Raw genomic sequence first — 139975 nt, 5'->3', positions numbered from 1 at the left:
AAGAGATTCTTGGCAGACTTCAAGTTGATTTGACGGTTCACTGCCGATGGATGGGTAACACCTTTCTGGTGTTCCAAGATATACATTTTTTATAGCATCTCGTTTCGTTCCTGCTTCTCTATTCCAACTCAGTTTTTTTTTGCCTGTGTCACGATATATTAATAAATGTATTTAGTAAAGTGTTTCTGTTTGGTAACAAATATAAGTTTGATAAGTGATACAGCCTAGTTCAAATTTCGAATATTTTACCAAAAAAAACAACAGACTTCAAGCAAGTTAACGGTTGTCAATGGATCGAGCCCATAGAGCCCATGTACAAATGCAATGTACGAGAGTCTGGTTAGGACCAGGCTAGTCTGGCATTGCTCCGTTGGGGAAAAACTATGCCCGAACAAGAGCTGTTCACACCAATCAAATTGTCAGGGTGGGCTTTATACGATGATGGACATATGATCAACAGTAACGTAATCAACCACTCACCAAAGAGCGCTTGGGTTGAATTTGTTTTCAACAAACATGACTGCCGCTGGAGAGCTGAGATGTGTAGATTCGATCATTAAGTCTGTTTTAGAAGACATCGACAGCGCATACATTTTGAAAGAGGAACAGAGAAACGCGATCAAGGCATTAGTCAATCTAAAATATGTTTTTTGCCGTCCTTCCTATGGGATTCGGTAAAAGTTAACATACTACATTGCTCTGATTGGTTGTAAGTCTATCCAATTGAGCGAGGAGGCATTTTTTTCCGGGTTCGGTCGAAACACGCCCCATAATCACAGCCCAATGGAGCAGTATCAGACTCATATTCTGACTAGAATTATGAGTATGACAACGTCAGGCTAGGAAAACCGGACGTCTGGTCACCCTACCTGAAAGCCATGCATGTGCGCGAAAATGAATATACCGGAATGAGTTTGACAAATCCAATGCCAGGTTGATTAGAATTGTGAAATATGTATAGTAGGCCAACGGAATCAAGTATTCAGCCATGTAATCATTGTTTATAGCTAGAGCAAATATTTAAGAGTTTTCTTGCGATCCCATTAACGTAGTGATGTTGAATGCGTAGGCCACTGAGAAGTCGCTCTTCCGTGGCAATTAAACACAGCAAAATTTGGAAAATTCAACTCATGCCACACACCGGAGTTAACCAATCCAAATCCGTCCTAGTGCGGTAGATTAGCCACTGCAGTGCAGATAACATTGTCATGACATTTTAATAGCGCTGTCAGTTAAACGCGTTATTAACGGCGTCAACGCAAACCCAAATTAACGGCGTTAATTTTTTTATCGCGCAATTAACGCTCTTTTTGACCTAGCAAACTTTGTAGTTTTTTTTACATTCTGTTGCAACAACCACTGATGTTAGAAAAACTACAATACCGCACCAGATCTAGCTACACCGGAAACAAAACAACAGACACGCCACACACACTTGTTTGGGCTTGCGAGCCGGCTTAAGAGTAGTAGCAGAGCCCGTTTACGGATATTAGACATTCTCTGGTAGTAGGCTAACGTTACGTTTTGAGTTGATTGCCAGCGCCAGACGCCGAAATGGATGCCAATAACATTCTGAATGGAAAGTTTACTTTTAAAAGGTTGCCAAATGGTTCCATTGACAAGACGAAAGTGATCAGTGTGTTCTGTCGTTGTGAACTGAGCTATCATCGCAGCACGTCGTGGAGTCTAAAATACAATTTTGATGGCCAAGCACACAGCTGATGCGAATTCTCAGCCCGCTCATCAAAGCCAGGCGATTGCAATGTTGTTTTCAATAAAAAAAAAACTTTTTCACAAAGCAATCTGAACCACTTTTCCATGTTGATAAGAGCATTAAAATGTGAAAAAATAATGGATGAAAAAGAAATCAAGGGACATTTAGAATAGATAAAAATGTGTGATTAATTGCGATTAATCGCGAGTTAACTATGACATTAATGCGATTAATCGCGATTAAATATTTTAATCGTTTGACAGCGCTACATTATAAGAATAACTAATATATCGTGATATTTCGATACCGTCAGTGCTTACGAATTATACCGTGAACATTTTAGGCCATACCGCCCAGCCCTACCATCCACACATACTCCTAAATGCGAAATATTTTGAGGTTTCTTTATTGAGGCTTCATGAAACATGCAGTTCAACTTCAGTCAACTAATGCATGGCAAATGTAGCCTGGCTCTGCCCTCCTACATACTTCTGCTCAATTTTCATTTTGCTTCTGTACTACGTCTAGGAATTCGGCATATAAATTGGTTTTCTCAAATCAACTTATTGCAGGTCCAATCAACGAACAGAGGGAGTGGCTGAGAACGATGACGTTGATGTTGTGCGGTAGCTTGAAGGCTGAAATATGCTTCCGCGTCTCCGTTTACGGATGGCCGGGCGCACGGATACGCACGGATACGCACGGATACGCACGGATACGCACGGATACGGACGGATAGACTGCGTTTATGGTTCTCCGTAGGCTGTAACTACGACGGAAGGCCGATATATGCTTCTGCGTTTTTCGAAAAACGGACACATGGAAACGCCCTTGTCTCCGTGGAACGCCCTCTACTAGCTCTCCGTCAGCCCTCAGAGAGCCTCGGAGAGCTTGACGTGCACATCCTAAATTTTCTAACTATCCGTCGTAGCTACGGAGAGCTACGGAGAGCTACGGAGAGCTACGGGGACCCCCTTGGCTGTGATTGGTCAGTATTAAGTACCGCTTGCGTCAGGGGCGGGGTTACCGTGATAGCAGGACGAACATAATCCTTTGACCGCCATTGCTTGTAAAGTTTTTACAATTCATATTTCAGCTAAACGGTACATGTAAATCAGCATCTGAATTAAAACGTGACGAGAAATGGGAAGTGTAGTTGCTGAAAATGTGCGTGTTTTATTGATGAAACGGCTAATTTGTAAATTTGCTCCGACTTCTCGGTAACCTAGGTAAATAAACACTCAACGACGTTTAAACAAAAAACTGTTGCGCCACCTACACTTCTGGCGATGAATTGTTTTCAGCACCCACAGCCTACGGAGAACCATAAACGCAGTCTATCCGTTCGTATCCTTGCGTATACGTGTGTAGGGCTGTTTTGGCAGCCCCTTTGTCACTGGTCACCCAGACACTTGTCTGGGACAGTTGTTGATTTGCATGAATGCTAAAATGACAATCACACCTTAATGACCACCTCTGGAGAGGTGATCTCAACAGTTGAAGAGGAAGGTGGACAGAGGAAGACTCTGAAATTATCATTAAAAGTAGTGTTCTTAAAAATAAGGTTCTAAACAGCTTTTAAAGTCATGTTTGATATGCTTTTGTTTCTTATTTTATGTATTACATGCTAGTAATACTTTTAATCCGTAACATGTACATGTACAGGGTTTACAGAGTTTGTGCCTGCAGCAGACCAACATGTGTTTAACATATTCCCTTGTCTTGCAAGGGCACCACTTGGTCTACTGCAGCCTTGATTAATGATCCAATTTGAATTTGTATCCGTTAGACAACTTTTCAGTCATGTGACCGGTGTCCCCATTTTAGTCAGGTTTGGGTGTATATAGGAAGACGTTTTACCAATCACTTCGAGTTCTGTTTACGATACAGCTCCGGTGCGTTAGGCGCCTAGTCTTCATTGTGAATACCTTTGTTAACCATTGCTCTGAAGGTATGCTGTGTATTTGATGATATTTCATTACCATTGTATTGATTATCTTACTATTTAGATAATAAACTATTATTGTGCATGTTGACGTACTTGTTCTCTTTGAAACGTATCTATCAAGCTACGGCGGTGAAAACTTAGATCTAGTCTGGTTGATGCGGCTAACTGATTATAAACATAGACTTTTGGAGTAGGTTTTAACTTAAGGCCTCTGAGTCACTTACAGAGCTCATCTCCACGCTCCGAAGGAATTTACCGGAGCCTCTGAGTGATCGATTACATATCCTACTTGGTCTACTATGGTTAAATCCATATTATAGTAGAGATAAACGACTGTTTAGTGAACACGCATACTTTAGGGTCGATGCTCTGATCAAGCAGACGATGTTGATCTACGTCAGAGTTTCATGTCATTAACTGTTTAGCGCTCGAGGTTACAGGTAACGCACTTGTGCACATGTCTTAAAATTGGAGTCAGATATTAACGAGTCAATTATCTTTCTGAGAATCTAACCTAAAGTGAATTGTGGTTCCCAAGCCAGGGACAAACACCAAGCGTCTCTGGCCTCACAATTCACCGCCTACAATTGCGTATCCGTGCGCCCGCCCATCTGTAAACGGAGACGCAAAAGCATATTTCGGCCTGGATAGTTAGAACATTCAGGAGGTGCACGTCAAGCTCTCCGAGGTTCTCCGAGGGCTGACGGAGAGCTCGTAGAGGTCGTTCCACGGAGAGCTTTCCCATGTGTCCGTTCTTCGAAAAACGCAGAAGCATAGGCCTATATCGGCCTTGAGTTGTAGTTCAGTAGTGGCGGCGGAAAAAGATGCGAGCGAAGCTATTCGGTCCGTTGTGACAACACTGCCAAATATCCAGAAGTTAGAGCCGGAGCAAGAACAATCCTTGCTGAGTTTTGTTGGTGGCCATGATGTTATTGCCCTCCTCCCCACTAGGTTCGGGAAAAGTTTGATTGTGCAGCTACGCTAGCTCCGTTACAGTATTGGTGAAGGACTTGGCTAAGGCGAACGCTAGCAATTGGTTATGGCAAATCAGAGTGGCTCTGGGCAGATCCAATGATTTTAAACTTAACAGAGTACCTGCCTTCAAGGACGTTAACGCTTGTCAATGGAGCGATCCCAGACCCTCTGTACAAATGAAATGTAGGCCTACGAGGGTCTGGTTAGGACTAGGCTATGGCTAAAGCGTAGCTATAGAAAAATAAGGTCGTCACTCTGTCTGGTATGGAAGCAAATCGTGACCAAAATTCAAATGAAAATGCATTTCCAGAAATGCATTTTCATTTTAAGAATGTGGCTGCATTATTTGACTCATAAATCAAATTAGTATTCAATCATCCTATTTGCATTTTCATTTTCTTCTTTAAGACTGCTCATTCTTTCCCTTAATTAAAATGAAAACGAAAAAGACATTTGAAATTTAATTTTCAAAATATGCCCCAGCAAATAGATACCAAAATTCAATTTGAAATGTAAAATTTGAAAATGAAAATGCATTTCCAGAAATGCATTTTCATTTTAAGAACGTGGCTGCAAAATCGTGACCACAATTCAAATTCAAATGCATTTCCAGAATTGCATTTTCATTTTCAAGAACGTGGCTGCAAAATCGTGACCACAATTCAAATTCAAATGCATTTCCAGAAATGCATTTTCATTTTAAGAACGTGGCTGCAAAATCGTGACCACAATTCAAATTCAAATGTATTTCCAGAAATGCATTTTCATTTTAAGAATGTGGCTGCATTATTTGACTCATAAATCAAATTAGTACTGATTAGTACTGAGCGGACATTGCATTTTCATTTTCATGTTCTGCCCGCAAAGAACTGCCCATAATTCGAAAACGAAAATGCATTCTGAGCGGCGCAGTAGAGTGACGTCAGTAGCCGCTCTTCTTCAGCTCCCTGCTGACCGAGCTACCCATCTTGTTCGGTAGGGGGCGGTGTGCACATACGCATTGCATTACATGACAAATGTGCCGGGAAATTGATTGAATTGCCGGGTCTTTAGAGGACGCATCACAGATCATGGCGCTCCCTCAAATTGTGCAGACACTGATAGAATTAGCTGAGCTGGTAGAAACTAATAATATATCTGAGTCTGATGCCCGTGACCGAGTAGAACAAGTCACAGAGAGCTTGGCGGCATACTCTGCCGTCACAGACGTACACATTAATGAGGTTGCCATAGTAAACCTCTCTTCAGTCCTGGAACGGCTGGATGCTGTGGAGCCTCAAATGGGACGGGGACGACCAACCATCCACATCCCGTTCGAGTCCATCGAAAACTATTTATTAAATGGTTTAAAAATAAAGGACATAGCGGAGCTGTTGTCGGCCACCAGACCATCCGTCGGAGGATGCAAAGCAACGGATTTACGGAGCTAGAAAGCTGACAAAAGTATCTGAATTTGAATATGAAAGATCTGAAATATTTGTGTCTCGAATTTCATAAAACTGAAATATATTGCTGTTGAATATATAATATCTGAATTATTTGTATGCCAAATTTAATACAACTGAATTATTTTGATCCAAAAATAAAACATTATAAAATTCAGATTGCAGGAATTCAGATTCTTGAAATTCAGATTGCGGAAATTCAAATTCAGATTGCGGAAATTCAGATTTTGTCTGAACCAGGCCAAAGGTGAAACAGCTTGCTTTCACAGGAAAAAGTAGACCATTTAATAAATAGTTTTCGATGGACTCGAACGGGATGTGGATGGTTGGTCGTCCCCGTCCCATTTGAGGCTCCACAGCATCCAGCCGTTCCAGGACTGAAGAGAGGTTTACTATGGCAACCTCATTAATGTGTACGTCTGTGACGGCAGAGTATGCCGCCAAGCTCTCTGTGACTTGTTCTACTCGGTCACGGGCATCAGACTCAGATATATTATTAGTTTCTACCAGCTCAGCTAATTCTATCAGTGTCTGCACAATTTGAGGGAGCGCCATGATCTGTGATGCGTCCTCTAAAGACCCGGCAATTCAATCAATTTCCCGGCACATTTGTCATGTAATGCAATGCGTATGTGCACACCGCCCCCTACCGAACAAGATGGGTAGCTCAGTCAGCAGGGAGCTGAAGAAGAGCGGCTACTGACGTCACTCTACTGCGCCGCTCAGAATGCATTTTCGTTTTCGAATTATGGGCAGTTCTTTGCGGGCAGAACATGAAAATGAAAATGCAATGTCCGCTCAGTACTAATCAGTACTAATTTGATTTATGAGTCAAATAATGCAGCCACATTCTTAAAATGAAAATGCATTTCTGGAAATACATTTGAATTTGAATTGTGGTCACGATTTTGCAGCCACGTTCTTAAAATGAAAATGCATTTCTGGAAATGCATTTGAATTTGAATTGTGGTCACGATTTTGCAGCCACGTTCTTGAAAATGAAAATGCAATTCTGGAAATGCATTTGAATTTGAATTGTGGTCACGATTTTGCAGCCACGTTCTTAAAATGAAAATGCATTTCTGGAAATGCATTTTCATTTTCAAATTTTACATTTCAAATTGAATTTTGGTATCTATTTGCTGGGGCATATTTTGAAAATTAAATTTCAAATGTCTTTTTCGTTTTCATTTTAATTAAGGGAAAGAATGAGCAGTCTTAAAGAAGAAAATGAAAATGCAAATAGGATGATTGAATACTAATTTGATTTATGAGTCAAATAATGCAGCCACATTCTTAAAATGAAAATGCATTTCTGGAAATGCATTTTCATTTGAATTTTGGTCACGATTTGCTTCCATAGTCTGGACTCAGGTCAGGCTCAGTTTGTTCCTATCGAGTGTTGGGCCATTCAGGGATCACGCTGTGTATCCTGATGTGGCCGGCGACAAAAGCTCTGACAAGCGTGAGGTCAAAGCATATTGATTTCCAGACCCACAGACTCAAGTGAATGCAGAGTTTTGCACTCAAAGCCTTTCTGTGTGCGTGCGCATGGTGGAGGTGGTGGCGGAGGCGGACGGAGAAAGGTGAGAAACGTCGGTTGGATTATTCCTATCATGTGCTGCTGGCTCGCTGGGACTGAGCGATATATTTGCCCTCCAGTGTGATGAGGGTTCCGCCTGGATGCCTAGCTACATATATCCCCCCCGTGCCAGATCAGTAATCAAAGGAGTAAGGATAAAAGGGAAAATTGAAAAACGCATGTAGCCTACTTTAGGTAATTCCAAACACACGCTGTCCTCTACACCACCTAGGTCAAAGGGACTGTGGGACAAGGGAGTTGTCATGTGTAGCTATGAGGTGGGCTTGTGTGTCGGCGAAGGGGTTGAGGTAGGCTGTTTTTCAAATCCGTTGTTCAGTCATCTTTTGCAATTTTGCTACTATAGCGCAAACATAGCCCCCTCGGGCTAACCAATTACCTTGCTCTTACCTGCTGGTTGCCTTTTCTGATGGGTAGCAAAAAAAATTGGGACACCGGCCCTGTCTTTCTTTCTCTCTCTTTGTCTTAATCGTGCAAGCAAGGGAGTGACTGAGAGCCGGCACAAAAGCTAATTCCGCCGCTGTCACATCCGATCGTCAGTTACCCCGCAAATGAGCTGCGGTAATGACACTCGCCTGATGGCCCGCGTTCAGACACATTTGCGGAGGGTAATGTCTGATAGAAATCAATCCGCAGTAATATGCAGGAGAGCAACGGCAAGGTAATTTTCAAGGGGGTGGCTTTCATCCATTGTCCCTGGCTTTATGATACGACTGTCAAAATGTCAAACTCAAACTGCACAAACCTTTTAATGATGTGTGCAAATAAATGCAAATGTTTTACAGTAACATGCTTGCGGTAGCCTATCCATTGCTATAGGCCCAATTGTCCTATTGAAATCGTATTCTAAGAGGTCAGAACGTAGGGAATCTGGATGGTGGAATTGGACCCAGACAGATAGCTTGAAGAAATATACATTTTTAAGAACATGGGTTACGAGCCTACAGTGGATGCAGTGTGAATACAAAGGTGTTGTGGCGGAGCCATGTCTGAACCTGGAGCTGCACGTGACATGTCATCCCCCACCGGCCCATAACACGAGATTAATCATTCAGACACCTACAGCAATACTAACGCCCATTATCGTTTAATTACGTGCAGTAGGCCTAATATAAAAAAAGTATTGGCAAAACAGCATTAACACGAGTACACGGACAACCATGTCCATTATTGCTCTCATAACCTAATACAATTATGTAGGCCTAGGCTGTGATTAGAGTTCTCCCTTTGAAGGCGGCCATTCGGCATGGCGCTTGTGTGGACATGACCGCTGCCACGACAACATTATGAATTATACATTTCTCCCGAGACAGAACACATTATGGGATGTAAGAGGCAATATAAGCGAATCTCCCATTTTATTCATGCCAGTCCTGGTTTAATGAATCACTATGAGATTGCTTTCACTGTTGCCATTAATCAGAGCTTTTCTGCTGGTGATTGAAGAGGGTAATATGAACAGGAATACCAATGAGACGGGAGAGATGTACAAAAATCGAGAGATGGGGGGGGGGGGAAAAACTGACGCCTGCCGATATCGACATCACATAACTACTAAACCTGTGCTGCACAATGTTGAATGTCATTTTTTAATTTGCAGATCAAGAGGTTCTGGTAATATTTAGATTTTTGTCATTGTGTCATGAGTGTGTGTGGTGGTGGTGTGCGTGTGTGTGTGTGTGTGTGTGGGGGGGGGGTCATTCAAACAGCCTCTGTTGCTATAATAATTGCTCGTCAGAAACAGTTGAGCACATTTACATTTAGCGCATAATTAATGCACTGCTAAGCCCCAAACACGATGCAGTTTCCTTAATTACACTGGAATCTAAATAGCATTAGGCTATTCATGTGCTTCGGGGAGGGTTTGTCCACAGAACCAGTATGGAGTTCATCATACTGGACTAAGGCTGGGGGGTATATTTCAATGTCTCTACTCTCCCACATCTGGGTGGGTCATATGCTCAGCCTGGAGCCCACACAGGTGACTGGAATAACAGGAACTTGCAACACAGGAACAGGATGTAGAGGTCCCAACAGTACCTATAGGAATGGGTGGGGGATGGGGTTACCAGGGGTCCAACTACAGACTACAGGAGAGTAGTGGACAGGTTTAAAATACATTAAGTGAGGAACGTACTTTATGTTGATAGCAGAGTACATCTGCACAGTGTGGCCTCTGCTAACTGTCCAAGGCCGTATGGTAAAGTATGTTACCTGTTGTGCTAAGTCTGTGACTGCAGCATACAGTGACTGCAGACTAAAAGACTCCTGCGAGTGCATTTGATATAATTATCCCTTTGAGTCACTGTTGGGCAATCTTCTGACTGATTCTGGGATTGATAGTGGAAAGGGAAAGGTGTGGTCTGCAATCATACAGTGTGCTGCTCAGATACGAGTACAATTACATCCAGGGGTAGCTCAAAGAAAGTGCAAGCACATACACCTAATTCCCCAGTCACTGTCCACACACACCGCCCAGTCTGGAGTGTACAGCATGGCCTTCACATAGGGCACTCCATCATACTGTCACTCACATCTGCTGGCCTCTCTCATTACCGTTCCGTTCCAAACGCTCTCTCTTTCTCCCTCCACCTCCCTTCCTTCAACCGAGCAAATACTTGATCTGCCTCCTCTACAGAACGTCCCTTTCCCCTCCACTTCTCCCACTTCATCCTACTACAACTTACAAATGATCTCCGGCCGCATGGTGGGGTTGTGGTGGTTTACGGACGATGCCATGTCCTGACTCCCCATCTGCTGAAGCTATCGGCCCGGACTCCTCCTTCTTCTGACTGAAACCAAACGATGTCATACAGTTAGTGTCTGTCATTTTATGTTGGTTACACAAAGAGAAAAGGGAAAAGCATAGATAGAGAGCCAGCATCAGAAGAGTCAACTGCTGGCAGAGGGAGTTCACTTTACATATCAGCACCTAGCAACCGGCAGATGTACAAAGCTCACCGCTGGCCAAACTGTTCTTCTGAAAGACAGGATGAGCTAGGGTGAATTATTTTAATGCTTAAGAGAACAAGGAATGGATGCATAGCATTCTGAAATATTGGGTTTGTGACCAAATTATCTACTGGGAACAGGAAGAAGAAAATTACTAGAAGACAGCTGCCAATTTTGCTCGCATACAGCCATGTCTGAGTGAATATAGACACAATGACACTGATAAATGCCTGTTTTGTCGTCTCAGTTTTGTCTGTTCCCACTGTTGTTTCCTGTCGCATGCTGTTAGCAGGGAAAATAGAGGTAAACCCTCCACCACTTCGCCTCCTTTCATTCCGCATGTGTGAGGCCCCTGGAGGCCCCAGGCTCGGCCCCACCATCTGGTGCTGGAGGCCCAGAGCTGAGGCTGTCAGTACCCAGGTGACAGACACCGTCCTCCAGCCCAGCTTTCCTGGCCAAACCCCTTTTCTCCCTCTCTAGTGCTGCATATTAAACACCCTTCTGTCTCTTGCTCGCCCCCTTTCTCTGTACCTGATCTCTCCACTCATCTGTCTTTCCACCACAATGTCCTCCTACATCTGATTAGTGCCCCGGTTAAGTATCATTCAGTGTTACTCAACCAGTCGGCTCACTGAAGTTGAGGGAGCCAAAGGAGGGAGGGAGGAGAGATACCGACAGCTTGTGCCCTGTGAGTTATGTGGCAAAGGAAGAAGGGCTAGGAGATGGGCAAGGAAAGAGATACACACAAGGAGAACCAGAGATCCAATGAGAAAGGAAGGGGAGGGCCACGGAGAGAGAGAGATCGAAAGAGAGAGGAGGGGGGACTCCTGGGACAGAGCGACAGGGCCGCATCGGAGGAGCCTCATTTTCCAACGCCATCTGTTACCAGTCCCCGAGTTGAAAGCTCCACTTATGTCAAACCTCCCACCGCCACACACACACACAGAGGTGCGAGAGACCCTGGTATACTTAATGAGTCTGGTTCTCCCCACTGTCATCTTCCCTCCTAGCAAAAGCAACACAGTCTCTACCCACCCACTCTGTGTCATCCTGGGCAGTGATTCCAACGGCGGGCATCACCCACACGCTAACAGTACAAGCTGAGATAAATGAGGCCGCCTGCCTGTTTGTAGGTCATTGTGGACTACAGTCTCTGTTGTACTGGTGTAGAAATGTATGCAGAAAGGTTTCCGAGTGTTTGGTTTAGCTGTATATCTGCTCTCTTTGTTCTGCGTAATTCATGTGCATCTTAAAGTTGTCGGTTCTACAAATAGCTTGGCTGTGCTCTTTTGAACAATATCAGCCATTGGGTGTTTTTAATGACTTATGTTTCTGGATGGAGTTTGTGCAGTAGTCCAGTAATTGCTGAAGAGGAGACAATCAAGGAGAACCATCATTATGTTCCTAAGGCAATGGTTTAGCCTGTCAAAAAGTGATACATATAGATCTGAGAATGTGCTAGTGAATTTCCTTTTGCTCTATGGGCAAACTATAGGCTCACAGAGTGGTCTGGCCTACATTTTAGAGTGTTAAAGTGTGTCACATCCCTGGGTTCAAGAACAAAAATACAACCTTGTTGAGTGCGGTCTCAAAGATGTTCGACTTGTAGAGCCTAGACTCCAGGCACAGAATGGTGTGACAATGCTCTTTGGGGATGCTACCCACTTGAAAAATGAAAGACAGGGTTGCAGTCACGTCCAAAAGTTAGCATTTTATCAAAGACGTGAAATATAATCCAAGATTAAAGAATGCTGCCAAATAAGGCGAGTAAATCATCCTTGTGGGTGGAAGATACAAAGCTTTACAGAGTATTTTTTTCTGGATATTTATATGCAAATTATCTGAAAAGGTCACCATCTCATTTCAATAATATTAATAGACAAACAAAACAAAGGTCTGGATGCAGGTCTATAAATGTTTTTTTCTTTTTACTAGGAAGGTGTGTTCTGTCTCAAACTACAAGCTACTCATGCATGCCTCCCACAAGTCAGGTAGAAACATGTTCTAAATGAGATGCACAGATGTTAGTCATGAACAAAACGTTGTTCATTGAAAAGGAAAGAGCCCCCCCTGGTGGTGAATTGTTATATCATCCTTTGTAGACCCATTGACAAAATATTTAAGACCACAGACATTCTATGACGCCCATGTGGTATGCGCTTGTTTCTGCACCTTTCCAGGTTTATGAACAAACTGATGTGTTAAATGAGAATGGTCGTGTAACTTAACAGGAAAAGGTCTTGAACCTGAAATTACTTGTTTAATTACATACAAGCATCAAGATTTAGAAAATGTGACAACCAATGACACATTAGAACTGCATAAGAGATGTGATGCCCTATGATGGTACCTGTACAAAAAAAAGCACTGAATTCAACTTCAAATGAAATTGTCAAGTTGAAACAAAGAACACAACAAGAATTTTCAATTTTTTTCCAAACTTTTTTTTATTTGATGACAATATACAAGAACATCTTGAGCACGAAGATCTTTCCTGGTTCACCCATCTCACTGTTGGGACACAGGAAAACAAAAGTCAGAGAACATCAAGGAAGCATCTACAATCTGACATTTCCTAGGTGGAGATTGAAGTGACTGGATTACTCAGGGACAACATTACACGTGGAAGCTAAAGGTGTTACTAGAGGAAGAAGTTGACATGGGCATCTACAGAAAGGTAATGATATACAGAGCTACGTCATGTATCATTACAAAATAGCCTTACATGGCTGGATATAGTTACATTGCAGAATTTAACTCAGGACAATGTAGCCTGGGAAAGATAAACCTGACAGATAATGTTTATTTCTCTGCCAGATGGGTCTGGCCATCCCCTCAAGACATTTCTATTGGGACTGGACAGTGCCGAGCCAATCACAACCTCTCATTGGGCAGGTTTGATACGATCCTGTACAGGGGCGCTGTTCAGGCATTCTCAAAAAACCAAGATGAGGTTTCGCTTCTCTTATTGGTTGTGTTGGATGCTAGCCAACTGCATCCAAAGGCATTTTGGTCTGCACCCCATGGAAATCCAAAATGAGCCATTTTAGACTAATACGCATTTGCGAATTGGTCTGACAATGCCCAGGATAAGGACAATATGCCCAGACGTCTCATTAACTGGTTTAAACACAAACAGTTTTAGTCTCCTTCACCACTTTAAACATTTTGACATTGTCAATTGTTTTGACATGCTTTCTTAAATGTTTGCTTTGTTTAGCATTTGTGAATGTTAGCATACAATCTTTAAAGATGTTAGCTAACCAATAGTCAAACATGACAAACTTCAAAAGAAGTGATGCCAGTGGTATATACTGAAATGTATAAGTGGGTAAATACACAATTAAGTATTAGCACAAGCCCGCTGTATTTAAGGGGAAGGAAGGCTTTGTCCAGGGAGGGTAAAAATGAGGATTTTCAAAGTGAAGAGAAGGGTCATTTGAATGTTTGGAGAAGGTAAGGGAAAGGCTGTGGGACACTAGGGTGAAACATGCAGATACACAGGTCTATTAGGACATGGGGATGTCATGTCCAACACAGAATAGAACACCATGCCCATTCTGCTTGTATACCTGAGGGACACCTTATTTCTGCAAAAGAAATCCATGGAAGGCCAAATAAAAGGCAAAAAATGAAGAAGGTCACATTAGATTATTGAGCTACTGAGAAAGCTGGGATCTCTGAAATCATGGGGTTGTTACTATGCCATCACAGCCTATTGTGTCAAGTCCATCAAAGATGAAATTGTCCTTTGAAGTTAATTTTAAGGATCTATAACCCCATTAGTGCCCAGTTTCAACACAATTAGTGCAATACAAATACAGCAAATAAAATAAAATACTTTTTTTAGTGGAACTATTTTAACTACTGGAAGGCACAACTATATTTACAAAATACAGTAAAAGGATGGTAGCATGTAAATGGGAGGATAAGGGGATGTCTTAGTTAGCTAGGACCACCACTCATAGGGTACTTATGCACACTGCAGTTAGTCTACTTCATAAACAACTTTACCTTCTACAGTCCCGTAGAACAATAAGAAAGAACGGAGGGAAATAAACAGAAAATGGTAAGAAATGCTAAACTGACAAATGGAGGAAAGAACAGAGTGAATTCCACGTCTGTCCTGGGCTTACTGTCTGATCTCCTTTAGATGCACTGAAAAACATGTTTATGGGTGAAAATGACAGCATGCGAGCCCCACCCATGTGATCCAGTGCATGAAGGAGACCAGGTCTAATGGCCAGTGGTTAAACTGATGGATGTGCCACGGTGCTGGAGTGCATTACCTTCTTGCCAGCGGCGCCAACACTGGCTTTCTTGGTGCCTCGTACTTTCTTCATTCTGTTCTTGCGTTCCTTGCGCTGTTTCCTGGAGGACTTCTTTTTCTCATAGAGGCCGTGCTGTTGGAACAGGAACGTCAATACTTCCGCAAGCTTCGCCACAACCATAGAGCAAAACATGGGTGTGTAACATCTGCATGTTTGTGTCTGGGAAGAACTTAGTTGCATGATCAAATTCGCTTCCTATATGAGGAGATCAAATTCACTTCCTATATGAGGAGATAAGCGCTGCTCAGAAAGCTATATTGCGCTATAAAAGACAGGTCTTGCTCAGGGGACAAGCATTTCAATGCTGATCTCTTCCAATTTCACAGGATAAAATATTGGTGACATTATAGTAGAGTGATGAGATGCACATCAGTCCACACGGCATTTCCTCACCCTGGCCAGTCTGTGCTTGGGCTCGTTCTTCTTGGCGTAGTCTAGAGAGTCGTAGACCATGGCGAAGCCTGTCGTTTTCCCACCACCAAATTGGGTCCTGAAGCCAAATACGAACACCACATCGGGAGTGGTCTTGTACATTTTGGCGAGCTTCTCCCTGATCTCAGTCTTGGGGACTGTAGCCTTGCCTGGATGCAAGACATCGACAACCTGACAAGAGGACAGGAAGTATGGTCACAATCTTGGTAAACACAGGCACAACACAGTTGTAATGACTTATGAACAAGTAAGGTGCATAGGCTTACCATCTGCTTCCTCTGAAGCAGCCGGTTTGTCATAAACTTCCGGGTCCTGACCGTTACGGTGTCATTCTGCAACAATAGAACCATTTTCAAACAAAGTCCTATTTGGCATCAGTACATCAACACATTCCATATCTAGTCAGGAATATGTCCACAAATCTTGTCTTGTAATAAATTGCTAGTCATTTTAGGATGACTGGCTCTGTAAGAATGATTGATTCAGTTAAACGTCTAACTCCTCAAAACAAGAAAACAAATCAGAAAAAACATCGTCATAGAACAAGGCAATTAAAGAAGCTTAAAATGGTATAAGCATCGTTTGTGACATTTCCTTGGATGCTAGGCTAGCTATACCAAGGTAGCATACTCTGATAACCTTCCTACGATGCAATGTGCAATACACAGACAACACAAATATGACATGTTTCTCAACACGAGCTACTTAAATAGTTAACAAACTAGCCATCTATACAGCAGTTTCACACTAGGGAAGGTTGGCTAGCCATCTAGGAACTAACAACTGATGTCAATGTTGCTAACTCTATCGTTAGCAGATTTCGTGTGTTGTACAATAGCAGTATATCTGGCCATTAAGTTATTCGATTGGCCATTGTACACGTTTATACGTATAAACTAACATTAATATTACAATTTGAAAGAAACTCGTAGGACTAAAAAAGCATGCCATATCTCATTAACAAACTAGCTGGACAGTGTGTGCCCCAGTACCGAAAGGAGTCTGCTAGGCCACAGGTTTCATCCAGTCTGATAAACCGCTAACAAGCAAGCTCATCATCTTAATAATCAAGTACTTTTGCAAAGGACATATTAAACTAACATAAGCGACTTGTAAATACTTCATATGGTACGCGATGGCGAAGATAAAAAGGGATTTATTCACAAATAATGCCACAACACTCACCATCTTGGCGTTAGCCTCTCTCAGGGACGTAGAAAAGAAAGAAGGACCCGCCGGAAACCAATAAAATGCCTGAAATTTAGAACGTGCCGCTTTATTTTGCCTGATGAAAAATATATTAAATGTCGCTAAAGCTCTGATTTTGTAGCCTAAGTTTGTCAAAAATATTCATACGTATTTCTTCAATAATGAACGACTATTCTGTGGCCAGGAAAAATTCATGGAATAGAAATGTTTAAGTAAAAAGTAGTAGCCTAAACGAGTAGCCTATAAGTTGTGTTTCTATCGGAATGATGTGAGGAACCCATACACCTGGCTGCGACACCTTGTGAACACCTTCAAGAACTCAACAACAGATGACCAAAAACCATGTCACTCATAAACCGAGATATGGCCAGATTCTTCGCCAGAACTCCAGTTTTACGGCTCTATAGTCTCTTAAAGGCAAGAAGGGCTGTAAGAAAGTAGAAAATATATCAAGGGGAGGGGGGGAGCATACAGTTGCTCTGTCGAGACAACTATCATCTCAGTATGTCTGCGCCTCGTCCATTAATTGTATGTAGCGGGACAAGTTATCCCTTATTTCTCAGCGTGAGAAATGGTTGAAATACGTGATAAATACAAGGTGTGGCATGAAAGCGTGAGAAGTGGCTGAAATGCGGTGAGGTTTGGATATACTGTATGTCCTTGGATATAAATAAATCCAGTAGAAATCCAGTAAATTTATAGAAAAAGTAATTGATTATGCCGCCATTGAGTTCCCATTAGTCAAAGTAAAAAAAAAAATATATATATTTTAACCCAGGAACATTTATTTTATCTCTTGAAACATGGAACCTTTACTTTGCATGTTTACATGCCTGTTTTTGTGGTTATGTGTCTTTAACTTAAATTTAATCAGTTCAATCAAATTCAACGTTTACTGCCTACAACCAGCTCATAACAGATTGAGTATGGCTGTTAGAAGGAATAAGCAAACACAATAAGTAGCCCACTAGAGCAATTTGTTAATTTACTTGCAGGAATCAGTCTGTTTGTCTGTCCGTGTGTCGGTGTCTGTTAAAAAGTGTTCATTATTGCTTAGGGCACTCATTCTGCACTGTCCAATTGAATGCCACTACACCTAAGTGGGTGTAAGGAAGTTGGGTCTGGAGGGTCTCGTATTGGGGACAACTACAGAAAACCAGAATCGGGACGGACCAATGAAATTGCCAGGGCAGGCTTTATACGATGATGGACAGATGATCAACAGTAACGTAATCAACAACGTCACGGAAGAGCGCTTGGGTTGAATTCGTTTTCAACAAACAACATATTACGTCGCTCTGATTGGTTGTAGGTCTATCCAATTGAGCGAAGAGGCATTTGTTTTACGAGTTCGGTTGAAACACGCCCCGTAGTCACAGCCCAACAGAGAGTTTTCAGACTCATATTCTGACTACAATTATGAGTATGAAAACGTCAGGCTAGTCCTACATTGCACCATGGAACAATCTCTTTAAAGGCCCAGACAGTGAAAACAGTGGCAAAAACAAGCCATAATGAAGTCCTCCACATTAAGAAACTTTATTTATCTGTAACAGTGTCCTCTGGCATTGGCGTTTCTCTGAACATTAATGCATTAATTTGATTCAGAACTGAAGTCAAGTTTGTTTCATATCTTATTGTGCAACATAAAATGTTAGCCCTCAATGCAAACGGCTGGTCTAAAGTGATACCTTCAGAACAAAACAATCAAACGTATAAAAGTGCAATGCTAAGTATTTACAAATGCTTAGCATGACATTGTCCATTCCAATTGTAAGTCATGAGGCTTTGACACGCAATGTTTCACTTCAAACAATCTGAATACAATGTATCAGTAACTAATAAAACAATCTATGAAATGTTGCACCCATGGATTGCTTGTTGACAATGTAGCTGTTATAGTGACAAAATACAATGAGCAAAGAGAACTAAGATTATGGTTAGGAAATATGTCTTCATAATCACAATCATGTTTCACCCAACTTGAAACTGGTCGTAAAATAATAACATTAAACCCTTGCATGGTGGAAAGTGGAAATCTTCCAGCTGCTAAAAGAGAAAAATCTAAAACAATACAGTGTTTTCAAAAAATAAATCTTCACAAATTCATAATATAGTACTGACTTAAAGTCATTTAAAAATAAATATTTGTGTTGAAGAGTTTTGACAAAAAAGAAAATAAATGTCCACTCCAACTTTCTGTTTACTGTGTGTAAGGCATGGGTAGAGAGACTTGACACTAATGATTTAGTAAGGTATTAAAGAGAATAGTTACAGCACAGTGGGGATATATGTGTAGTTATCCAGTATCACATTTCTGATAGATTGAATCCGCTATACCTATAGGATGTAAATGACAGCAGATTATTATTTGAATTTTTATAGGAAATGTGAGCAGGGACTAGAGGTAAATCCAGACAGGATAGAAATTCCCTCAAACTTAATCTTGTCTACACATGCACTTCTGCACTTCTTAATCTGTAATGCACTAGGAGGCAGTCTCACAGGTTGTGGGGAACAAACAGTCCTTAATATATCCTGATTTAGCTTTTGTTATTTTGAGAAACTGGTCTGCAAAATAAAGTTATTCAAAAATAAAATGCATAGAAAATACTTTTTAAGTTTCAACTTTTCAAAACATCTCATGGAATCTTATTCCAAAAATATTGTTAGGATCTAAACCATTTCTGTACTCATTTGTGGTCTCCTGTTCATGGTTCTCTCAGATGGAACTCAAATATTCCAATCAATTAAGCAAAAGTATTCCAAAACCCCTGACTGTTGTAAAATGTTATCTTTTATCTGTAACATGGGTGCAAAATGGATCATCAAAACAGTCTCTAAATGAAAATGAAGGATATCAGCCAGTCCAAAGGATATCATCCAGTCCAAAACTATAACTATTGAATTTCCTGCTGTAAAGTCAACGTTAGCATACTTTTTTAATCATATGCTACTGAAGATGATAAATGGATAAGTGCCTGATCAAACATAACTTTCACGATAACTAATAATTAACATAACAAAATCTAAATGGAAGGCCATTTGCTGATTATGGTGAAATGCCTGCAGTCCCAAAATATTTCATCACCAACTAAATTAAAAGGTAATTGATATATTATTCTACAAAAGAAAATGTAAAAAAGGAGAAAGAAAAGAATACTGTTTTACATCAGTGTTCGCAACTGTTGAAGGTTTGGAATGACTATAGAATTTTCATCTTATTTGAAAAAAACTAAATTTCAATCACAGCATCCTTTTAATGCGGTAAGCTTCACTGGTAACTTATCAGACTGAATAACTTGAAGTAACTAAGTGATCTTGGAGCAATTCAAGTACTTTATAGCAAAAGATTACACCCAAACAATATTTGTTAAAGAAGATCATCAGTGACTATAAAAATTGTGGTACACACTAATCCTGATTCTAAGGCCAGTACTTTGTTATCCAAAGTATAGTTTCGGATGGGTCCATGGGGCTAATCCATATCATCAGTGGCCAGTTTTACAGTGTGCTCTGGTAAAGATTCTGAGTGACATAATGGTTATTGGGCAAAAACAACAGTTAATTTGGACAGTAGGGGGGTACTTATACTATACTTAAACTATAAGGGTATCTAGACCCTTATAGTTTGGTTGATAAATACAGCTTGTTGAAAACCAGAAACCTAACCTTTAACAGTTTCCAGAGTTGGCCCTAATGTACAGCACACTGTACTATATTATTATTGTTTACACGTATCACAACCAGCAGCAAGACAGAGAGCTAAAGATGAAGGCTGCTGTAGATGAAGGCTGCTGTGAGGGGCTCACAACATGAGTTTCTAAAAGCCAAGCCACTGGCACAAGTGCCAGGTCATTTTCTTGTTCTGGTCTGGTTCCTCAGCTTTAGATGTCCATCTCAAACTGAGAGTCTTCACCTTAAAAGAAAACACATAAATATCAGGGCAATAATGACCTTTTATACCACATATAATTAAAACATAAGAACACTAAGTGATGAACTATGTGTCTGACAATATACATAGCAGTTCTGTGAAGATGAACTGTCTGGTAACCCTTATAGCTCAACAAGAAAAATGAGTGGGTTCACCATTGGCTGGCTTGCCATCATGGTTCTTGATATGGTTATTTGCTTCATTCTTTCTGTTCTCACTCAGGACATTTTGGCTGGTCACCCCCGGGATAACAGGCAGATGGGCCGGGGGAGTTTGGGCAATGGGGGAATTACGACGGTCCAGTAGGAATTTACGGTCGTAAATTATTCGAGTGCCTGTGAAACACAAAATAACATGACGTATAACAAATCGAATCTCTATTGTCAGGAAAGGTTAGCTCCTCAGCCTTGGATGATAATCAACCAAAATAAAACAAGAATAAAAGCAGAAACCTGTCTAACTTGCTGGTGACACCATCATACTAAAGCGAAAACGTCAAGACAAGACCAAATGCAACCACGTTCATGTAGCGTAATTGACAGTGAAAAAAGACCAGGATGCTACATATAATAAAAACAAAAACATAGTCGGAAAATCTATTATTATGATGTTTAAACGTAAGGAAGAAAGATTATTGCATTAAAGACACACCATTCATTTAACCGCATGAGACGACGGGGGCGGGGCAAAGTATTGTTTTTGTTTTGGTGCTTTGACAGCAGAGTAGGCCATGTTTGGAAACCCATAGCATTGGTTACTGCAATTCTGTGCAAATTAGAGTGAAACCAAAATTGTCATTCCATTAATACATTTAATACACAATAGTGTCCCCATTACCTCCCGGAGTGGTTGAAAATAAAGTGCCTCCAGGAGTGGTGCAATAGTCATGAGGTAGCTGCGTTGTATCGTTAATCAACACCGTCCTAGTAGGAATGGCCCTGCTCTCGCTAAGCTGACGACTGGTCGACATTTTAACCGAATTTGATTACAAATTAAACAATTGCAAACTATGGGTGGCTTTTCCCTATGGACGGTGGAACCCTGGGCCTTTCCCTCTCCTTTTTCTCTCCCTAATGCTTTCTTGTTGATCAGCTCGTCCTCCCAGCCGTCAAGCTCAGCACCGTCCGTTCCCTCCGCCAGGCAGGAAGAACAACAATCACCGGGAGGATATGAGGCAAGGGAAGTCAGCAAATGACGCAAACGCACGTGTATGAAGCTTTGGAAACTGAAATATGTATGCCGATATAATACATTCAAGAAAATAATAGACAAATATTGGAATGATCTTAAGAAATCCTTTTATAAAACATTTTTGATGGAAAATTGAATACAAATTTACAATTCATAAAATCTTTCTTTCTTTTTTAAGCGCATGCGCCTCTGATTCCCTGATTCTTCTAATAGACCTGCCAGAGCGCCACCTAGTAGTAGTACATGTATAACCACACTAGCCCACCCCTGCAATACAGCAAATCAACATCAACCCGGCTGAAAGATGAGCTTCACTGTCGAAGAGAGAGGAAACCCAAACACATTAAGCTATCGTTTGTTTTTCAGTAAGTATAACTACTTCACTTTTTGGCATGTGGAAAGTGACATTTAGAAGGCACAATGAATAGACATGTCCTAATCTAGCACTAGCTAGGCTGGGCAGCTCCAAAAGGCTAATCTAAGCCAGCTAGCACCCCACGTGTCACTTGTTTTGTGATATTGTGGTTTAACCAAAGTTACCACACTTAAAATTGTTGTGTTTCTGTAAATAAGGGTAGGTAAATAAAATGGCAATTGATCTCGAGATGTGCTCGTGTCTAGAAACGATACTATTGAAGTGACACCAACTGGGTTTGCCGGGTGTCTAAAATCTGACAAACTGGAATGAAAGAATGTCGTTAAACAACTGTCAGATTCTCGCAACTGTATTTGTTCTGTTGAAGATTATCCACAGGGAGATTGTATGTATGTGGAACTACCAGTATGTACGTAACGTTATGGAAAAGGCTAGGGCTGCGTTTCAGTTTTATTTCCTTCTGAAATTCCTGATGTTACGCCCATCTGTCACCAGGTAGGGACAGTCAAGGGAGGGTGCCAACGTGGCGTCCTAGGTGTGGGGTGTGTAGTAACGTCACCATTGTTCTTATTTTCATTACATTGTATCCTCAGAAAATGCTGAAGGAAAGTACATCTCCCCATTCCATGATATATCAATGTATGCTGACGAGAGCAAGGTAAAGCATGCCACCTTTATACATTTAATCAAGTTATATAATTGATTCCCATTGGAATTGTGAATGTTATAAGTAAATGCAGACAATAGGCTCAACCTTTGAATCAATGGTTAGAAAAATTGGATTGGGAAGTTTTGTGTTGCAGGGTTTCTCTTTAAGAAATAGTTAAATTGGGTGAATCATAGTCTATTTGTCAAGCCAGCCAGATCTTTAGTCCCTAAGCACTGGGTTAACATTTAATAATCGATACCTGTTATCTTATCTCTTAGGAATAACTTAGGCTATGTAATTTTGATGGCACTTATCTCTTCCACTACTCATCTCTTCCAACATAATCATGTAGCCATAAAGGAACTGTACTATTGGTTTTAATCTATGTGACTGTAACTTTACGTGAGGCACATGTATCAATTAGAGTATTGTGAATAAATCTTTAGTAATATGACAAACTGTTCTGTTTGCTGCAGAATATCTTCCACGTGGTTGTTGAAGTACCAAGATGGACAAATGCAAAGATGGAGGTATTGTTAAAATATTTTAATGGCATATTACTATTGGCTGCTCTGATTTTAAAATGAGTTAAAAATTAAGTTTACATGTACTTGTTGCTATTCAATACCTGTGCCGCTGAGGTGGGGCTCCTGTTTCTAAATATGAATTAAAATAACAATGAAAACATGTTCTTGGTTACATTATTTCCCGGACAAACATAACCTTTTTTTAAGATATTTTTTTAAACAATTGTTTGTGTTAACAAAATGAAGCTTCGAAGTACATGTTTTTCCCTTTTTCTTTTTTTTTAGATAGCAACAAAAGATCCTCTTAATCCCATCAAGCAGGACGTAAAGAAGGGTAACTTGCGATATGTCGCCAATGTCTTTCCACACAAAGGTTACATCTGGAACTATGGAGCAATACCCCAAGTAATTATTAAATACTCAGTACAAAATGTGTATTGCATTTATAATATACCTGAACTGTTATTACATTTAATACATATCATAACTTTAAAATAAATACCTAATTGGTGTCACTGTATTGAGCTGACACACTGGTTGTTGGTAGACCTGGGAAGACCCTGGACACAAAGACGGGGACACTGGATGCTGTGGTGACAATGATCCTATTGATGTTTGTGAAATTGGTACTAAGGTAAATCATACAATATCAACAAACATGTTTAGGCTGCACAATACAGGGCTGATGCATTGAAGATAGTGATTATTCACTGTTTCATTCAGTACATGCTGTCATCATCCAGTTAACAAACTCCGAAGTGATAACTTCAGATACTTAAGAATATATATTTTTTAATCTTAAGTCTATACTTGCATATTTATCTTTCTATAAAAATGGAAAAACAATATAACAACATTTGTATCCTACTAAAGAATATTCTTTTGCAATAGTATGATAATGTCATGCAGACGGTTTGCTGAGGTAACGTGTGACATCTTCCGTTTAGGTGTGCTCGCGTGGGGAGGTTATCAAAGTAAAGGTACTCGGTATTTTGGCGATGATTGATGAAGGGGAGACTGATTGGAAAGTCATTGCAATTAATGTGGAGGATCCTGAAGCCAAGGACATGAACAGTGAGTTTGAGTTTCTAAAACTCCTAAGGGCACCGAAAGCAGCACTTAGCAGTACATTACGTCTCTAATACCTACAAATTTGTCTTTTCTCTGGATGTTGTATTTGAGATGACAAGATGTCAGGAAACGACACCCGTGAAATGTTTGATACTTCCATTTACAGATGAAATTTTAGCTGCATTGTACTGTGTAATACTGTAGTTGAGACATATTACTCTTGCACAATGCCTGGTAGCTGAGATGCAACATCTCAGGGCTTAGTTTCAAAGGACCAACAGTGTATGTGTTTCTACTCCATTTATCCATTCTTTCCTAGCTCAACAAACTTTCTTGTGTGTTTTAGATATTAGCGATGTGCAGCGACTGAAGCCAGGCTACCTGGATGCCACTGTTGACTGGTTCAGGAGGTACAAAGTCCCAGATGGGAAACCAGAAAACAAATTTGCCTTCAATGGCGAGTTCAAAGACAAGGTGTGTACTGTACCCTGAACATTTCCAGCCTGGTGTGGGGGGTTTGCTTGAGCTTAAGCTGCTTACTGCAATATATTTTCGCTCAACAGGCCACAATGTAAAATCCAGCGTTTCTGGTCAGACTAATCATCTGGGAATGATTTCCTATTAAATGTAAAAGTGTCTCTTGTGGCCATTTACAAGTTGTAAAATCATGTGGCAACAGTTTGAAGCATATTCCAGTGGCTAGCTTTTATTAGGAAATCTAAGATGACGTGTGTATTTCTTCTCTCAGGATTTTGCTATTGAAACAATCAAGAGCACCAATGGCTTTTGGAAGGCCCTCATCTCTCAACAAATCAAGGCTGGGGAACTGAACTGGTGAGAAGGAAGTTGAATATAGGACTTGATATTGAGTGTGCTAGATTGATTGCACCAAGTCTGTGTTCCAGAAGAGAGTGATGGTGGTTAGGACAAAGGTTGGTAGTAAATTAATTTCTCATCCATGGAAATAGACTAAACCGTTTTGATTGCTCTCCCTTTCTTCAGTAAAAACACATGTGTGTCAACCAGTGACAGTCCGTTCTGCTGCTCAGGGGACGAGGCAAAGGCTGTTGTTGATGGGGTTGGTATCATCTGTGTCTTTACTGCTGTCATGTCTGCATGGTCTGCTCCAAAGAAATCAGCCACTTTTATAACATGGTCCTTTTTTTTGGTGTCTGCTTTCAGACATGCCCCTGTGGAACAGAAGATCCTATTCCTTCTTCAGGTAAGCTGTTTGGTTTGATTCCGGCCAAGCGGGGGGGGGGGGGGGGGGGGGGGGGGGGGGGGGGGGGTTGAAATGAGAAATGGCTGAAATGCGTGAGTCTTAGCGAATGCATGAGACTTGAGAGCCCTGCATCTAATCATTGTTTTTCTGTTCCCCAGTTGATAAATGGTTCTACTATGAGAAGTGACATCTTCACAAGATGAACCAAAGAAGGCATACTTGAAGAGACATGCACTTGACCACAGACTAGAGATGCTGAGTAGGTTCTGTAGAAAAATAATAGGAAAACTACTAAATCATGTCAAATTTGTTTTTCACTGTTATTTAACATGGATCTTAAAAAAAAGTAGATTTCAGGCATTGGCCTGCCTAGCTACTTCTGTACTGTATAGGGTAATCTAAATTGCTTTAATAAAGCCTCCGTTTAAATAGTCATTGAGGACTATTACGTTTTTATTCATGTGAACATCGTTTTATTTTCTGTGGACTGTTTCATTGATAGTTTATTGAAAGCAATGTCAAACCAAAAGTGTCAAATGTTATGGTTTTGGATGAATAGGGCCACAGAGATGCACATTTTACTGCCCTCTACTGGACTGCTTACCCACATTGTTGCCTCATTCGTTCATTAGATAAACATCTTTCTTTGGCAGTGCACATTGTTATTCCCTCGACATCACGGATATAATAGTTAATTTAAATTTAATGTGAAAAAGTGTGTCCAAGGATGAATCCCTGATCAACGACCGTTTTTTCTTTTTTTGACAATTATACTTTGACAAAAAAATGTCAGCTGGACGGATCATATTTTCCCACGTGACACACCTCGCCAAAAACAGTTGTTACGCAGTTCCGGTGAACTGTCAAATTTGGACCTGTCATTGACGGTGGTATCTAGGACTTAAAAGTAACGTTGGAGGAGTGGATTAACTGGCAAATAAAGGTAAAGGATTACAGTACTTCTCCTGCTTCCATATCTCTCCAATGCGGTCAGTACACAGTTTAGCGTTCGAGAGGTGACACATTCATCTCTGCATGGTTGCGCTATATCAATGGTGTTTTTAACTTTATTTATTTTTTGTGCCTACTCAGCGTGTTAACAATGTTGTTTACTCCTAATCGAGTACTACTCGTAACTAAGGGCATTGTCAGCAATCGGTTTTTACGTATGTTGATTGGCAGCCACCTAACTGGCTCCTGGCAAAGCTGTGCTATAAAGTAGTGTCTGTGTTACATTATGTAACTTGTAAACGTACATTTGAGTCAAAACGTGTTTTCTTTCAATTTTGTTCGCCATACTACATATACAAATCTATGAAAGTATTTTTTTGCATTCCTTCGAGGTCACTGTCAAGATATTCACAGCAAGCACTGAGAGTAACAGCTGTTTGTGTGCGTGTGTGCGCGCATGTGTGTTTCAAGTGCCTGGTATCAAGTGTCATCTGCTCACACAACTTGTCTGTGAAAATAGTTTGAGGCACTGTTAGTCTAGCATCATCAGCCGGAATACTTATCATATGTAATAAAGCTTGCTTGTAGATATTTATATTTTCGTGAATGGCTTGATAGTAGCCTATTACTGTACTTCAAATTTACACATACCAAACTAGGTAATCCCAGGTCATGAAATAAGTTTCAACAATGAGCTTTCAGTACGAGGTTGCGTACTCTGTCGTAGTGAGTCTTAACACTTCTTTTGCCAAGCAAATATCTTGTTAAATAGCTAACCAATCTTGTTTAATCACTGCAAAAAAATACTTGCCTCAGAATTGTTGCTACATCTGGCCCTCCATCTTAAAGTAATAATTAAGTTGTTGAGTTGATGAAAGCATTGTGTTCATGAATGTGATGTATTCTTTTTTTCAGGTAAAGGAAACAGACATGTCTTTTATATTTGATTGGATCTACAGGGGCTTCAGTGGTGTTCTACAATTATTAGGTTCGAGTTGTTTCACTTATTACATTATTGTTGATCAGTGTATTAAGTGTGCATTTGCCCCTAAACACAACTATTCTATTTACGTTTACATTAAGTCATACATGATTCAATTCTATTTATTAAGTAACCTTTTAACTGTTGCCCAACAATCTGAAGTATCATATTATGTTTACCTCTAGGTTTATATAAGAAGACTGGAAAGTTAGTGTTCCTTGGATTAGATAATGCTGGGAAAACAACACTATTACATATGCTCAGAGATGACAGACTGGGACAACATGTGCCAACACTACATCCGAGTAAGATTATGGCAAATGTGCCATCATGTCTTGTGTGTGTCTACATCCTTAATGTAATTGCAATCTCCATGCCCTTGTTTTGAAGCTGTGTATTTCAAGTAGTGGGACTCTGCTTGGCTCGAGTTTTCCTGTACATCCGTCTGCCCTATTGTAACTCATGGTCCTGTTCTTTTTTACCTCAGCATCGGAGGAGTTGACTATTGCAGGAATGACCTTTACAACATTTGATCTTGGTGGGCACACTCAAGGTGGGATAGTCATGTATTCAATCATGTGAGAAGGTTCTGTTACAAAAGTGATCACATTGTGTTTTTTATGTGATTATCTTCGAGAGACAGTATGCCTCTCTAAGTAGGTCGTTTACTTGAAAGACATTGGTTTGATTTTCCCAGCGAGGAGAATTTGGAAGAATTATCTCCCAGCCATAAATGGCATTGTTTACATGGTGGATTGTGCTGATCATGAACGACTAGGAGAAGCCAAAGTTGAACTCGATGTAAGTCTCCCCCTCTAGGACTCAAACAAATATTTATTTCACATTGGGAACAACAAAAGACTCGCTGTATTTTTATTGGACCTTTCCAGGCCCTGTTAACAGATGAGACCATCTCCAATGTGCCGGTCCTCATTCTGGGGAACAAGATCGACCGTCCAGAAGCCATCAGTGAGGAGGCACTCGTGGGAATGTTTGGTCTTTATGGTCACACAACCGGAAAGGTAAGGATGTCTGGTTGATCTTGCTCTCTGTGGGTGATTTCCCGAATTCAAATTAAGCCCAGTTATGTCTGTGCTTCCCCAACAGGGCAAAGTGTCTCTGAAGGAGTTGAATTTGAGGCCAATGGAGGTTTACATGTGCAGTGTCCTGAAGAGACAGGGCTATGGGGATGGTTTCCGCTGGCTCTCGCAGTACATTGACTGACTGACCTTTTTTTAATTTATCTTGTTTATCAAGGATTTTGTATATACACAAGATTACAAGTTGCACAAATCTACCTGCTGGATGTCTGTTACCAGTGTGCTATATTTATTTTGAGTTTGAGTGCCCCAAAATAATTTGTCTTGAGATTCTTTATACTCATTTGCTTGATATCATGGGTCACTTAAAGTGATTTACATTGATAACTGAACAACTGTTACAAGCCATAATTGTGTGAAGTGAAATGAAATTCTAGAAGCGGTGTGTGACGGTATGTTCCATGCCAAAGCCAGGTAAAGTTCCCCAGTGATTTCCTTGATTTTAGACTCAGTGCACCTTGTACCAGGTTGTGTACAAGGTTGTGTACCTTTTTGCACTAACTACAATCCCTTAGATGTTGCCAAGTTGGGGAATCCCCCCCCCCATTTGAACTGAGCAGTAAGTAACCCCCTTCACGCTCACAGATTAGAACATGGCATCCTTCTCAACCGGTTTCTAACCACGGTGTATTTTTAGTCCAAGGTATTGAATTACAGAGAAGGGGATTAGTTTAAGAGTTTCAGGTTTGTTTCTTTTTAGCAGCGCACATCTTCAGCTCATGAAAAGCTAAACAGACATTTAGACATTCTCCTATCTCAAAATGTGTCCTGGATCATATTACATGATCATACAGAAAACGGGTGGGGAACGGTCTGATCACGGCTGTACTTTGGCATATTGACTATGAAGTTCAATAGCTGGATTACATTTTCAGAATCCTGCTTTATTTGATACTTTGTAAGTGTGCCATATGAGGATTAAAGACCACAGAAGTATTATTAAACATTGAACAATAAACAAGTTTTCTCCATACCAGTATTAATATTTTGACTGTTAACGTTTTTTGCTTAATCCCTATTTTAATACCAACAGCCAAATTAATTAATGTGACCACAAGTGCATTATTTCTCCTATTTTGAAGTGAATTCGTTTTATTTATGTTTACTAAAATTACTTTTGTACAGTATCAGGATTTCATAACAGTGGCAGAAGTCATGACAAGCCATGTAAGTGATTCCATATTATCTACAATGCTCAACCTACCTATGTATTTTTGTATGGTTAATTTACTGTTAACATTTGAACTTGGTGACTATCTACTGTTCACACAATGCAGATATGATATGAGAGTGCTTATGTTTTACTGAGGAGTGAGGTACGTGACGCTACCTGTGGGTGCAATAATAAATTCTGTAAATAATCACTGAGCATGCATTTCAGTTTTTCTGAAATGATGTCACTGCCAGCACACAAAGGGCAGCAGAATGGGTTGTTGATGTATTATATGGTATTTGGTTTTGATCGAAATCTGAATAAATATGTTGGACAATTATCTGAGTCGTTTGTCTCTTAACAGTCTATCCCGCTTACAATTTCTTCATTAATTATGTTACATGATTCTGAAAAGCACATGCTTATCATATCTTAAGGCGCTTTTCGTGTTTTTCACCTCTCCTTCCTGTTTAAAGACAGATAAGTCTATCTGTCCAATTAGGAGGGTCCGTCCTCTGCTAGATTGGAGAGTCAGATGGCTGAGCGGTGAGGGAGTCGGGCTAGTAATCAGAAGGTTGCCGGATCGATTCCCCGCCGTGCCAAATGACCTTGTGTCCTTGGGCAAGGCACTTCACCCTACTTGCCTCGGGGGGAATGTCCCTGTACTTACTGTAAGTCACTCTGGATAAGAGCGTCTGCTAAATGACTATATGTAGATTGGCCCTACCTTTTCTGGTAGAAGTTAAAGTTGTGTTTTATGATTTGTTTAAGTGTTTTCATATTTGCTGTCGTATTTTCATATTTGCTGTCGTGTTTTCATATTTGCTGTTTGCTGATTTGCACTTCAGGGCTACTGTGTCAATGAGCTGTCAGCGCATTTAATGAATCATACCTCACTGAATACCGTGATTTTCACATTTCTTTTGTTGCTGCAAAGGTCGAACATAGCTATGATACAGGACACATGGTTCGGCGTATTTTAATATTCATAGTGGGCTTAACAGAAATAAAAAGTCTCTCTCCAGACTTTCCACTCTTGCCAAGGCTTCATTGAGTCTGGTCTTAAAAGCGGTAGGAGAAGCAGGCAAGGCATAGCCATGATCCTAGTAGAAAGGGATGAACATGGTCATGAGTAATGTTTCACTTCACAAACATCACGTTGACACCACTAGTTTATGGCCCACATTCTTTCTTATAGTCCTCACCTGTCAAAGCCACTGTCAGCACTGTTTGTGTGAGTGTGTGTGTGTCGCACGCGTGTGCCAGGAATACATGTTCAACGTGTCTTCAATTGTGTGTGTATAGGTTTATTTGTGAGTTTGTTTAATATGAGTGGCAGCAGTGAGATTTTAATATGTCCAGGAAAATTCTGATATGATCAGAATGAAAAATTCACATCATTAGGCTGAGGTTGTGAGGTTGCCATTTCATGGGAATCCTGAGAGACCACGGACAGGCTTTCTTCAGCTCTTCTGGAGGTAGACGTAGCCCTGCCCTTTTCCAACTAAAATGAAGAAGCACAATACATAATACAATATATATAAAGGGATAAGTATCTCACCCTGCCCTGGGATTGATAATAGCATATTTACATTTATGAACGCTCATAGCCGTATGATGATACACCTACTCTTTGGAGGTGAACTGGGAAGCTAAAGACGGATGGAATAACACTCTCGGAGTCGGACAATCTGAAACGTCCTATCAAAATTGCCCTGCTTAAAATGTTGACAGCAAAGCACTGATGAAACACTTGCAGTGAATCTTTCTCTCCTCAAAGCCACTTCCCACTTCTTCCTCACATATTTGTCCGTGGGAAACCTTGAAAATGAAAACGGACAAAACATTTCACAAAGGAGGTCAAGCTTTTTTTCTTCCTTCACATTTCTTAGAACCTTTCTTCAACAAAACTCCTATTTTGATGCATATGCTTAAATGGTGAATAAGCGTGTTTGCAAACCATTTCTACAGTCAGATGTTCTGTTGCCTTTATTTTAAGTAAGTAGGGTGGGTATGAGACATGAGAGGTATCTTACTTTTGTTAGGGTGAATTACATGTAAATAATACAGTGTTGGGAAAGCTACTTGGAGATTGTCATGAGCTAATGCTATCAGTCACTCTGCCATGAGTAAAGCTTCACTACACAAAAGCTACCACCCAGTCCAATGTAGCAAGCTAAGTAACACAAACACAGCAGTAGGCTAGTTCACTAAATAGGAAGCTTCTTTATTTTAAGATGCGCTAATTTCACATGACAAGAAAAGTGTAGCTTTTGTGGCCAAGCTACTTGATAAATAAAGGAGTAAGCTACTGAAAAGTTTCTTGATTTATGACAGGGGCGATTCTAGCATCAGATCTTTAGAGGTGCTCAGCCCGCATTGACAATGTGACATGAATACAGTTGTAAAGTGCTAAACCCGCTAATAAGAGGCATGCAAACCGGTCAGGGGTAAAAAAAAGGTGCAAAGGATACAACGAACCCCCGACCCTAGGGGTCCGGAGACATGCTCCCGGAAGAACACTTATTACATTTTAGAGTTAAACGCATGAATCTGGTGCACTTTGAGAGCAACATTAAGAGGCTAGATCTAGGGCTATGTATAATCTGTGCTCTTGTAAACAATGTCATGTTCTTTTAACCATAAATACTTTTTTTTGTATAGCATACATCATAAAAAACAATTAAACAAACAGGAATACCTGTGTTGAACGACTTTAAAAGGAAAAGTCAAAAGCATCACTTACTTACAAGCTAACACATCCAATAGACATCATTTTCAATATTGTATTAAAAAAATTTTTTACTAGATGATGTATGGTGGGTCTGTAAACCTCTCCCCACTCTGCCTCTGGCTGTGATGTTTAGGCATTTAGGAGTGACGTTTGGTTCCAGAGCCAGTTGTAAAGTTGGGAAGCATGGGTAAAATGCTATGTTGGCCATGGCTACGACCCTCCACGACCCCCCCCCCCCCCCCCCCCCCCCCCCCCCCCCCAATGGAATCTGCACGAATGACGTAGGTTACCCATTTAGGTTTCATAAAGGTGAGTCTCGGTGAGAATTTGCATGCCTGTAATAAATCCCTAATTTCACTGGATAACAATTAATACATTGATGTATTATTATGCAAAATATTGAATGAAGGAAAAAACTAAGGATGTCCCTTTCTTCATAAACTAGCAGCATCAAATTATAATAAACAATAATTAGAGAGGGTACAATTTCTGGGGAAATTGTAGGGTGTGCTTGCTTGCAGGTGGGTCCGTTTTCCCATCTAGTGATATTTTCAAGCATTTAGCCTACTCATATTGCATAATTCATTAAGAACACCCTTTGAAACAAGAAACCCCCTTTGAAACAAGCTACTGTAACAACGTTGTCACTGGCAGTATTTCAGATGGAATTGCGATTCAAATAGTACCATCTGCTAACTGAAAATAAGCCCCCCAAAATGTAAATAAGTTCAATATTAATTTAGGGGGACATGGCTAATTCAAAAAGAGTTTGCTAGAGGCAAGCTAGCTGCCATTGCTATCCACAATTCACTGATTGTTTGAAAGCGCCGGCAATGAGAATGTTTCTTTTGTAAGGGATAATGTAGGCTATAGAACCCCATCAAATTCAACAACAACTTCAACCTCACCACAACTTCACTCAAAGTAATCAATCTCAGTAACTCACCACTTTCCCCTGTTCAAAATGCTGCATTGAACCACCTGACCCTGAGGAAGAATCCCGTTCTTGCCACTCACGAGTCCAAGTCGCACCTCAATGAGCATCCGGATGCCCCCTCCAAAACTGTCGTGGAAGTTTTTGCAGACTATCAATCGTTTTAAGCTGAAGTCGGGTGTATAGACTTATTGTTTATTTGACATAGGGTTAAACATAATAACGTTACCAACATAACATCATCAGCACACAAACATAAGACAATAACACAAAGACAATTCCATACAGCTCCATCTAGCATTCTAGAATGGAACCGGGAGAATCCAGCCCACCAGCACTACTCAGCTGATGGCCCTGAACCCCCCAGAACATTCTTCAACAGACCAATTTATAGATACGACAGTTCTCAAAAGTCATTGGCCCATCCTACAGACAGGAAGCTATACTAAATCTCTTCTGTCATTGGTTAAATCCTTAGAACAATACAGTTCCCCTCCTTGAGTCACCACCTTACCGCGGTGGAGGGGTTTGCGTGTCCTAGTGATCCTGGAAGCTATGTTGTCGGGGGCTTCATGCCCCTGGTAGGGTCACCCAAGGCAAACAGGTTCCAGGTGAAAGACCAGACAAAGCGTGGCTCAAAAAAACAACCATGAAGAAACACAACAATGGTTCTCAGTTGCCCCTGCCCGGAAGCGGGTCACCGGGGCCCCCCCCTGGAGCCAGGCCCGGGGGTGGGGCTCGATGGCGAGCGCCTGGTGGCCGGGCCTTTTCCCATGGGGCCCGGTCGGGCACAGCCCGAAGAGACAACGTGGGACCCTCTTCCAGTGGGCTAACCATCCGCAGGAGGGGTCATGGGGGTCGGGTGAAGTGTGAGATGGGCGGCGGCCGAAGGCGGGGGCCTTGGCGGTCTGATCCTTGGCTGCAGAAACTATCTTTAGGGACGTGGAACGTCACCTCGCTGGCGGGAAAGGAGCCTGAGCTGGTGCGAGAGGTAGAGAGTTTCCGGCTAGACATAGTCGGCCTCGCCTCGACGCACAGCATAGGCTCCGGAATCAGTCTCCTTGAGAGGGGCTGGACTCTCTTCCACTCTGGAGTTGCCCTTGGTGAGAGGCGTCAAGCTGGGGTGGGAATACTGGTTTCCCCTCGGTTTGGCGCCTGTACATTGGGGTTCACCCCGGTGGACGAGAGGGTAGCCTCCCTCCGCCTTCGGGTGGGGGGACGGGTCCTCACTGTCGTTTGTGCTTATGCACCAAACGGCAGCTCAGAGTACCCACCCTTTTTGGAGTCTCTGGGGGGGGGGTGCTGGAAAGCGCTCCTCCCGGGGATTCCCTCGTCCTCCTGGGGGACTTCAATGCTCATGTGGGCAATGACAGTGAGACCTGGAGGGGCGTAATTGGGAGGAACGGCCCCCCCGATCTGAACCCGAGTGGTGTTTTGTTGTTGGACTTCTGTGCTAGACACGGCTTGTCCATAACGAACACCATGTTCAAGCATAAGGGTGTCCATATGTGCACCTGGCACCAGGACACCCGAGGTCTCAGTTCGATGATCGACTTTGTAGTCGTGTCATCGGACTTGGGGCCGCATGTCTTGGACACTCGGGTGAGGAGAGGGGCGGAGCTGTCAACTGATCACCACCTGGTGGTGAGTTGGCTTCGATGGTGGGGGAGGACGCCGGTCAGGCCTGGCAGGCCCAAACGTAATGTGAGGGTCTGCTGGGAACGGCTGGCGGAACCCTCTGTCAGAAGGAGCTTCAACTCCCACCTCCGGGAGACCTTCGATCATGTCTCGGGGGGGGCCGGGGACATTGAGTCCGAATGGGCCATGTTCCGGGCCTCCATTGTTGAAGCGGCTGACCGGAGTTGCGGCCGCAAGGCGGTCGGTGCATGTCGCGGCGGTAACCCTCGGACCCGGTGGTGGACTCCGGATGTGAGGGATGCCGTCAAGCTGAAGAAGGAGGCCTATCGGACTTTATTGGCTGGTAGGACTCCAGAGGCAGCTGATGTGTACCGGCGGGCCAAGCGGAACACGGCTTTGGCGGTCGCGGAGGCAAAAACCCGGGCATGGGAGGAGTTTGGCGAGGCCATGGAGAATGACTTCCGAACGGCTTCAAAAAGGTTCTGGACCACCATCCGGCGGCTCAGGAGGGGGAAGCAGTGCTCTGTCAACACTGTATACGGTGGGGATGGTGCGCTGCTGACCTCGACGGGGGACGTCCTGGATCGGTGGAAGGAATACTTCGAAGACCTCCTTAATTCCACCAACAAGCTTTCCGACGTGGAGGCAGAATCTGGGGACATCGGGGGGGGCCTTCTATCTCTGGGGCTGAGGTCGCCGAGGTGGTTGAAAAGCTCCGCGGTGGCAGGCCCCTGGGGTGGACGAGGTCCGCCCGGAGTTCCTTAAGGCTCTGGATGTTGTAGGGCTGTCTTGGTTGACACGACTCTGCAACATCGAGTGGACATCGGGGACAGTGCCTCTGGACTGGCAGACCGGGGTGGTGGTTCCCCTCTTTAAAAAGGGGGACCGGAGTGTATGCTCCAACTGTAGGGGGATCACACTCCTCAGCCTCCCTGGGAAAGTCTATTCAGGGGTCCTGGAGGGTACATGGGAGTTCGCCCAACCACTCTACACATGTTTTGTGGATTTGGAAAAGGCGTTCGACCGTGTCCCTCGGAGGCTCATGTGGGGGTGCTCCGAGAGTACGGGGTACCGGATTCCCTGATCGGGGCTGTCCGGTCCCTGTACGACCGGTGCCAGAGTTTGGTCCGCATTGCCGGTAGTAAGTCGAACTTGTTTCCGGTGAGGGTTGGACTCCGCCAGGGCTGCCCTATGTCACCAATTCTGTTCATTACCTATATGGACAGAAATTCTAGGCGCAGCCAGGGTGTTGAGGGGGTCCGGTTTGGTGACTACGTTCCTACCCTTACCTACAAACTATGGGTAGTGACCGAAAGAACGAGATTGCGAATACAAGTGGCCGAAATGATTGAAATGACTTTCTCCGCAGGGTGTCCGGGCTCTCCCTTAGATATAGGGTGAGAAGCTCGGTCATCCCGGAGGGGCTCAGAGTAGAACCGCTGCTCCTCCGCGTCGAGAGGAGCCAGCTGAGGTGGCTCGGGCATCTGATTAGGATGCCTCCTGGACGCCTCCCTGGTGAGGTGTTCCGGGCACGTCCCACTGGGAAGAGGCCCCGGGGAAGACCCAGGACACGCTGGAGGGACTATGTCTCTCAGCTGGCCTGGGAACGCCTCGGGGTCCCCCAGGAAGAGCTGGTGGAAGTGGCCGGGGGGAGGGAAGTCTGGGCCTCCCTGCTTAGGTCGCTGCCCCCGCGACCCGATCCCCGGACAAGCGGCAGATGACGGACGGATGGACGGACAATACAGTTGAATCCACATTTTCTTCAGACCAACTGTCTCTTCCCCCCAGGTGACAAGAACCCTTTCAGGTCACCCAGACTTCACATCTCTTAAGGCCGATATATGCTTCTGCGTTTTTCGAAAAACGGACACATGGGAACGCCTTCGTCTCCGTGGAACGCCCTCTACAACCTCTCCGTCAGCCCTCGTAGAGCCTCGGACAGCTTGAAGTGCACCTCCTTAATTTCGTAACTCTCCGTCGTAGCTACGGAGAGCTACGGAGACCCCCTTGGCTGTGATTGGTCAGTATTAAGTACCGCTTGCGTCAGGGGTAGGGGCGGGTTTGCCGTGATAGCAGGACGAACAGAATCCTTTGACCGCCATTGCGTGAAAGGTTTTTACAATTCATATTTCAGCTAAACGGTACATGTAAATCAGAATCTGAATTAAAATGTGATGAGAAATGGGCAGTGTAGTTGCTGAAAATGTGCGTATTTTATTGATGGAACGGCTAATTTGTAAATTTGCTCCGACTTTTCGGTAACCTAGGTAAATAAACACTCGACGACGTGTAAACAAAAAACCGTTGCGCCACCTACTCTTCTGGCGGTGAATTGTTTTCAGAACCCACAGCCTACGGAGAACCATAAACGCAGTCTATCCGTCCGTATCCGTGCGAATCCGTGCACCCGCCCATCCGTAAACGGAGACGCAGAAGCATATTTCGGCCTTTAGACTTCATGTCTCCTAGTTAGGTGTTATAAAACTACAGGTGGCATCTCTACCAAATGGAGTTGAATTAACATACATTGTATCGAGCTTCTTATCCAACTGTAAACTTCTAAAACACATTCATTGTACATATAGGCCCAACATTTCTTTCACACTTGCTGACTTCGGAGACGGAGAGGACCTGTCCCTTCAACAACCACCGCAACCATTTCCCACTCTGAAATGCATAACAGAGCTATTCATAATTTTAGTAATAATAAATATTTCCCTTGTAATTGCTAAGCTGTTTGTGTTTAGGCTTGTGACATCTCCATATCAGGACTGCAGCCACACAGAGGCAAATTATTGTGTGTCACAATAATAGTACACAGACACTTTACTTCTGTATAAAGCTGAAGGTGAAGAAACGTTTTAAATAAAGTCACATATTACAATTTAATTAACATATCCATGAAGATACATATGCATTTGTCTCAATGTCCTCATGTATGCTTCAGAAAATAACATTGATAACAGATAACCTCATGAGAACTGGGACTTAGGAAGTAGAATAGCTGATCACTGTGCCCCACACCGAGTAGTGCTCCAGATGTCGGCGTAGTGTGATGATGTCATACTGTTTCTGAAGCTGTGCTGTCAGCACTAGACCTGATGACCAGTTCATCTCTGTCTCTACGTTGCCTCTGCTCTCTCTCTTCTCTGTGCTCTCCATGTTCCCCTGTCTCTATGGGTTCCCCTTGGTCTTCCTGCTGTCTGTTTGGTTGCATCTCCAGCTCTGTGCTGAACTGGGCCAGGGTGGCATAAAGGAACTGCTACTGCTCAGTAGTCTGAACCATACCACCCCTAGGGATAGGAGGGGTGTCAAGTAGGAAGTGAAATGTGAGGAAGAGGGGGGACAGAGAGGATGGGATATGAGAGACAGTAAAATGGAGACAGAGGGACGGAGAAGCATTTGCTAACGAAGGGGGAACAATTGGTAGGGGTGGGGGTGGTGGTGTTTGGAAGGGGTGCAGGGTGCTCGATTACCTGTCCAGATGTAAACAGCATACAAATCTTCGTATGTCCACCTAGTGTCTTAAGTTGTTGACAACTGATACGGCTGGTGATGAAGCAACCAGTTCTACCAATGTCTGGCACTGGAGAGGGGCAGGAGACCACAACTGGTTAACATACACAGATGCACACACACCCACACTCAACCTAAACTGGAACTTACCTGCAGTGGACAATGATTGATCCAGGGCTGTGTGGGAGGGACTTTTGGTTGTCCTCCACCAATCGCAGCAGAGGGGCTGAACATTCTAGGGTCTGGTGGTCATGCCAAATAGAGTAACAGTAATGCGCTCTCAATTATAATGTGAAAACCAATGAGATCCGCTGATGAGATTGACATGCAACCCGTGCATGTAATGTGCTTGTGTCAATAAAGCTTCACTCTTTATATTTTAACAGCAAAGCTGATTCCTCACTGTGTGGTTAACGTGAAAGTAGCTTTCACATTTAGGCATTTAGCATCTACCAGACGCTCTTATCCAGAGCGACTTACAGTATTGTAGTTGGATAGCCCTGGGTAAAGGACGTAGAATCGCTGTACAATTCACACTGTTAACGATTTCCCTACCAATTTAGTTGAAAAACTTTCGTTTATTTAAACTTGCAATCGCACTTTTCCGTCGCATTGCTTTGGGAGAGACACCGCACAGTCTGGACATTATGACGCATACAGAGATTGTGACGCACTTTAGCAAATGCTAATAACTCATCCTAAGAGGTCAAATATGTCAGTGATAAAGGAAAATGCTTCGCATGCAAAGAGTCAAGAAACTTTTCATTTTATAGAAGTGATTTCTTAATTTGTCATCCTTACCAAGTGTGAAAACATGGATGACATCTCAAAACATCAAATACTAGAATTGAGGAGTAAACAGAAGGTAAGGCTGGGTATCTTGAAGTAGCTACAACAATTAAAACACGAAAAATATTTGGTTCTTATTTATTGTGAGTCTAAAAGTTGTGTTTAACACTGACCTAACCGAGTCATATTTCATAATTCCAAGTTACATTTCTTCATCAAAAGATAACAAAAGTTCTGTTCAAGGCTCCTCTCTCTCCCTTGTCGTGTTTCACTGCTAATTGTAACCTCGATTCCACCTACCGCACCTTTTTTGTTTGTGTGCACGTGTGTTTACATGGTGTGTGTGTGTGTGTGTGTCAAGCCTGCGTGTCTCCGTGACACAACTGCATCCCAGTTGCCCCTGCCACCCTGTCGGTCAGAGCCTGGACTGAAGTTTCCTCCCCTGCAGCCCCATGACAGGAAGTCCCCAGCACAGCAGGACCTCCTCCAGGTAAGAACAGCTGCCTGTAGAAACTCAACACATTTGATCAGATATTCATTAGGCACACCCATTTGATCCGAAATGACACGCTAATAGTATTTGCATAAAGTAAGTGCAGCAGATAATCAAGAATCAGAAGTGTAGTGTAGTTGAACAGTATTCCAGTGGTTACAGCCAGGGAATGGCATCTGATTTTGACCAGATAGTGTAACAGTAACATCAATACAATATTATATCATTCTGATAAAAGTGTTAGTGCTTTGGAAAAACATGCCTCACCCATGTGGCACAGAATTACCAATTTAAGAGTTGAATCTATGCCTGTGGGACTTATCAGAGCTTCTTCTGATCGTGAGCAGTTTCACTCTATGGACCAGTAGGTTAGGAGAGGAAGTTGAGGATGCATACAATACAAGTCTGTCGTTTTGGTGATGAAACATCTGCCTTTGCCATTAATAATATTGTTGCCTCCTCAATGCACGAAGGCCGGCCGCAAGACCAAGGCTGGCAGGAAGGCTGCAGGATCGGACAAAGCTAGAGGGGCTAACAAGGGACCCCAGGCACAGTACTGGAGGGTTGATGTGGGCACTGGAGGCTGTATGCCAGCTGCTGAACAAGGTTCACACCTGGCCCGGAAACTGGCAGGACCAGGCAGGATGGTGAGTAAAAGGCCCTCATCCCCTCACTGGGTACTACAGACACCAACTACTCAACTCAATCTACCTCCACCTCTCCAACAAACCTGATAACTTCTCTATCACGATGCCTTGCTAAGCGTTTGACTTGCCTGCAGGTGATTGGTGGTGCATGTGTGAAGATGCCTCCCATGTCCCAGACCAGCTACTGTGAGTATTGGTTTATTAATGTATCAAGAGTACAACATTCATGATTGAATGATCACTTTCTATCAAGAGAGGGATCCACCAATCACACTGTGTCTGTCCTCTACATGTAGGTGTTCTTCCACCAATAAGACCGTCAGCCTTTGTGCCATTCGGACCAGAGGAACCCAAGACCCTAAAGTACAGGTCCACACCAGATGATGGGGAGAGAACCAACTTCTCTCTACCTCCACCTTCATCTCCACCCACATCACCTCCGTCTCCACCTCTGACTACACGCCGACCTCAGGCTCAGTCTCCACCGTCTTCTCCTCCCACCCTGGATGACCCAGTGACCCGGGAGACCACGCCCCAGCCTCTGTTTGAAGCTATTATGTCCCATTCGTAAGTGTCCCTGTTAACGTCCTCTTTAGGCTACTGCCCTGATGAACACAATGTTACAATGTGTCGTTAGTTGTCATTGTACTGTAGAGAGACAAATGCGTTGTTGTTCTTGTTACAGTTAGTGGAGACTCATCAAAATGGTCCTGTTGAGAAAGGTAGATAAGATGTTTAATGTCTAACCCAATATTTTTTACTCAGCTTGACAATAACTATGTGTATCTGTACTGCGATTTAACTTCCTCCCCCTTTTTTCACGCTGCCTTTCTCTCCTCTCTCTCCATGCCCTTTTCTCTGTCTCTCTCTATCTCTCTCTCTCTCTCTCTCTCTCTCTCTCTCTCTCTCTCAGAACAAGAACATAGCTGAGCTGGAGAAGCATTTAGAGGAGATGATGGAGTGGGTTCTCCATGTGGTCAATGAGGGAGTGCTGCCCGCCATGGCCCTTTACCAGGTCCATCACCTCAGCCAAGACCCGATGTCTGCCGCTTCCTCCCGCAGCAACTGTGTCTCCATGTCGGCCTCTTCTCAGGGCTCAGAGCAACCTGACATCCTCCAGGGTGTTCTAAGAAGCAGGAGGAGCAGCAGCAGTACCCAGGGAGGGCTGATGGGAAACATGGTCCAGGGAAGGGAGGAGAAGGAGGCTTGCACACCCTCGTGTCAGGAAAGCCTCCCTCTCTACACCCAGCAGGAGGAGTGCAGCTCTGCCAGCAAGGAGGAGCAGGAGGAAGAGAACCTGCAGAAGGAGGAGAAGTCAGCCACCAGGAGCCCTAGTCCCAGGAGTGAGGCAAACAGTGTTGCTAGTTGCCACGACCTTAACCTCACTGCTCAAAAAATGCTAGACATTGTTGTGCAGATGGCACACTCGGCCTCCAGATCAGTCACTGATGACGAAGACTGCGAAAGTGACCAAGGCCCCTCCGTCTCGTCCTTCGACCAGGCCGAGTACGACCTGGACCGCCTGCTGGTGTCCCAAAGCACGGGTACGAGGGTGTTGCAGGCGAGGATCGACTGCTTCTCCGAGGAGCTGATTATTCACCTATATCATCTGCTCCCGGAGACACAGATGGGACGATTTCCCTCGTCATGCCTCTGTCACTCCCAGCCCAACGTCCAGAACCTGGAGGCAAAGCAGTGCTTGGATTGGGAGCTCTTCAGTCCTCTGATGTACAACTTCCTCCACTTGGCATTCAAACAGCTGATGGAGAACTTCCTTGGCCTGGTCATCTTTCTTCCGGACAAACGTGTCGCGATGAACGATCACCTCAAATGGTTGTGGAAGGAGGACAGGGCCGACTCCGGCAGCAATGCATCGTCAGACGACAGTGACAGCAGCGACTCGTGTCTGGACTGGTCCATCAAGTTTACGCCGGGCCCCAGCCAAGGGATTGTTGGTCGAAACAGCTCACAGAGTAGGCTGCGGCCATCTTCCTCTGCCAGCCAGGACCAGAGGGGGGCACTGGAGGCCATATCTGAGGTGTTAACCGTAAAGCTGGGAGATGTCCTTCACTTTACCTGCAATAACCCAGAAAAAGCCATGGCCATAGTCAACAAAGGTAGAGACTCTTTTTACTCAATCACTATTTTGACCCCGAAGGGAATTCAGGTGTTTGGGCAACTAGTAACACTGTATAACTAGAGTTGTAAGTGTTACAGTACTGCTGAATGACAGTGTAGGTAGAGTTAATAACTATAATATTAATGTTAGCGATCAAAGTCAATCACTGTTTAAAGAAAAGTATAGGTAATAGCTATAATAATAATAAGATACTTAAAAGTGTGAGTGTGTTTTGTTGCGCTAGGCCTTGATGCTGAGGCCATGGCCAGGCTGGCGGATCTCCTTCGCAGCTCCTCTTCTGAAGCCACTGACCAGGAAGGGACAACAGGAAGTCCCAACCCAGAGTTGAGTTTAGGCTTCACCAACCAGGAAGTTTCCCAGTCGGAGAAGGCTGACATCATCATTTCCTGGTTGCCCCCAAGGCCCTCTGAGACCCCCTCCCTCCAGCCCGGGGAGGTTCGGATCCAGGAGAAGGTTTGGACAACCTCCGGGCCCAGTGCCCTGCACCACCAGACCCTGCGGGACCTCCTGCACGGGCTGATGGTACACCTAGCCCTCCAGGAGTCCCCCTCGACCACCAGCGCCCCCACCCCCTCGAAGCTAGAGGCTACTCTCCTTCAGGAAGTGGGAAGGATTCTTTGGACCCAAGACGGGATCGGCCTCATCCTGGATCACCAGCCCCAGAGCCCGTTCTTCAGTGGCACAGACGCCCTTGAGGCCATGTTGGAGGCGGGCTACGCTAAGCTGTCACTCAGCTCTAACAGTAGCAGGGCCCTGCTCCGCTCTGCTCGCCACGGAGAAGCGGGAGCCATTTGCTGCCTGGCCCAGACCATCGCCACGGTGATCTGCCGCCACGCCGAGGAATGGCGCGCTCCTGCTGTGTCGGATGTTACCGTCCGTTTTGAAACAGGTTGTGAGGGGAAGGAGAATGCTCAGGACTCTGCTGGCTTGGAAAAGGCCAATGGAAGCTCCAGCTTAAGAACAAATGTGAGGATAGATGACGGATCTGAGCTCTCTGACGATAGCTCCTCATCCGCCTCCACCTCCCGGTTCTGCCACTCCTCCTCTTCCTCCACCTCTGACTTATCCTCCTCCACCTCCCGGTTCTGCCACTCCTCCTCTTCCTCCACCTCTGATTTATCCTCCACCTCCCGGTTCTGCCACTCCTCCTCTTCCTCCACCTCTGATTTATCCTCCTCTTGGCACTCCCAAACCTCCATCAGCTCCTCCATCTCCAGGAGCTCCATGGCTTTGGACCTCTGCCCAGATGGGGACAATCTGGACCATCTAAGAAAGACCAAACCCTCCGGCCTCCAAAGATGGTTCACCTTTGTAAGCTGAAAACAACTCCACACACACTGGCACTGGGTAGACGTGACCTGAACGCAGTCTAGGACAAGAAAGGGTTCAATGTATGCATTTGAAGAATACATTATGTATGAGTAGTAAACAGTAGATGTAGTTATTTAGCAGATTTCTTTATTCAAAGCCGCACACGGAGGATTTGAACCTCTGACATCTTGATCCACAACCAAATGCTCTACCACATAGCTACACCCATCCCATCACATTAGATATATAGTTACAGTTAATGTAGTTCAGTCAAGACACTCACGTATTAAATTTGAGCATTTATTGATAACCATAGACATGGAAATAGGTTTGACTTTGGCAGTGTATGTATCTAGGAGACCCAGTCCCTACCTTAGCGAGCAGCATTAGCGAGCAACATACATACATAGAATATGAGGCAGGGAGCAGATAGAGATATAATCCCCCTGATGGATAGAACATACAGATGACAAGGGGGAGAAGGGGAGGGTGGAGGTTGGCAGCAGCACAGATCATACAGCAACCGGGGGTGAGTGTGTGTGTGTATCTGCGCAGCCTTTGAATGCCGCCTAATCGGACGTAGCTCAATGGGCTTGAGCAGGCTAACACAGGTGTAGTTAATGAGTGGATGACGCGCGCTGCCAGAGTGCCATGCCTGAACTAGACTTTGCTCATTTATTTCCCGTCAACATAATGTAAAACACTTAATAATTTTAAGGAACTATGTTTGTCTTTGGTCTCACTTCCATCCCAGATGAGAAAGAAGACCAATGCTGTCACCAAGGTCACACAGAGTGCTGCTGCCAAAGGACAGAAGAAGACTAACTCAGTTACTCCCCTCAACTGTGGAAGTGAGATCATGATATATTGTCACACACACACACACACGCTCTTTTCAAGTAAATGGACAGTGCTGGTTATGTGTGACATCATCTCCTGTTGTGTGATGGTGTTCCCTGACCAGGCCCAGATCCTGCTGAGTCCTCCAGCGTAGAGAAACAGAAGAAGAAAAAGTCCATTAAAGGATTCTTCCGCAGGATCTCTGCAGCTCTTTCCAAGGCGTTCTGTTGTAGCTGCGAGATTCACCAATAGAGGCAGCCGCTTGCTTCCTGACCTGACTTCGAAGACAGAGAGGATCTGTCACTTCAACAACCACCGCAGCCATTTCCCACTCTGAAATTTATAATGGAGCTATTAATACTTTTTGTATTAATACATACATTAAAAACATTTGCATTTAGTTTATACCTCCCTTGTAATTGCTAAGCTATTTGTGTTTAGGGTTGTGACATTTCCAATTATTGTGTGTCACATTAATAGTACACTGCCACTTTACTTCAGTACTTCAGTACAAAAATTAGATAAAACACCAGCTTTTCTAAAGTTTTTAGATACATATAGTTTGGTCAAGTTTGTGTTGAGAATGTTGACAGTTTCCCAATTTCCCAATGACTTTTTCGCAATTAACATTGTGCACCATTCTTATTGATCCCAAGTGGTCTCATCTGCTCACACATCTTTGCCCACACAGGTGTGTTTGTATGCAAGGGGGGTGTTTGTCTTATTCTTTTATAAAAGAGGAAGAAGAGGAAGAGGAGAGCAGGAGGGAGGGAGAAGCAGAAGAGTGCAGGGGAGAAAGGGTAGAATGAGGGATGAGGTGAAGGCAGAGAGAGTGGAAGAAGGAGAGAGGAGGGGAGAAATGGGGTATTGTTGGAGGGGGGATGTCATCAAATAGTGGTTCTCACACACACCATAAATCAATGCAGACTACACCGGTTACACTTGATGCCGTGACCTTTTTTGGATCAACAAATCAGCACTTTGCCAATCGCTGTGCTTGTAAGACGACCCGCCTGCTTGTCTTTTGGTTTGCCGCAGCTTCACACATGTTGGACTCTCAGATCGGGCATGTTAACTGTTCATGCATTCCCCTGAAAGACTGGTGACGAGCGCTAACTGCTCCATCAGTTGGTAGTGTTTTTAAGTCATACCGGTGATGGTAAGCTACAACTGTAGCCACAGCTGCCCTGGGACAGACTGACAGAAGTGTGGCTACCAATCAGAATCAGAAAGGGATTTATTCGCCATGAAAGTTTGCACAGACAAGGAATTTGCTTTGGCAGGAAGGTGCATACAATAAACATATAGGAATCTTAAATTTAGATATATGGTCTAACTATACTAAGGATACATAAACTAGCAATACTAAGTGGAATACAATTTAAAATAAAATATACAATAAAGTAAAATATAAGTTGCAATCAGCGCCCTCTGACCACAACCAACATTCATTCACCAACATTCATACGATGCAATGTCTTTATGATGGTGGGAGAAACCGGAGTACCCGGAAGAAAGCCACGCAGGTGTGGGGAGAACATGTAAACTCCACACAGAAAAGTCCTGGAACGACTGAGGTCCAGAGGGAAAATAGGGCATTTTGAAAGTAGCCTACATTTACGGTAGCCATCTAATGGTAGACTACAGAGAAAGTGTGATATTTGTACGTCAGTTTTGGAGCGACAGAGGGAAAATATTTTAGTCGACACATTAAATAGAACCGAATGAGGAACCGAAATGTGCATTCTAATCCGGTCCGATTCCTACCTGTTGCGTAGGAACCGGTTCCATAGTGGAACTGGGTTTGGGTACCAAACCCTAATGATAGGCATGCATTCTTATTTTCATTCATTATCGTATTAAATCATACACTTGCCCTGTTTATATCATATTGAAGAGAAGTGCTTTCTAATTACATAAATGTATGCGTGATTATTTGAGGAAAATCATCCTTTATCAAGAAGATTTCAAACTGCATTTAAAAAAAATATATATTCTCTGTTTGTACTTCTTTTTTTTTTCAACCACTTTTATTACAAATATATACATAATTATGTGGGCAATAAAAAAACATTTTGTTTAAAAGTGATGACCATTCTGGTGATAAGTGGAAAAAACTGAATCCCCCCCCCACCAAGAACTAGCGCTATCTAGCTATATTCCGCTCCATAACTAAAAGGGTTTAACTTTTTTCCACCATCAAATTGGCCAAACAAGTATTAGATATTTAACTTTGAGGGTACACAGTGTAGCTAGCTAATGTTTATTTAGCAAGTTTCACAGAAATATGCAACAAACGAGCCTATACAGTACTACTACTGGGACAGTTTGGGCCCAGACATCACTGCTTTGGGGTTTTTCTATTGTGGACATGCAGGTGACACTTCAGATGGCTTCTTGTTTTAGCTGAATAGTCACAGAGGTCACAGCTGTGGGGCTTCTCTCCAGTGTGGATCATGCTGTGAACTGTGAAACCGCTACCACTGCTAAAGGTTTTACCACAGAGGTCACAGTAGTGCTTCTCTCCAGTGTGGATTCTGCGGTGAACCGTTAAACTGTTACCACTGCTAAAGGCTTTATCACAGAGGCACAGCTGTAGGGCTTCTCTCCAGTGTGGGTTCTGCGGTGTACTGTGAAACTGTTGGCATGGCTAAAGGTTTTATCACAGAGTTCACAGCTGTAGGGCTTCTCTCCAGTGTGGACTCTGCGGTGAACTGTTAGACCGTTACCACTGCTTAAGGTTTTATGACAAAGGTCACAGCTGTAGGGCTTCTCTCCAGTGTGGATTCTGTGGTGAATTGTGAAATTGTTAGCCTGGCTAAAGGTTTTGCCACAGAGGTCACAGCTGTAGCGTCTCTCTCCAGTGTGGATTCTGCTGTGAATTTTAAAAACTGTTAGCATGGCTAAAGGTTTTATCACAAAGGTCACAGCTGTAGGGCTTCTCTCCAGTGTGGATCTTCATGTGCTTTTTAAGGTTATTGGATATGACAAAGCTTTTCCCACATGTATCACAGTGAGGTGTCTTCATAATTCAGCTCTCTCTGGATCCTATATCTAGTCTCTGGAAGATGTTTTCTCTGTAGTTGATCCTCTGTCTGGTTACTGCTGTTTCTGGTTGAGTTTCTCTCTGGTTGACTCTCCGCTCAAGTTTCTGTAGTCTCTCTGGTTGAGTCTCTGTAGTCTCTCTGGAGCCTTACGGTGGGTTCACACTGCAGCGGGGCGGGCAGAGCGGGGCGTCGGCTTCCAATTCATTTTCAATGTAACCAGGCGTTGACGCCCGCGTAGGGCATTATGGGAAGGCGAGCGGGGCGTCGACGCTCGCGTAGGGTATTGTGGGAAGGCGAGCGGGGCGGCGAAAGTTGGATTTTTCTGAACTTTATGTAAATGACGAGCGTGAAAACGCCAGCGATGGCCAATCGGGTTGGTTTCTTGTTTCTTGTAACGTAGCAACGGTTGGTCATGGTAAACATTTCTAGGTTTGACAATTTCAAGATGGAAGAGCAACTCATCGTATGTGTGTCTTCATACCCAGTATTGTATGATACGTCTATGTTCGATTACAGAGACATAAACAAAAAATTATGCCTGGCGCAGGGTTGCTGAGGTTGTCGGCGTCCCTGGTGTGTTGTATTGTCTACTTAAATTCAGTTTCTTCACATTACGTAACTTTCTTCTGTGCTAGCTGCATAGTCTAGCTAGCTCACCCGGCACACGATTGACATTCAACGCTGAAATGCTGGCTGGCAGCCACTCGCTATCCATACACTGAATGTGTAGTGGCAAGTCATAATCTAGCGATTGATTTGCAGAGATTTCTTGTAATATAATAAAAGGTTACACATGTCAACGTTTATGTCGGATGCATCTTTTTTTCCAGCTGGAACAAGACCCGTTCCATAGAGTGAGGGTGGCATTTAATCTTTCACTCAGCCTAAAAAAAGTGTGGAAAAACCTATTGAGTGCTGTAGATAAGATCATGTCAGATCTAGAATGCGTGTCGGATTTTTGCTTAATGTGTGTAAAAGTTGTATTTTGTCCGCACATTTGCCATGACATTATACGAACTACAACAGTGATTTAAGAGAACTACAGCTCTAAATGAATCTGTCTGACACGCCCCGGAGCGTGGTGCACTGTGGGAAGGCCGGCGGTGCTGAGCGGTAAAAAAAAGTCTGCAGTGTGAACGCACCGTTAAGGCGTCTTCTTTGTCTAGTCTCCGCCCATGATCAAGTATAATTGGCCAGTAGGGAATCTGGAAGAAACAGTTCCAATGAGAACTCACCTTTCACATGAAGGAACTCTTTTGTCTGTCATATTGTCCACTTTGCATATGTAATGTTGATTATTTGGTGAGAGGTGTATGTTTCTCCGATTTCTCTTTTACTGGAGAAACACAACACTGTGATAAATACGTTATCTCTGGCATACAACTCCTCATAGTAATTTGGTTTTCTTCAAAATAATAATAGCCTATAATAAGCATTACATGTAAATTAACAATAAAATTACTGGATTGGAATTACAACGTTTTAAATCCAATAATATTATTATACTATATTGCATGTGTCTCATTTTCAATTTAAAAACAGATAGTTAGGCTACAACGAAAAAGAAATGACGGAACGTTTTTGAGCAACAATACAGAACACAGCTATCTTTATGCTGCCACGAGGGCGATCATATTAAAGTTCACAAAACTGGAGTAAGTAGCTTGAGACTCAGAAGACTGTGCATCTACATAACATTAAATCATATTACATATGCTTTCCACAACGTGCTAAAATATCCCCATTAATAAAGACAACCACTTAATCTAGCTAACAACACAATCGAGCTAGCTAGTACCGAAATTAGTTTAAACCCAAGCAAAAGTCGCAAATCGTGGATACAACGTCAGAAACTAGCCTAGCACTTACCTTCATAAGTGTTAGGACTGCAACATAGCTTTGATCTTTAAAAACATTAGGTCTCAAATGTTAAAACGTAGGGAAACTTCACTTTACGTATGACAAATTACATTGATTTAGAGCTCAAGTAACCGTGGATAAAAAACTTTTAAGTGATGAAACGACCGGCGAGAGTAGAAGCTTGCCGTCGGGGAGGAGTTAAAAACAGCTCCGTGAAGTTGGTGAAGTAGCTATTTAATGATTGGCCAGACTCACACACGACTACTTCGACGCATGTTTTGTAATTAGTCTGACACCTTCAGTTTCGCCAATGCTCAAATCCGGACCAAATAGTTCAATTGAATAGAAAATGTGTCTAAGAAAGGGTTTTAGTCCGTTTCTTCACTTACGGAAATATTAAGTTTAATTGTAAATAACGTAAGCAAACAGCGCTTGATCGGACATGACATCAACGCAGCAAACCACGAGAAGCTGGAATGTCCGACACTTTACATAGCTGTTTTTAACTCCTCCCCGACTGCAAGCGGCTACTCTCGCAGCGTTTCATGCAGCCAAAGTCCATGTCGAACTTACCTAATGATACAAACACTCGAGATGCAGTTTCATATTTAAAACACCAGGTGGCACCAGAACGGTAAAAGGGCTGCAAAGAAAGGCATGCATGCATATTTTCATTCAATTCAATTTTCAGAAATTGGATTTCCAGAGAGAAATCATCCAGTCCAGTTAACCTGTGATTGCACTTCCATTAAGTGGGGAAAGTGCAACATTGCATTGAGAGATGAAGGGTGAGATGGAAATAGAAGGAGTCAGATGGCTGAGCGGTGAGAGAGTTGGGTTAGGAATCAGAAGGTTGCCGGATCGATTCCCCGCCGTGCCAAATGACGTTGTGTCCTTGGGCAAGGCACTTCACCCTACTTGCCTTGGGGGGAATGTCCCTGTACTTACTGTAAGTCGCTCTGGATAGGAGTGTCTGCTAAATGATTAAATGTAAATAGAGAGAGGAAGAGAGATAGAGATGGAGAGAAAGAGATGGAGATAGACCAAAGACTATAGATGTGTTAGAAGCACACATCCTTCTTCTACAGTCTAAATAATGAGAGATGTCTTTCAGCTTCACATGTCTTTATGCAGCTGTTCAGGTCATTATAACCACCAGCATGAGTTCAAAGTAGCAGAGAGAGAACTATGAACTGATCACTTAAACAACAGCAGTTATAAACACTTCTATCTAAATAGTGAGTAGCACATGTACCCAAACATTACAACACATCGTTAGTTTACATTTACATTTATTCATTTAACAGACGCTTTTATCCAAAGCGACTTCCAAGAGAGAGAGCTTTACAAAGTGCATAGGTCACTGATAATAACAACAAGATAGCCCCAAAACATTGCGAGTAGCCAAAACATGAAGCACATATTGTGAACAACCAAAATAAGTGCCAAAGGGAAGAGTATGTAGTTAAACAAGTTACAATTAAACAACATGAACCGCTAAGTGCAAGTGTACCTGTAGAAAAACAAGCAACAATAAAAACAAATGTATCACAGCGAGTACAAAAATATAAATCAGTTACCACTAACCACAAGAGTAACAAGTCTCTAAGCAAGAGTCATTGTGATTCTTGAGGAAACTAACATCGGGTCAAGCAAACCATTCTTAAGTACCGTTGTACTCCCGGAACAAGTGCGTCTTGAGCCTTTTCTTGAAGGTGGAGAGACAGTCAGTGTCTCTGATGGAGGTGGGGAGTTGATTCCACCACTGGGGGGCCATACAGGAGAAGAGCTTGTGTTGGGACCGGGCGGTCTTGAGCGGTGGGACCACCAGGCGCGGTTGTCTGAAGAAGACCGTAGGTGACGGGTGGGGGTGTAAGGCTGCAGGAGAGACTTGATGTAATCGGGTGCAGTCCCGACTTAGAGTTAAAACTCTATTTACCGAGTAGCAGGACAGGAAGTAGACAGTGATTTCTAGTGTCCAGTAGAGCCAAGACTAAATGATCATATACAATCATCAAGGTGAAATAGCAGAAATTATACAACAAAAAAACAATGATTATAAACCAATTAAAACAATGACAGGGTTCTGTATGATTGTATGAAGGTCTCACTCCTCTACAAGACCCTCTACCACAGCTTCATAATCTCTGCACTGGTACCACCGTTACCCATCCCAAACCCAGCGTAGAGTGTTTGGGTGAAGGTGGTCTGGACTCTGTGGAGGAGGGTAACTGAGTCAGAGACGACACTGTAGAAGGACAGAGTACCTGCCTTGTGATCCAGGTACACTCCTACTCTGCAGGACTGAGGGCATTGTGTATGTAGTCCAAATATTGACAAAGTTTTAGGGGTGGGAAAATAATAATAATAATATATATGTGAGATAACAATGGTTGTGCCTTAGCCGAAGGCAAAGCACACCCAATATTTTTTTTTTATTATTATTATTTTTAGGGGTGATGAGATTAAATTTGCTTGAGCACCCCTACAAAGGGTCTAAAAACGCCACTAATTCAGGAAATAGTGAAGCAACCACCAAAATACTAAGTTACTAGCTAAGCTACAAGTAGTGACTGTCCAACACTGAATACAGCAGTTTCCTCTATGTTGATTTTGTGGCCTGCCACCTACATTTCTGCCGCCACGGTGACAGTATCAGAAATTGTTAAGAGTGCACGTCAGAGAATAGCAGGGACATGCGCTTCACACCGCAGTTGAGATTGCGTGTGTGCTTCCTTGAGAACTGTAAGTCATACAACTGAGTCATACAACTGAGCGAATAGTGTTTTACTGAGTGTACATCGTGACTGTCTCCTGACTAAGTAAGTGACTTCAACTTGTAGTATTGTATTGTGTGTTTTTGCTAAATCTTGTGTCTGGGCAGGGCTGATAGACAGCAGTTATCCAGGCCGTTAAGTAAAGTAGCTAGCTAGAGATCGAGTTCAGGGTACTTGCCGCTGCGTGAGACCCTGGCCTTTGTTTACATAATTAGGGTCATTGTAGAAAGTAGCTAAATAGCCCTGACGACTTTATCCAATTCTCTGTCTCTCTCCCTCCAACCCCTCCTACGTCCCCTCCCCTTGTAACTTTCCGCCTCAACCTCCGCTCCCTATCCCCCTCCCATTTCTCCTCTATTGTAACATCCTCCCTCCCTCCCATTGACGAGTTCTCGTCCCACCCCACTAACACTGCCACGACTCCTTGTTAACCAATCTAACTGCATCACTTGACTCTCTCTGTCCCCTGTCAACCAGGCCTGCGCAATCTTCTCCCTCCTGCCCGTGGCTTACGGATGTTATTCGTGAAGAGCGGTCCACCCTTAGGGCAGCTGAGAGGAGATGGCGCAAGTCCAAAGACGGTCTGGACCTTGATAAGTATCACTCCCTCCTTAAATCTTTATCTTCTCACATAACTGGTGCTAAAACCCTCTACTTTCTGAACAAAATTAACTCTGCTTCAAACCCCCACAAGCTTTTTTCTACCTTCTCCACCCTTCTTAACCCACCTCCCCCACCCTGACAGCAGACAACTTCTCCTCCTTCTTTGAGAAAAAAGTCGCTGACATTAGCAGTCGGTTCCTTAAACCCACCTTTCCTACCCTCTCACCCTCCACGACTGACCCAACTAAATGTCTAAACTCTTTCTCTCCTCTGTCCGAGGCAGGGATCTCTGACCTCATTCTCTCTCATCGCCCCACCTCCTGTCCCCTTGATCCTATCCCCTCCCCTCTCTTTCAAACCATCTCCCCCTCCTTCATAACTTTTCTTCTCCATGTCCTAAACTCCTCTCTTACCTCCGGCACCTTTCCCTCTGCCTTCAAGCAGGCCAGAGTTACCCCTCTACTCAAAAAACCCTCCCTTAACCCTGCCGTCCTCCAGAACTACAGACCGGTATCACTGCTACCCTTCTTCTCAAAAACAATTGAACGTGCTGTATCTAACCAACTGTCTTACTTTCTCTCTCAGAACAACCTGCTTGACCCCAACCAATCGGGCTTCAAGACTCCACAGAGACTGCCCTTCTTTCAGTCACCACTGCCCTCCAGTCTGCCAGAGCGGCTTCCAGGTCATCCGTCATCATTCTGCTGGACCTTTCTGCAGCGTTTGACACGGTTAACCACCAGATCCTGCTCTCCAGACTTTCTGAGATGGGCATCACTGGCACTGCACTCCAGTGGATCTCATCCTACCTGTCGGGAGATCCTACCAGGTCTCCTGGGGAGGCAAACTGTCAGGCCCTCGCCAGCTCTCCACTGGTGTCCCACAGGGCTCCGTCCTTGGCCCCCTCCTCTTCTCTCTGTACACTACCTCACTTGGACCAATCCTCACCTCCCATGGCTTCTCCTACCACTGCTACGCTGACGACACGCAGCTGTACCTGTCGTTCCCCCCGACTGATCCGGGGATCTGAGCTAGGATTGAGGCCTGCCTCACAGACATCTTTGTCTGGATGACCGAGCACCACCTCCAGCTGAACCTCGCCAAAACAGAACTTCTCATCATCCCGGCTAAACCCTCCATCTCCCATGGTCTGTCAATCACCCTGGGATCTGCGACGGTGACCCCTTCATCCTCTGCCAGGAACCTTGGGGTTACCATGGATGACGAGCTCTCCCTCACAGCCCACATTGCCGCAGTTTCCCGGTTTTGTAGATTCACCCTCAACATCCGGAAGATCAGGAGATACCTGTCTGAGCACTCCACCCGGCTGCTAGTCCGAGCACTGGTCCTCACCAAGTTGGACTACTGCAACTCGCTGCTCGCTGGTCTCCCAGCATGTGCAACCCGCCCTCTTCAGAGGATTCAGAACGCAGCGGCCCGCCTGCTCTACAATCTAACCAGACGCTCCCGTGTTACCCCGCTCCTCATCTCTCTCCACTGGCTACCCATCAACACCGGTATCAGATTCAAGACCCTGGTACTGACCTTCCGAGCAGTGAACGGGACTGCATCAAGTCTCTCCTGCAACCTTACACCCCCACCCGTCAACTACGGTCTTCCTCAGACAACCGCCTGGTGGTCCCACCGCTCAAGACTGCCCGGTCCCAACACAAGCTCTTCTCCTCAATGGTGGAACCAGCTCCCCACCTCCATCAGGGACACTGACTGTCTCCCCACCTTCAAGAAAAGGCTCAAGACGCACTTGTTCCGGGAGTACAACGGCACTTAGGAATGCTTGGCTGGACCTGTTGTCAGTTTCCTCCAGGATCACAATGACTCTTATTGAGTGACTTGTTGCTCTTGTAGGTTAGTTATAACGAAGTTAAGTCTTGTACTCGCTGTGAAATATTTTACTGTTGATTGTTCTTCTACAAATACAGTCCTGCACTTTTTGTGGTTCATGTTGTTTTAATTTGTAACTTGTATAAATGCATGCTCTTATGGGTCTTCCCTTTTGGCACTTTTCCCAATGTATGCTTCATGTTTTGGCTGCTTTCAATGTTTGGGACTACCTCGTTGTTATGATCAGTGACCTATGCTCTTTTGTAAAGCTCTCTCTTGCAAGTCGCTTTGGATAAAAGCGTCTGCTAAATGCATAAATGTAAATGTAAACTTATGTTTTCAGTTCATTTAAGCCTGTTATTGTATTAGTCTATAGATCTTCCAAATTTAAATTAAGTTAACAGGTGATTTTCGTTGTTTGAATCAGAGCCTGTTTAAGGAGAGCCTGTCCACTCCCTATTAAGTCCCATTGTACCGAATTTGGCTACAGTTCCACCAGAGTTCCACTGGGGATGATCGCGAGCGAGTGCATGTTGAATGGGAGTCTATGGATCTAAACGGCTAAATTTGTCTCTGTTGCCTCATTGTCGTTGAGAAATCTCAGATTTGATTGTAGTTTTTGCATGTTCAACATGAATTTTAGGTCGATAGTTGAATGAACAAGTACTTATGTCGTTTTGATTTCTTACAGGGGAGTCGTTGTTGCCCATAACACGCTAGCATTCTGCTAATGAATTCTGTTCGGTTAGTGAAGGACTGATACGACCAGAGCTCCCGCTTGATGGCATCCGAAGCGGAATCAGAATGTCAGAGCATTAGCAACTTTAGCAACAACATTAGCAAGCCAAAACTTTTTCTAGCATGTGTATTGACAGGGAGAACCTGTCAGCTAGTGATGTGTCGTTCGTGAACGATTCGTTCATTTTGAATGAATCCTTATAAGGACTCGGGAGTAACGAGTCCTCTCAACGAGTGATTCGTTCATTTCCCGACTCGGTCTTTCTACCAGTCTTTGGATAATTTTTCACGTGACCTGCATAGGCTCTGTAGCTGGAGGAAACAAACGATTTGTTCATTTCCCGACTCGGTCTTTCTATGAGCCTTTCGATCATTTTCACGTGACCTGCATAGGCTCTGTAGCTAGAGGAAACGAACGATTCGTTCATTTTCCGACTCTGTCTTTCTACGAGTCTTTGGATCATTTTTCACGTGACCTGCATAGGCTCTGTAGCTGGAGGAAACAAACGATTTGTTCATTTCCGACTCGGTCTTTCTACGAGTCTTTGGATCATTTTTCACGTGACCTGCATAGGCTCTGTAGCTAGAGGAAACGAACGATTCGTTCATTTTCCGACTCGGTCTTTCTACGAGTCTTTGGATCATTTTTCACGTGACCTGCATAGGCTCTGTAGCTAGAGGAAACGAACGATTTGTTCATTTCCCGACTCGGTCTTTCTACGAGTCTTTGGATCATTTTTTCACGTGACCCGCATTGTATTTTTTAGTAGAGGAAACAGTTTCCTTATTCCCTTTTGCGTGGCCGCTGTTTTAGTAAGACGTGAATGAATGATATTCGCTCAAGTCATCATACTGACTGGTTTTGTTGTTTTCACTTTACATTTACACTTACAGTTTAGTGCAGTGTAATTGTTTGACGTGATAATTAAATGCTAGTGTGAATACATGACCAAATCTTACAAACTCATGATACATTATTGTAGTGCAGGAATTTATTTTGAAATAGTATCTGCTGGTGCACATGTCATGCACTAACCTACATGAGAATATCATACGTGTTTGCAGTGGACGTATAGCCCCCCCCCCCCCGTTGAAATGAACAAATGACTCGAAAAAAGATTTGTTCATTTTACTGAACGAGATTCAAAGAACCGAATCAGTAAAATGAACTGAACTTCCCATCACTACTGTCAGCTGTGTTGTCGATGCCTTAAGAGAAAAAAGGAAGTGAGCCAGCAGTGTGTATTTTTTTGCTTCCCCTTTCGAATTCAGATTTCAAATTACTAGACAAAAAATGATATCCTGAGAAAAGTGGATTTTGAGGGGTATAGCTCCAAAGACCTCCATTCATTCTGCACTCACTTGTTAGTGCCTTCATATGGAACTGCAACCAGTTCAGAACCCGGAGGTTTCCAATAACGTTTCCCGAGAGTGGCAGTTCTCCCCATTGTTCTCCCTACACATTCTCTGTTTGTATTTTACACCTGCAGTGAAGCAGCAGTGGGCTGCGGCTGCATTAAACGACCGGCGAGAGTAGCCGCTTGCAGTCGGGGAGGAGTTGAAAACGGCTCTGTGAAGTCGGACATTCCAGCTTCTCGTGGTTTGCTGCGTTGATGTCAGTCATGGCCGATCAAGCGCTGTTTGCTTACTTTACTTTATTTATAATTTAACTTAGTCTTTCCGTTAGTGAAGAGGTTGACTAAAACCCTTTCTTCAACACATTTTTAATTCAATTAAACTTTTTTGAGCGTTGGCGAAACTGAAGGTGTCCGATATTCCAAAACACGCGTCAAAGTTGTCGTGTGTGAGTCTGGCCAATCATGAAATAGCTGTGTCGTCACTTGAACCCGTGCAGTTGCTCTTGAGAAAATGCGCTCGGCTACACAGCCTGCAGTTCTCGAATCGAAAAATTATTCTATGAAAAAGCTAGTAGTTTGAGCCAGGTTCGAGAATCAAACAAAAATTGTTGAGGGTTTTGTAAATGTTGAATGGAGTAAATAGAATAAAAACGAACGGAAGAGTCAGAAACCTAACCGTACATGCAATACCACCTACATCCACCGGGGCCGTTGCTTCAAGCCGAGGGGCGAGGGGTGGGGGCTTGGTCGCAACTCGCACGTTCAAAACAGAGCCAATGGCTTTCGTTCAGAAGACACATCAGCCAATCCCCTCGCTTTCACCAATGACATCGAGGAAGTAGGGGTTGTAAATAACTGTTTGCACGGATCCGCAGCTCAGCTACCGATATTGTTGTGCATGTTTGTCTTGTCAGTTTTTTAACGACTTTTTAGCTGCCCATCATTATCTTGTCACTGACATTATAATCAGTAGAGCAAGTTGCAATGTTTTGAATGATTCGTCTTATTGTGGGGGTACATAGTAGCCTATTTGTAACTAACTAGCTAAATAACTTGTAGCTAGCTAGCTTCCACCATAACAAGCTAACTCTGCAGGCTGTGTGTAAACCGTCTACAACAAGTAAGAGTTGACATTCACAACCGCAAAGTAATTAAATGGAATCGACAGAAAGGGCTTGTTGTATTGTAACAGTATCCGGGTCTTACTCTGATCAGAGGCCTCTGAGTTGTAGTGGTGTCATTCTGAACCCACAAGCAGGAGTCGTTCTCTGTAGTGGTCTGTTCTCTCGATTTATGAATACCAAAGAATCTGTCTCCCCAGACCTCAGATTTCTACCACCCGACAGTTTTAATGACAATCTAAAAATATGTATAAACTACTCGGAGCAACGACAACTGGAAACAAACCAGTGCGCCTATGAGGCATGCACAGTGGCAGACAGCCCCTCCTCAAACCCACTTCAGGCCACAGCAGAACTTCTTTTTTTAATCAACTGCGTGGAGTTCAGAGAAGCTTTTCTCAAAATGTTCAGAGGATCAGATAAATGGGGTTTCTACGGCGGTGAGGAGGAGGCAGAGATGGTCAGGGACTCTGAATTCCTGAGCTGGTTTGCTGTGCTGAAGGCACCTGGTTTGAAACCAGGTGTGTCCAAATCAGGACCTATACCCATGGTTAACAGCTCTTCTCTCCGAAAGGGCTGCCCAGTATGGGCGTGCGGCTCTCCATTTGGCAATCTCTGCCCTGATCTCTTCATGAGCACCCTGAGCAAGGGCATCATCAGTAACTTGGCTGGGGAGGAGAATGTCGTCATCCTTACAGATGCCCGGTGCCTACCTGGCACTGAGGGAGGGGGGCTCTTCATCCCCAACGGAGACCAGGCATACCTTGCTGGCTTAATTGTGTCTCCATTGTGCTGGAAAGCCAGTGAGTTGATTGGACTGACACTGGTGTGCTCGCTCCAACTGATCCTGAACAACATCATGCGTTGTATGAAGATTCATGATCCTATGGGAGACATCCACCTTCAAGAGGAACCCACAGATTTTGAGAGTAGAACCCAAACTTGGGCCATCCAGAGACATCCCACTGTGGCCTTGGTAGACAGTGGACAGTTTTGGGGCTCTGGGATCCTTGTCAGCTCTCAGTTGGTTCTGACCTGCAGGCATGTTGTCAATGGAAAATCTGTCGTCACCTTGAAATTTGACAGCAATGACAGGTAAAACCGTTTACCTACATGTACTAACCCTTATCAAGTGGCCTGTCCTTTCTTCTTTTGGGACTTTAGTGAAGAAGATGCCTAATCTGCTGGAATAGTTTCCCAAGCTTCCTCGTCTTTTTCTTTTGCTCCACAGGTACAATGATGTGATGGGAGATGTGCTTTACTCCACCAAGGACTCTTCACCCTATGATGTAGCCATCGTACAACTGAGAGACCCCACCCCCGAGGCAGTGATGCCCCATTTGGCCACATCATTTCAGCTAGGTCATACAGTCACTGAGAAATATAGTCAAGTAGCTGCACAATTATTTTTCAACTTTGAAGCTTGTTCTATCATTACTGTGTCATGAAATGATAATAGCAACGGAAGGCTATACTCACTGTCGGCTTTTCTGGGCGTACATGTCACCCCCCCTCCCACCACAGGTGAAGACGTTGTGGTGGTGGGTTATGGTGCGCTGGGTCAAAGGTGTGGTGGCCCCTCCTTGACTCGCGGCATTCTCTCCAGGGCCCTGAGCTGGCGTTCCGAGACTATCATGCTGCAAACCACCTGTGCAGTACAAGCAGGGACCAGTGGGGGCGCTGTGGTGCGCGTGAGCTCAGGGGAGCTGCTCGGTAAGGATTGCCTAATTGGGTGTATTCCTAATTATTGGTTTATACAACTACAAGTTGTATTTCTCATTTACACATTTGGAAGTTATCAATGTAACATTCTATTGAGATTTTATTTTCACAAATGATTTATGAAATTCAGTACTGATTCAAACAGTAGGGGGCACTCATTCACTGCAGTATATGTCATTGCGAGTAAGGACCTGTCATTTTGTGTACATTAGGGGGTGGTTCATTGCTTTAACTGCATTTCAGGTCTGGTATGCAGTAATACCAGGGACTTTACTGCTAAGGTGACCTACCCACATCTGAACTTCAGCATCCCAGTGACTGTGCTCCAGCCTTTGCTGCGGCGATATGCCCAGACGGGTGATGTTGGCCTGTTCAGAGCCTTAGACGAGACAGAGGAGGGGGTCCGGAGGGTTTGGAGACTACAGGCTCCTCAGAGCAAACTGTGACTGAACAATGACTAAGAGACACCCTGCCAAGCAAACAACATTTTGGCGTTAGGCAATAGCACTTTGCTCAACCTAGATACCAAGTACCTTCATTTCACAGAGAACATGCACAACAGCTAATTAGCACTTAAAATGGTTTGATTATGATAACCTATTATGTTATTCTTATCCAAGTGCCTGTCAAAATAGAACACAGTGTGAAACATGACCCACGAAACATTATTTTTGAGGGAGAAATAATTGTTTGATATGTCTGTGGTGTCCTCAAGAAATGAATAAGCAGTTTTGAAATTTTTGTTGAGTGTCATACCGATAAATAATTATTTTTCTTATTGCTACTGGTAAAAAGAAAACAACTGTTTTAAGATTCACAAACAAATTGTATAAGTTAACTCGGAATTAGAGGACTGGAACCATAAAGCTCAGGTAATGTTTCACCCAGATTTTCTTCGGTGGTGGGGAAGTTCCGCCCTCTCCTCAGAGATGATTTGGGGAGAAAAAGCTATGTTTCGTGTCATCATTCCTGTGATCAATTTTCTAGTGTTTTTCAGGAAATGGTCTGACACAAATTAATCATATGTTCCCACAGTACTAGCCTTGGAACCCTTGACATAAAAAAACACATGATTGAAAACAGGTGGTCTTTTTTGTCTTGTCCTGAACACTTCGACACCCTATAGTCGAACAGACATCACGCAATAAAAGCTTGAATGATTCATGTTTTTTGTCATATTCAACTGATTTACTGAGAGTACTAGATGTTGTATGACACTACCCAGATAGGGATGCCTGTAACATTTACTACCTCTGTGATCACTGAGGTATTAGATCGGAGGAAATGTTTTCTCCATGCAACATATTAACGTCAAGGAGATGAGCCTTATGTTCCCATGTAGAATTTACACCTAGTAACATTATACATGCCTTTTTTGTTGTTGTTGCAGAGCAGAACAACGGGGGTAAAATAAGACTAGCTTGACATGTTACAGAGACTGATTGGTCCCTTTGGGTAGCCAGGAGAGATGCTGTCAGGATCTGCTTTCCGACATCTGGTACTCCTTCTCCTTTCCTTTGCACAGTGGGACTGTCATAAAACCTGGCGTATGGACTATTGTAATAAATTTTACGCCTGGTCCTCCAGGATATTACTGGTTCTGTATTCTATTATCAGAGAAATACAGTGTGAGAAAAATGTGAGAAAAATATGTATTTCAAAGGATTGGTTACAGCCTCTTTGAATGAGCACAATGCGTATGGCTTGAGGGGACTGAGAAGCCTGTGTGCATACATGATAACACGATGCTTCACTGATCCTGGAATCACTAGTTTACAGGTTTGAGGGGACAGAATACTGCCTTTAGGAGCCTGGGAAACGAGCTGTTGCTTTATTCCAATTGTGACATGCAAGATAGAGCCCAGATTGTGTTTCTTACGGCCTCCTAAGAGCCACAGAGGGGGCAGAGTGAAGCAAGGAATTGAGCCAACGACTGAACACAACAACACTGAAGTCTGATCTACGTAAGATATGGTGCAGAGTAAAGAAGCCCTTTGGACCTGTTGGAATCTACAGAGCAGCATCTTCATCCGCAGATGGTGTGAGAGTGCTACAATGCAAACCAACCGGAAACATTCTTACCGTATTTCAATGCAGAATTGAGCAATTATTTATGTGGGTCAGTGAGGGAATTACTGCTTTGGTAGCTGGTGAAACCAAGCATTTTCTTTCCTTCCACCCACTTTCGGTAGAGGGGTCACTCGTGATCAGGCGGAAAATGAATTGAAGGAGAGGTAGTTTGATAAGACGAGAAAGTAAAGAAAGAAATGTTTGGTGGCCTGGTGAGGCCACATAAATCAGTTTATTTTATTATTAAACACATTTTTGATCCACAGATGGTACAATGGACACTTGTCAATTGAAGCTAAGCTCATGTCTAGTTGTTCAAAGCATTGGTGTTGGAGGACTAATATGTGGCGACCTGATACACATAGTATATACACGTTTAAGAGTGAGGTGTGAGAAACACTACTTAGTATACTTGAATTTAACAGAGCACTATTGTCTCACGAGCTAAAGCATTTGAAATGAAACGACGAGTGCAAGAGGGGCTTTCCTCGCTTTGCCTTCTCTCCTTCACCACACTGGTGAAACCAACATGGTGGACGCCAGGCCCCATCTCTTTCTCATCAGGACAGACAAAGGAGAGAAACAAAGAAAAGGGGAGCCTCGATGGACTGTGGACACGAGACCTAAGCGTCTCTGGTTCCTAACGCAAGCACATTACAAGCACCTGGGACAGGCTTCCAGTCTCCAGTCTTAAAGCTGCTCAAGGAGAAAGTTCCTGCACATACAACAGAAATAAAAATAACAAAGATTTACCAGTAAGGACTAATGTCCTCTGGATATCCCACGTTCTAGCTATTGATACAACCCCCTCCCCAACATGACATGGGCACCGGATCATCTCCCCCCTCCCCTATCCGTTTCTCCTTCTCCTGCATCCACCACCTTTTTCCTCTTTCAAGCCATTGGTTAGTCAGCATTGTTCTGAGTGCGGTTTAATGTCCATATCTTCAGTCAGGTTTCCTGGATCCCTGTGTGTGTGTGTGTGTGCGTACATGTGTGTGTGTGTGTTCATGTGTCTGAGATAGAGATGGAGAGAGATCATCCTGTAGCTATGCTGCAGCAGGGACCGTCGGCGCTTCACCAAATATATCCTCCGTCGTCCACCTCCCCCACCTCTCCCTCGTCCTCATCGGCCTCCTCCGTGTTCTCCTCTGTCTCCTTCTCTTCCTCATCCTCCCATCCGACGCCACTGCCAAAATCACCTGAATAGGCCACTTCTTCATCTGGAAGAGAAAGGAAATGAGACAGAATTAATTACTCATGGTGTCTGACCAGTATCGCATTGCAATCTGGTCAGATGTTTACTCTGGGTACCTTTTGACGATGAAAAGCCAATTGCAATGTAATGAGAAATGTTGAAATGAATTCAAAAACATTGACCGAACTAGCAAAGAAAGGGCATGTGTTTGACTTTGTCTGGAGTTAATGGCCATTTCTAAGCCTTGCCAGGGGAGCCATTCTTATCAGGCGTGGGTTCAGTCCAACCGGCCTCCATTTATCTTAAAAGGCTATTCTCGCGGCGACAAGCAGTCTTTTAGAATGCAAATGATCCCCCTGACACATGAATGTGCCACTGGCCCATTCAGTGAGCGATGCTGTTGTATGGGATTACATAAGGGACGCTTTGTACAGAGTGTATGTGTATGTGTATGCGCGGGGGTGGCACGGGGGGGGTTCTGATGTGGGGTGTGTATAGGTATCTCTTCCCTGTTCGTGTGTGCATGTGTACAGATGTCTTTGCAGAGAGTGTGTTCAAGATTAGATTAGGGCAGCCTCACCACAGTCAGGCTTTCCACGGATTCTAGAGCTCGCTAGCTCACCGCCATTCTGGTCGACACACCAGCACTCTCCTCTGTCGCACTGTAACTTCCTGTAGAAGCCATCCTCATCACAGCTGGGAATGAACAGACCTAATAAACACACATAGAATGTTACATTGCATAATGCAGAATGCATACATTATATGTGTATCCAACTGTGTAATACTTACTGGCACAATGTGGAGCTGTGCCTCAGTGAAATGTTTCGCAAGTATGTATGAAATGTATGTAGTTAGAATGCATGGAATGTATGCATGCAGGCTGCTAGTGTTGCCTTCAATTTCAGATTCCGTGCATACAAATCAATTTGTTAAGGCTAGTTGTAAATAACTGTGTAGTCAGCACAAAACAAGACACATAGGGTTGGTGATTATTATGGGACAAGGAAGGACACAGGTGCATTAAATCCCTTCTACTTATTAATAAGCTAAGCAAGATTCACTGCACTTTAACTTTCATATAACGACAATAAAGCTTTGTCCATAGCGGGGCCCACATCGTGCGTATTTTAACCCTTTCTCACACTCAAACAACAACTTTTATTTCGTAAGCTGAGAAGTAAAGGACAACCAGTCAACTTGTCAACTATCAACTCGGCAGAAATCTTACCTCAGTATGCCTGCGCCTTGTCCATTAATTGGATGTAGCGGGACAAGTTATCCCTTACTTCTCAGCGAGAGAAACACAAGGTGTTGCATGAGAGTATGGGAAATGGTTGAATTGCGTGAGTCTCATGGCGAATCCTTGCACATGAACTGTTTCAGAAGTTGATATAATCTTTTACTGAATATTACAAAACATTAACAGGGAAAGAATGACAACGCTGAAGGAGATTGATGTTGCCAGAAGACAGGGTTTCAAGGAAAACGCTCAGCAGGCCGGCAATGTTTATCTACGGTCAGCTCAGCCCTGATTTTGTCCTGTGTCCTTGGAGAGTCCTGATTCAGAACCCTACCACCCTGCCAAGTCTGCAACACACACACGCACGCACACACATACACACACACATACACATACGGGCGGCTGTCCTTCGTTTCCGTCTGTCAGTATCAAGTTATAATCCACAAGTCCGATCAAGGATTATCCCGGCCTGCCTCTTGTTATCTGTTTGACGAAGCTCTTCTAAGTAATGGAATTGAATATACACACACGTAGCATTATACGTACCAAACTTTCTCTTGCCTCCCTCTTGTACTTGGATCCTCTCAAGCTCAGACAGACAGGGGGGCTCTGAGGAAAGGAAAGGAACACAAAAGTCGGCACTAAAACGTTGTGTACCCTTTGAACCAACCCTTGGATCTTTCAGACTAAAAGATGGCTAGATGACAGACAAACAGAGAAGAAAGTGGGGCAATGGGGCATATAGAAACTTGAAATACCAACAATTCTAAAAGGAGATGAGTAATATAAAAAGTTGCTTAATCAGAGGCTTAAGCCCAAACTAAGTGTCCACTGATTTCACAGTATTACTTAAGCTGCTTGTCCTCTCCCAAACCAGGTCATGGATTCTGCTTGGCTTGCTGTCTGACAGCTGCAATCTTGGAGAGCTTGAGGGAGGACCAGGCTGTAAACAAGCGCCAGTGATGTTGTAAGCGCTTGGCGGCAGCCACTCCCCTCGATCACAGGGGAGCCAGAAAATGAGGGACAGACAAAGTGTGACGGACTGGGGGAGGCCTCAGAGGTAGCTGTGCTAAGTGGGGTGTACAGGGGTGGGGGGTGGACGGGTGGACGGGGGTCTAAATGTCTGGTCACAAGGTCAAAAACTGCGGAAAACAAGCATAGGTGTTATTTTTCTCCCGCTCTGCTTCTCTGCTGCTATATACCCCTGACTCTGTCTCCCTCTCTCTCCTTCTCTCTCTCTTCCTCTCTGACAAATACTCACAGATTCTTACCCGAGGCGCATGTGGCGTAAACTGCGCTCCATCACAGGCTACAGAGGGAGAAGTAACAGTGATGCCCAGCCTGTTGCCTCTCTTCCCGATGAACTCAACACCATCCCTTTTGTATAGCAAAAGACACTTTGGACCCCTTACATTGGCATACCGCCCCTGTGACCCAATAGAAGATGGACCCCTTAAAAAGATGCCATCGCCCTGCAGTGCACACTGCCCACCTGGATAAGCCAAGCAAGCTTGGGCTCATTCCCAAGCTTGCTGCTTACTGGAGTCAGATGGCTGAGCGGTGAGGGAGTCGGGCTAGTAATCAGAAGGTTGCCGGATCGATTCTCCGCTGCACCACATGATGTTGTGTCCTTGGGAAAGGCACTTCACTCTACTTGCCTCGGGGGGAATGTCCCTGTACTTACTGTAAGTCGCTCTGGATAAGAGCGTCTGCCAAATGACTAAATGTAAATGCTGATGACATCACCATCCTGGGTCTCATCTCCAAACATGAGACCGCCTACAGAGAGGAGGCTAACGTCTTGACTGCATGGTGTCAGGACAACAACCTCCATGCCCCCATTCACATTGATGGAGCTGAAGTGGATACAGTCTCCTGCTTCAAGTTCCTTAGTGTGTTTTATCAATGATGACCTTTCTTGGCCCAGGCAATCAGCTGCAAGGGGTGAAAACTGCCCAAAAGTGCCTATACTTCTTGAGGAGACTCAAGAAGTTTGGCATGTCTGCCAAAACTTACACCAATTTCTACAGGTGCACCGTTGAGAGCGTTCTCACCGGCTGCAGCGGTATGGCAGCTGCTTTGCTGTTGATTGCTAGGCCCTCCAGAGGGTCTTGAAGACAGAGAAGCACATCATTCGCTGAAGCTTCCCCTCTGTGCAAGGCATCTACCACACGCCTCAGGAAAGCACAGAAACTTCTACAGCCATCCAGGCCATGGATTGTTGTGGAAGAAGTTACCAGAACATCCAAGCACGGACTACCAGACTCACCAACAGTTTTTCTCTCCCCAGGTTGTCAGGCTTCTCAATCAGCAACATTAATCTCAGTGAGCACATTGATCCCATGATCACCTCAATGTATGCTCTCGTCCCTTCCCTTGTGCAATCACCACAATTTAATGTACACATCCGTAGGCACTTTTACTATTTTTGATATGTAATACTATTGTTACTGTCTATATTCCACATATTTACTGGTTCTGAAACTGGTGCTAGTGTTTTATTTCTATTTGTTACTATTCTTGCCCTTTTTGTTACAAATTTTAACAATACAAATGTTTACTCCTATTGAGTAGCTGTTGCTTGCCATATCCTAAAATGTTATTTGTTCAGAATAACCTTGTATTATACTGTGCAATTGACAAATAAGGCACTTTGACTTTGACAGTAGTCTACTCACTCTCTCTCCAAAAGCAGAGGCACCACTCAGCGGTGGAGACCTTCCCGTCCGTGTAAGAGTCGCAGGAGTTGAAGAAGGGCCGGATGCACACCTCGTACTTGTCCAGGTTGATGGCTGACAGCTCGGCCTGGTCCAGGTACAGGTCAGTGTTTGTGTCCAGCTTGGAGAACATCCAACCTATGGAGTCCTTACAGCTAGCCACCAGACTCCTTTCCAGGACTGAAGAGACACACACATACATGGAAGATATTATTTACTGACTCACTAGATATTTCACTGGGTAAGGTGCAGGACTATGCTAACTCTCCTGGTACAGTGTAAGACTGTCCATACTAACTCCCCTGGTACAGTTTAAATTTATACAAACTCACATGGCTGGTACAGTGTAAGCCTATACTAACTCACATGGCTGATACACTGTAGGTACAGTATATACTAACTCACCTCGTACAGTGCAGGACTACATTAACTCGCCTGGTACACATGAGGTCTATACTAACTCACCTGGTACACTGTAAGTCAATACTAACTCACTTGGTACACTGTATGTCTATATTAACTCACCTGGTACACTGTAGGTGTATACGAACTCACCTGGTACACAATAGGTCTATACTAACTCGCCTGGTACAGTGCATGTGTATGCTAACTCTCCTGGTACAGTGCAAGTCTATACTAACTCACCTGGTACAGTGCAGATCTATACTAAATCTCCTGGTACAGTGCAAGTCTATACTAACTCACCTGGTACAGTGCAGATCTATACTAACTCTCACCTGATGTGCTGGCTGCCGCTGTTGTGGTGCTGGCCCCAGCCTTGGTGTTGTTGTTCTGCTTGGCGTTACCCTGCAGTAGCTGGAACCAGTCCCTCAGCCGGTCCCCCAGATCAGCCAGGTCCTGTCCAGTACAGCTCTCAACTGAGGGAGGGAGCGACAGGGGAAGAGGATTTGCAACACTGTACAGACACTGTGTGTGTGCATGTGTTGGTGCGTGCGTGTGTGTTGTACTCACCATGCTTGCTCTCTGTTACCATGGCAGAAGAGGTGGTTGGACAGGGACACAGGCCTGAGCATGTCATGGTCAGTTCCTTCCCTGTCAGACATGCCTGCTGCTCCAGTTTGCACTGGAACACACAGATACGCACACATACAAACACACACACACACAAAAACAGGGACAATGAGGAAGAGAAGGGAAATGAGTAATGTCCTAGATACAGATCAATGGTGCCCAAATACAACCTCATTCAGTTTACAGCCTTTCCTTGATACGAGCCTAGAATGAATAGGAATAATCGGGTCTTCTCCTTCTACATCTCAACAAGGTCACAAGTCCTCACTTTGAAGACAAAGGATAGATCAATGAACACATGGGAGGGAGTTACTGCAACCCTCTGCTTCTCAATCCCCCGGGGGGCCATTCATCACGTCTCTCTGTATTTGTGCATCTCTGGAGACTCTCTCCCCTCCAAGCTTCTCCTCTCTAACCCTACACTCAGCTGTGCATGCAGTCTGAGGAAGCAGAGAGCAGCCATGGATGTGTGCACACGGTTTGAAGCAAAAATGCCCTCCCGCCAGGTCTCTCTTTGGAAAACGATGAGAAGACAGATGGACTTGGGTGTTTGTGGGTGTGGGTTTGGAGGTAAGTGTAGCTGGGTGGTGTGTGTATTGGTTGGGTTTACCTGTGAGGCATAGTTGTGGCCATCTGATCCACACACAGGACCAGATGAGGAGATGGGACAGGGCTGGCAAGTACCATCAGGAGACCTCAGAGATGGCTGCTTCAGCCTGACAGACAGGGACAAACCACAGAAGAAGATAAAAAGACGGAGGACGAAACACATGAGATGACAAAAAGATGACAGGTACAAAACACTAATTAATATCTACTCCCATTTTATTGTTGATTATGTCTCTTACATTGAAAACTGTGCTATGAAAAGAGTCGCTTCTCCATACATTCAGTGCCCTCCATTAGGTTTGGACAAAGACTTACTGTTTTTTATTTTGTCATTTTTGAGTATGCAGTGCCCATTGAGTCATAGATGTCTGAGTGGTAGCCCATTCTCAGGTTTTATTACCACAACGTTTATACATGGATAAGACTTGCATGATTGGGAAAATGTTTTTTGAGGGCGTTCATGATTACTCAGTTATGTTTACGCATTAAATGCTACTTTAAATAAAATATATATTTCAGCATCTATTCTTAATCCCAGGTTTTTGATTAACTCTGGATTATCATCATGAAGAACAGAATTGTGCCAATGCTAAAACCTGAGGATAAAATAATGAAATGGTAAGAGACATTGGCTGAACCTTAGGCTGGTGTAAATCAACTGTTTGGAACATTATTAAGAAGAGAGCACCGATGAGCTCAGTAATCACATTGGGACTGGTAGACCAAGGAAGACCCCCACAGCTGATGACAGAAGATTTCTACTCTAATGAAGAGAAAAACACAAACACCTGTCTGACAGGTTAGGAGCCCTTTCAGGAAGCAGGTCAATAACTACGGTCCACAGAAAACGTCATGAACAGAAATGCAGAGGCTACACTGCATGATACAAACCACTGGTAGCTGAAAATAAGAGCACGATGGCCAGGTTACAGTTTCCAAGAAGTACTTGAATTGAAAGAGCAAGCAGAGTTCTGGAAAAAGTTTAAAACAGATGAGATCAAGATGAACTTGTATCAGTGATGGATGGCAAGAGCATAGTGTGGAGGTGACAAATAATGGCTCATGATCCAAACTGTACCAGCTGGGGCAGGTGGCCTGGGCCTGTCTTGCTGCCACAGGTTCTGAATAAATTCAGAAGTACATAGAAACATATTTACTGCTCAAGGTCAAGCAAATGCGTCAAATCTCACTGGCTGATGCTTCATTCTACAGCAATACAAAGAGAAACATACTGCTAAGCAACAAAATAATTGGAACCTTAAAACTATAAAATTCTAAACTGGCCAAGTCAGGCCCCGTCCACACTACTACGCGTACCCGGCGTTTTCAAATGTCTCCAGCTAGGGGAGCGTATTCGAAAAGCTCAGTTTTCAGTATCCGAATACGCCGTATTAGTGTGGACGGGAGGTGCAAACGCAGACATATGTATGCGTTTCTAAATTTACCCGGGCTAGTGTGGACGGGGCCTCAGTCTTCTGATTTAATTCCAATTGAGCATGGATATGCAACAATGTACTAAACGTGCCTACTAAATGTGCCTACTTTCATTTACACATAATTGTGCCCCTGTACACAATCATGCTGGGGTCCAGGAGGTGGAGTCCATAAAGACATGATTCGAAAAGGTCTGTTTAGCCTGCACAGAGCTATGACCTCAACCCCTTTGAACATCTTCAGGAGGAATTGGAATGCCGATTTCAAGCCAGGCCTTCCCATTCAACATCAGTGCCTGACTTCTCAAATGCTCTTTTGGCTGAATGGGCACCAATTCTCAGAGACACATTCCAAAATCTTGTGGACAGCCTTCTCAGAAGAGAGGCAGCTGTTATAGCTGCAAATGGGGGGGCACCTCCATATTAGCAACCTTTAATGGGAATGGAATGTCCAACAAGCTCATATAGTGATTGTCAGGTGTCCATATACTTTTGGCCATATTGTGTATAAAAGGTCTTTCTACAAAAACTATATGAGTGAAAATACCCTTAAATAAAATCTGATGATTAAAATCACTTGTGGATTGTTTAATTACAAATTTTAAACTGTGGAGAGGAGTACATTTACTTGTCCCAAACATTATGGAGGGCACTGACAAATGTATTCCCATGCATCTGATATTTCACAATGTATTAAATGGTTTTAAAACTATACATGCTAAATTACAAGGACATTTAAAAGTAGACTTCCCATACAAGTTAAATAACACAAAAATAGACTTTGAATACTCCATGTGCAGATTTATAAGCAATACATGTAAATATGACGTACATTTATTTTATTTATGAGAAATGTATTATCAGATGGGAATTACTTTACATTTTAACGGCTCAAAACAATATTAAAGGTCTTTTTTGCTGGTAGTCCACAGTAGCAATGTGTTCTGAGAGCTGTTTCGTGTGGACTCATGAACATAGCCAGTGGGTTGTCCTCTGGCACTTTACAGTATCATATCTAGCAGAGGCTATTTACAGAGTGCACTGGGGACATTTGGTGAAAAACTGCTGCTGGAGCTTTTTAATAGTCTCGTCTCAGAAGTGCATCATTCAACGTTAGACACTAACGGCCCATACAATAATGGGAAGAACCGGCCTTCTATCAGGGTGCCAAAGCCTCAACTGAACAGAGGACTTATGGAAGCTATACATTCTCTATATAATGTGCAGTTTTGAGGTTCCTTTTCCCATGATGATGTACCAGCATGGATGTGTGTGTGTTTCCACCTGTCAGCGAGTGAGTACTATGAGTGTATTTGGGGCTACCATGTGCAGTGGGCTACACGAACCACACACTCACCTGTGCTCCAGCTTCTTGCGGTTGACACACACAGCTCTCTGGTAGCCCTGGGCGATGCACACCTTGTGCCGGCTGCATTTAACCTTCTGGCATGGGTCCTTGGTGGTGTCTACATCTGAGATGAGTGATGGAGGGAGAGAAGAAACACAAAGAAGACAATGGGTTTATCTCTTTCATCTATTCTTGTTCTTATCCTCACCAGCCCACATAATACACAAGAGCTCTCTCTCTCTCTCTCTCTCTCTCTCTCTCTCTCTCTCTCTCTCTCTCTCTCTCTCTCTCTCTCTCTCTCTCTCTCTCTCTCTCTCTCTCTCTCTCTCTCTCTCTCTCTCTCTCTCTCTCTCTCTCTCTCTCTCTCTCTCTCTCTCTCTCTCTCTCTCTCTCCTCTCTCTCTCTCTCTCTCTACTCTCTCTCTCTCTCTCTCCCCCTCCTGTATATCTTAATAGGAGTGATTCACCAAGGTCCGGAGTGTTGCAATCAGCAGTGCTATAGGCTAAAGTCTGCACAGCTACTCTGGCCCACCTCATCCATCACGTACACCTCTGCAGACGGCTAATGACTAAACCGCGTGTCAGCCCCACACACACACTCATATGTCACCGCCGTCTTTTCCCAGTGAGCACTCCTCCTCCCCTCCTCCCCTCCACCCCCCCCCCCCCCCCCTCCACCCTCCGTCTCACCATCCGACCCCTCCCCCACAGTATGTTCATCTAAGCCATCCATCAGCACGGCACACTAGACCACTGTGTATTTACAGACCACCAGTGGGCTTTACCATAGAGATCAACTAAATACGACCAACCGAGATCGTCGTCCCTTTCTCTTCGCATTACAAACACCATTGCGATATTCAGATGTACTGTTGCTTATCCTCTCGTGCCATGCCATATCTCTTTTTGAAGAACAAGGCCCAACCGGATAAGGCTGAGGGCCACGCTGGCTTACTGGGACAAACTGCCATTTTCAGGAAGCAGAAATCCAAACAATGTAGTCCTTGTGTGCCATGTTCCACCATTAGCATGAGACAGAGGTAGTGGTGGTGTGTGTGCTTCTGCCTGTCACTGACTGAGATCTTTTTGACTTTGCCAACCTCCAAGACTCTCGTGGCAGGGGTTCACTGAAGCTCTCACAATTTACACCCGTAATCTGACGTCCCCCCAACATTCTTGATTAATTTCCCTTCTTTGCTCGGCTCTCAGCTTGGCATTTTCGATGGTTTGACACCCAGCTAATTCACACTAATGCATCAGCAGAATCAGGAAGGGTGAGAAGCTAGCTGCCAATTTACGTACGAGGAAGCCATTTTACAGACAAGGAGGAGAGAGAGAAAGAGACCGAAAGGATAGAAGCGAAATAGGAACAAACAGAGAGACAGAATAATAAGAAAAATACAAAAGAATAAAAAAAAAAAGCAATTTTGAAAAAGTGTGTTTATTTGCCCTTCCAGCTGTACCGTTGATGGCAAAACCCTCATGTTGTGCCTCCCCCTGAAGATTATGCTGTAGTACTTAATCAAAAGAAAATGAAAAAAAAGTAATACGGACTGAAAGGACTTAATCCTCTACGCTCATAGGAACATTTGAGAATAAATATCTCAAGTAGAAGCCACAATGCTGGCGTAGGTTTGTCCTGTGTGTAATAAAAACATACGGTAGCTGCTTGAGCTCCATGTTAACTTAACAGGCTTCCACGGATTAAGGCAGAGTCTACGATGATGACGTTCCCATGGCAACAGGCTCTCAGTGATTTAGGGATGGTTCTGGCGGTGGTTTGCAGCTCAATCTGCCATTTTTCAGAGAACCCTTCCGTCTCTGTCCCCCTCTCCTCGCGTGTTTCTTTTTTTATCTCAAGCTTCCTTCTTCTTTTCGACGACTCCATTGATACAGCCAACCGTTTATCTCTCTGATTCATGTCCTTTTCTCTGTGTTTCCCTTCATTGCCCACACGAGCATCATCTGCAACGGTTCTCTCCTTCTCTTTCGCTCACCTTCTCTATCCAGCGGTACCTTCCATGTCCCTCCCTCCCTTCGTCTCCACCGATGCATCCCAGACTAAGTTCGGTAGGGTGTGTAGTACGCTCGGAGTAGCCATTAAAGCTGGGATAAACCTGACTAATTGGCCTCCCTGTGTTCTGATGTGGCCCAATCCAGATTCTGCTAATCCTGTCAGATTGATCCATGCGGGAGATTTGTGAGCTCAGCCCAGGGCCCCATCATCCTCCCTCACATCCCCTGTTTACAAACTCACAAGCCTCTGATATCATCACAGCTATCTCCCTGTAGCAGCGGGGTTCTCTGAAACCAGGGTGCGATGTCTGTGTATACGGTTTACTGTATAACTGCAAACCTAGTGTTACACACGCTCGCTCTCGCTCGCTTGCACATACACACCCGCACACAGTACAGCAGGTTATCAATACCCTGCAGCAAGGGTATTAAACTCTGGACTGGAGAGTGCAGTTTCAGCTTGTTTTCATATCTCATTAGAGCGGAGCATTGATTAAGGGCCAATGATTTGCGAGCACACAAAGTCTGCTGACCAGACCTTCTAGTTCAAACCAGATGTTGATGAATTAAAGGTGAGCTGGTTGCTGTAGATTTGGTGAAGGTCTAACCTGACTCAAGGGAAAGTCGCTGAGAGAATACGTCCTATCTTGATGTTCATAATGAGACGTGGCCCTGAAACACAGCTGTGTTCCTCCACCATTGACAACACTGACGCCGATCATCCAATAAGGCTGTTGCGCTAGCCGATTGTGTGACTAAGCAGCTGTGAAATTGCCAACGTGCAAATAACCCTGACCTTCCTCCGACACTGCGGGGAGGGGGGGGGGGGTTGGGGGAGGCTGACAAAATGTTTGAGTCAGAGCTTGCATCAGTGAGAAGTCCTTCACAGGGGGTTTCTCTGCGGTTGGCTCTCCAAAGTAAATCTAGGTGGCTAACGAGGCCTGTAGGGGATGAATGAGACTGATCTGTCGGCCAGGCTCTACGGTGAAGACATCACGCTGATTTAGTGATGTCTGCGGAGGGACAAATCGGCCATTCTCTCTTCTCTTTTTTCCCTTCCCGTCTTCCTCTGCTCCATTAAACCAGTCATAGATGCAAGAAGATCAATGTAGAGGCACAGTGCAGAGGGGGAAGGGGTAAATAGGAGGTAGAGACAGGTTGATGGGTAGAGAGAAGCGGGGGGTTGTAGTGGCGAGGGGGAAGGGGGGATCGATGCTATGGAAACAAGATGATCTCCTAGTCCAGTGATAGAGCTGGTTCGGTCCAGTGTGTGTGTGTGTGTGTGTGTGTGTGTGTGTGTTTGTGTGTGTGTGTGTGATTAAGGGAGACTCTATAAAACTAAATGTAAGTGAAGTGTCCGTTGTCCACTCTCAGTCCTAACCTATACCTTTTAACATTGTTAAGTGGATTAAATAAATGGTAAATGGACTGCATTTATATAGCGCATTTCTACCTTAGCGGAACTCAAAGCGCTTTACAATGTTTGCCTCTCATGCACCCATTCATTCACCCATTCATACTCACACTCACACATACTGACGGATTCCGATCTAGCAGGGACAAAGGCAATGTCAGTCACCTTAGGCTACACTGAGCCATTAGCGTGTTGCCCTCTCTCTCGTACTCCATATCCCCCCTCTCATTCTACCTCTCTCTTTCTCCCTCCCTCACTATCTCCTCATCTCTCTCCCACTCTCCCACCCTTCCACTTTCTCTGTCTCTTTATTTTCAAATCTTGATGTCCCTTCACTCTATGTCATAATTAGCCCTTCATTAAGCCCTGATAGTGCTGCACTAATGGACTCCCCTATTCCTCCGACTTCCTTTGAGCTGCGAACACAACCACACAATGAACAAGACTTCCTGCCATGACTTCATCTGCCTGTGGCTCCGTTTAAACACTGAGTCACTGCCTGGGCCACGATCATAGTCTGTGTAGGATACTGTAGCTCCAACCCATAGACATTTGGGGGTGGGGGCTCATGCTGTGGCTGGGGGGTTGGTCAGCCCAAAGCGGGCAGGGCGGAGGTCAAGCAGCTCTGCTGCTAATCCAACAACGACATATCATTTTCATCATCAGTCCACCGCATCTGTGGACAGAAGCTGACTCCCCAAAACAAATGGGGAGGGTGTTCAGGTATCCCTCATACTGAACAGTGGTGTCGTCTACGCGACACGTGAGCATTAATCGTGTGCCCATAATAAGATATAAGGGTGGAGGACGGCACAGTTGGTAAACTGATAGCATGGCTTGGCCACTACAACATACGGTACCGATGTTTTGAATGGTGTGTAGCTACTGTACAGCCCTGCCTTTTCCTTTGTCGAGGAAGATTCTAGATATTAGTCTGTGAACTGGCTCTCATAGTGTCAGTGGAGAGCCCTTAACAAAGACATCAAGCGGCATTCAAATTGATTAAGTACTGTTCTTGCTTTGTTCTCTGGTTAATTTAAATCCAGTTACTTAGTACTTACTTTCATTTGAACCTTGATTCTCATCCCAGGTGCGGACATAATCATCCTACAAAGACAGAAACAAAGAGATTAATGTGGACTGTGTTTTTCATTCATTCGTTCATTACCATGTTCCTTTCTAGGTTGTGTAAGGTTACGAAGTAAATTGAATACTCTGCCTACATTCCTGCTAAAATATTTAAAACTTTATCCAACATTTTCTGTGTTTACAGTTTGTTTTCTACACTTACGAATTCAATGGATCCATTTTGAAATTCCCTTATAAACATTTTATATCACATGCAGTCATGATTAATGGAGTAAGTGAATTTCTGTGAAGTCATATAGGATTCCAAAGGCTTTTGGGGGTGGTATAACTGTGCCCTCCTGTACCTCCACACATAGTGGTTGTGGAACATATGGCAGGAGTGGGGAGCGACGTTTTAAGTGCCTGTCACTTCTCCCTCTCCCTAAATATGACCATAATCACCCTCATTAAAATGGACAAGATGAGAGAGATAGAGACAGAGAGAGAGAGAGACAGAGAGAGACAGAGAAAGAGAGAGAGAGAGAGAGAGAGAGAGAGAGAGGAGAGAGAGAGAGAGAGAGAGAGAGAGAGAGAGAGAGAGAGAGAGAGGAGAGAGGAGAGAGAGAGAGAGAGAGAGAGAAAGAGAGAGAGATTCTGAAGGGGGACGGTATAGTTAGAACGACTGACCTCTACTTCCTGGTGAAACGACAGGCAAAAGGAAAGAAAGTGAAAAATACGTTGTTAGAGGAGAGGAGGAAGACAACAGCCATCATATATTTAACGTGCATTCATTAACATTGACTGGTCCTTGCAAGAAGGTTTTCGGATGACTTCTTCAGATGACTGTTTTCAGCCAATGTACTCTCCCGACTTCTCAAGTAAATAAAATGAAATGTGCACAAAACCGAAAATCCAAACGGCACAATTGTGCTGTAGTTACCTTCTCAGTGGGATTTCATGACCCAAAATGCAGAGAACGGTCAGGTTACTCTTCCCAAAATAAAAAAAATGTGACATATCACAGAATTTACTATCCACCTCCTCAACTCAGTAAGATATACAGTACATCCCCGTAAATATTTATTGCGTAGAAAAGCTGGTGTCAAAGAATTCTCAGGAAAGCAATAAAATGTGACACCAGAAATAAGCTTCCCTCATAAAGGCAGACACTGGGGTCCCCTCTCTGTGTTTCAACATCCCGGCCATTTTAATAGAGGTAAATGTTTACATCATCAAGGGCCATTTAAACTCGCTTTACCTCAGTGCAGATCTGCACAAATCACCATGGGCAAATTTCCACAAACCCCTTTTTTCATTTTTTTTCTTCTTTTCCCTATCTCTATTCCCCTTTCTCCCACTCCCCCACCGCCCCCCCCCCCCCCCATTCTCTCTCTCACCCCACTTTCAGTTACAGGCCTCTCTCTTTTCTAGGCCAAGCACTTACAGTAAACAGGACGGTGTCTATGACAGGGAGGGGCAGGAGTCTAAATCAAACGCTCTCCAGTTTGGCAGCATGAGTTTACGGTCTTCAGTGTTTCCCACAGATTAGAAAGCTATATGTGGCGGGGGGGGGGGGGGGGTGTTGTTTCATGTCAGACCGGGGGGGGGGGGGGTCGAAATAATTCACAAAATCAATCAACAACAACAAACAAATAATTTCTGCATATGCAGGTAGCGACGCTGCATACAGGGTGCTAAATAACTATTTAACTGGTCGGCTCCATGACGCCGGGGGGTAAGTAGCTAGCTCTTGAAACTTCTCACCAAAACAACGAAGGGGAACCTTCGATTAAGACATGTCCGTCGGTACCTAGCGAAAAGTAGCCTCAACTTTCCTAGACCCTTTAGCTACGGGCACTAATGCTGAAGGCTCGCTGATGGTAGCTGTCGGTCTCACTAGAACGGCGTATGCATCGTTGCTAACGTGTGCTGACGTAGTGACTGTGTGTGTATGTGAGAAAGACGCTGTGCGTGAAAGAGACGGAGGGAGAGCAGGGAAAGGAAATGCAGCTGAACGAATACGCTGCGTGTTTTTACCTAAATAGCGAAAAAAAAAAATGTTTACGAAACGCAATGTGTGGCGGGCCGGTGTTGATTCTGTGGCGCACCGCCACAAATTAGTCTATGTGTGGGAAACAACTGGTCTTTAATGTAGTTTAAACCTTGTCGAACCTGATGGAGTCACACATTAGCAGGCCAAGAACTCAGAGTTTATGACCAGGCCATTCATCTGACACCTCTCATGTCCACTTATTGATGCTGCGGCTCCTGAATTATTTAGCAGGTTATCTGTATTTGTGTTCCTGCCAAGACCATTGGGGGAAGGTGTCCTACTGCTGTGCCTGGAGTTGAAATTGATGGCGTTACGGAGGAAAGATCAGAGGAAATGTTTTTTTTATTGAGAAATTTACTTTTGTCGGGTGTGCATGGAAATGTACTTTGGGCCCAGAGGAGGATATTAATTCATTTTTCTGCAATGAGCTATAAGACTGGACGTGGTGATGTACAGCTTGTATAGTGTTCGCCATCCTAATCCTGGCATCCATATTTTATGTACATGGTTTTCACTTCTTTTATAATCAGTTCTGAAGCACATTCAAAGGCCATGCTTAGCAATGATCAAGTCTTGATAGCTTGGTTGCAAAAAGTACTGTGGGGCTTCCAGACACATTGGGATTGACGATGTTCCGGATGTTATCAACTCAACCTCAGACAGAAACTCTGAGCAAGATTCGCCAGGTCAACACCCACCGCACTTTTAAATTGGGTTTTTGCTTGGAAGGAACTGTCACCTTGTCATGGGAGTGTGTTGTGTGGGCATGTGTGTGTGTGGGGAGGAGTGGGGAGAACAAATGTGCGTGTTTGCATTTGTGTTTTTGTGTGCTTGTGCGACTGACAGGTGTTCCTCCGTCCATGTCAGCTGTCACATGCACTCAACAATCTGTTTGATTGGAGCGGTCCTGCTAGGGGCAGTGTAGATCACGGAGTGCGAAAGTATGGATTTCTAAGAATACACAGGAATAACTGGAGTGACATCCTGCCATGTTAGATACCTTTTATTTTAAGGTCTTACTGTAGAGAGGGATTATCCATAGTCAAGACTTGGACAACCAAAACGCAGTTCTGGAGAACAGGGGGCTGAAGAGGTCTGTCCTTAAACCACTGATCAGTAACAACAATTAAAGATAATGATGAATTTATTACTTTTGTACAGTTTGAAATGTTCTGAATATAATAAACAATGTTTTGATCCATACCTTGCACTATTAAGCTCATGAGTACATAACCCTTGGTTATGTCCAGGAGAGAAATATGCCTATCTACTAATTATGTTTCTTGTACCATTGATAAACTGTCATTATGGTGTTTTGTTATGCCTGCATAGCCATAAGTTAGTTCTTTGTAAGATGTGACATTGTAAGGCTTTATGCAACAGCAATATCTTTCAAGCAAGCTCAACTAAAAATGCATCCACTGTAACATAACATGAGCAAGCTAGTGCAATAGCCTTTAGTCTGAAAACCTCTTCTTGTTGATGTGAGAATGGAGTGAGGATTTAGTAAGCTATTGCCTCCTGGAAGCACAAAAATAGCTGGAATCTTTTTTTTTTTACCCCTTGCAGAGTTTACTCAGCTAGCCCCTGCTGTTGCTCACTGACTGCAGAGACCTTTCTCATCTCCCAACAGCTCCAAGAAAGGGGGTTCAGACCATGTAATATATGTATTTCCTTTCAACCTTTCACTCCTTCACTCCCGTGTTTTCTGTCAGTGTCAGTGTCTTACTCTCCCAACCTTTTCCGTTCTTTCTCTCTCTCTCTCTCTCTCTCTCTCTCTCTCTCTCTCTCTCTCTCTCTCTCTCTCTCTCTCTCTCTCTCTCTCTCTCTCTCTCTCTCTCTCTCTCTCTCTCTCTCTCTTTCTCTCTCTTTCTCTCTCTCTTTTTCTCTCTCTCTAGCTCCACTTCACTTTTCTTCAACGCCTGTCTTAAAAAATTTTTTTGCCTCTTTTTTTAATCTCCACCTCACATCCCCTTCCTCTGCCCACCACTGTTTCCTCTCACTCTCCCTCCATCTCGTTCACTTTCACTGAGCCAGCACAGTATTCCGCGGCACTCTCCCTTTGATTATGGATTCAATCAGTCATGCTGGAGGACAAACATGAGAAACCCAGAGGATCGGTCTACACTCTGTTCTTCTTTATCTCCGTCGTGTTTTCTCCAGCTCGCTGCTACGCTGGGCTAAGAGGCATGAAGGCACGGGGGGCTGCTAATTGAAGTACGCATGTAACTGGCCGGGAGCGGCACACAGTGGGCGTGTAGCGGCAGATCAAACACACACTAGGCAGCACCGGACGGACCTGCTCCTCTGGATGGAGCCTGGGGTGTGTGTGTGGGGGGGGGGGGGGGGGGGGGGGGGGGGGAGGGGGTTGAGTCACAGAGAGATGAAGATGGATTGAGGAAACAGTGGGAAAGGAATAGAGATGGAGAGAGGCCTCAGAAGTCAGGGAGGGAGGCCTTTAATCACACAATAAAAACAGTCCTCTATTCTCCCTATGTATGAAGGGTGTTCTGTGTGTTCACACACAGAACACACAAAAAAAACACGTCATGCCTGGCTCGATATGAATCTGATTTGCTTCCCCCTAGACAGCCTCTCTATTCAGCGCTTTGCTCAGCTTTATTGACATAGGCCCCTGAGCGCTAGCATGTCACACAATCTACAATCAATTACACTGGGAATACTGTTACGGCACCGGCCAGACACAAAGATTAATATGGGGCTTGGATGAAAACTTAAACACTTCCAGGGCCTTAACAACTCAATTGCTTGCTCTGTTCCTTTTTCAATATTCCCCCGGTAGGCAGAGCGAATTGAGGAAAACTCACTCAGTTTTGAATTATGTCCATCATTCATGGATTTCTTTTGAAATCATGTAAAATAAGCTCCAATGGATTCTAATGCAAATGGTAAAATGTGTTTTTTTTCCCATTTGCCAAGTAAAACCCAATGTTTGACACTCTTTTCTCTTAAAATGAAAGCACATGTATTATGCAGACATGTTACTGGCAAGATTCAGATTCAAGACAAGGTTGCCTGGATTGTCTCTACGGGCGACAACTTAAAGCAGTGGTAAAGCATACAGGCAGGTAACCAGGGTAACAGTTCATTATTTATCTAGTCCTAATTGCGCTTTCTTTCGTCTGTGTTTCAGCTGCCAAAACACTGACAACGCAATACCACTCAAGCAAGCAGGCACACACGCACACACGTGACTGTGGCTCTCACGGTCTCATTATTCTACCGAAAAACGGAACTTCTCCACCCTTGTGTCTTTAAAACACATGCAGAGACAAAGAGAGGAAAATGGTCTGGCAATTTACCAGAGATTCTAGAAAAACCTGAGAGAAATGGAGGATAAGGCCCCCACGTTCTTTTCTACTTTGTAGCTTCTCACCAATGAGCCACAAAAACCTCCTCTTGAGTTTAACAGAATGTACTTTCATGCAGAACTGGACAGTTACAGGTATACCCATATAACATCCATTCATTCAACTTCCTATGAAACACAAATTCAAACACAGCTGATCTTCCTGGTCTTCCCAGCGGTATGTGCAGCATCTGTTCTCAAATCTCCATTCCTGCACAGTGTATTGAAGCTGGTGTAATGCGACGGTAAATAACCACCAGACTACGACCAAAGGCTCGTTCTCTACTCAAATATACACCTGCTCGTCTTCTGACAACCAGCCAAGACACCCCAACAGACACCCCTTCCCAACATAGCCCCACTGGTCAGACTTCATTCAGACGTAGGCCCCTGGTCTCCCGTTCAGCACAAATAGGCTCCTGTGAAAAATAGAATCCCCTTTAAGCTTACCAAGGCACTGGGCCAGGGTAAGGAAGAAGCCAACATGCACATAAGAGACTACAGTAGATAGAGTAACTGTGGTATGCAGCAGTTACCATTTCCACTGATATCAAAACATTGTCAAGCTGTCAACTTTCAACATGGCACCTACCATTAACCTTGTTATTGGGACTTTACAATTATCAGTGTCAAGCGTACGATGAACACAAAATAGTGGGACTGTGCATAGTGCAGTCAGAGGGCAAAGTCGGTTGGCGGTGGGACAGCCAGGGCAAGGGCACTTTCTGGTGATAATCATTGTCTGGCATCACCGAATATGTCGGAATAGGATTGGGTTTAATGGAATATTTGGCTGCGCTGTCACAAACGCCATTATCCATAATTATGTTCCATATGCTGTTCCACAAGTGATGACAGAGAGAGGGGCGAGGTAGGGTCCACCCACACTGACTTACAACTCAAATCCTATTGGACCGAAGCCATGCTGAGAAGCACACCAGGCCTGGGTCCAAGAAATACATGAAGAGGAGCAGACTCCAAGTGATTCAGTTCTGTGCAGGCTCTGCTATTGGGACTGCTTTACACATTCCTCGTCTCCGGGACAGCAGGGCAGTGAACATACTGTATGTAGAATACAGTGTATCGCTTAGAGACATCCTCGATTGTTGCCATCAAACGTTCAATTGCTCATGTTCCCCTAAAATCCTTCATTCAGATCGTCACCTAGCACCTGTACACCCCATCCATTTTGGCCTCTGTCGTCCTGCACATCCAATCTGCTAGTGTTGACTGGGGGGAGCGGAGGAGAAGCACTTGTGGAGGTACAGAACGCCTTCTATTCCTTAATGAAAGGAAGTGGTGGAATAATAGCTGTGGGCAGAAACTGAGTGGCACACCTTTGGTCCACTGGTTTGATAAGCTTCTAGGGAGACAGAAAGACAAGGAGAGAGTGACAGAGAGAGATTGAAAGAGACCGAGACACACAGATGGAGAGAGAGATGGAGACCAAATAACAATGTGCAGATGTGTATGTATGTGTATGTGTGTATTGCTTTGTGCACAAACTGTTCAGAGATAACTTTAAAATCATCTTAATACCAGTAAGGAATCATCTGTCGTGTTTATCTGGGGTCGTCTAAGCGATCGAATAGAAAAGGATGTACCCGTAAAATAAATGCAAATCTGGCCATTGTTTTAGTATGTCTTCATGGTCAAAAGTTTGCATCAATGAGAAAAGTAAAGAAAACTGCCTTTAGATTTTGGCATAGGTGAGAGACTCAATCAGAAATGTATCACACATGCCAACCTCCATTCTTTAAATGGCAGGGCCACTGTTGTCCTTTGAAATTGAGCCACATGGATGGACATGAGCCTGACCTGTTCCCTTTCCTATCCCGTTCAATTTCAAATATAGTTTTATCCATTTCAGGGTGATACTGGCAATGAGAGTTCACTGCTCTTGTAGTTCAGGATTAGTGCTAATAAGCTACATTTTGACACGTTTGTGCAAATCCTCAGTTGAATAAACAGGAGAAGGTTTAGCTGGATCAACAATTACTGGTTTAATTTGTGATAATGCAGTGTACATTTTACTTTTACATTGCTCCAAATGTACCTTTTACCATTACTGCATTTTAAAACAGACAACTTTTCTCAGACTGCTAGGAATGGTTTATGTCAAAACTTGATTTAACCATTTATTGCAATGGAAATAGGTTTGTTTTTGGCAGTGGTTCTATCTAGGGGGAAACTCCCTGCCTTGGAGCATAGCTAGCATAGCACAAGTACATACAATTACAAGGCAAGGAGAGCAGCCAAAGTGCCATGCCAGAACTACCTAACTACCTACTACCTACTACCTACCTACTACCTACCTTCTACTTCTACTACCTTAGGGGAGTCAGATGGCTAAGCGGTGAGGGAGTCGGGCTAGTAATCATAAGGTTGCCGGATTGATTCCCCGCTGTGCCAAATGACATTGTGTCCTTGGGCAAGGCACTTCACCCTACTTGCCTCAGGGGGAATGTCCCTGTACTTACTGTAAGTCGCTCTGGATAAGAGCGTCTGCTAAATGACTACATGTAAATGTAACTAGCTCCGCCAATATTACAGGGATAGATATGCAACCGTTTAATCAGAATTATATAAAAGTTGTAGTTATGATGATGTTATCGCTGCACTGTGTCTGGACAAATACTAACCCTTCCTTGACTCTACCCACTTAATATTTAGACCTGTGATCTTCTGGTCCACTTTTTTTACAGTAAATGCATCATTTTAATGGACTTGATATATGCATCATTTGTAACTCACAATAGATAAAAGTGTCTGGTGAATGAATAAGTGTAAATATTAATTGTCAGGCCTGTGAAACGCATGACAACAACAACACACAAAACAGGAGCACCAAATGCCTGTTTCAGTTTTACACAGGTTGTGATTTTCAAAATCTCTGAGCATCAAGTCCCACTGCCCCGTTCTCCAACCAATCACCATTACTGGCTTTCTGTTGTTCTAGAGATCAGGTGCATTAGTGGAATGAAATATCCTGTGCACCTGTCAGGTTCAAATAATCGTAGACATTCCATTCATTTGTTGACTGTAACTGTTACAACTCATCACTAATCTTTTTCGGGTAAATACATTGAAATTATATTGTGGTGTTTCATTATTTCATGTGATATACAGTTCTCCATTGGATCCATGAGTGCAATTTTTTCATTTGCTTACTGAAGTAAACAATAAACATGAATGTGTTTTTTAGGCCCATGCATGTTACATCCTTACAGTGCGTGTACGCATATATACTGTATGTATATATACGCATGTGCATGACAGAGAGAGAGAGAGAAAAAATACTTATTTCAAGCGCCTCTGCTTTGATTATTGTTTTCCAGAGTTGTATTAATATTTAATATCGGCTCTCAAATTACTATGTAAGCCAACCTCGTTTTAAGTAATTTAACTGTGTCATGTGCAATTATTTATTGATGAACTGGATAAACAGAAGGAGGCCCATTTAATCTACTTTCCACTTGTGATTTGTACTCTCTATTTCTGTTCAAAGACAAGTTTGAAACATGACATATTGAAAGGAAATATATGCAGAGTAAACTGGTGTAATCTAATTATGAATACAAATGACCACAAAGCCCAAAAAATATATGCATTTTTAAAATGCTTCGTCATATGAAACTTGAAGTAAACCAACTAAGATTAAGCCTTACAATGTATTATTCATGCATGACATCGCCCACACTAAACGACTATGTACTTGTTGAAAAACAAGCTTTCCTATGAAGATGACACTGACGGTGTCAATGGATCTTTCCTATTTTCCCTTCATCCCAGTTCCCAAGGAGCAGAGGGGGTGAAACAGAGTCCTCAAACTCCCTCTGAAACACATTCCATTTCAGGCCCATTTGCGGAGTGCCGTCTGTTGCTACGGCAGCAAGCTGAAATCAAAGCAGTAGCTATTGGTGATCCCCTGGGAGGCTCTGTGATGCTCTCCTCTGATGTTTCCCTTGTCAACATCACCAGAGACACCAGCACTCCAGCGCTTTCACTCACGCCAAACACACATGCGCAAAACCTATGAGCAAGAACACACACAGGCACACACACACTCCTATGCACACATATCAACCGCTAACTCACCCGGCAGTGCTCTTAGAACGGCAGATAACTTTGCAGGTAACACTGCACAAGACATAACACAGGCTACGGCAACAGTAGCTAGGTTACCTCTTTTCAAGGTATGGTAGATCTCACTGTGTAGCTATTCCATCACTGCTTTAAGCATAAATTGAGCCCAAGGAAACCCATCTGACAGCTTAGTAACTCTACTGGACAGCCCAGCCTACAGCGACAGGGAGACGAGCTCAGCTTGTTTTCTCAGAAATGTTTTGATTTTCACTGAGGAGGGATGAGGGAAGGTTGTGGGGTATTGCACAGATGCGTGTGCGAACCTGACTGTGTGTACATCTGGGTACAGTTTGCGAGTGCATGTTTGTGTGCGCATGTGTGTGCATGGATCAAGATCACTAGGATTCACTTCTTAAAGCCTTTGTACAGATGTGCAAGGTGTTGTGGGTGAGCCAACCGACAGATATCGATCTGAGAAAGATCCATCCGTGCTAAAATGAAGCACCAATGTCTTCACGATCCGGCTCTAATTTATACCTCATCTTTTCATGCCCAAAATGTCATTACTTCCTTAAAGAAAGTTCCTGAGGACATTCTCCTTACATAATCACAGAGAGAGGCGGACAACTAATCCTGCCCCATGCAGAGGGAGATGAGCTGGAAGGGGACCAGCAGGTTTTAGATCCATTCAGCTACTCAAGGAGGATCATTTGATGATTTTTAGACCATTGTCATATGAAGTAAATTACTAACAAATATACAGTATTCTACAGTAAATATGTGGCATTATTGAATCTATGTCACTCACGTTCAGCCTAAAGCCATTTCTCACTTTGTAAATAATGTTGTCTGTCAACTTAGTGTAAATGGAGGGGAAAAAGTTGACAATTTCTTCAAAAACATACTTTTGCTGCCTCCAACTGCATTAGATCAAGAGCACTTGAACAGGATTCCAGTAGAATATAATCCACAGCACTCTTTTGCAAATCATGCCATGATCGTTGGTAATCATATTACTGCGCTGGAGGCTGGGTTTCACATAACATATTCATGGACACTCAGAAACAGCAATAAACAGCCTTTGGGCTCAAATCAATCCATGCAATTTAGCTCAGACTGAAACTAAATGAATTACACCAGTAATCTATAATCAAATCAAATGCAGTTTAATTGTATATTGCCACCTCATTACAATGGTTTAAATTGAGGAATGTAGGCTAGACCATACATTCAAAAAAGATATGCACAAGCATTATTGGTAATAAGGCTGGCACTAAACCTTTCATTGGGAATATACTGATATTTCCTATTATTGCACTGACAACTGTTTAGTTGGTCAGTAATCTGACATAATGATGTTTTATTGTTAATTTCCCATATAGAAAGCATTTGAATTAGGATAACCTTTTGTTGCCCAGATCCAATTTACATGTACGTGTTAATTTTCTGGTTACCACTCAATAATTCACTGGACCGTGTCCCTTCATCCCGACCAACAGTCACAGTAAATAATGAATGGATAGGCATCAGAAAACATTACCGCAAACAGAGCCAACGGTGCTTCCCAGACAACCCCTATTGGTAAAAAATCATCTCAATCACGGCGGGTTTAAGGTACGATTATTGCAAAGGCATCCTTTCGCTGCTCACAGCTTACCGCATTACCACGGATCTCTCGATAAACACAGCGGACTTACATCTCTGAAGTGATTCCAGTGCTTGATCTTGCGGCTGTACTGTGAAATGGTGGACAGCCACTGCTCATCTTCCATGAAATTCCCCGTTTTTTCAGGCTCTTTTACACTCTTCGCATCCGCCCGAAAGGTGGACCCCACCAGCATCATCAACGGGACGAAAAGGCACCCGATATTCGTCATTCTGACCATGGTAGCGGATAGAAAAAGACGCACTTACTCGCACTGGCTTCTCTCCTGGACGAGAAGAGCAGGATGCTGAGATATGTCACCCGATCGTAGGATGCTCTTTCAACGAGAGAGAGAGAGAGAGAGAGAGAGAGAGAGAGAGAGAGAGAGAGAGAGAGAGAGAGAGAGAGAGAGAGAGAGAGAGAGAGAGAGAGAGAGAGAGAGAGAGAGAGAGAGAGAGAGAGAGAGAGAGAGAGAGAGAGAGAGAGAGAGAGAGAGAGAGAGAGAGAGAGAGAGAGAGAGAGAGAGAGAGAGAGAGAGAGAGAGAGAGAGTTATGATTGTTACGCCTGCCAGTAAGGTAGGCTATTATAGTACAAACACCTGCTCAGCACCCGAACCATTCGGAAAATATTTTAATGCTAATTTATTTAATGTGCTACTGTGATTCGTTTCATTGCACATGTAAAATAACTTAATCACATTGGTCAATAAAAATGGTTTCACCAAGTTAATAAAGTCATAGAGGACTTCATATATACAATTTTCTTTGGCTACCCAGTTCAAGAGCTTTTTGTTCAGCTCTGCTGAACAATGTAGCCTATTTGTCAGGGTCACTTCGATTGTTTTCTATTTAGGTGTACCTTCATGATGATTGTACTCTGCATGGGGTAATGTGAAGTATCCTGAAATCGCAGAGAGCAAAATGACGGTTTGGGGGTCTTTGGGGATTCACAACATCAGTCTCCGCCTATCTCTTATTTATTCACCCCGTACAGATCCAGCCGGTGCCATGAGGAAAACAGTGAAAGACGTACAGTAATTGAAATGCTGGATTAACTGATAGCATCTTTATTCCTTCCTGAAAAGACTGTTCTCTCTCTTCCCGAATGTAGAGCGAGGACGCCGAAATCTAATCTCTCAGCTGAAAGCAATCAAGTTTTCAAAGAGAAAATCATTTCGGTGGATATACACCAACACACGCGCACACACAAACATACCCGCGCACGAGCACACACACACACAAATACACTGAGCTAAAATGAGTTCATACAGTTTATACAGGATATGATAATACACTGTAATGTAATAATACTTGTTCAGCCTTTGTTTAGTGATGAACTACATTTTGCTATCGCTGAAAAATACACAATGGAAATTCTCTTACTGCACTGGGAATCCATATAGTCTGTTCTTCATAGTGCCATTGGTTCAATAGTAAGAAAGACCAGTCAGTCAAGAAGGCAGAAAGTGTGGAAATACACAGCATTCAGGGAACAGATGTGAAGGGAAAATACTGTAAAATCACTGCAGGGGCAATGAGGCATGTCCTATGGAGACCATGGACAGATTGAATGTGATAGCTGAAGATGCTAGGAATTGAGGAACTGAAGGAAACAGAAGTGTCTGAAAGATGATAGATAAGGAATGACCAGTGGACTGGAAGGGGATTCAGCCAACATCCTTTAAACTGAATAAACCCATCTCTAAAAGTCTGTTGGTGACAGTCATGAGATTCTAGTTTACCTGAGGTAAAAGAAAAACTCATTCTCAAGCACAGATCAGCAAAACATTCTGGTCTGATCTACCTGCTGAGTGCACACATGCGAGATCAACGACGGCTCATTAACAAAACATGCTCTGTACATATGGACCAGAGTCTTGCATGCCTGGAGATATGAGTTAATGCTCGGTAGCCATTAGAAATGAATGGTGTCGGGCCTGGGAGCTACTGCTAGATGTATTCACATCATTGATTGCTGACATTTGAGTGTTGAGGGAACAACTATGTCAGCCTGTGAGTTTATAGCTTTCTAAATGAGGTACTGGGACTCCTCTTCATCACAGAACTGTTGACATGTCAGATGGTAAACCATGTCCTTTGGACAGAGGTTGAACGCTGACAGTTAATGCATTTAAGCACAAGTGATATTGACCACAAAAAGGATATTTTATAAGACACCCCAAATAGGAAGCTGAATGACAATGGACTTCTACAACCTATTGTGATTAAAGTTTGGAGATCAGGATGCACTATATTATTTTTCCATTTCAAATAAATATGGGTGTGAGTGGCTATCTTCATCGAGATAGTTTCATTGCATCAGTCAGAGCAGTAAACTGTAGAGAGAGTTTAGTCAGTTTAAGCTCTTATGGCTAAATCACGTAGCTAAATAATGCATGTGGTGCTAAAAAGAGAAGGAGGACATCATCGGACAGATCATATCATACGAGAACAAAGTCAAGATAAGGCTGCTTATAAATAATGATCACTGTATTTTCCCCTGACATCATACATATTCTCCTCACCACAGATAGTGGTCTTCTGCCATCTTTCTTTAACATTACTGGTTTTTGGCCTTAAGGGTTTTGATTCAGTATAGCGAGTACACTGCTTGCTCTCCTTTCCTGATCACTGAAAGGGGGGAGGGGAACTTTCCTGTGTTGAGGTAAAGCTCCAGTGCATTACATGAGGGAGAGAGTGGAGTACTTTTACCAAGCTCTCAGCACTTCTGAGAGACTGTATCGCTGTTTCACATCTTCTCCAAGGGAACTGCTGCAGTTGAGTTCTATACTGTACTTTTTAAAGATGCGATTTACGTTATAAACTGATGCCTTCTGTAGCCATGGCTCTTGTTGTTAACTTTTTGGGACTTCCTATCAAAATGTTTTTAACATTAACATAGACAGAATAGGCTCCAGGCTACTGTTAGATGACTTATTACTGCAACGACACAGCTCATTACAAAATGAGGGTAAATCAGGTATCACTGCACAGACTTAGATAGATAGATAAAATAGCAAAAGGCCATTCTCAAGGATCTTCTCAATAAGCCAAGGGCGATTCTAGGATCAGACCTTCAAGGGTGCTCAGCCCCCAATGAGAGGGTGACATGAATACAGTGCCTTCCAAAAGGGAACATTTCCCATGGTCTCTTGAAATGTATCTGATAAGACTGTGATATACTGTGTACAGTATATTAATACAGCACATAATATGACAATGACTGACTTGAGCATTCACTGAAATAACCCCTGTCTATGGTGAAGTGTCCAATTACTCAGCATTAAGCCTAAATGCATGTCTATATCTAAATTTGCTGTGTAAAAGTGTTGGTGCTACGATAAAGAACAGTGCGTCTCAGCAGGATTTGCCAAACATCACAGTTCTCTTATCCTCCTGAGGATGGAGATCCGTTTCTGCCTCCTCCAGCAATAAATCAAAACCTAAATGGAGCACTGTTTCGGCTCCAAACACCAGGCGCAGACACTGAGGCCCAGATAGACACTGCTCTATACCCAGGGCTAGAGCAGCCTCAAATAAAGGCAGGGCTCAAATTACCCAACGTACTGAAGGGCTGCATGTAGTCAGAGCAGCTTTGTCAACACCAGACAATTGGTCGTAATGTAGTACACCTATATAGTATCATGCACAAACAAGTCTTCCTCCCCTCAACTAAAAAGGCCATTCTTTGCTAACTGCCAGTATTACCTAGATGGTTTTCAAGATCAAATAGCCTTCAGAGTAAACAAGGCTAAAGTGGCACTTTGTCATGTTACTGAAATGTTAAAGAGTTCTCCAAACTCCATACTTTACAATATGTTTGTACGTGTATTTATTCATGAAGTCAAACAGTTCTGGTAGTCATGTAAGAACAAATAAGCCAAAGAACATTATTTTTCGTCTGCTCCTCAACATTATAATTAATGCAATTAACCACCCAAGGCTGTGTGTTAACTGTCAAGATCACCACAGTCAGCTAAAAAGAACTGGAAAAATTCAATCTCCAGTTAAAAAGGCCCAGAGATGGCCCAAGGACCTCTGGGAAATCCACCTAGGTCTAATGCTAGATAGTTGGGTTTCTTGACCGAAATGTCAGATATTGTAATTTAATACAAACTCTACAAAAGACATTCACCACCATTTTTGAGGCCTCTGTTTAGGAGCTCATTGCAAGGCAAGTGACACAATTATGAAACGTGTTTCAAAGTGGTTAAATGAGGCCATCTTCTGGGGATTAAATGTATTACATCAAGTGTGTAATTATAGGTCGGTGGTTTCACAGTGCCACTTTGAAAATTAGGCAAACTAGGAATTTGCTGATGAATGATGATAAATCTTGCCTAGGGCGCAAAATGTGCTAGGACCGGTACTGTTTACTGGCACGCCTGACAATCGACGGACATGTGTTATAAACATTTATTTAGAAGTTGATTGGTCCTACCGGTTGGTTTATTGGTTTATTGCGATACACAGGGTTTGAACAATTAACAATTACACACATACATATATACAGATTACAGATCAAAGAAACATAGTCATACATGATCATCACATAAAATATACAGTTAAAACATTTCCATAACTATTAGTCTAGCTTGCAAACAAATGGTGAATTGCCTTTTTGAAGTTTGCAAGACTGGACAGAGATGTGATGTTTGGTGGTTGGGTGTTCCAAAGATTGACGGCACGGTAGAGAAAGGTTGTTTTACATAACAGCCCTGTATGTCAAGTTGAATTCCCACTTCCCAATCATGAAGAAAAGACATCCCGGCGACTCGCGAAGGGGGCAGCGGGGGATAAATTGCATTAATTGTATCAGGGTGGCTGGCCACTTGCTGCCTGGCGTGTGTGTACGTGTGTTCAGCCAGATCTTTAAATCTGCACACGTGTGTGTGAGTGAGTTGAATTGAATTAGGATTATAATTATTCGTTCACCGTGTAGCAAATCGTAAAAAGTGCTACTAATAAAGGTGTGCCTAATAGATGCTTATAGGAGGGGGTATTAATCCTGTAGCTACACTTCAGCAGAAGCCACAAGTGGACAAACGAAGTCAAGTGCACGACTCAATCGGTAACTACAGTAATCGCAACAACATTTTCATTTCAATGAATCGTTTCCGAACTGCACATAATCAGTTGCAGCCTCTTTAGTTTTGGAAGATGCGTTGAATCTCCTGCCCTGGAAAGGTTGTTGCATCCTTTCTGGCAAGTTTGTTGGTAGTCTAAATGTCATGTTGGCTAAGCTATCTCGATTCTCTTTCAAATAGCCTACTTTCTTGACCTCCAAATTAAATACAACGCTTGCAACGAATATTGAACCGACTTGAATTGTCTGATGCAGTTTGTTTTATCATGTCATGATGGCTTGGCTAAACGCCGTTAGATCACCGCCGAACATTTCGGGTATTGTGGTAATTTATTTTGGGGGCATTTTGCTATTACGGCAGATTTGTCTGGGAATCAGAAAAAAAAACACCAAAGGTTGTGCGTTTTGTCAATTTCACTAAGGAAACACCAAGGATAGCCCCAGAAAATCACTCACTCAATTCGATATCCCTTTGTCCAATTTACCGGTTCACACCAAACGCACCATATGCAATCTGGCAAGACCTCAACAAGCCTAATTTGTTCTTTGGCAAATTTATTGATTTTTCTGGGCTAGGCCTACCCTCTCTTGGCACCGGTCCCGATTTAACTTTAGATAAATATGGCCAGGACATTTTGGGTAGCCCTACTAGCCTATTTAGAATGCACGATTGATCGTAAATTACCGCACAAATGGTAGGCTACAACAGTGAAAGGTAGGTGTATCGGGCCCATGTTGCTGGAGGCCAACTTGTCTAATCGCCCCATCCCCCATACTATATGGAGGACAGTTTACGTGAGGAACGTGCAGTGAAACTCGTTTACGCATAGTATTTTATCGGTGATTGTAGCCTTTTGTAATATTGTAAAAACTATTTTTTATAGGATTTACAGTTTGCAAGGCAGCTTCTTTAAGTTTTAAAGCACCAATTAGGCTATAATTAATCAGAAAAGTAAATGTATCTAAACAATGTAAGTAGACATTAAAAGTTTATAAATATGAATGTGATATGAATAACTGTTATATAATTGGTAATTATTATTATGATACAAATTAGCTTTGTGTTACGACCATTTATTTGTGGACAAGGGAAGCTCATCTCAATCTGCTCATTATCAGAGAACCAAACTGTTACTAGGCAGGGTAGAATTTTCTAGTACGTGTCCAAGACGCTGATTGGCTTGTATAGGCGGTGGGAGGAGCATATACTTTTAGGTACATAAATGTAATGTTCCATTGTTGTAATTGTGTTTAGTGTTCAGCTTGGCTGGTAGTCAGAATCAGGATCACCTTTTTCAGTAGTTTAATCAATTCTAGAGGCTAAAAATGCCGTGTAACAATTCAATGGACGAGAGTTATCCTCCTTCCCCTGCGGATCATATGAGAGGTTGTAAACGGCTATGCTGGGGAAATTTGGAGCAGAGACTGACTGAAATCAAGATTAATCAGAGTCTAACGTCAGATCAATATAGTATGAATGAAAATGGTAAGTGTTTACAAGCTATTTGAGCAGTGTCCCTTTTTCAAGTTTTATAAAGTTAACTAAATGCAACATCTTCAGGATAAAGTTGGTAAGCCTCCAAAGGTATGAAGTGGATGTACCAATTTGCCAATACCAAATTGTTTTGGGGGAATTATTTCTTGGAGAATTTAAAGGTATAATTTTAAGATTTATTGTAGTATGTTTATTAATGTTATTGTACTTGTCTATTCCAGGATCGGTTTCAGACATGTCCCTGACATCAGAAAGCAACATGTTCTGTGAGCCACTGGAGGAGACGCTGTGTGCACAGGTCGTCGAGACCATAGCACAGAAGCTTACTGACCCTTCTGACAATGTGCTGAGGTGCTCCAAGATCATTTTACCGGACCTTCTACTTCAAAATATTAGACAGAAACTTCTCCACTTGGCTTCTACTGAGCCTTGCGGACTACGGGGGGCGCTCATTGACCTGTGTTTGGCACAGGGGGACCAGAAAAGTCTGTGTAGTGTTGACCGGTTAGCTGTTGAGCCTAGCTTGGTACCTACCTTCCATCTTACTCTGGTTCTCCGACCAGATGCTGGGGGACTTTGGCCCAAGTTTCAAAAACTTTTTAGGGGGATTTATTCCCCTCCCAAGCACCGCATGACTATGAACCAAAGACACTCCCTGAGACTCAGTACTAGCTTTATGGCTATCAAAAGAAAGCTGTACAGTTCCGAAGAGTTGCTTGTGGAGGAGTGCTGACTGCCATTCTTTGCCGATGGAATGATATATTGAGCGTCATTTGTGTGTGATTGTTAGTTACAAATGTTGCATCATTTATGGAAGTTTAATACTTTAAATATATTTCCTTCTGTTGTGGGATATAAATGGGTATGGTCAGCATAAAGACCTTATAGGTTACTTTTTACGTGTTTTAAGGAGCTCATATCTTCATTGTAGAGTACTATCAACAGTAAGACAATCTTTTGTTGAATCTGAAACCATGTCTCTTACTACACTGTGATTTGATACTTAAATATCCATGTTAAAACCAGGGTTTCTTTTTGAACTTTCACTGAGGTGTAACAACAGAATGCACTGTTTTCAAGCGCTTGTGAATTTTGAGTTATTTTTTCTTTTTCTACACTCAGTTGATAATGTTTGGGATTTATCCAAAGCTTTACAACAATTACCTCAAAATACAATTGGCTAAGCACAGACACTTTGAACTAGCTTCATATCTACAGTAGGGCCTACATTCAGTTAATAAAAACAGGGTCTGTATAACAAGGATGAGAATGAAACAGCCATTTTTAATAAAAGAAATTAAGCAGTTCAGACAGTAACTCAGGGATTAATTTTAATAAATACAATTTTATTTTCATTTGTGCAATACGTTCTCTTTTCAATACTTTCTAATCTCCATAACCTGACAAGCTACAAGCTAATCACAGGGTACATTAAATTAAATTCTGAATTACATTAGTTTGATAAATCAATTTAGCCCTGCATTGTTAAAAGTAAAATATTTACACAGGTGGTTGAACTATAAAAGAAATCCATACCTCTCATTGGCTCAGATGTCTATAAGAAGGCCTTGAGGTTTCTCCATGAAACATAAGAATATGGATAGAGAAAGCTTGTGTCTAGCAGCTTTTGTATTCCATTCAAAGTTTGCTTTAAATTTCAACCACAATACCAACTATAGGTTTCCGCCAGCCTGAAGACACAGGTGTAACATCAGCAGTTGCCTAGTCCATCTCACAGTTCAACAGTAAGTCAGTCCACAGAACACTGCAGAGGGGTCCCCTGAAGGTGTCTGCAGCCCACCAGGTGTAAGGCGTTTCTGATTCTCTTAGATAGCTGCATCAAAATTCTCCAATTTGTTTGTGGGCTTCCATTGAGCTTCATTGATTAATTTCTTCAAATTCAATTCAAGTACCGAAAAATCTAGAGACGAATACACAAACGTAAAACATGTTATCTACGTACTTTCAAAGCATAGACAAATGCACATGCAGGCGAATAGTTGATTGGTAGCTCACCCATTGCAGTGTCAAAAGTTTCTAGCCATGTATCATGACCTGGATCTCCGACAGTCTGGAACAGCTGGGAGTGCCCATCCTCTGAGCCCTTTGATATAAGTCAGAGTCTCCAAAATAACGGGCACGATACAGCAAGCCTTCCTCTGAAGAAAAAAGGACACACAAGAAAATATTTATCAAATATGAATTGGTATTTCAGGCTGGTGTTTTTAACCAATCAACTGTTCAGATTTTAAGATTTGGGTCTGACTAACTCTGTTGCTTCTCCTTCCAACAATTGTTTCTGAGGTTGGAGATGTAGTCTTCCTCCACATTTCTCTCTACATTCTTCAGGTTGTTTCCAGAGTATTCATCTGTGAAGCGTTCACCCACATAATAAGGCACTTTCAGGAGCGGCGTGTGTCTCTTATGAATATGGCCAGCTGACCTGGAAAAGGGAACATCATGACAATATTAAGTTAGAAAATATGCAACATATTTTCTGAATGAGATTATTAAAAAAAAGTCCTTATAGCTAGCTAGGTTTACTTACGGGCGGTAGCTAAGGCTGTAGGGAGGCTGGGACACCATCATTTGGCTGAGAGCAGAGACGACGATGAGGATGAGGATGGGCATGAGCTGGACAAACAGTGCCAGGCCTCCCTGACAGAGAATAGAGTGTGTCAGACCACTCATCTCTAGTGTGGACTTTAACATTTTCCCGAAAATAAGAAATGCATTGCACAAAACTGATCAAATTTCACTTACTTCCCGGGGTTGTTCTCTCCTCTCTCCCCTTTGCTGATGGCCAAAATGCATTCTTCCATTTCTGTAAACATGTACATTACCTGGAAAGTAAAACAAAGTAACATTGATTAAAGACACATGTAGCCTAGCCATTACCCAGGTGTACATTTGATTGAATGTTTTGCAATTCTCAACTGACTTGATGGAAAGCCTCCTCCAAAGAACATGTTAAAGAGGTCTTCCGGTGAGATGTCTGCTTCAAAGTCATGGCGCTGTTGCCTCTGTCTGGTTGGGTGGGCCCTCTCTTCTCCATATTGGTCATACTGCTTACGTTTTTCTGTATTACTCAGCACAGCATACGCATTACCAATAGCTGGGGAACATAAAATCAATGTTATAATGTGCAGCATTGTCAATAACACAGGGGATGTAGTGTCTTAAGTGATAAGAATATTGGCCTTTTAGGGGACTGATGTATTCACCCTTAAATGCTTCTGTGGCTCCTGGTGCATGGTTTTTATCTGGATGGAATTTCAGAGCCAGTTTTCTGTAGGCCTTTTTTAGATCCTCCTCTGCAGCGTCCTTTTCAACTCCCAGAATCTCATAGTAATTTTTACAACTCTTGATCCTTTAGCCAACCCAGATGCAACCGTCACATTGATGAGCAAATATATGTCAGACATGAACAAAAAAATATCCTGATTAATACATTACTATTGACTACTAATATTAGAATGAGACAGGTCGGAGCCAGGGACGGATTTAGACACAGGCTACGGTGGGGGAGGGGGGGGGGGGGTGTTTGGCTGGAGAAAGTGTATTTATTTGTTGAAAGCAGTGACTTGTCAGACAAAAAACACAACAGACATTTTAATGGCCAATAACAAAGCAATATAAACACTTTGATATATGATTGGTTTGAACTAGTAAATCATTTGAATCAGCAAATGAGGGTTGTTAAGCGGCAAGGGGTGGAGTCTTTTGACCCGCTCAAGTGTAGAACCCGGACTGGCGACTTACAAACTAGGGCTGATAGATCTGTTGCATTGACGTTACATGTCATCGTCTTATTCTTAAAGTTAAAGACTGACTGAGACTATGACTAGGTTTCAAAAGAACAAGCATTTACTTCCACAAGCTGTGTTCGATTTCTTAATGTGACAGTAAACTATTTTTAAAAATTGCATGTATTGGAAAGTGCTTCAAATATAAAATGTATTATACAATTGTCTCTGGCATCTGACTGCATTAGACATACTATATGTGTTGGAGCTGGCTACTGGTTTAGCTATTTAGTATGACACATACATGTTTCTTTTAATGTCAGAGGATGTCCTGAGTGAGGGGTAGTTGCTGAGTACAAGTGATTTGCTGTCAACCGTGTTACCCGTATTATATTTGTACTATTGTAAGGCCTAACAAAGTGTCAATCCGTCCGTGGTCGAAGCTTATGGTAGATATTTAGCTTACTTAAAACGATAAACAATAGTGAACTCACTTTTTCACAGCATCCAGCTGATCTGCAGTGTATGGTTTGGCTGCGTCTGTGGCAGTCTCCTCCGACGCATGAGAATCATTTCCATGGCTGCGGTTCCTCACTCCAGAGCTATCCCCGTTCATAGGAGTACTATTTTCGTTCGGAGGTTTACCGTTCTGTGTGAGGGACTCCAATATATCTGACAGAGAGAGAAGGAGATGCTATGAGCAACAGCTCTGTCTGTGGTGGCTACATATTGATCTTATACAAGATAGTTAGATATACATAGAAAACACAATAGGAGGCCCAAATGTAAGCAATATATGTGAGGATCAGATACTACTGGACAACTAGTTACATCATGGAAGCTGACTAACAAGCAAGATACAAATGAAAAGAGCTAGAGTTTAGAACAGCCGTTAACGAGACACATAAGACTTATTAGAGCTAGTACTGCTACAAGGTAGTAACGTGGGTAGGCTACTTAAATAGTAAGCTACAGTAGCAACATGAAAAGCACATAATCAACTGCAGACACGAAAAGAGGTCAATCGAAAATAATTAACAGCGGTTGTGTGTCATTTGAAAGTAACAGGACTACAAGTACCACACTAACCAGTTAGCTAGGATTCGCAAGCCATTGCAGATTTGTATCTACACAGCAAAGCCAATGGCCCAGAAAATTGCATGAAATCCAAGCTAAAATACAAATAACACTGACGTACTTTTAGCTTGGTCAGTTGGAAACAAGCGTTGTGCTTTCTCAAGAAACCTCCTAGATTTGTCTGGTTGGTTTTTGCTGAGTGCATTGAGAGCAATCTTTATACACCGTTCCGCTTCGTCCTTGTTTGATTCCATCGCGACAGGAGCGGAAATGTTTACTTGGCTCTGGACGCCGTAAGATGACGTCGAACAAGTAGGAACGTAAATAATGCGTCACTTCATGTATCGTGTCCTTGTACATGTGACTGCCAGCTACAAATGTTTTTAATAGTGAAAACAATTTATCGATAAAATTATAGATTCAAGATAAGTATGTCATTAAGTGTGGTGTCCTTAGCAGCAGGCTTAAGCTTAAAAATAGCAATTCGCCAACCTACACGTACTGTGGTGAAAGCATATCTTTGCAACTATTCAACAAACAAGGTAATTTCATCAACTGACCATGGAACATGGCCAAGAAAGAAAACGTCGAGGAAAAAGAACCAAAAGCTTAAATTCAATGAACATCTATCTTGGGAGGAACGATTGGCGGATGCTGTGACCCCATTGTGGAGGCTGAATTACAATGAACAATTGGAACTAAAACAGAGGAAGCAGAAGGATATCCTGCTTCAGCTCTCGGACCAGATTTCAATGAAAAACTCTTCACAACTGACTTCAGCATCACATTCAACAATAGATAACAGTAAACTTCGTTTTCCTTTACTTCCTATAAAGGCATCACCTGCTATCGTTGGCTACCGAAACAAATCCAACTTCTCTGTCAACAGAGGAGTTGATGGCAACCCAAAGACGGTTGGTTTTTATGTTGGCACAGGCAAAGCTGGCAATATTATCTGTGTCAATGGGGATAACCTTATTAACATGCCAGAAAAACACCTGCTGGTGGCCAGATGCTACCAGGACTTTATCCGCCTCTCTTCTCTGGAACCCTGCCTCCTCTTCCATACTGGGGGCCACTGGAGAGATATCACAGTAAGAACCAATACAAAGGGACATACTATGGCAATAGTGTACTTCCATCCACAGAGCCTGACTCCAGAGGAAATAGACTTCCACAAATCGGCTCTAGTGGAGTACTTCATCCGGGGACCTGGAGTCGTCTGTCAGCTCATCTCCCTGTATTTCCAGGAAAGTTCTGTGACTCGCTGTAGTCATGAGGAATCTCCCTACCAGGTCCTACATGGCTGCCCACACATATACGAGGAGGTAATTACCAGCTTTGGAGTAATTAGGGTGATTAATTTGGGGGATAATCCCTACAAAGGTTAATTGTATTAATTAAATTAAGCACTGATCTCATTCCTATCATCCTCAGGTGTTGGGGTTTAAGTTTCGCATCTCAGCAGATGCATTTTTCCAGGTGAACCAGGGAGCTGCAGAGGTGCTCTATCACACCGTGAGAGAGATGTGCCTACCAGACAGAGGAAGAAGAGAAAGAGGTGGTATCCTCCTGGATTTGTGCTGTGGAACAGGTGCCATTGGCATTGCCATGTCCCCCAGAGTGGACAGAGTCATTGGCATTGAGCTCATTGAACAGGCTGTGGAGGATGCCAGACACAATGCAGCCCTCAATGGGGTGTTCAACTGTGAATTCCTTCAGGGAAAAGCGGAAGTGGTTCTGCCTCAACTAATACCCGAGCTGAGCTCTATAAGTAGGGAGCTGACAGTTGTGGTCAACCCTGCCCGCTCCGGCCTGCACTACCGTGTGGTCCGGGCACTGCGGAACACTCCCTCTGTCCGCAGGCTGGTCTATATATCCTGTAAACCTGAGGGAGAGGCCATGAGGAACTTCAAGGAGTTGTGCTGCAGTCCAGACCCTCAAAAGAAGCTCATAGGAGAAGAGTTTTCTCTGAGAGTGGCTGTGCCTGTAGACATGTTCCCACAAACACCACACTGTGAACTTGTGCTACTGTTTGAAAGATGAGCTGCTGGGATCCTGGTGAGAAGTGGACAGAGTGCAATTATGATGATTTCATACAAATGTCCTCATTACAGCACTTTGGAATTCTACTGACACTATCAACACTAGATGGAGCCATTTCAAGTGTGTCAAGGCAGTTCTCTATTACCAATCAACACGAGTAGCGATTCAAGTGTTGACACCAAAGTTCATACAAGCTGGCAGAAAGAATTTTAAGGATAAGGATTTTTTTTCTCCAAAGAATGGTACATGAGCAGGAACAAAAATAAGTACTGAGGTCCAGTTAAAACCACTCACAAATAAAAAACGAAACTACTCATCATAAATAAATACAATAAATACAGATAACCAATAATACACACACATAGATAAAACAAATTTAACGGCAGGGTATTTAATGTGTTTGAGCAGCACTTTTTGTCTTATTTGCCCCCCCCCACCCCACAAAACTTTTTTTTTTGATAGCAGCAAATACATTTAAAGGTTTGACGCTAATATGTAATCAATCCGACATCTGTGGGCCTCGCAAGACTGTTATAAACACAACCAATCACTAGGCAATACCCTGACTAATGATTGGACGGGCTACCTGTCTGTCTACCTACCTACCTGCGCACACTCTGCCCCTGCACTCAATGTGCGTCACTGTAATTTTGTGGGAGTGGAATAGAAGGGAGAGGGTGGGATACATTGGACCTCAGTACCTGGTATCGTTCCAGCTCATGTACCATGTTTTTGGAATTACAATAAATTGTCCTTATCGTTGTTAGTGATGCTAGATGAACACATACACACATGTGGGTAGCCGTGACACCAACACACACACTTGAGTATCCACACAATGAAATTACGTTTTCTGCATTACCCCCCATCCTGTTGTCCTTCCTCGAAAGACAGCCAGGAGCAGTGATCAGTCATATCAACTGGTGTCAAAAGGCGACTGAAGTCCAAGTGCTCATCTTGTGCCTTGGCCAGGGACATGAGCAAAAGAGGAATTTGTCCTGTATGTTTTTATTGGGGTTCTTTGTGGAAACCCTTGTGAGCACATACAGACATATATACGTACATCATTTGTATGTTCACCCCACAGGAGTACCAACAGGCTGCAAGTGACCCACAATCTTCTTGCTCCCAGCCACTATGAACTGTGAGCTAACGTATTACATCATAACTGCAAAAAGTGAGGGGAGTTTTGTCAGATATGAGGATAGAGGGTAGATGTCAGAGCTTGCGTTTGACCTGCTGGTACCTTTTTATAAAGCAGACAGCATGTCAACATTGGTGATGGGGAAAGCGATGAGGCAGATAATGCATCTTGCCACATATTTGGCCTTCCGTACCCTTCTTGCACGACACATTCTTTGGTCAGGACATACCCTGATTGCATCAGAATTCAGATTTTTATTAGGTATGACAGATTATACATGCAACATTTATAACTGTGGATTCTTGTTTCTTCTTTTTTATATCTGTTGGCCATCCCTGGGGTACTGGGTCTAAAGTCTCCCATGTGTTATGTTCACCAGAACACCTCCCAAATACCAAATGTATCCTTCTTCCAATGGTCTTGCTGTGTCACAGAATCCAGTCATTGAATACAAATATATATGTATATATTTTGGAGATCTAAATGTTGTGTGTGCTATATATACTTTAGAGCTCTCTATAACAATAAAATGTATAGAATCCTACGGTTTTACATACAACCGATGTTAGTTATTTACTGTGCCTTTTGTTAATCTAAATTAAACATTTATAGTAACCTTTTGTTACTGTGTATGCATATGCATAACTTTTATAGAGGGTTGCTAGGGTGTTTTTTAATTACCCATCATAAACTACCCTACAATTTTTTATCATGTTTTCAACTAAAAGATTAGATGTATATCTGTATGGATTACTCATCATACAACTAAGGCAAGTCAACAGGTTCCAACCAGTATATTAATGCTACGTTGAGGCTAAAGGTGTTTTTCTACAAACCAAAAATAATATTAGGCGTGAATTCGGGTAATCTGGGACATTGGGTAATGTGGGACACTTCAACTCCAGAGCGTTTTCTTCCCTGCTATGAAAATGTCAAGTCCACAGAACTTTGACTATAGGTTTGGCATGGATGTTATTGGTGTGGTGTCACAGAAACGGTCAGGGCACTAGTCAATCGGGAAGCTCCAATGAGAAAATGCATGCAAAAAATGTCCCAGATTACCCAAATTCCCCCTATACTATTTAAGATAGCATTACTTTAAATGTATTTTTAAGATTACATTAACATTTAAAGGTAACATTACAAAATGTGATGCCACCTTTAAACCGTGTGCAGATGGTTAACTTCAACCTACTGTTGTGTGTAAGCTAAACATAATGTTATGTGTCTACCTGGTACAGTTCCCCAAGTAAAAATAGAATCATTCAATTTTCTGTTTGGAGTGACCTACTTTTAAGCCCTCGGTTACGTAGGCTACTGCTGGTCACTGATGTAAGTAACAAAAATGTAAAGATGGTTGCACGCCCATGAAGCAAACCATCTCTGTTGACATACCTTATGTAATCCCCAAACAAATACATGATCATGACTAAACAATGAGTGTTACTGTGAAAAAAAAGAAAAAAAAAGACATTTGAACGACTTTCACCCGTGGATGTCGAACATCAGATGACAGGGAACCAATGAAAAAGTCAGGGCAATGTGGCATCCTCCCCGACCAATTGCATGCTTTAAAAAGACGACTGAAATTCACAAAGCGGAGGTTGGCTACTGGGCGCGTTCAGCATCACGAGGCATTCGCAATAGAATATCAATTGAGCTTTTTCTTCTGTCCATCTTTGGTAGATATAAGACAAGTCGCTGAAGTTTATACGGTAAGTGAGTTGGAAACTAGGTGAAAATATGTGTGTGCATGATATTGTGTTGACAGTGCTTTCCTTGTCCGCTTTGGTGGCAAGACCCAAGCAGCACTGCTGGCTGAAAGTGTTACATAGTCTAGTTCCTGGACGGATGGTATTGGTTGAGTTTACTGCGTAGGCTATCTGTCTTCAATTGAATGCTCCATTCTTTGTACAGTATCAGGTCTCTGCACATTACTTGATCGCCAAAATGACAGAAACGGAGACAAGGACTACCAATCCTCGCAAGCAACAGAACGGAAAGGTTGTGGCAGAAACATCAGCGATGGAAGATGTTTTTGATGACAGCTACAAAGAGAAGGATGGTCCAAAACCACCGACGAGATTGGTGTGGAGAAATATCATATCAATGCTACTGTTACATACTGGGGCGGTTTATGGAGTGACGCTCATCCCATCCGCTTCAAGTTTAACTCTCGTTTGGAGTAAGTACATTCCATAATTACAATTTTGAATTTTCCACTCGCACGATCAATCCAGATCCTCCGTACATTCATAGAGAACAGAATGTGCTAGCGGGCTGTTTTGGTGAATAGGTCACATGGTGGCGTTATATACAGTATGTAAATGCGTAGCCAAGTGTTGAATGTGGGTAGATCTATTTTGGCCGGGCTCCGAATTTTTTTTTCACTTTTCAGGAAAAATTTACACTTACATGACGCGACGACCTACACTTAAAAGTATTAGCAAATTTATACCAACAATATAGGCTTACTGTACACCAGGTAGGCCTACAGCCTATATCGTGAAGCCCTATTAATGTGTTTCCTCATGAAGTAACTTTGTTGCTCAGTCGCACTATTATGGTAAGGCAGACCGATTTTCGTGCTAAAGGTAGACCAGAGAAGGATGACTCAAATTACTGAACAGCCCAAACTTTGTTTCCACAGTTGCACAGGCAATTTTTTTCTCTCAGTCTTTGCAATGCTGAACTGCATATTATTTCACTGGGCAAGACAAAGGACAATCGCCATTGCAATAGACATTCCATTGTGTGCTACATAGCACCACAACAGAATGTCCTTCTTTCCTGGTTGGAGGCCCCCGGTTCTCACATCCTTAGCAGCCTTGTCTGGATTCACATAGAGCAACATTCAGCAGTTTTGAAAAAACAAGTGTGAGATGGCTAGCAGATATGCATACATACTCCCACTGGCAGCTTCAAACATAAATAACTCCATAGCAGTGATACTGGGATGGGGGATAGACAACACATGGCCACCTCACTATTGCATTGTTGGTAGAAAATTCATTTCTCTGTGTCATTGTTAAGGTTTTCTAGGAATGTGTGTGCCAGATGTTTATACTCCTTAGTCCTCTGACCGTGGTCACTTTACCTTGTTAACCACAAACTTGGGCAAAGCTTAACCAATGAATAAACTAACCTCTCTATCTCTTGGCCAGGTTTAATGTGCTTCATCACGAGTGCTCTTGGTATCACTGCTGGAGCACACAGACTATGGAGTCACAGATCCTACAAAGCTTCTTTCCCACTGAAAGTCTTCCTTGGCCTAGCCAACTCAATGGCCTTTCAGGTAAATCAATCTGAATGCCTGTTCTTCACAGACTAATAAACAAATCATCATATGCTTATTTCTGTGTAAGGGCAAGGCATTATTATAAAGTGCTAGCCTCTCTTTGTGGATCCAATGTAATCCTCGATCTGTGTCATTGCAGAATGACATCTTCGAGTGGGCAAGGGACCACCGGGTTCACCACAAGTACTCAGAGACGGATGCAGACCCCCACAATGCATTGAGGGGATTTTTCTTTTCTCACATCGGCTGGCTGTTGGTTCGGAAACACCCTGATGTCATCGAGAAGGGAAAGAAGCTGGAGCTTACCGATCTGAAGGCAGATAAAGTTGTGATGTTCCAGAGACAGTAAGGACATGGTCCACCCCTCACCCCTAGACACATGAAATTTTACGTAAAACTGGTTTAGTTCCAGGTTCTGTGTTTTTGATCATTAAAATGTTGCAGTGTGGTCGTGTAAGAGACAGAAAAGTACCAATCTTACTTATAGTGTTGGCTGTATAACATTGTCATGCCAGTCATACCAGTCTCTTATAAGAAATCTTTCTGTAGCACAGTTAATCATCAATCTTAAGGGGACAGTCCAGTCACATACTTGGTGAAGTTCGAATAGGAAGGTGTGCAGTACACTCCAATAGACTTGGTTTTATTTCAACCCAGGCTTGATCACACACGTAGCTCATGAGTGTTTAGTGGTAAAGCCATTTCCACATTCAACCCCTGGTCACAATAGGAAATTGCACTCTGGGTCAGTGTGATCACGACAGCTCTTTGGGGGCAGATTTGCTGATAAGGCCTGCAATCTCTGGTAGTTGGCAGACTCAGAGAAAATAGACTGTCCATTTGTCTCTAGGCAAGCTCTATTGGATGCATTCCGAAACTGGCATCGTAGCTGATCAAAGGGCAATTAACATTGGCAAACACCTATCCTAGCAGTATTCTAAACATGACTGCTGTGAACCGCAAAGGGCTGTTGGTTGTACTCTGTAGTTTTTGGTAAAAGAAGGGGCCCATTTTCCCCTCATCAGATCATACCATTTGCCTGTGTTTATCACACTCCTACATGCAGCCAGGCAGACACACTCACCAACCCACAGTTACTACAGTCATTACATAGATGCATAATACCCGACCATCAGTCACAGTCTGGCATGGAGCCAAAGTGAAGATGTTTGCATGCAACCTCACACAGTCACATGGTCAGACGGAGCTTCATGTTCTTCTCTGCCCTTGCTTCTCCTCAGGTACTACAAGCTGTCTGTGGTGCTGCTGTGTTTCCTGATGCCCATGTTGGTTCCCTGGTACTTTTGGGGGGAGTCCTTGTTGGTGGCGTACTTTGTGCCTGCCATCCTGAGGTACACCCTGGTACTTAACGCTACCTGGCTGGTCAACAGTGCAGCTCATATGTGGGGCAACAGGCCCTATGACCAGGGGATCAACCCCAGTGAGAATCGGTTCGTGGCTTTCAGCGCCATAGGTAAGGAACAAGCCAAATGTGAGGGCTTCCTAGTTCTCTTGAATGTGTGTCTCATGTAAATTCATACTGGCAACATGATTGCTCTATCTGTGAATGCCCATCATGCAAACTCCAGTAGCACTCCCTGGGCTGTTGGGAATTCAGCAGTTTGGAATTCATAGGGTAGAACTAGCTTATCCAATGCAATTGCTAATGTTTTAGTTATGGAAGAATATCATGGTTTTTGCATGCAAAGAGAGCTTTTGTCAGTCCCATCGAATGGGATATATTTAGAGAATGTTAAGGCCTAATTCCTATCAAAATACATAATGTGACTATCATTTCTAAGGTAATGTGATTATGTATTATGGTCTGCTTTCCAGGCAAACAATGACTATTTCCTCTTGATTTCCAGGGGAGGGCTTTCACAACTACCATCACACGTTTCCCTTCGACTATGGCACTAGCGAGTTTGGTTTCAAGTTGAACCTCACCACTGCCTTCATAGACCTTATGTGCTGCCTGGGACTGGCCAGGGACTGCAAGAAGGTGTCCAAAGACATGGCCAAGGCTCGGGCCGAGCGAACAGGTGATGGGAGCCACAAAAGTGGCTAGGTGTCATGTCTCGCGCGTAATATACTCTACAACAGGCCAAACCAGGAGAGAATGTAGCTTCAGTAATCACAGCAGTAGTGGTGTGTAGTGATGACCACGGTTCATGTCTCTGCTTGTTTTTGAGTTCAACCTATATCTGAGTTCCTCAGACTAATATTGGCTTTAAATGGTCCTAGACCTTTCAGTGTAGTGTGTGTTTGTATGTTTTGAAATGCATTAGTCAACTATCTGCAATAGCAAATAACTTGGCTGGAAATGTAAGCACAGTGTTTAACCTGTTGTGTCCCAAACAGGCACTTAACTGTGTGAATATCAGCAAAGTGTGGTTGAGATGGGTCATGTAGAGTAAAAATGATATACCAACCAAGCAACCTGTCATTTGTGCACCAAAATCAAAAGGAGCACATTAACCTCTTAATTATTTATTTGATATTAATATCTCTTGGTGGCACTTCTTGTTAAGCGATACAGTTCTTCTTCCCATTTCGGCGAAGCAAGGCTCGATTTGATCATGTGTCTTTAGTAGAAGCCAAGCTATGTAAAGATCTGTCAGTAGCACATTTGCTGACATTCTTTCCATAAGGATGGAATAGAATTTGGGGCCAAACCCTGCTTTAGTGTATTTTATTTGTTACTAAGCAACCTTATTCGGTCCTCTTGATCATAAGCTGCTGTGTTATACAGCCGACTTTCACAGGTCCATGTAATCTTCAAAGGTCTCCATTTATCAAATATCATACAGTGTACATACATTATAAAGTACTAGTAAATTTGCATACATATAAACCACAAGATGTGTCCTGTCCAAGGTGCTCTTAACTGAGGTCTTCCTCGTAGTGGACGAAGTTCTCTGAAACCTGTTGAGTGTCTGTGTATAACACCACGTATACCTCTAGATTTGCTAGTCTCAAAGGAACCCCCTAAGGCCTCCTCTCCCTCTGTACTTTTAGAATTATTATGGGATTTGACAGGTGAAAACGTGTCTCTACCTCCTGTTTGCCCTTATATTGGCCGTTTTGGAATTTACATCACGTTGCTTTTACCTGTTTTATCCTGTTATCTCTAGAAGTGCTTAGAAAGTGGTAGGGCTCATGGGGTTGTTTGGTAAATGGCAGATATGTGGCAAAGGTGTTGGTGACCTTAGTGAGATGGTTAATGCTTGATTTTCCATCTGCTTCAATGACGCACCTTTGCACTGAAATATAGAAAATGACTTCTCAGTCTTATACTGAGATGTTTTTTGTGTCATTTATTTTATACTCTTATTGCAAAAGAAAGTAGACAGCCGTGGCTGTTCTAGCCTCCCTCTAGTAAACAGACTTGTAAAGCATTTACTGTATGTGTTTGTCTCCATCTTGACAATACTAGTCAGGATTCTCGCCCAAATGCCTTATGGAGGTTATGTGATTTGCTTGTTGCACATCTAGACACGTCTAATAAAAGATTAATGCAACATTTATGAAGGAATTGGGTCTGTTCAAAAGGATCATATTATCCAAGTGTGAGGATTGGAAAATATGCTTTGGAAATGTCATTTGGCTGTGTTATTTAATTACTTGATGTCTCTATTTGTGGAAGGGAGATGGCTAGAATAACTGTAATCTCTTTAACTCAAGAGGAAGACTATATGAATAGTCTTTCATGATATTTAAGTCATATTTTTGTGATGAAGACTGAAAAAAGAATCTACATTTTGAAAACTGTCCCTTTTGGGCTCCGGAAATACAGTAAACTCAGATTTAGTAAGGAACTCATTAATGAAATTGTAATAATATTTGTCAAACTTGCTCTACCTTTTTCTGTGCAATTATTTTATACAGTGTTAACTTCTTGAAGTCTGAATGCCTTAAAAAAAAAACTGCCGCATTTTTTCAAGGAATGTTTTACCCACTGTATGTACCGTAAATAAACAACATTTTCTACATGTTGGAAATCATGGCTCACCGTCTTTATTCTTGTCCTATAACCTGTCCTATTCCTAAAATGAATACAATTGTTTATTACCTTTACCTGTACCTACTGCATGGCATCTGTGACTTCACAGAAATGGGAATCAAATGGGGTCAAAAATGGGAAAGCTTGTAAATGAGACTGTCTTCATGCACAGCATCTCGTTATGGTTTACTGGATCATGACTGCTGCTCAGTGGTTCCCAATTCAAATTAATTTTGAAGGGATGTGTTGTGTGAGTATATGTATACTAGCTTTCAGCAAAATAAGATTTGCTGACAAACCATTAAACTGGGACTAGTCCTCAGTTCTATTGTTTTTAAGAATATTTTAAGTGCCTTCATCGAAACACTTTTTGTGTGTGTGTGTGTGTGTGTGTGTGGGGGGGGGGGGTATTATTGGTCAATTTGATCTTGAGCCTCCTGGTCTCTCTCTTTTGTCATTATGTACTTGCACAACATGTTTGGACCACCTACAGAATTCCTCTCGCTGCATCTCCTTAGACTAAACAGCTGTGTTGCTCATTGCTGATTGTGAAGTACAAAAACTGGTCCAGCAAAGTCAACATGTTACTCTGGTGATGTTACAGATTCCTTTATGGGTATAGTTCTGAATTTGAGTTGGTTGTGATGGTCGGTCCCAAACAACAGCCTATCTTGACATCTCTTCGGTAGAACATTAATGTACGGGGTTCCATAATGTCCTGTTTGTGCACTGTATCCACCTTAGTTGTGCACAAATTCACTCCTCTACACATGAATATCAATGCCTACAGTCTAGGTCCTAAATCAGTGTAAGGGATAGAGGTTGAACATTTTGAAAGGTGGAAATAATTCCAGTGTTAGTAATGTAGTCTAGTGTTAAATTATACTGTTAGTTTACCAAGCCTCCTCCCCTTGCTGTCCTCCACCCATGTGTAACTGTGAGCATATGGTGCATGCCTGCATGTCACGCACACCACAAGGGTGCAGGAATAATTTCATATTCCGGGCATTCTCTTCCAACAGGAAGCAAACGGCTCAGGCTTCAAGTTAACCACATAATGTTATAACCAGTCCGCTGGCTCCATCTACTGGACAAAAATTGATATGCCAGAGCTTCCAAGGATATGTCTTTTAACAATGTTAATCTGTAAGGATATGGTGATTTCTGTTATTGTCCGTTTTAATGACTCACAGCCCTGCCCAGACAGCAAGACATATTTTAACAATGGGTCAGAGTGTCAGTGTGCAGTCCAGGTTGCACCACAGCTATTCGATTTGAGCTCCAGATCTTTCCAATGACATCAGCCCTCTATCCATTGGCTGATCTCCGTCAGACCATCCACCCCACTGCATGTAACACTCTGGTGTGGTCATACTGGTAGGCTACTTTTAGCTCAGTTTGGTCAAACTCTACAGTGCTACCTCTAAATTGCAGTTGAAAGTATATACTATTTATGTTAGGCTACATCTGTAGAACCGGCCTAAATCATCATGTTTGAAAAACTGTGTCAGTTAAAGCATTAAAGTAACAAACAATTTCGAATGTTTTTTTGTAACTATCTCAACCGGTTTGGTAACAGTATCTATCAATTATTCAAAATCCAATAGCACCACTTTATGCCAGTTCCTTTACGCACGGTTAAGACAGCGCCAGGAGTCATCATCGCAACAGGAGAATAACAATAAATTTACGTTATTATCAAGCGAACTGATATACACGCGTGCAGGGAGCGTCGACACACACACACACACACACACACACGCACACATACACGCACGCACACACACACACACACACACACAAACACACACACACACTCACACACACATGGTCGAGTGTCCACCGACCGTGTAGCCTACCGATCGGCCTATGAAATTCCCTCACTTCTTTTCTCACACCCTGTTACCCTTCCTCCGCGGGCAACCAGAAGCAGTGATCAGCCATTTCAAGGCGATCACTCACGTCCTGGTCAGCCTGGGACATCGGCAAGAGAGCGATCTGTTCTTTATGTTTTTAAGTTGGGTTAATTATTGGAGGAAATCCATGTAAGAACAGGGAGAACACGCAAACTCCACACATAAAGACCATGGCACTTGCGCAGTTGATTTGCTGAATTTTTGGTTGTGTGAAGCTAAGGCTACACTCACTGAATGCACAAAGCATAGCCTATGTTTTATCAAGGCAACTCATAGCACACGCATAAATCTAGCTTTAAAAAAAAATTCTAACCATCCAAAAACATCCCTCCAACCGTGGAAATCACCATTTTCAAAAACTAATTTGCACACAATAAGATAGGCCACGACTGTCAACGGAAAGGGTTTTAGCAAAGGGTCGACAGGGTCATAGTGGCTATAACCCGAAAAGATGGATCAGTGATGCAAATGCTAAATTGTATCAATGTCTCGGATACTAATCTCTTTGGATCCCCAAATCCTTTATTTTATGATTGTCCATTCTGAAATACCCCACATTTAACGGAGATGTTAGCGTATTTATTTGGTGCAATTAAAGTGTTAAGTTATCCTTCGTAGTGTTTAGCCCAAATTAAATAAGTTAGTTGATGCGTTTGCCTATTGAGGAGGCCAACTAGCCTACTAATTTTATTACATAAACGTGTGTCGATATAAATGTGCTGGTCAAAATGGGTTGAAGAATCTTAGCAGTTTAATCTTACAGACCTTCCACTTTTGAGCAGTAAAATAAAGCCTTTGGAACTCAATCATTTGGCCATTTATTGTAAACTCGATCTATTAAGCTTCGTGATTTTTTTCTTCATGCACATTTTGTCATGTTGAGATTTGTCATATGTCAGATATGTAATTTGCCTATTCACAGACTAAAAGTTAGCACCCACTCTAGTGATTTCTAAATATGTGGGCCTATGAATTATCGCCATCATATGTCGACTCGATTTCAACGGATTTGTTTCAATAAATATCCCGAAACAATCACAGACACGACTTTAAATACTAGGTTACGGGGGACATGCGGTATCACTTGATTACACTACATAGGTTGTAACAAAAAAACACAACAAAAAAAACATTAAAAGTGTAGGCCATTCTCTTCCCAACATAAGTGGTTTCTGCAGTAGGCCTAGGCTACATTCAGTCAAAATACTGGCAGAACTGTTCAACTTTTTCAACATAAACATCGAATGCATTCTTCCCAAACTGGCTCTTTGATAAACCAGGATAATTTCCTCAAGAGTAGACCCACACACTGGAATCCTTACAAGCTAATATAAATTCCATTAAATATTTGTTTCCAAAAGATAACAACAGTAGACTAATCCGTGGACATAGATCAGTTAACTGTATCAAACTCTTTACGTGAAGTATTAACTGTAAGTGCTCAAAACTCGACAGATCAGTCAATGTGTTCTGATTTCATATTAATTTAGTCGGCTCTAACCATTGCTTAGCGGGAGCAAAGAGCTCTTCTCAGCTATAGGCTCAGGGCGCCCTTTTGATCATTTCAATCTCTCCTTGGTGCAGAAGTTCTGATTGGCTGAGGGAGTAAGAAGGGGAAAATCTTTAATTAAGCAGATAATCTCTTGTTGGGATGAGAGTGGCTCCATTTCAGAGCCCCCTCGAATCCCACATGAGAACCTTGGCTGCCTGAGTTGAGTCCTGTATGTAGGTAGCTCTGTATCCTCTCCACCGTCGCACTGTCTGTCGGCTTTTCAAAGTTAGAGAACTACTGCCAGTCACCTGTCAGGATGTTCATGCATTTGGAGGCCTTCTATTACATTTTAATTTTGATGGCTCACATGAGATCCTGCTGCAGTTGGTAAGTTTGATCAATTTTGTTTCATTCAAACAGGAGCAGGAGTTTTTCCATAACCATCAATGTTGAGTTAATGTTAAAATTAATCTTAATTTACTTGTTTGGGGAAATAATGAATGAAATGCCCACTGAATAATTTGGGGTATGTTGAGAATATTTCTTGGTGCCTGTAGGTTGTTTCTGTTCTTATTCAAGAGTTTAAAAGTATTATTGTACAATTCAACAGTTTATTTTTTTGGTGTCTATTGAGTTTTTTTGACAGGTTATAAAGCTTGTGCACTAATGAGAGGTGTTAGCTTAGATGCAGAAGGCAGGGAGGAATTTCTCCGCCTTGTGAAAGACACTTAGTTTCTCTGAGTTAATAAGCCGTCTTCTCTTCCAGGTCAGTGAATAATTTTTTGATGACTGGACCCAAGGTAAGCCAACATTCTTTTGATCTCCTACCCTGACCCAAAATAAAAAGTCAACTTTTTTCTGAAGATGTCTACTAAAACACCCCCATACATGCATTTGGTTTGCGTGTCTTAGATAGTTATTAGATAGTTAGTTCCCTAAAGTATTAATATTCCTCCATGTTTATTATGGTAAGCCAAAAAGAACCAATCCTGGAAATGTACGAATGATTTTTGGTGCTTGGGAAATTATGCTCTAGCTCTCACACACTGGACATCCTTCAGAAGCGCTGTGTGTCCCTGAGCTTGGGGTTGAGTGTATGTTTGAAGGCAAGGGCGGGCAGAGATGTGGTGGGTGGCCATCATTAACGAGCCAGACCCCTGTGAGAGAGGTGGTACCTCACTTTCTCCAAAGACCACTTGAGACGTATTAGTATGTATCATTCACGCAGTCTGAAAAAGGAGCCGAGAGGGTAGTGAGAGACAAGTGGAGAGGGTGAACTTGTAAAGAGGGCTTGGACCTTCAATTCAGGGTTGGGAATCAGGTTCAGAAAGTAGGATAATGTTTGGTCTAATCGGATTTGAAATCATTTTTTGTCTTTTTGCTTTGTTGTGTTTTGTTCTACTGTAAAAAAAAAAAAAAAAGATTGTTTTCTTATCTTTTCAAGCAGGGCTTAATTTTTGGACAACTTTTCATCTGTACCAAATTGCTATGACCGATTATACTCTTAGAATGTTATAGTAAAGAAAACAGACAAACAAAATGTGTCTGATATTTGGGGAATATCCTACTATATGTATCACAGGGCTTTTGTTTAACCATGATGGTGTAGTGACACATTCCACTCCTGTCTGCTTTCCCAGGCCTATCTAATCTACTCCAGCAGTGTTGCGGCAGGGGCCCAGAGTGGCATTGAGGAGTGCAAGTACCAGTTTGCCTGGGATCGCTGGAACTGCCCAGAGAGGGCATTGCAGTTATCCACCCACAGCAGTCTGCGCAGCGGTAAGACCAGAAGCGCTGTGGCGCTTACTCTACAACATAGTAGATTTGACTTCATTGGGTTAAATTATGGAATTACTGTTTTCTAGTCTCTTCATCATTTTCAGTTAGAGAGATATGCAAGAAAAGGTGAATTTGCTACTGAATTTTAGTGTTAGACTACCAGTGTTACTTTTGCTCAGAAGAGCTAATCCCAGATAGAGCTGTCTCCTCCTCAACGGTTAGAGAGAGAGTTGGTGTTTGACTTCTCACTTGTGATGGGTTACAGTGTGACCACGGTCGCTCCAGCCAAAACAAACACACTAATCCAATTCACAACATCCTACTGTTTCTCCCCTACTGTTAAGGCCCTTTAAAAACAAGGCATTGCCAAGGCAATTAGACCCAATGTGTTAATGACCGGGCTAGAAATAGCAGATAAAGGATATTGTGAGGCCGAGAGAGGTTGAAATGGAAGCCCACTCGAAAGATGAGGGTTTGGGTCACAGGGGCAGTGGGGGAGGGCTTTATTCAGTGAAGATTTTGTTGTTCAAAAGGATTGGTGCCCTCACTACATTTTCAGCATGGGTAAGATGGGAACATGCAATGAATAGCAAAACTGACACAGCAATCAAAGACAGAATGCCCCTGTTCTGCCATTAAATGATTAATCAGGTTTAAAGGATATGAAATGATTATTGTTGGGCCTCTCCATCCACAGCAAACCGTGAGACAGCTTTTGTCCATGCTATTAGTTCAGCTGGAGTCATGTATACCCTCACCAGGAACTGTAGTCTTGGGGACTTTGACAATTGTGGCTGTGACGATACCAGAAATGGACAGCGAGGTAAGACAAGAAGGCACTTGTTTCTTAGTCTTAATTCAAGGTAAAGACACAAATTAGTCAAATTTGGACAAACCTTTATCAAGAAATGTGTGTTCAAGTCACAAATTGAAAGTCACCTAGGGAATGCAAATAACTTGAAGGTTTTCCCCATCTGCCATAGGAGGCCATGGCTGGCTATGGGGAGGTTGCAGTGATAATTTGGGCTTCGGTGAGGCAATCTCCAAACAGTTTGTTGACGCACTAGAGACTGGCCAGGATGCACGGGCAGCCATGAACTTGCACAACAACGAGGCTGGGCGCAAGGTACTGTACACATATGTCACAACACAGCTCTGTGTGACCCCAGAGGTACAGTGAGTTTTAGCACATTGTGACTAGAGATGGTCAAACAAGCTTCTATATACATTGACTAATTCTGGCTTATATCATATTTGACGTCAAATACACATTTTAGGGCCAAACCTGTTTCTCTCAAACCATAGATAATGTTCAGAGGAATTAATCATCAAGACTGCAGAAGTAGTAGGGAGGTCTTGTAGTTCAAGGTCTAAGTCTGCGATCTGAGAATCTCTTTCGGCCCCCAACATACCTCTCAATGTAAAGTACCTTTTGAATCATTTTTTTCTTTTCCTGTTCAGAATTACAGCGAGTGTACCACCCAAGTGTGCCTTTCAGGTCCCGATAAGTGATGTGCCACTTGTCCCCAATAATAACAGTGTGTTCGTTGTACCAGAAGGGCCTATTTACTTCTGTTGAATGTCCTTCTTGACAAGACCTCAACACAAGAATCGCAGGATCACTGGTGCAAGCTTAATTAGAGCGCCTGGGGAGCCACACATTTCACAGAGTTCTAAATTATTCTGCTCCTTAAATAAGTGTTTAGTTTTATTCTTGCAATAAGGATCCTACATTTATGTTGGTCTTTGTTTTGCCCCGGGGATTCTGTGGGGACCACAGGCGTGCAGCTGAAGTGCTCATTGTTTACCCCCCTGCTTGCGCTCCCGTCTGTCACGACTCAGGATCCCCATGCCACCTGGAGCATTATTGTAACTGAAAAAATACAAGAGAGAAAAAAGAGAAAAAGTCCTTTTTAATTTCTCCTCTCAGTAGGGTTCTTCATTGGGTCTTTTCTCAGCAGAAAACATGTTGATAATGGTCACGTTAAATAAATACTCCTATTTCTTCGGAGGGACAATGAGACTCAATGTCAACTTTCACCTCCAACGAAAGGGCTTCCCTTCTGTGAATAAAAAAAACCTTCCTTTTCAACCGACAGCTGTTTGTGTGGAGTAAAGTCAGGAAATACTAAGAGAGAACGAAACGGACAAAAACTCTTGGATGAACTCTGAACTCCTTTTTTCTTCAGTGTTTTCATTTACAATTTTTTTGTCAAGTGGGGAGGCTTGGTTTACAATGGTTCAATTTGACAACACATCAATTGAGAGGCACACACACACACATGCACTCACACACACAGTCTTACAATAGCATGAAATGGAAAATAAAACTATGAACATTTTTCAATTTTTCTTCTCGTCTCTTTTGCTCTCTCTATCACTCTGTCTTTCTCTCAGGCTGTGAAAGGGACCATGCAGCGTACGTGTAAATGTCACGGTGTCTCAGGGAGCTGCACCACTCAGACCTGCTGGCTGCAGCTGCCAGAGTTCAGGGAGGTGGGCAACTACCTGAAGGAGAAGTACCACCGGGCCTTCAAGGTGGACCTCCTCAGGGGGGCCGGGAACAGCGCAGCCAGCCGGGGGGCCATTGCTGAGACCTTCAGCTCCATTTCCCGCAAGGAGCTGGTCCACCTGGAGGACTCTCCTGACTACTGCCTGGAGAACCGCACCCTGGGCCTGCCAGGCACAGAGGGGCGTGAGTGTCTGAAGAAGGGCAAGAGCCTGAGCAAGTGGGAGAAGCGCAGCTGCAAGAGGCTGTGTGGGGAGTGTGGTCTGGCCGTAGAGGAGCGCAAAGCAGAGATGGTTTCGAGCTGTAACTGTAAGTTCCACTGGTGTTGCGCGGTGAAGTGTGAGCAGTGCCGGAAGACAGTGACCAAATATTTCTGCGTGAAGAAGGGGGGCCAAAGGGGCAAGAATGAGAGCGCCGGCAGTCGCAGGAAGAACCTTCGGCTGAGAAAGAAGCACTGAGCAGTGCTGTGCAGTGTTATCACTGCCACATCAGCAGTCAATGTGCTCAGAAACAAACATTTGAAAGTCTAAATTGGACAAGGTCAGTGTTCTTATAAAAGGTCAGAGATGGAGAAAGGTGTTTCAGTTTGTCTGCAAGTCTACATAATAGATAAAAGGATGGGATGCTTTTAGAGTTTAGAATTTACGGTATAAATATATTTAAACGTATATTTTTGTACATTTCCTCAATTTATATTTTCAGAGGTTTTTTGGTTTTATTTATTCTCATTATTTCCACTGATAAACTTACCACTGATGAACATCTATTCCTGAGACATATGACAAATTAATTCCGCCTTTCCATAGACAGATAAACATTTCTAGGGAGGGATCAAAGTACAGGGACATTCCCCTGAGGCAAGTAGGGTGAAGGGCTATGCCCAACATCATTTGGCATGGCCGGGAATCAAACTGGCAACCTTCAGATTACTCAGCCACCTGACTCCCAAACTTCTTCCCAGAGGATGTATTTAATTGTAAATAAATGAAGCACTTTGTTCTGTACATTTTTAATTTATTGCACAAGTTTTCCTAGTTTTTCTTTTTTCTTAGCTACGTGTATGACTGTTTTATAAAAATGTTTGTAATTAAAGACGTATAATCTACAATCTTTTTTTTCATATATTCTTTTTCTATTTTACAGACATAAGCCAAAGTGACTAACACATAATAACAGTGCAAAAACAGCAATAAAATGTGTTTCTATATTTGTGAATTCCATCAACAGTCTGCAGTGCACACAACCTGGCTTTTAAGTATTGTTCACTTGGGGATGTGATAGCCCTGGGCCAAGTAACAACATGAGAAAACTTCTCATTATTGTCTTCCTTCCTTTCCACCATTCTCAATTTCGCCTCTACAAATACCTCCCTTTCTACCCCTCATCATGGTAATCCTCAAAGAGCCCCCTAACTCCCCAGTGTTTCTTCCCTGTTTAATACTAGTTTAATTAACTTTGTCGAGACAGAGGTTGGAAGGTGGGGGCGGCATTAAGCAAGTCGCCCTTAAAATCATCCTGCCTCTAATTTTGTATGCTAATCTCCTTTTTTACACTGCCCCTCCTCAGAAGAAGAGAGGAAGAAATGTTGGGAAAACTTGGTGTTGCCTGTGCTGGGCTTCCTGCGGCTGTTTTATTCCTGGGTCCAACTATTTGGATCCTTTCACTCCTCTAGGGCCTTTCTTTGCTCGATTTAACAATGAATGCCGAGCTAATCAGCTCTCTCGGAAATGCGCCACTGCTGAGGAAACTAATCCCTTCTCCTCCGCGCTCAATGGGCCGTCGCCTTCAAAAGGACTTTGGGAAAAGGCTTTGCACGGATTCACACTGTTCCCTCAATAGAAGTTAGTTCAAGTATTGTGCCCAAACAAGTGGTTTTTATAAACAAATGCGTGCCAGGATACCCACCCAACCTGCAAATAGAAAGTGCCAGGCCCAACAGTAGCACATGGTAGCCAAGCCCAAGCCCTCTAGATGAGATGGGAAGTGAAAGAGGAGATTAGGGGCACCATTGAGGAGGGGGTAGTTAATTTCTGCACCTTCCTCTTTTTAACCAATAAAGTGTCAAGGAAACACCTTGTTGACATCTTATTTATGAAATAATGATTGCAATCAGAACTCCCCCCTCCTGGAATGACCCCTGGGGGCTGACTGGGGCCAAGACTGGCATGCTGAGTAACACCCTCTCATCAACTACACAGTCATCAAACTTAGTGGGTCTGGCACATACTGGCTAGGGAGTAAAACACTCATTATAGGTAGCCTTGCCTAAAACTTTGGAGCACAATCCTCTGCCTCGGTTCAAAAGGATGCCCCTCTCAGTTTAATAAAGGGTGATTTGATCCTTGACAATGAATATGCAGAGCCCTTCATTTACAGTAAATAAAGGACTGTAGCAGTGATTGGATCAGAGCGGTGTCTTGATAGCCTGCCTTTTACTCTTTTGAAAGACTTATGACTTCAAACGATCTATTGTATGAGTGGTTACCAATATTTACTGTAAAGGTACTTTAACGGACACTGATAATTCACACCAGGCAGCAGTTTTTTGTATGAACAGATGTTCACAGATCACGGATATGCCTCACTTAATCCTCGGTAGAAAACATGCCACTGACCTAAAATCATTCTGAGGGGGCTACACCTGCTTACACAGCACAATGTTGGTCTGTGGGAAACCATATTTGGCTGTTTCATAGCCCAAACACCAGACACACCTGTGACACTATCTACGCACTGAGTCGAGAGCAATTCTGCAGTGGGAGCATAGATGAAAGAGAATCATTGTGAAAATGTGGATTAATCCTGTTCTGGTGGGTGGGATCTGTGGATAATACCGTGCTTAACCTGGGGGACCTGGATGTCCTGGTCCTGAGGTTCACACAGCAGCCAGGAGATCTGAGTCCACAAGGATACAGTAATGACTCTCATACTCCAGTTGATCGGGACCACCTCAGAGGCAGTCTAAAGCTTTACATTACGGTAGCACTGACCCCACTCTAATCCCTTTGGGCTGTGCGTTTCAAATCTCGTTTACAATATCAGGATCGCCTGATTTAATACATGTCTGGTCTTGAAAGTCCTGGAATCTCTTTCTTTTACACACAGACACTTCCTCCTAATGACACACCAAACCAAAAAAAACTTGCAGATTGCAGTGTAACTCATGGTTCACACACACAAACAACAGGTACCACCTCCCCCCAGAGAGTGATATGACCTCTGACCGAGGGGCCTGAACTTCTGTCTTCCCTCCATCCAAACCTTAGAGGGGTCAGGGTGGGGGGGGCTAGCCCTGCCAGGTCCAGTTTGCACCGGGGCATGAGCCTGAGGTGGCGGAGAGAAAAATGTCACAACAAGCAAGAAGAGTGAGAGATTAAAGAGCTGCTCTCTCTTATCGCCTGGGCAGCCAATTTGCACTGCTGGTGGCAACAAAATGGCATCAAACGCTTTCAGATAAAGAACAGAGAAAACAATAACATTCGGATATCCATATATTTACTCTAAAATGTAATGTTTTTAAAAAGTCTTCTACTATAACTTACATTTCCACTGTTGCATTTCACCAAGTAAATATTCAGAGAATACTAGTTGATATAGACAAAATGAAGAGATTTTGTGAAGTGATGATTCAAGCCATGGAAAATAGGAAAATTACATTTAATGCTCCCAAGAATCCTTGACTAATAGGATTTATGGCTTAAGGGATCTGGACACACAACACCCAGAGGGGTAGGGTCAATATGGACGTGAAAGAGCAGCAAAATAGATGAGAGAGGATCTGTGGAATCCCTGAATGCATTTTAACAACATTGTACCATGTTTTCTAATGTTGACTTTTGAGGTAAAACTTATATTCATACAAGGCTTTTTTATAATTTCTGCAACTGAAGTTGCTTATTCTTTTCACTACAAACCCCAAAACAAGTAAATTATTTGTCAGGTACTTGTTATAGTCTGATATATAATTAGTCCTTATTAATATTTACTGTAACAAGACTATTACCTGACATGTTCCACGGCAAGACTGAAGAGGACGTAACTGCTTTGATTTGCCCATCACTGCTGTGTCACAGAGGGGGGTTCAGCAGTCTGGAGTTAGCATCAGCAGGATTGAGATATGAGCCTTCTCAGCACAGCAGGGTGGCCAATTCCCATGCTGTGGATATCTGTCTACGGAAGAGAATGGGAAAAGAAGGGCATCAGAGGGATAAGCCTGGTTCAGTTGTCTGCACAGGAAACACAGAGCATGGGAAAACACCAGGAGGTCCTGCTCTGTCCCTGCTGTGGAAATGGAATTGTGTTGATGGCATAAAACCTAGAAGGGGTGCTAATGGTATCTGATTAACTGGTCCTTTGCAATACATTTTAGATGGTGGTTGATAGAGGGCAATTGTGAACCATGTGAGCACTCAGCACATTTAAAAAATACCAGGTACGCTTGCTTGCAGTTTACCTGGTAATCAATGAAGCAATGTAGGGGTTCTGTAACCATTTATCAATATTGGTGGAGTATTTCAAGTGTTTGCTTTGAACTCTGAAAGAGCGGAAAAGATAGAGATGCACTTTTGAAATACTCTGTCAATATTTAAACACGTTTCATCACCGGGTAAAGAGGTTTTCGGCTGGTCACAGAACAATGAGTCCATCTACTGGTGTATTTTTGTAACTACCTTGACTGTCAGTGTGGCCCATAGTTTGTTAGGATCAAACTATAATACAAAATACATAAATAAATAAAATCAAGTTATGGTTTGGGAACAGCCTCAAAAGGAAAGTTAAATTCTAAAGACCACCATAACCCTTACTCTAATGATGCAGGTTTGGAGTATAGTGCTTTAACAGTGTGATCGCTGTGTGGTGGTCAAAACCTTGTATTGCACATTAATAAGGTAAGGTTGTGGCGGTTTCCATTTTCTTCCTTTCAGTTTTCACATTAAATCAAACTCTTGTAGTCCTGCAAACAACAGCACTCATAAAAATCACAAAAAGCTTCTCAGCCACAAAAGACGGGGAGATCCCAGGACTTTTGATAAAATGTCAAATGAGGGCATGACCTCAGAAAATGCTCTAGTGTTGCCCAGTAGTAAGGCAAGGCATTGTGTGCTCCTTGCATAACCCTTTCATGTATAGTGGTCACAGTGGATAGCTATTCAAAACGCTTTTTCTTGTATATGCATGAATTGATGGTCTAGTTGCACCTCAGCCACTCCAGTGGACACTGTTGCATCATCCCATACATTGCAACCCATTGGCCAGTTGTTTTAAGTGGAACAACATTTTCTCAAATCCAAGATGAGTGTCAAAACTGAATATCTTGTCAATCCTTCTATAGAAGTAGACCCTCGCAGGAAAATAACATTTGGTAACATCAAAGGAAGTACTCCAAAAAAATAAAATCTAAAACTAAAAATGAAATTAAGACATTTCTAGGAATAAATATGGTAATGTCATACCTCAATACCCAAGATCAGGAATGTACTGGTCATCAGAGGATGGGCTTTCATCGTGATTTGATAGCAAATGCCATGCCAGTGAACAGATTTGAGCAGATTCTAAGGTGCATTCACTTTGTTAATAATTACACACAGGAGACAGAAAATGCTGATATGTTCTTCAAAATCAGACCAGTGTTAGATGCACTCAAGAAAACCTTCCATTCAGCAGTCTATCCAGAATAATTGTTATCAATTGATGAGCAGATTATTCCCTTCAAGGGCTGCCTGTCTCTCAGGCTGTTTATCCCCCAAAACCCAAACGTTGGGGTGTGAAAGTGTGGGTGAGAGCAGGGTCCTCTGGATACATATAGTTTTGAAGGGTATCAGGGTTTAGCTGGGCAGGCTCAGGTCAGTCAGTTGGCAATGAATGCAGAAGTAGTCATGCGCCTCTGTGATGAAGTACAGCAAAATAATCACATTTACATTTCATTACATTTACAGAATCACATGTTCCTTGACAACTTCTTCTCCACCATTCCACTCACTCAGGCATTGCAACAACAGGGCATCTATGACACTGGCACATGCAGAATCGACAGGCTGCATGGAGCGCAACTGAAGCTGAAGAGCGAAAAGCAACTCATAACAGAAGGAAGAGGAGCTTGCTCTGTTGTCAGCATCGGTGAAAAGCTCAGTCGCACATTGGCTTGATAGTTCAGTGATCCGCGTGGTCTCTTCTTGCATTGGCCAGTCCCCACCAGATTAGGCCCAGACATGGAGCAAGAAAGATAATAAGACTCTCAACATCCAAAGGCCGTTTTCTTCTAAACTGTACAATCAGCGTCTGGGAGGAGTAGATCTCATGGATCAGTGTGTCACAATGTATCCTCTCAGCTGCAAAACAAATGGTGGTACATCCGAGTCTTCTTTCACTTCTTGGATGTGACCACTGTTGCCTGGCACCTCTACAGAATGTCAGGTTTCACTTCTTGGATGTGACCACTGTTGCCTGGTACCTCTACAGAATGTCTGGTTTGGAAAACAAGGATCTTCTGCATTTCAAGGCATCTGTAGCTTGTGCGCTAATCAGTGCACGTTCCATCCAGACACCCACAAGAGGAATACCCAGTGCCACCCCATGCGCAGATCGGTGTCCACCCCCTGAGATAAGGTTTGGCCCTTAAATGCCAGACCAAGTTATTTGCAGTTTAATAAGATATGAAATGATGCAAATCAAACAATGAGAACAATACACCATGGTGTCTCAATCTCGATCGATGTTACCAGTCTCACTTCGTAGGGTGGAGAAGACAAAGGCCTTTGTGAGAATAGTCTTGACAGAAGTCAGAGAGTTCTGCCGGACCTGTGCAGGGCACACAGGTCTTGTACCCCTCCTGAGAGGGAGGTGTTTGTCAGGTGATTGATCAGCAGACGATGGGGCGAGGATGTCCTCATCCTATTAGATTTTAAAGGAAGTCTTTGGGCAGTTAGGTGGGCAGTCCAAAGGTCTGGTGATGTCTCAGGGGGCAGACCTAAAAGGTCTGATGATGTGCCAGGGGCAAAAGGATACTTCCTCCACCGCCTAAAACCGGTTCTGTCTCCCCCTCTATACCCACAGAGTAGTGAGACCGAATGTATCTTTAATCACCTGGTGTTGACTCTCCAGAGTTGTGAGGCCCTTTGTACCCTCTTCTTGTCCCATGATGTGGTCATCTCGCCTCCCCTCTACGGTACCATACACCGGCTTTGACTTCCACATACTCTGCAGCAAATCATATGAACCAGTGCGCCCCTCCCTGCCAGTACACTGACTTGTTGCATTCCTCTTTTCACTAAAAGATACAGTCACGTCCTGGTGCATATTCATAATTATTACTTATTTTATCTGAAGCATTGATTAAATGTGGACATTTAATCATTGCTTAATTACATTTAATCATCACAACATTGCACATGTTGGTATATCTGAAGTATTGATTGTCTTTTTATTGTAACAGAGACATAGAACATATGAAATAGCAGCATAGATTAGCAGCATAGATTTCATTCCTCCACACTACCAAGGAAGAGAAACAATAGGGTTGGCTTCATAAACAGTGTGAGATTTTTACACCAAGGAAGATGTCTGTTGAATTACCACTGGGAAGGGGCAAATCGTCACCCAGAAGAAAATAGTGTGTGCAAATACCTCATTTGTTCTGTCTCCGGCCAATACAATGACAACAATGAAGTTATGTCCAGTGGGCCACTGTGGATAAGGAGCACAAGAACAACCCCAATGGTGGAACATCCAAAGTTACCTTAACACATAATTCCAGACCACCTAAAAACAACTGGTGGAACAGCTGAACCTGCACATCTTTAAACTTACAACATCAATAATCAGTTTAACCACGACAGGGCAGCGGAGAAAGCAGGACAGGCCTCTGGACATACAAGGTCTTTTTCAGACAGTAAGTAGCTACACACCTAAACAGGTAACGTGTTTAATGAACCCGTTCCTTCTGCTCTTGCTGCAGTGAGTGCCATTAGGTCAGGACTTAAGTGCATACGATTTTCATACCAGTACTGCTCAGCCCTCCTTTTTTAGTGAGAATCCAGACAAGTTGTTTGCGTCTGCGTAGCCTACTTATAGTTAAGTGACTGGATGTCCTTTCGTCTGAGTAGGACATTCCTTTTGGAAAGGGTTTTGATCAGCTTGCCAACTCTGCTTCACTTTCTTTAGGCAGACCTAGGTTTGCGACCTGAAAAAACCTTTATTATATTCCTCGTAATCTCTACAAATATATTGCTACATTAATACCCGCTAGCTATTTTAGGGCTTGTGTGTGCTAAGCATACATTGTCGACTAGCCAATTAGCACAGAACTACATCATGTGTGAATGGACTGAATTGAAAAGTAAAAAAAAACTGCATCACAGACAAGTCTGCAACCCTGTGCCATGCCTTAATTTGTATTTTATTTTTATTAAATAAAATACAACTTTACAAATACAGACAAATCAAAAAGGACTGGATGTGCAGCTAGCTACACAGATGATAAGTTTCTCCATCTTGAAACTGTGAAAGCTCGAAATGTTTACAATGACACAAGTTTGGTACATTACAAGAAATAATCAGATTGGCCGCTGCTCGCAAAAAATGCTTAGTTTGGTTCACTTGATTTGCTTTGCTTGCCTTCCCACAATGCACTACGCATGCGTTCAGAGAGGAAGTGCCTGCCTGTCAGACCGAAAGGATTGTCTAAGGCAGGGCGGCCACCAGTTGATGAATGCCGACCTGTGTGGTGCACGTCAAGAATCTCCCGTATCAGGAACGTTATGTACTCCTGATAAGGCATTGTCTTCCCTGCATGAAAGAGAAGAGAAAAAGAAGAAAAGACTTGAGTCTGCTAAATTAATAAATGACACTGTGACATGTGTCATTCTAATAGAGTTGTCATTGTTTTATTTCATTTTATGAACTTGTGAAAGCAGGAGTCTGATAAAAAATATAGTGAATTAAAATGTATTGTTGAATACTCTCACCTGACAGTTGGAGATGGACAATGAAGCCATTGAGGACAGCAAGGTGAAAAAATATGTCCTTGTCAGTGTTTCTTGCACACGGCACGCAACTTTTGAACATGTCGCTCTTATCCACAGCTCCCATCTCCCTATTGTAATCCAGGACACAGCCATTGCGGATTTAAGGACAGTGGAAATGCCTTTCCCTTTTGTCATGCTACTTGGACTGCAAGCTGCTGACCGTTTTCCTTGAACTCAACTTATCCCTTTATGATTTTGCAGGTGAAGTTTGGCATCCTCTTCCTGTTGGCCCGCACAGTACCACAAGCACCTGTTCCAAGAGACAGAAGAAGCTGAAAGAGGGTTGGACTGCTGTACCAGTTGTCCACGTATAGTACACAGCCTTTTCTCAGGTGTGGAGCAAGCAAGGTCATGACAACAGACCTAGAAATCCCAAACACATCACAATGATGGATGTCCATTGTGGATCTTGTGTTTATGAGCATGTCCTGAACATAGCCAGTACGTACATCACACACCACAAGAACTTAACTCCAAACCTGTGCCTTTTTTGCCAGTATGAATTGACAGAAGCGCAGCCTACCTTTCCACAGCATCAAGGATTCATCTATACAGACATCCTTGAAAGGAACAAAGGCCCGACCAAAAGCAGTGGTAATGCCATGTAGAATATTCCTGATCTCGTATCGGGGTCACTTTCTGCCCTTTCATTGTCTTGAAAATGAGGACTACGGAGAAGGAGGAGAATGCGGTCCTGTGAGAACAGGGAAGCAAAAAAAGGAGTTGCAAGCATGGGGTCAGTGCTCCAGTACTCGCAAAGAGGACATCTTCACAACACCCTTAAGTAGCATTGTCATGATAAATGAATATATCTCATCTATGCTTGTGGGTGGCACTTAGCCAGCTTACCTACGTACCTAAAAAAAACATGAAGCAGTTTGCCTCAGTATTACCAGAGAATGTCTAATATGGGGAGAACTGCCACTCTCAGGAAACTTCTGGGTTCTGAACTGGTTGCAGTTCCACTCTAGTTCCATATGAGGGCGCTAACGGGCGAGTGCAGAATGAATGGAGGTCTATGGAGCTCTACCCCTCAAAATCCACTTTTCTCATTGTTATTCTTTTTGTTTGGTCATTTGAATGTTGAATTTGAATAGGGAGGCAAAAAAATACACACTGCTGGGTGTCGCCTTTTTGTTATAGAGAGCCTTTTAAAATGACGTCATACACATCGTACGGCCAGAGAAACTGCTTTATGGCAATCTCTGGCAGTTCCTTTTTTCTCTCGAGGCATCGACAACACAGCTGACAGGTTAGGCTCTCCCTGTCAATACACATGCTAGAAAGAGTTTTGGTTCGCTAATGTTGTTGCTAATGTTGCTAATGCTCTGACATTCTGGTTCCGCTTCGGATGCCATCAAGCGGGATCTGTGGTCGTAGCCAGTCCTTCACTAACCAATCAGCATTCATAAGAATAATTCTAGTGTGTTGTTGGCAACGACTCACCCTGTAAGCAGTGGCGGTCCTAGCACATTTGGCGACCCGGGCAAGTTTTTCCCTTACACACCCCCCCCCCCCCCCCGAACGAATGGCACGAACACAATCACAATACCTGCCTAAAACCGCCCCTGCCTGTAAGAAATCAAAAATACATAAGTACTTGTTCATTCAACTTACGACCTATAATCCATGTTGAATTTGCAAAAACTACAATCAAATCTGAGATTTCTCAACGACAATCAGGCGAAAGAGACAAATGTAGCCGTCTAGCTCCATACTCCCATTCATTTTGCACTCGCCCGCAATCCCCCCCAGTGGAACTCTAGTGGAACTGCAACCAAATTTGATACAATGGGAGAGTGGACAAGCTCTCCGTAGACGGGCTCTGGTATTACTAACAGTAGATGCAGAGATGCATGGGGGGAGGGGGTTCGGACACCAGACTGTCATCAAACGAAACGGCAAGTCCAGGGGGACTGAAGTTGCTGGCAGCCCTCCAGCAAGTAGAGCCAGACCCTGTTTTAAGGGGGGAGTCAGATGGCTCAGCGGTCAGGGAGTCGGGTTATTAATCAGGAGGTGGTTGGTTCGATTCCCGGCTGATTCGATTCACATAGCAGCCCTTTCCTTCAAACAACAAACATAGCAGTCTAGTCTGGGTGGCAGCAAGGGTGGTGACAATTTTCCTAGGATAAACAATACCCAAGGTTTCATCTTTTGCATTTACATGGAAGCACATCAGCAAGATCATGTCACTGCGCGCGTGCACAGGCTTCTGCAGGTGATTCCAATTGGCAGTTAATGAAATAGGGAGTAGCGGAGTAAAATACTCTTTTCACAGGGATTTTGGATCATGCTTTACAAATTCATCACCGGTCCAAACAAATTTACTATAGGCCTATGGAAAGACTCTGTTGTAAAGCTGTATCATTAGATATGTATATAGCCCCCTATGTAATGCCACAACTCACACCCTCTGCTGCAGTGTTGCAAGTTGTATGTTACTTCGGACCAATCATGCGGGCAGAGATTCCACTGCAAACATGAAAGCCGAGGCGTCACACACACGTAGTTAGTGGGTGTAGGGTGCCATTTGGTGGTGTGTAATGGTGATCAATATGTGAGAATGCTAAAATTGTTTGAAGTAGTACCACTTTGGAGTCCTACAAGGACCGTTATTGTATTTGGTGAGGATGATGCCAACTTCCATCCAGGTTTGGCGATGTACGGGTTTAACCCTTTTACATGTCACGACGGTGGTTCACTTTTTCCCAGGCTAGATTGCCATGGTAACTAATGCTGCCTGCCCACCTAACCGTTATGTTCGAGATAACAGATCAACACGCAGCCCATATTGCTAATCTTGTGTAAAATTTGGGGCTCTGGATGACTTGTTTGCGATTTTTCATATGGAGCAAACACAGTCCATTTTATGTTAACGCATTCATCGCTTGATTGGGAAAACCTGGGGTGATTTAACAAGTTGATTTATGCGGGATTTCAGTTGTTAGGTTTGGTGAAGCCAGCTAACAAAAATAAATAATGCGCATTTTGAACTTGCTACATGGTAGGCTACAGGGCTGGTGCCCAAAATTGAGGTTTAGAGCAGCATTTCTCAACCATAGTCCTCTGGGACCCAATGCCCTGCAGCTTAGATTTTTCCTTTATCCAACACACTTAATTCAAATTAATGGGTCTTTATCAGTCTTCTGCTGAGCTTCATAACGACCCATTCATTTGAATCAGGTGTATGGGAGCAGGGAAAAGTCAAAAACATGCAGGGCAGGGTTTAGAAATGCTAGTTTACAGTATTCTCCTGGAGAGTGAAACACCAATAAAAGCAGCACATTATATGTTTCTATGTTCTTCATTCTGAAATAAACACACTCACAAGGTTATATTGCTAGTCTTATGGGGCCTCACAATTCCGTCCCATTCAAATTTCGGTTTTCCTTATCCCTTACCCAAAACCTGTACCCCAAAACGTAACCTGAACTATAAACCTTACCCTAGCTCCAAACCCTAGCTCCTAACACTAAATCTATATCTAACTCCTGTGATTCTAAACCTAACACTTACCAACACCAAACACCCAAGAAATAAAAACTCATGAGGACCAAGAAATTCCAATAGTATGTACCTGCAGAGCCGGAGAGCTGTAGTTTCAGAACCGCAGTTCTAGGACCCTCGTTTTATCTGACAGCGCCACCTAGCGAATTGGATGACAAAATATACGTATCACTAGATCGCAACAAGAAAGGCTATTTGAATGGTTTGCGAGAGGCAAGAAATAAGGAAAACTGGATTTTCTCAACCGTTAGCTAGCTAACGGTAACTTTATTGTTCAATTCAAGACACCAGAATTGTTTTATACTTCAACCACACGTGATTCAAATTAGCTAGCTTCTTACACTCCGATTCTCGTCCATCTTGTTATGATCATTTCCTCTTCTTCTTTTTACCATAACCTACATCAGAGCCTGTCTAAAGGATATTAGCCCATATTAAACATTCTCTGGTAGAGCTAACCGCCTCCACTTCATCCCTACCTCCATCGCCCTGGCTCAGGGTTAGCAATACAGTCGCTAGATTGACGGGAAATTCTCCATCCTCACTACTAATGTTATTTGCTTCTTTGACAAAATCACCGTCAGACTGTGCTGAATTTGAGGGCAAATCAGTTGAGCGCGAAATCATGTGAGCGACGAGTCTTCGCGATCAATACAGACATGCCCAAACTGCACAAAAAAAAGGGAGGGGGTTTCACCTCCCCCCCGCCGTTTAATTTGTGGTTATAACTGGAGAGAAAACTGTTCAACGGTCTAACCTAAGGGTGCATCCTTCAATACAAAAAAAATAAGGGAAGCCTGCCGCAGCGGGGGCCACACCCCTCGGGGTCACGATGACATGCCAGTGGTGGTAAATCACAACTTAAAACACGTTTTCATAAAAATATTAATTTATATTGATACATGGAAATTAGTAAAATATATCTGCTATTGAAATCAGTGTGAACAAATGTACTCAGTCAAATGTATCTCTATATCACAAGTCTAACAAAGTTTGACAGTGAGACCACAAAAAAATGTAGCCTGGCTCTGCCCGTCCTACGTACTTCTGCTCAATTTGGATTTTGCTTCTGTACTAGGTCTGGGAGCTTGACTTTGAAGTCGGTTTTCAGATACACCTTTTTTTGTAGGTCCAATCAGCGAACAGAGGGAGTGGCTGAGAACGATGACGTTAATGTTGTGCACTAGTTTGAGCAGTTCAGTAACAAAGATGCGAGCAAAGCTATTCTGCAGTTGTGGCAACGCTGCCGAATATCCATAGGTTAAAGCCGGAGTAAGAACATTCCTTGCTGAGTTTTGTTGGTGGTCATGATGTTGTGGCCCTCCTCCCCACGGGGTTCGGGAAAAGTTTGATTTTCCAGCTACGGCAGCTAGCTCCGTTACAGTAGTGGTGAAGGAGTTGGCTAAGGCGAACGCTTGCGATTGGTTATGTCAAATCAGAGTGGCTCTGGGCAGATCCAATAGTTTTAAACTTCAACAGAGGACCCGCCTTCAAGGAAGTTAACGTTTGTCAATGGAGCGATCCCAGACCCTCTGTACAAATGAAATGTACGAGGGTCTGGTTAGGACCAGGCTACAAAAAATTGGCTTTTGGAGGAACTTGTGAGATGTGAACCATATTTGTTAACTTATTAAATTAACAGATCCATAACTTATTAACTTTAAATTAAACAAATGCTTTGATACTCAAAAAGGTATATGGGGAAAAATATAGTGCAGGACACTTGCAATCATACCTGTCAACACTCCCGTTTTCCCCGGGAGTCTCCCGTATTTCACACCCATCTCCCGCCCCCCTCCCGTTTTGTCATTTCTCCCGTGAAACTCCCGTAATTTGTATGGCCAAACCTCGTTATATAAATATTCACATCAATATATTATTTCAATGTTGTCCAGTTGCCAGATCTTGTATGAAACGCATCGTACTCACATACTTCAAAGGCTATCATACAATTTTCAACCCATATTTGTGACCGCAACCAGAGCCCGTCAATATTAACTACATTCTCTGCCGCAACCAACAACCCAGTTGCACTGTTGATATCTCCGCAGGTAGGCGGAGAAAAATACACGGTTGATTTTTGAAACAGAATCACTTGTAGAAATGGCAAGTCTGACAGATGACATGACAGATCGAAAGCTAGCTAGTAGAGACAATATAAAGATGGAAAACCAGGCCAAGAAACGTAAACGTAATTACCTTCACAGTACAATGTTTTACCAATTGAAAAGGTGGCTGTTTGTTTGTTTTACATAAAGCCTCAAAAACTTTTTCGCTCAAATCAGCCACAAAAGATTCGCTCGCGCGCTATGCGCGCTTGCATTAAGCGTGGAAGTCCCTATAACTAGCATCACATCAGGCACAGGAGTTGCATGCATTAGCAGGGAGCTCGCTGTGGTGGCGTATACGGGACCGGTTCTGTTGGGCCGGTCTGGATCAAAGTCCAGGGCCTATTTTTACTCCCAGTCCGTCCCTGACAGTAGGCTACATGGACGGAGGAATGTAATGTCAAGCCGCATCGACAATTCCCCCTCCCCCCCCAAAAAAGATTCTCCTGGATTTTGGTACTCCAATGTTGACAGGTATGGTGTCAATACAGATTTTGTCTTTATTTTTTATTTTTACAGCAAAGCTGATTCCTCACTGTGTGGTTCATTACATGAAAGTAGTATTTGGATAGCACTGGGTGCAGTACGTAGAATCGCTGTACAATTCACACTGTCAAAAATGTCCCTACCAATTGGAGTAAAGTGCGAAAAAAAAACCGCGAGTAGTTATTTAAAAACATCCCAATCCGTACCCTTTTGTCTAAAACGGCGGGCCATTGTTTTGGAAAAGATGCCGCACTATTTAGACACGATGACGTCACAGGGCATAAAGGGATTGTGACGCACTTTACCAAATTATATAAAAACGAATTGCAAAATCGAGGCTGTGTTCGAAAACTTAGACAGCTGTCTTAATCCTTGATGTTTTACTAGACAGGTGTCTAACGAGACAGCTCTCTTCGGGGTAAGGTATCTTAAAAACCGTTGTTTCGAACAGCCTATTAAGACAGGATGTACGTCATCGCGCTGCGTGTACTTGTGTGCTCGCACTAGCGCACTTTGTCAGACGGCAGTCAATTGCATTGAGTTTATTGTCACACTAAGTCAAGTTAAGCTGTATTTAAACTTGTGTTAGATATAGGCTCAATAGCTCATAACATTTGTGTTTGTATTTCACTCATTTGATAGGATAATGATAAAACGCAGCAACTAGCTAGTGTCTGCACTGCACTGCGATGCTAGGTACTGTACGTTATCGAAAAGTCGGAGCAAATTTACAAATTAGGAGTGTTATCAATAAAATAAGTACATTTTCAGTAACTACACTGCCCATTTCTCGATACATTTTTATTCAGATGCTGATTTACAAGTACCGTTTAGCTGAAATATGAATTGTAAAAACTTAGAGCAATGGCGGTCAAAGGATTCTGTTTAACTTGTTGCTCACGGTAACCCCGCGCACAGAGTTATGGGTAATACGTGCTGCGATTAAGACAGCAAGGCAGCTCAGATGCTCTCTTAAAAAATGACCGTTATGTGACGTATTTCAAGGTATCTTATTAGACAGGAAGAGAAGATTTAAGACATTTCGAACAGACCTCGCTGTCTTAAAAGGAAGGAAGGAAGGAAGGAAGGACGCATTTTAAGACATTTCGAACACAGCCCAAATCTGTCAGTGATGAAAGGAATGTTCATCACAAGGCAAAGGAGTCGTTTGAAAGAGTTTGTCATCCTTACTGAGTGTAAAACATGGATGAAATCCCAAAACAGGAAAGACTAAAAGAACGGAGGCCTAAACAGAAGGTAAGTGTGTTATCTATCTTGTAGCTAAAACCATAGATATATATATATATAATGACAGGTGTTTATATATATATATATATATATATATATATATATGGCTAAAACGATGAAAACACACGTTTGGTTCTTTAGATTATTTAGAATTTCAATTATGTGAGTTTTAAGTGTTGTGTTTAACAATGTGACTTAACTTGATACATATGGTAGATCTAGTCATATTTCCAAGTCATATCAAAAGTTACTGTAAAATCATTTCTGTTCGAGGCACCTCTCTCTCTCTCTTGCTGTGTTTTACTGCTAATTGTGACCTCAGTCCCACCCACCCACCCCGCCGCCCCTTGTTTGTTTGTATGTATGTGTATGTATGTGTGTTTACATGGTGTGTTTTTCAAGGGCTGCAGGGCTGATGTGGGCACTGGTGCCCGTACGCCAGCAGCAGAACGAGATTCCGACCTGGCCGGGAAACTGTCAGAACCAGGCAGGATGGTGAGTAAACGGCCCTCATCCCCTCACTGAGTACTACAGACACCACTTACTCCCCTCAACTCAATCTACCTCCATGTCTCCAACAACTCTGATAACTTTCTGTTTCTTTGCCTTTGCGTTTGTCTTGCCTGCAGATCAGTGGTACATGTGTGAAGATGCCTCCCATGTCCCAGACCAGCTACCGTGAGTAATTGGTTTATTAATGTATCAAAAGTACAACATTCATGATTGAATTATCACTTTCTATCAAGAGAGAGGGATCCACCAATCACACTGTGACAATCCTCGACATGTAGGTGTTCTTCCACCAATCCAAATCCCATCCCGCCCAGAGGAACCAATGACGCGGGATGAAATTCCAGTGTCAGAGGCCATGATGTCCCACCCGTGAGTGTCCCTGTTAACGTCCCCTTTAGGCTACTGTCCTGTTGAACACAATGTTAAGATGTGTCGTTAGTTGTCATTGTACTGTAGAGAGAGTCCGTAACACATCCGTTCTTGTTCTTGTTACAGTCAGTGGAGACTGGTCAAAAAGGTCCTATTGAGAAAGGTAGATAAAATGTTTAGTTTCTAAATCAAAATATTTTTTTACTCAGCTTGACAATAACTATGTGTATCTGTACTGTGATTTAACTTTCTCCCCTTTTTTCACGCTGCCTTTTTTCTCTCCTCTCTCTCTCCATCCTTTTCTGTCTCTTCCCCCTCTCACCCTCTCTCTTAGAACAAGAGCATCGCTGAGCTGCAGAAGCGCTCAGAGGAGATGATGGAGTGGGTTCTCCAGGTGGCCAATGATGGGGTTCTGCCCGCCATGGCCCTTTACCAGGTCCTTCACCTCCACCAAGACCCTCTGTCTGCCGCTACCTCCCACAGCAGCAGCATCTCCACAAGGAACAGGTCTTGTTCGTCTCCTCCTTCGTCCAAGGACCGGGCCTCTTCTCAGGGCTCAGCCCAGCCTGATGTCCCCGAGGATATCATCTCAGAGAAGTCCCACCCCCTGCTGGAAAGCGGGCTAGGATCCAGGCCACAGGACAGGCTATCGAGCGAGATGCCCCCAACACCCCTTCACCCCAGTAGGTTCACAGAGGAGGATATCCTCGCCACGGCATCCCTCACTGTGGCAGAGGTCATCGCCAAGTTGAAGGGAGTGATGGCGAGAGATGAGGACAGGAAAGAGGCAAAGCTGTCTGCCATCGTAGAGGAGCTCTGTGACTCGGCCATGGACAAGGTGATGGACGAGTTGGTGCTTCACCACCCGGGCAGTTCCTTGTCTGAATTCTACTTGACAAGTATCTCTGAGGACCTGATCCTGAACACCTGGCAGGACGCCAAGGACAAAATCCGGGTCCTCGCCGACATCCATACTGACGCCGTCAACGAGCGGATGCCCCCGCGGCCCCTGTTGTCTGCCAACACCAACACGTCAGAGGCCATCTTCCACAGGGAGAAAAAGAAGGCTGAGAAGATGGCGTCGTTCTTCATTGGCAGTGTGGCGGAGGCCTAGGAGATGGAAAAGGCTATGACATCTCCCAGGCCCAGCTGTGTGACAGCGGTATCGACCGGCTCAGGCCGCAGCTCGGCCAGCAGCATTGGACGCGTCAGCTGCGATAGCGAGCCTCACAACCCCTCCACCCAGACGAAGAGCCTCTCTGGTATCCTGGCCCACCACGCCCTCTTCCAGAGACAGGGCGTTTTCACCACAGAGGAGAAGCTGGAGCTGGTGAGGGTGGTGGGGGGTATCCTCCAGGGGATGGTGGCCAGAGAAAGACGCTCTTCCCTGAACCAGCCCCAAGACACCGACACAGACTCCCTGCTCCAGAACATCTCCAGTGCCTGCAACATCATCCACCTCGTCCTGGAGAACTTCAGCGCAGCTGCGGAGATGATTACAGAAGGAGAGGTGGCCTTCCTGCAGCCACGCAGTAATGACTTCACCCTGTTAGTGGAGTGCGTGAGCGAGTCCCTGCTCAGCCAGGTTACGGAGGAGGTGAAGGCCCTACAGAGGAGGAACCAGGGGGTCAGCAGCGGGAGGAGCAGCAGGAGGAGCCGCAGCCAGGGAGAGCTGCTGGGGAACTGGGTCAAGGGAAAAGAGGAGAAGGAGGCCTGCACACTTTCGTGTCAGGAAAGCTTCCTTTTCTGCACCCAGCAGGAGGAGATCAGAGGAGGAGTGCAGCTCGGCTAGCGACGAGGAGGAGGAGGAAGAGGAGCAGCAGAAGGAGGAGGCCAGGTCAGCCTCCAGTAGCCCTAGCCCCAAGAGCCCTAGCCCCAGGGGCTCTAGCCCCAGGAGCCCTAGCCCCAGGAGCAAGGCAAACAGCCACCTCAACCTCACGGCTCACAAAATGCTGGACACCGTCGTGCGGATGGCCTACTCGGCCTCCAGATCAGTCTCCAATGATGAAGACTGCGAAAAAGACAAAGGAGGCTCCTCCGTCGGGTTGTTGGACCAGGCTGAGTACGACCTGGGCCGCCTGCTGGCCTCTCACAACATGTGTACCAGGATGTTGCAGACGAGGATCCAGCGCTTCTCCATGTAGCTGATCGACCGCCTCTATGAGCTGCTCCTGGACACGCTGGTGGGACGACTCCCCTCGTCACGCCGCTGCCGCTCCAAGCCCAACGTCCAGAAACCGGAGGCCAAGCAGCACCTGGACTGGGAGCTCTTCACTCCAATGCTGCACAATTTCATCCACTTGGCTTTTAAGAAACTGATGGAAAACTTCCTTGCCCTGACCAACTCGCTTCCGGACGAATGTGTCCTGGTGAACGACCACCTCGAATGGATGTGTAAAAAGGACAGGACCTCCATCAGGGATGTATATTGGGAGAGCAGTGACAGCAGCGACAGCACGTCTCTGGAAGGGTCCTACTGCGGGATGCTGGGCCCCACCCAAGGGACTGTGGGTAGGAGCCGACCATCTTCCTCTGTCAGCCAGGACCAGAGGAGGGCACCAGAGGCCATTTCTGAGGTGTTGACCCTCAAAGTGGGAGGTGTCCTTCAGTGTTCCTGCAATGACCCAGAAAAAGTAATGGCCATTGTCAACAAAGGTAGAGAAATCTTTTACTCAATTCAATATATTGACCCCAAAGGGAATTTTCAGGTGTTCAGGTAGCCTAACTAGTAACACTGAGGACACTGTTACAAAATAAGTACAAATGATAGAATGCATTAAATGGAATGCCCTTTAGAAATAGAATGTTTCACCATGTCGCCATATTGCTGTTATGAAATGGCTGTGTTTTACATGTTACAAAAAATCCTGCTTGTGAAATGTTCCTTAACCTTTTGGGGTATAAGACCTCTGGAGTTTATAACTATGTTAATATAATACAGAGTTGTAAGTGTTACAGTACTGCTGAATGACAGTGTATGTATAGTTAAGAACTATAATATTAATACTGTTTTAAGAAATGTATAGGTAATAGCTCTAGTAATACAAGGATACTTAAAAGTGTGAGTGTGTTTTTTTGTGCCAGGCCTTGATGCTGAGGTCATGGCCAGGATCGCTAATCTTAGCAGCTCCTCCTCTGAAGGCACAACAGGAAGTCTCGACCCAGAGTTGAGTTCAAGTTTCACTAACCTTGAAGTAGGCCCGTCTGAGAAGGCTGATATAATTGTCCCTGACAACGACAATGTTGATTATGTTTATGATTTCCATGAAGAGGAAAAAATGTCAGATAGTCTGACCATAAGCATCAACATTGCCAGGCAAATAAATACCAAGGGAGAAGGGAAATATGATGGAGCTTCTTGTCTCCCTGAGGTGGTCCAGGTGCTTCCCTGGTTGCCCCCGAGACCCCCTGAGACCCCCTCCCTGCAGACCTTGGAGATTCGCATCCAGAAGAAGGTCTGGAAGCCCTCCGGGCCCAGTGCCCTGCACCACCAGACCCTGCGGGACCTGCTGCACGGTCTTCTGGTCCGCCTGGCCCTCCAGGAGTCCCCCTCAACCTCTAACGCCCCCACTTTCTCGCGGCTAGAGGCAACTCTCCTCAAGGAAGTGGGATGGATTCTCCAGACCCAAGATGGGATCAGCCTCGTCCTGGAGCACCTGCCTCAGAGCCTTTTCTACAGCGGCACAGACGCCCTGGACGCCATGTTGGAGGCAGCCTACACTAAGCTGTCGCTCAGCGCTAACAGCAGCAGAGCCCTGCTCCGCTCTGCTCGCCACGGAGAAGCGGGAGCCATTTGTGGCCTGGCTGAGACCATCGCCAAGGTAATCTCCCGCCACGCCGAGGACTGGCGCGCTCCTGCCGTGTCCGATCTTAGCGTCCATTTTGAGAAGGAGAATGCTGTGAACTCTGCTGGCTTGGAAAAAGCCGGTGGAAGCTCCAGCTCACTGTGTGAGGATGTGAAGCTACATGACGGACCTGAGATGCACTCTTCTGGCTTGGGAAAGGCCAGTGAGACCCATATGGAGATTAAAGCAGATGGAAAGGTCAAGAAGAAATGTTACAGATTTGGTTTGGAAAAGGCCAGAGTGTCCCTTCTCCTCCAGATCACCAGAAGAGCTGAGGATCTCCAGGAAGCAGAGAGAGAGAGCTGCAGACCCAGGCTTGTTAAAGGCCTGGGAGAAGATCGACAGGTCTTCTGAGGAGACCTCCACCTCCCAGTCCTGCCACTCCTCATCCTCCAACTCAATGTTATCCCCCTCTGTGCCCTCCCAAACCTTCAACAGGTCTTCGATCTTCCATTCCAATCTGGGCCGTCTTGGAAAGAAAAAACTCTCCAGCCTCCAAAGATGGTTCACATGGGTAAGTTGAAAATAACTCCACACACACTGGCACTGGGTAGAACTAACCTTAACTGAGTCAAGGATGAGATGGGTTACAAGTAAGCATGTGTAGAATACATTATGTATGAGTAGTAAACAGTAGATGTAATTATTTCGCAGACTTATTCATTCAAATCCAAACACGAGGGATTTGAACCTCTTGACAGTTACAGTTAATGTAGTTATGTCCTGTCAACATAATGTAAAACATTTAAGAATTTAAAGGAATTATGTTTGTCTTTACTCTCCCTTCCACCCCAGATGAGAAAGAAGACCAAGGCTGTTACTGGAAAAAAGAAAAAACAAAAGACAGTTACTCCTCTCAGCAGTGGAAGTGAGATTATGAATGGATATTTGTTCATTTAGGCTTTAGTTGGCTCTCCCATCATTTCACACACAAACACACACACACTCATTGCAAGCGCTGAAGTTGTGTGTGATGTTATGTCCTGTTGTGAGATAGTTTTCCATGTCCAGGCCCAGATCTTGCAGAGTCCTCCAGCATCCCAGGAGAAGAGGAACAGAAGAAGAAGTCTATTAAAGGCTTCTTCCGCAGGATCTCTGGAGCTCTCGCCAAGGTGTTCTGCTGTAGCTGCATGACTCACCAGTAGAGGGAGCTGCCTGCTGGAAGCAAGTCAGTGACAGACCTGACTGCAGCGAGGACCTGCCACTTCCCACTCTGATCTTTTTTTAAATCACTTTTGATCTTTTTTTCATGAATAAAAAAAACTACAAAACATTGGCATTTTGTTTATACCTCCCTTGTAATCGCTAAGCTGTTTGTGTTTAGGTTTGTCCCAATGTCCTCATGTATGCTTCAGAAAAGAACATAGATAACAGATAACCTTATGAGAACTGGGACTTGGGCAGTAGAATAGCTGATCACTGTGCCGCACGCTGAGCAGTGCTCCAGACGTCTGCGTGGTGTGATGATGTCATACTGTTTCTGAAGCTGTACGGACCTGATGACCAGGTTCTCCCGGTCTTCTCCCTTGCCTCTGCTCTTTCTCTTCTCCTTGTTCTCCTGGTTCCCCTGGCTCTCCTTGTTCTCCTGGCTCTCCTTGTTCTCCTGGTTCTCCTTGTTCCCCTGGCTCTCCTTGTTCCCCTGGCTCTACATGTTACCCTGGTTCTCCGGGTTCCTCTGGCTCTCCATGTTCCCCTGGCTCTCCTTGTTCCCCTAGCTTTCCTTGTTCCCCTGGCTCTCCTTGTTCCCCTGGTTCTCCGGGTTCCTCTGGCTCTCCATGTTCCCCTGGCTCTCCTTGTTCCCCTGGTTCTCCGGGTTCCCCTGGCTCTCCTTGTTCCCTTGGTCCTCCTGCGGTCTGGCGGGTTGCATCTCCAGCTGTGTGCTGTACTGGGCCAGGGTGGCATACAGGAACTGGTCCTGCTCAGTAGTCTGGACCATACCACCCCTAGGAAGAAGAAGAGGGGTGGCAAAGAGGAGGTGAAATGTGAGGAAGAGTGGGGACAAAGAGGATGGGATGAGAGAGATAATAAGAGGGAGAGAGAGGGAGGGAGAAGTATTTGCTAACGAAGGGCCTTACCTGCAGTGGACGATGATTGGTCCAGGGTTGTGTG

At 43.5% G+C, this 139975-nt stretch overlaps 12 protein-coding genes and 2 long non-coding RNA genes across 17 annotated transcripts; 8 read left to right on the top strand and 6 right to left on the bottom strand.

Annotated features, from left to right (window-relative positions):
- Window positions 1-13055: 13055 nt before the first annotated feature.
- Window positions 13056-16629, bottom strand: rps24 (ribosomal protein S24). Of its 2 annotated transcripts, XM_047030093.1 has the most exons (6): window positions 16583-16629; window positions 15664-15729; window positions 15359-15568; window positions 14924-15037; window positions 14207-14224; window positions 13056-13145 (listed from the first exon to the last, which is right to left on the bottom strand). In XM_047030093.1, the coding sequence occupies exons 1-5, from the start codon at window positions 16583-16585 to the stop codon at window positions 14219-14221; spliced, it is 399 nt and encodes a 132-aa protein (XP_046886049.1). In that variant the 5' UTR covers window positions 16586-16629; the 3' UTR covers window positions 13056-13145; window positions 14207-14218. The 2 variants fall into 2 exon arrangements, with proteins under 2 accessions (XP_046886049.1, XP_046886050.1); XM_047030094.1 differs by lacking the exon at window positions 14207-14224.
- A 3298-nt stretch (window positions 16630-19927) lies between these two features.
- Window positions 19928-21700, bottom strand: eif4ebp2 (eukaryotic translation initiation factor 4E binding protein 2). The gene is made up of 3 exons (XM_047029127.1): window positions 21381-21700; window positions 20699-20878; window positions 19928-20525 (listed from the first exon to the last, which is right to left on the bottom strand). Exons 1-3 carry the CDS (start codon window positions 21511-21513, stop codon window positions 20494-20496), a joined length of 345 nt encoding a protein of 114 aa, XP_046885083.1. The 5' UTR covers window positions 21514-21700; the 3' UTR covers window positions 19928-20493.
- Window positions 21701-21957: 257 nt separating this feature from the next.
- ppa1b (inorganic pyrophosphatase 1b) lies at window positions 21958-26045 on the top strand. Its single transcript, XM_047029123.1, has 11 exons — window positions 21958-22099; window positions 22704-22768; window positions 23236-23289; window positions 23572-23691; window positions 23834-23920; window positions 24234-24360; window positions 24704-24831; window positions 25106-25191; window positions 25360-25435; window positions 25540-25579; window positions 25738-26045. The coding sequence occupies exons 1-11, from the start codon at window positions 22039-22041 to the stop codon at window positions 25764-25766; spliced, it is 873 nt and encodes a 290-aa protein (XP_046885079.1). The 5' UTR covers window positions 21958-22038; the 3' UTR covers window positions 25767-26045.
- Window positions 26046-26423: 378 nt separating this feature from the next.
- On the top strand, window positions 26424-30105 carry sar1ab (secretion associated, Ras related GTPase 1Ab). 2 transcript variants are annotated; one of them, XM_047029125.1, is made up of 7 exons: window positions 26424-26522; window positions 27446-27518; window positions 27698-27817; window positions 28000-28065; window positions 28210-28313; window positions 28403-28534; window positions 28620-30105. In XM_047029125.1, exons 2-7 carry the CDS (start codon window positions 27461-27463, stop codon window positions 28734-28736), a joined length of 597 nt encoding a protein of 198 aa, XP_046885081.1. In that variant the 5' UTR covers window positions 26424-26522; window positions 27446-27460; the 3' UTR covers window positions 28737-30105. The 2 variants fall into 2 exon arrangements, with proteins under 2 accessions (XP_046885081.1, XP_046885082.1); XM_047029126.1 differs by having other exon boundaries at window positions 26485-26568.
- A 14092-nt stretch (window positions 30106-44197) lies between these two features.
- On the bottom strand, window positions 44198-50097 carry LOC124473811. The gene is made up of 3 exons (XR_006956740.1): window positions 49724-50097; window positions 48997-49059; window positions 44198-45140 (listed from the first exon to the last, which is right to left on the bottom strand). It is a non-coding gene; the product is annotated as an uncharacterized LOC124473811 (long non-coding RNA).
- Window positions 50098-57758: 7661 nt separating this feature from the next.
- tysnd1 (trypsin like peroxisomal matrix peptidase 1) lies at window positions 57759-61020 on the top strand. The gene is made up of 4 exons (XM_047029200.1): window positions 57759-59248; window positions 59385-59515; window positions 59678-59866; window positions 60119-61020. The coding sequence occupies exons 1-4, from the start codon at window positions 58188-58190 to the stop codon at window positions 60319-60321; spliced, it is 1584 nt and encodes a 527-aa protein (XP_046885156.1). The 5' UTR covers window positions 57759-58187; the 3' UTR covers window positions 60322-61020.
- A 1317-nt stretch (window positions 61021-62337) lies between these two features.
- spock2 (SPARC (osteonectin), cwcv and kazal like domains proteoglycan 2) lies at window positions 62338-87513 on the bottom strand. Of its 2 annotated transcripts, XM_047029239.1 has the most exons (11): window positions 87229-87513; window positions 76710-76718; window positions 76016-76061; window positions 71535-71649; window positions 68746-68851; window positions 68076-68187; window positions 67841-67981; window positions 67065-67283; window positions 64933-64995; window positions 63724-63855; window positions 62338-63168 (listed from the first exon to the last, which is right to left on the bottom strand). In XM_047029239.1, the coding sequence occupies exons 1-11, from the start codon at window positions 87415-87417 to the stop codon at window positions 63023-63025; spliced, it is 1278 nt and encodes a 425-aa protein (XP_046885195.1). In that variant the 5' UTR covers window positions 87418-87513; the 3' UTR covers window positions 62338-63022. The 2 variants fall into 2 exon arrangements, with proteins under 2 accessions (XP_046885195.1, XP_046885196.1); XM_047029240.1 differs by lacking the exon at window positions 76710-76718.
- A 5956-nt stretch (window positions 87514-93469) lies between these two features.
- Window positions 93470-95112, top strand: LOC124473407 (DNA damage-inducible transcript 4 protein-like). The gene is made up of 2 exons (XM_047028766.1): window positions 93470-93748; window positions 93979-95112. The coding sequence occupies exons 1-2, from the start codon at window positions 93589-93591 to the stop codon at window positions 94488-94490; spliced, it is 672 nt and encodes a 223-aa protein (XP_046884722.1). The 5' UTR covers window positions 93470-93588; the 3' UTR covers window positions 94491-95112.
- dnajb12a (DnaJ heat shock protein family (Hsp40) member B12a) lies at window positions 95022-98867 on the bottom strand. Its single transcript, XM_047028764.1, has 9 exons — window positions 98702-98867; window positions 97998-98175; window positions 96982-97127; window positions 96699-96872; window positions 96521-96600; window positions 96306-96415; window positions 96028-96200; window positions 95774-95916; window positions 95022-95678 (listed from the first exon to the last, which is right to left on the bottom strand). The coding sequence occupies exons 1-8, from the start codon at window positions 98832-98834 to the stop codon at window positions 95795-95797; spliced, it is 1116 nt and encodes a 371-aa protein (XP_046884720.1). The 5' UTR covers window positions 98835-98867; the 3' UTR covers window positions 95022-95678; window positions 95774-95794.
- Window positions 98868-98915: 48 nt separating this feature from the next.
- trmt2b (tRNA methyltransferase 2 homolog B) lies at window positions 98916-103229 on the top strand. The gene is made up of 2 exons (XM_047028762.1): window positions 98916-99908; window positions 100018-103229. The coding sequence occupies exons 1-2, from the start codon at window positions 99012-99014 to the stop codon at window positions 100624-100626; spliced, it is 1506 nt and encodes a 501-aa protein (XP_046884718.1). The 5' UTR covers window positions 98916-99011; the 3' UTR covers window positions 100627-103229.
- Window positions 103230-103720: 491 nt separating this feature from the next.
- scdb (stearoyl-CoA desaturase b) lies at window positions 103721-109069 on the top strand. The gene is made up of 5 exons (XM_047028763.1): window positions 103721-103955; window positions 104935-105065; window positions 105208-105413; window positions 106310-106542; window positions 106937-109069. The coding sequence occupies exons 1-5, from the start codon at window positions 103721-103723 to the stop codon at window positions 107134-107136; spliced, it is 1005 nt and encodes a 334-aa protein (XP_046884719.1). The 3' UTR covers window positions 107137-109069.
- Window positions 109070-112795: 3726 nt separating this feature from the next.
- wnt8b (wingless-type MMTV integration site family, member 8b) lies at window positions 112796-117225 on the top strand. Its single transcript, XM_047028765.1, has 6 exons — window positions 112796-112866; window positions 113246-113279; window positions 114120-114258; window positions 114956-115081; window positions 115242-115384; window positions 116656-117225. The coding sequence occupies exons 1-6, from the start codon at window positions 112796-112798 to the stop codon at window positions 117223-117225; spliced, it is 1083 nt and encodes a 360-aa protein (XP_046884721.1).
- A 7998-nt stretch (window positions 117226-125223) lies between these two features.
- On the bottom strand, window positions 125224-126465 carry LOC124474058. The gene is made up of 3 exons (XR_006956770.1): window positions 126314-126465; window positions 125731-126040; window positions 125224-125551 (listed from the first exon to the last, which is right to left on the bottom strand). It is a non-coding gene; the product is annotated as an uncharacterized LOC124474058 (long non-coding RNA).
- Window positions 126466-133772: 7307 nt separating this feature from the next.
- On the top strand, window positions 133773-135152 carry LOC124473999. The gene is made up of 2 exons (XM_047029826.1): window positions 133773-133817; window positions 133931-135152. The coding sequence occupies exon 2, from the start codon at window positions 134395-134397 to the stop codon at window positions 135133-135135; it is 741 nt and encodes a 246-aa protein (XP_046885782.1). The 5' UTR covers window positions 133773-133817; window positions 133931-134394; the 3' UTR covers window positions 135136-135152.
- Window positions 135153-139975: the final 4823 nt, after the last annotated feature.

The sequence above is a fragment of the Hypomesus transpacificus genome, chromosome 11, assembly GCF_021917145.1.
Source record: "Hypomesus transpacificus isolate Combined female chromosome 11, fHypTra1, whole genome shotgun sequence".
In the NCBI taxonomy this organism is placed as follows: Eukaryota; Metazoa; Chordata; class Actinopteri; order Osmeriformes; family Osmeridae; genus Hypomesus; species Hypomesus transpacificus.
The sequence above is the reverse complement of the archived record's forward strand: the minus strand, read 5'-3'. Positions and strand labels throughout refer to the sequence as shown.

What these genes read in the sequence shown, in the direction of transcription:
- wnt8b (XM_047028765.1), top strand. Translation starts at nt 112,796, where the DNA reads ATGTTCATGCATTTGGAGGCCTTCTATTACATTTTAATTTTGATGGCT. An exon ending in ATGAGATCCTGCTGCAGTTG is followed by an intron (nt 112,867 to 113,245) that starts GTAAGTTTGATC and finishes CTTCTCTTCCAG; the next exon opens with GTCAGTGAATAATTTTTTGA. An exon ending in ACAACGAGGCTGGGCGCAAG is followed by an intron (nt 115,385 to 116,655) that starts GTACTGTACACA and finishes TCTTTCTCTCAG; the next exon opens with GCTGTGAAAGGGACCATGCA.
- LOC124473407 (XM_047028766.1), top strand. Translation starts at nt 93,589, where the DNA reads ATGCCGTGTAACAATTCAATGGACGAGAGTTATCCTCCTTCCCCTGCG. An exon ending in ATATAGTATGAATGAAAATG is followed by an intron (nt 93,749 to 93,978) that starts GTAAGTGTTTAC and finishes TGTCTATTCCAG; the next exon opens with GATCGGTTTCAGACATGTCC.
- spock2 (XM_047029239.1), bottom strand. Translation starts at nt 87,417, where the DNA reads ATGGTCAGAATGACGAATATCGGGTGCCTTTTCGTCCCGTTGATGATG. An exon ending in GAATCAAGGTTCAAATGAAA is followed by an intron (nt 71,650 to 76,015) that starts GTAAGTACTAAG and finishes CACTCATCTCAG; the next exon opens with ATGTAGACACCACCAAGGAC. An exon ending in CGCAAGAAGCTGGAGCACAG is followed by an intron (nt 68,852 to 71,534) that starts GTGAGTGTGTGG and finishes CCTGTCTGTCAG; the next exon opens with GCTGAAGCAGCCATCTCTGA.
- ppa1b (XM_047029123.1), top strand. Translation starts at nt 22,039, where the DNA reads ATGAGCTTCACTGTCGAAGAGAGAGGAAACCCAAACACATTAAGCTAT. An exon ending in TGAAGCCAAGGACATGAACA is followed by an intron (nt 24,361 to 24,703) that starts GTGAGTTTGAGT and finishes TGTGTGTTTTAG; the next exon opens with ATATTAGCGATGTGCAGCGA. An exon ending in ATGGCGAGTTCAAAGACAAG is followed by an intron (nt 24,832 to 25,105) that starts GTGTGTACTGTA and finishes TTCTTCTCTCAG; the next exon opens with GATTTTGCTATTGAAACAAT.
- eif4ebp2 (XM_047029127.1), bottom strand. Translation starts at nt 21,513, where the DNA reads ATGTCGACCAGTCGTCAGCTTAGCGAGAGCAGGGCCATTCCTACTAGG. An exon ending in ATTTTCAACCACTCCGGGAG is followed by an intron (nt 20,879 to 21,380) that starts GTAATGGGGACA and finishes TGTGTTTCACAG; the next exon opens with GCACTCGAATAATTTACGAC. An exon ending in TGATGGCAAGCCAGCCAATG is followed by an intron (nt 20,526 to 20,698) that starts GTGAACCCACTC and finishes TTTTCTTTTAAG; the next exon opens with GTGAAGACTCTCAGTTTGAG.
- LOC124473999 (XM_047029826.1), top strand. Translation starts at nt 134,395, where the DNA reads ATGATGGAGTGGGTTCTCCAGGTGGCCAATGATGGGGTTCTGCCCGCC.
- scdb (XM_047028763.1), top strand. Translation starts at nt 103,721, where the DNA reads ATGACAGAAACGGAGACAAGGACTACCAATCCTCGCAAGCAACAGAAC. An exon ending in CCAACTCAATGGCCTTTCAG is followed by an intron (nt 105,066 to 105,207) that starts GTAAATCAATCT and finishes GTGTCATTGCAG; the next exon opens with AATGACATCTTCGAGTGGGC. An exon ending in CGTGGCTTTCAGCGCCATAG is followed by an intron (nt 106,543 to 106,936) that starts GTAAGGAACAAG and finishes CTTGATTTCCAG; the next exon opens with GGGAGGGCTTTCACAACTAC.
- rps24 (XM_047030093.1), bottom strand. An exon ending in TGCTTCAGAGGAAGCAGATG is followed by an intron (nt 15,569 to 15,663) that starts GTAAGCCTATGC and finishes TCCTCTTGTCAG; the next exon opens with GTTGTCGATGTCTTGCATCC. An exon ending in CCAAGCACAGACTGGCCAGG is followed by an intron (nt 15,038 to 15,358) that starts GTGAGGAAATGC and finishes CTGTTCCAACAG; the next exon opens with CACGGCCTCTATGAGAAAAA.
- trmt2b (XM_047028762.1), top strand. Translation starts at nt 99,012, where the DNA reads ATGTCATTAAGTGTGGTGTCCTTAGCAGCAGGCTTAAGCTTAAAAATA. An exon ending in GCCCACACATATACGAGGAG is followed by an intron (nt 99,909 to 100,017) that starts GTAATTACCAGC and finishes TATCATCCTCAG; the next exon opens with GTGTTGGGGTTTAAGTTTCG.
- sar1ab (XM_047029125.1), top strand. Translation starts at nt 27,461, where the DNA reads ATGTCTTTTATATTTGATTGGATCTACAGGGGCTTCAGTGGTGTTCTA. An exon ending in TGGTGTTCTACAATTATTAG is followed by an intron (nt 27,519 to 27,697) that starts GTTCGAGTTGTT and finishes GTTTACCTCTAG; the next exon opens with GTTTATATAAGAAGACTGGA. An exon ending in TCTTGGTGGGCACACTCAAG is followed by an intron (nt 28,066 to 28,209) that starts GTGGGATAGTCA and finishes TGATTTTCCCAG; the next exon opens with CGAGGAGAATTTGGAAGAAT.
- dnajb12a (XM_047028764.1), bottom strand. Translation starts at nt 98,834, where the DNA reads ATGGAATCAAACAAGGACGAAGCGGAACGGTGTATAAAGATTGCTCTC. An exon ending in TCCAACTGACCAAGCTAAAA is followed by an intron (nt 98,176 to 98,701) that starts GTACGTCAGTGT and finishes TCTCTCTGTCAG; the next exon opens with ATATATTGGAGTCCCTCACA. An exon ending in GGAGAGAACAACCCCGGGAA is followed by an intron (nt 96,416 to 96,520) that starts GTAAGTGAAATT and finishes ATTCTCTGTCAG; the next exon opens with GGAGGCCTGGCACTGTTTGT.
- tysnd1 (XM_047029200.1), top strand. Translation starts at nt 58,188, where the DNA reads ATGGAATCGACAGAAAGGGCTTGTTGTATTGTAACAGTATCCGGGTCT. An exon ending in GGCCACATCATTTCAGCTAG is followed by an intron (nt 59,516 to 59,677) that starts GTCATACAGTCA and finishes CTCCCACCACAG; the next exon opens with GTGAAGACGTTGTGGTGGTG. An exon ending in GAGCTCAGGGGAGCTGCTCG is followed by an intron (nt 59,867 to 60,118) that starts GTAAGGATTGCC and finishes ACTGCATTTCAG; the next exon opens with GTCTGGTATGCAGTAATACC.